Source organism: Stegostoma tigrinum, chromosome 20 (assembly GCF_030684315.1).
Source record: "Stegostoma tigrinum isolate sSteTig4 chromosome 20, sSteTig4.hap1, whole genome shotgun sequence".
Classification (NCBI taxonomy): Eukaryota; Metazoa; Chordata; class Chondrichthyes; order Orectolobiformes; family Stegostomatidae; genus Stegostoma; species Stegostoma tigrinum.
This window is the reverse complement of record NC_081373.1, coordinates 9,613,042-9,757,220: the sequence shown is the minus strand read 5'-3', so window position 1 is coordinate 9,757,220 and position 144,179 is coordinate 9,613,042. Positions and strand designations below refer to the sequence as shown.

Sequence of the window (144,179 nt, the reverse complement as noted above, 5' to 3'; positions counted from 1 at the left end):
AACAGACAAAAACAGCATTCACCATGCATCCTTTAATCGCCCCTCATGGACGAGGTGAGTTGCTGTCATAAAATGCTGCTGCATTTGGGCTATGGATCTTTGTAGTGCTCCATTGTAATGTGTTAGATCATTTCAAAGGGCAGTTGGGAACCGAGCACATTGCTGAGGACTTGGAGCTACAGGTGGGGTAGACCAGCTAACTGGGTCTCACTTCACTAAAGGGCATTTGTAAACAGCTGTGTCTTTGTGATTATGCAGAAAGCAGGAGGAGGCCATTCGACCCATTGCGACTGCCCTGGCTCTTCAAATTAGTGTAATTACTAGTGCTAATCAGCTACATTTTGCACATTATTCAAATAATCCTGCTGTACCCTCTTGAATTGCTCAGTTAAACCTGCCTCCATTACTGATGCTAGCTCTTTATCCAAGGTTTGTTTAGTTCCCCAGAAGCTGTGGTGGGATTCAAACTCCTGTCTACAGATAATTACCAAGGCCTCTGCGTCAATAGACCAACATACACACTATTGCACCTCACTTGTTTACTCTGCAGCTTGTTCCTCTCACCTCATTACTCCAATGACCACCTCGACTGTGCAAAGGATAGAAAAAGGACAAGCCTTTCTACACTTGCATTCAATTGTTTGAGGAGAAAAAGAAGAGGAAGCACAGTTTGGACACCACAGGACTAAGGTCTCTAGCAGCTCTGAATCTGAGTCGCGTAGAGGTAATAAAGATAATGTCACTAGAGCGTTACCAGACCACAGGGTTGCTCTCCTATTAATACAAGTAGAATCAAGATACTAGTAAAGGAATATTATAACAGAAGACTTCATGATATCTTGTTGGGTTTACCAGCTGAGCTACCAGTTCTCAACTGAGTGAACATGATGGGACTCTTTCAATATTCTATGCTGCCTTGGCTTTGGGACCCTCGTGGTTTGTCTGCCCATCTTGTCCCCTGTTCTTGTGTCAAAGAGTTGGGCTTTGGGTGTCCAATGGATTGGCCCACACGTATGGGCAAAATCCTGCAGTTGTTTGCTATTGGTTTCTGCAGTGGACTCTTAGGATTGCCTGGCTGATAATCACCCCTGTGTGAACAGGTTATAAACACGTAGTGAATAGCCCCAGTACAAGACTCTAACACCAAGCTTCTAGCCCACAGTTTATGACATTACCAAGACCCACCTGTCTTATGGTTTGTGTTTGTTCTGAAAGAAACAGAGCTATGTTTCTGAACTGGTAGAGTTTATTCAGCAATGTACAATCACAGGAACTATTGGAAATATTTAGCTTTTCTGTTTCATTCTTATTCTGTTTAAAATTAGAATTTGATAGCTGTACTAGTTTTCCTTTGATATGTATGGTGCTCTGTGGGACACGTTCTTGTGGAAGGCTCTGCTTTATTTAAGCTTGCATTTGATGCCTCTGGATGAGAATTTAATATGCAGTTGTATTAACTCTGCATTTATTATTTAAAATGGAGCTCCCATACTACAGATTTTCATGAAGCACTATGCCTTCCTGTTTCATAAAGCCTTGTGGTTAAATCTCCTGTATCTGCCACATTTGATCCTGAGAAATTCGGGGTCCTGGTCCTCGGATTTTGGTGCCAATAAGGTTAAAAAGAAAGGACAAGTGTGGACTGGCAATCCAAACATTCCTTTTGTAAAAACCAAAGGCTGAGGAAAGCCCAAAAGGGGCAAGAGATGGCAAAGCTTGAGGGTGGCAGAATGTGTCTTTTGGATGGTCTGGGAATGAGGAAGGAGAGAAAGAGAAAGAGAATTGATAGCGCTCCAAGGTTAGGAATAGCATGCCAGAATCATGGAATGGCGACAGCACAGAAGTAAGCAGTACTGGCTGTCTTATTAGTGGCAGCTGTCTGAATGAGCAATTTACCTAGAACCCCTTCCCCACCTTCTGCTGGAACCCTCCAAATTCCTCCTTTACAGATAGGAAAGCAATTCCCTGTTGAAAGTCTTATTAAACCTGTCTCAACTACATTTTCAGGCAGTGTACTCCCGATCTGAATGTGTTGCTGCATGAAACTTTTTTTCTCAAGTCTTCATGATTCCTTTTCCTGGGTCTCTTCTGCCTGTGTCCTCTGGTTGTCAGTCCTTCACCAATGGAAATGCTTTCTCTCTACCTGCCCTGTCCAATCTCCTTGTCATGTTTCTCAAACATCCTCTTAAACCTCTCTTTTCCTGGGAAATCAGGCTCAATTTCTTCAACCTATTGATGAAACTGATATTCCTCACCCCAGAACCATGTATGCCACACTTACCTACATTGGTCGGGTCGTAGGTATGATAGTTGGCAAGCTGTGTTGCAGCTGTAAGGAACTTTCCAGGCCACGTTTGAAATATTGTGAACAGTTTTGGTCACCACACTACCAGGGGATGTGGAGGCTTTGGGGAGAGAACAGAAATGGTTTACTAGAATGTTGAATGGTTTGGAGGGTATTAGCTAAAATGAAAGATTGGACAAACATGGTGAATGAACCGGAGGATGAAGTGGAACTGCAGAGTGGTAAAGCCCTGAGCCAGCGTGATGTGGTGCTGTTGGAAGGAGAGGTTGAGTGTGCATGTAATGCTGCATGGTATTGAGTGCAGATCTCGTGATGCGGGCAAGATCAGCTGTCTGTGGAACGTTGAACATCACAGAGAAATGTTCACCTTCTTCCTCATCTGACGATTCCCCAGCTCCATTGTCGACAGGGCCCTCAACCAGGTCTGACCCATTTCTCTCACTTCCACCCGCAGCCCTTCCCTTTCCTCCTAGAACAGCGATAGGCTTCTCCTTGTCCTTACCTACCATCCCACCAACATCCACATCCAGAAGATCATCAGATGCCATTTCTGCCACCACCAGACACCCCTCCCCTCCCTTGTCCGCCTTCCACAGGGTCCATTCCCTGCGGGACGTCCTGGTTCATTTCCAACACCCCACCACAGCCCATGGCACCTTCCTCTGCAATCACTGAAGGTGTAACATTTACCTCCTCCCTTCCCGCTATCCAAGGGCCCAAACATACCTTCCGGGTGAAGTAACACTTTCCAGAACCTAGCCTACTGCATTCACTGCTCACAATGTGGTCTTCTCTACACTGGGGAAACAAAGCGTAGACTGGGTGACTGCTTCACATAACATCTACTTTCTGCTTGCAAAAAAGACCCCTTACCTCCAGTTGCCTGCCACTTTAATGCATCATTCTGTTCCCTGGCTGACATCTCTGTCCCTGGCTGGTTGCAGTGCTCCAGTGAAGCTCAGCGCAAGCTGGAAGAACAGCATCTCATTTTCCACCTGGGGGATCCCGCAGCCCTCCAGACTCTATCTCAAGTTCAGTCATTTTTGGGCCTAAACTCTCCTATGTCCTGGCCACCAACCCCACCCACCGGGCCTAGTTATCACATAGTCTGCCATCACAGACTACCTACTGTTAGTCACTAACGGTCCCCATTAACAGCTATTCACCCTGCTAGCCAGATCATTGTTACCTGCTTTGCCTATCCAGTGCTTTTCTCTCTCTTTGGGCTCCATCCCCACCTATCGTTTACTCCTTAACCCTTAACACCTCTTTCTCCCCCCCGCCCCACCCCCCCCCCCCCCCCCCACCCTGTCTTCTGCATATAAACTGACATTTTCTGAGTTACCATCAGTTCTCAGGAAGCACCACTGGACCCAAAATGTTAGCCTCTGTTTTTTATACGTAGATCCTGCCACGAACTTTTCCAGAAATTTCTGCTTTTGTTTCTGATTTTACAGCACCCGCGGTCCTTTCGGTAAGACCTTACACGGAGGTTTGAATAACACCATGTTAAGGTCATGGGTATGATTGAGAGATCAAGAATACGGAGTTAGGCTGGGCAGCTAGTTTGTGATAGAGTGATGCCAACAATGTGGGTTCAGCCCACCGTGACTAGCTAAGGACTCTCCCTCACCCCTTGCCTGAGGTATGGTGACCCTCAGATTAAACCACCACCAGCTCTCTCTGAGGCAATAGCCTTTTATGCTGGTCAAACTGTGGTGACTTTCATTGATCAGGCATTCATGACAACTGTATTATTGGTTCCTGGGTGAATTAAGAGAAAAATAATTGGATGATCTGCTGTTTCGAAATGAAAGATGCATAAAAATTCCAATGTTTGTTGTTAATGAACTGTTAATTAATAAGTAAGGGACTCGAGGTTATCAAGGCACAAAGTGAAGTTGAGGATCATCAGAGCAGCGACAATATCATTGAATGGTGGGGAAATCTCAAGGGGCTGAATGCCCAACCTCTGCTCCTGGTCATGTAATCCCTAAATTTGGGTTGTTCCTGATGATTGGCAGGGTAAGCTGTTCTGAGAGGATGGAATTATTACAACCATGTCAAAGAATCATGGGACACAGAAGTCATTCTACCCATTAGGCCCATGCTACCCCCTCAAAGAACAACTGAGCTAGTTGCCACTCCTTGTCTATTCCCTGTGGCTCTGCACTTTCTGTTTCTTGCCTTCGGGCAAATATCCAGTTTCCTTTTAGAAAGCTGCAATCGAAGCTGCCTCCATCCAACTCCCAGGCAGTGCAATTCAGGTCTAAACACTTGCCGTGTTTTTAAAAAAAACTTGTCCCCCATGTCGTCTCTTACCCACTTTTTTTTTTGCCTATCACCTTGAATCCGTCTCTGGTTCTAGATGTTTCTGTCAACGCAAACAGCTGTGTCCAGACCCCTCATGATTTTTGAATACCTCCATTGCATTTTCTCTCCTTGTCCCTAAGGAAAAGTGTACTATCAATCTATCCAGACAACTGAATGTCTCCAGCTCCTGCACAGCTCGTGTTAATTTTTTTTCTGCACCCTTTCCAATGCTTTCATATCTTTTTAATATGCACGTACACTGCTCATTGACTCGGGGAGTGCGGGGAGCAAACTTTTAATTACAGTAACATGGAGTTCACTTAAAGGTTAATGACTTCAGGAAAGTTCTGCCCACATTTACAGTAAAAGGTAATTTTTGTTACCAGGGCACTTTCTGCTTATGTTAGCAATGATTGGTTGTTCTCTGCCCGCCCCGTCTCACCCCCGTTACCAATCAGAAACTCTCTTGCTGTCACTGCTTGACCTTTCCAAGGATCTGCAAGAAAATGAAGAGAATTGCTGGCCTGAAGTCAGTGCTTTTTTGGAACTGCATCGGGCTCACAGCTCCTCCCGACAACAGCACAGTTTACTTTCTAAATAGCTACCCAAACTAACTCCAGTGGAGTAAAGTTGTCTGTATTAAATAATCAGCTAAATTATTTAGATTAATTTGGAATGCCAGATGAACCTTGCAGCCTTGTGAAGTTGTTATTTACTTGTAGTTATGTGCTGAAAATTGCACTCAGTAGGTACGTTGACTGACTCATCAGTTTATTACACCAGCACTAGTTTCTTACATTTGGACTTCATTAGACATAGGAAATAGGAGCAGGAGTAGGCCCTTTCAGCCTGTTCCACCATTCAATTTTGCTGATCTTCCAACTCAACACCCTGGTCCCGCTTTCTCATCATCCCATTAGCCTTAAGAACCATATTTAACTCTAGTCTCTATCTAATTAAGCTGGTCGGTTAGCTCAGTTGGCTGGATGGCTGATTTGCAACTTAGAATGACACTGACAGCGCGGGTTCAGTTCTTTCACCAGCAGAAGTTACTAGATAGGTTACACTTGCTCAACCATTTTTTTTTCCTCACCTGCGGTGTGGTGACCCTCAGGTTAAAGTTCCTGTCAGTTGGCCAGCTCTCTCTCTCTCGCTCTTGTGTTGTCTCTCTCTCTAACCTCCTCTGACAGCATGATCATCTGGGACTATGATGACTTTACCTTTACCTTGTATGTAATTAATTGGTACAATATGTGTTTCATATTATAAAGTACCTAAAAATTAGAATTAGAATTAAAGTTAGGGTTTATTATCAGAGGAACTCAAGTCCAGGGGTATAGGAATACAGTGAAAAGTATACAAAATCACCATTCTCCAGCAGCATCTTAGTTACAAATCTACCTAGGTACAAAATCTTAGGTTTAATGTAGAAAATAAAGAAACAAAGATAGAAATTTAGCATGGCATTGCCCCTTAAGTGCTTAGCCATGGGCCTGAATCTAGGCTGTTCCGCCCTGACGCTGAGACCATCACCAGCACGGTGCCTCACCACCATCGCAGAACCATGTCTCCGTTTTTCACCGGTGCCTTGCCTCTACTGACAACATTGCCGCCATGAAACCACACTGGGCCAAACTCGGCAAGGCAGCCATCACTGGAGCTGCTGGCTACTCTGCACAAAAGGTAAGTACGGTTAAAGTAGGGAAAAACGCAAAGACGTAAAAGCAGACGGTTCACACTGGGCTTCAGCTCATCGCCCCCGATGCCATCCGAGGACGAGAGGTAAGTAGAAAAGGGAAAAGAGAAAGAAAAGAAAAGGAAAGAAACAGCCAGAGCAGACGAGCTCTGGCTCAGGGGTCCCTACTTTGCTGCAGCCTTGAGTCTTTTGAAGCATTCTGTATGAATTAAGGCAGAGTTAAACTCATCAGAACTTTAATTTGTCGAGTTAAATCAGTCTCTTCAAAAAGAAGCAAAATTTGGCCTTTTTAAATTAACTTGTTCACGAAGTGGCTGTCTGGGATCCTTCGAATTCCCAGGCTGACCAGCTGCAGACTAATTCTCGCACTAATTAACTAGACTATCTTTCTAAGCATGTGAAATTGCTGATATGTCTATAATGCAAAATCACTTCCACGGCAAGATGACCCTGGAGTATTTGGACAATTCTGCACTTGTTGTCTATTACAGTAAAGCAGCTATTCGAAGCTCCTCCAGCATTTTCAGCTTATCTCAGTCTCTGAAGTGCCATCCATCTTTATTTTGTAGAAAAATATAGGGAGGAATAGGCCCTATCTAGCCCCCCCTCTCCTGCTCCACCATCCCATCACATTAACTTGATCTGTACTTATACTCCTGTTTACCTGCCTTAGCTGTATATCACTCAATACCACTACTTAACAAAAATCAATCTCCTGCTGAAATGCCTGCAAATTGTTAGATTTCTAAATAGTAAGGTTTGGATACTTTAATATTAAAGATGCCGAAAAAGTGTGAGGAAATAGCACTGAGGTAGAAGATCAGCGGTGATCACGTTGAATGATAGAACATGCTCAAGGGGTTGAGTGGCCTATTCATCATTGTCCCCACCCTCTGTTGGTCACTGCTTTAGAATCCACAGGGCACCAGGTTGTAGATTTTTTGTGTATAAAGAACTGCCTTCTGATTTTGCTACTAAATAACCTAGTGCTGCTGTTAACTATTTGGTCCTTATGCTTGATTTCTGGGCCAGGGGAAGTAGGTATTTTTACAGTCTCCATCAGATCAGCACTCGAACATCCATAAAATTGTTTATGTGATCTAGTTTCTTCTCTTGACCCCCAGACTTCCAAGATCATTCTGAAATTATAAAGGATTTTTTTTTCCTTTTGGTTTGGTTTACTCCCACATCTTTTCCCCTGTAAGGTATGGCATTATCTGATTGTGATCTTGTTTCTTTGACCCCAAGCCTCGGCACTCCCCAGCCTCATTGTCAATGTGAGGCTTTGCCTTGTTGACTTGATCTTCTTGGGTCAGTTGACTCCTGCTCAAGGCCAGTCCTATTTCTCTATCACTTGCTGCTTTTGCAACTGTGTGAGCCTTTACTTTCTCTCCGTCTCCGTGCTGTGACTGACTCTTTTGTTCTGCTCTGGTGCTCCCTTGAAACTTGAACCATTCCTGCTGTTTCCATTCTGACTCCTGTGCCTGTTCCTGTTTGCTCCGATTCTCTTGTCTTCCCCAAGGTGCATCTCCCATTTTCCTTCTAGCTCCCTTTGATTATCGTTGCACCTTCATTCACTTCCGCATCTCTCTCTGAGCCCTACCATTGTAATCTCAAAGATAATTCCTGTCCATCCACGATTTGTGGCTCCTTTCCAATTGCTGGAATCTTGTCCAAAGTTATTAAAATCGCATTCTTGCATCATTATCACGAGTTGACTCAATATGTTACAAAATTCAGGTAGGCCTTCCGCACATTGGCCACTGATAGGATAGGTTATACTGTGGACTTGCCTATCCCAAGGACTTGAAGCATAGATGTACTTAAGGGGGAGCCAGAGAAACACGTGAAGGAGAAAGGAAATGGTGGATATCCTGATCGGACAAGGTGAGGGAGAATGGAAGAAGAATTGAGCAGGGTCTAAATACCAGCATGGATCAATTAGGCTGAATACCCTGTCCCTCCGCTGCTAATACTTTGGACAATCTGTTATATTGAAATCTCATCTTCTGCCTCCCAGATGCAACCTCCCTTATATCAAAAGAAAACACAAGCAGTGGTGGGTTTAACTTTTCTTTCATAAGTAGCAACGAGGTTTTTAAAAAAAACTGCTGAAGTTGGAAGGATTTGGAAGGAAGGCCAAAATAAATCCAGAAGAACTAATGGGGGAGGCCTAGGAACCTAGTGATTATCAGAGGAAGGGAAGATTGAGGAAGGGTCTGATAAGAACATAAAAAGTAGAAGCAGGAGTAGGAGTGGGTCATGTGACCCCTTCAGCCAACTCTGCCATTCAGTTAGATCACGGCTGATATTTTTGTGGATTCAGTTTTGCTTGCGGTAAGCAAGCGATGAGGAATGAAGATCTGCAGTGATGAGGATAGATTGAAGACTGCTCTCCTTAGAGAGCAGAAGGCAGAGAGGAGATTTCTCCCAGGTTTTTAAAATCCTACATGAATTGGACAGGGTAGATGGGGAAAAGCTGTTCCAGCTTGTAAAAGGGACATGGCATAGATTTAAAGTGATTTGTCAGTGAGGCATGGGTGATATGAAAAATAGGTTTCTCATACAGCAAATGATTAGGGTTTGGAATGCACTGCGTAGAAATGTGACAGGGACAGGTTCAGTTGAGGCACTCCATAGGGTATTAGATGGTGATTTCGATAGAAATGTGTGCAGGAGTATTGAGAAAAGGCAAGAGATTGGCACTAGGGGATAGAAATGGCGCAGGCATGATGAGCCAAATGGCTTCCTCCTAGACTTAACAATAGTGTTCTGTGGAGTTGAAACCACAACAGCCATGATCGTAGTGAATGGCAGTGCAGGTTCAAGGGGCCGAATGGCCTGTTCCTACCCCTGAATCCCATGACCCTATACAAGGGGAATCGGACCTTTGACAAAAGGTGTAAGTTAAAAGTCGGGAGCTGTTGCTGCAAATGTTGGTAATTCCAACAGTGAGCAATAGAGGTGTCTTAAAACCCGGCTGTGCTATCTTGGGAAGATTACCATGTCATAGTCGCTCAAGGCTGTGGTTGAGTGGTCATAGTTGAAGCACTGTGTGCAGTTCTGGTTACCACATTATAGGAAGGATATGATTGCACTGGAGGAGTTGCAGAGGAGATTCACCAGGATGTTGCCTGGGGTGGAGCAGATTAACCACGAAGAGAGGCCGCATGAGCTCCAGTTATTTTCTTTGGAGCAGAAAAAGTTGAGGAGAGCCTTGATAGAGGTGTGTAAGACTGTGAGGGGCACAGACACTGTGGATAGAAAAAGCTGTTCCCTTTTGTTGACAGTCAGTAACAAGAGGCATCATTTTGAAGTGGAAGGCAGGAGGTTTAGAGGGGATTTGTGGAAAAGATCTTTTGCCCAGAGGGTAGTGAATGTCTGGAATGCACTGCCTAAGACCGTAGTTGAGATGAGAAACCTCAACGTTTCCAAAAAAAATGCGGATGAACAATCGAGGTGTCGTAAGATTCAAGGCTATGGGCCATATGCAGGAAAGTAGGATTAGAGTAGGTAGGTTGGCACAGACTGGATGAGTGGAAGGGCCTATTCTGAGTTGTATGGCTGTCAGTGAACCTACTTCACGGTCTCAAACAGATATGATTAATGCTAAAAGCATTTAGCCAACCAGTGCATCTGATAACTGTTGCTCCCACCCACACAAAGACTGGAATAATGGTTCATTCTGCGTGTTCCTTGACCTTGCCCCAAGGGAAAGTTTCACTCTCAGGCTTGACCTACATTAGGAAAGTGCAGAGCTTTTGATCTCACTGATTAACATAACCCATTTTGTGACTGCTGGTCTGTCCACTCCCTAATTTGGATTGTTTATCCCCCTAAAAACCACAAGAGAATTCACAGCCAACATTCCAAAGCCCTGGGAAAATATTAATTACTCCAACATTAAAAGTTTGAAATCTCAGTGGGTTAGTTGGTCAAATTCTCCTGCTCACTCTTTGCTTTTCACCATTTTCTAATTTCCTTCCCAATTTCTTCCTGTCTTTTTCTCTCTGTATCTCCCCTTTTGCACTCTTTCTCTGCCCTGCCCTCTCACCTGAGTAGATCCTTTGATCCTGCACTGACTTTCTCAAAGGCAAGTAATCAGCCATTGTTACAGCAGCCTCCAGTAAGAAAGGTAAATAAGAGAGAGTGAGTCTGAGCGTTAATCAGGTAAAGGGTGTAGAAGGTGCTTTAGATAGTGAAAGTGGACACTCAAAAAGCAGACGGTTTATAGGGATGCGTTAGAGTGAGGGCAGTGCTAACTATTGCCTTGAAAGCACACAGGGTAAACTTTCCAAATATGTCGGAACATGGCCTCTTCCACGTCCCCGAATTACTGTTGATGAAGATTCCCTCAGCTGCCAAGACCCCCATCCATGGAAATCTGCCCATGAAACATGCCACCTCTTTCCCTTCCTTTCAGAAACTCATTAACTCCTCCTGTACTCAATTTATGAGCACTTCACTATATGCCTCCTTATGGGGCTCTGTTGGGTAAAAGTACGAAATCCTGTGGTCATGATTCTGAAGGAGAGTTCTGGTCTCCCAGAAAATATTTATTTTTCAATCACCCTTGGACATATGCAGGTTATCTGGCCATTAACCCATCGCTGTTTGTGAGAGTTGCTGTGTGCAAATTGGTTTCCTGCATTAAAACAGTGACCACATTACAGAAGTACTTCATTAGCCCTGAAACACTTGGAGCGAGACCAGGCTTGTGAAAGATGCTGTAGTAATGAAAGCTGTTTGTCATTAATCATCTGATTGGATTGACAATAAAAACCCAAACAGTTCACTGACCAATGAAGCCTTTTATCTTAGAAATGGCTCCAGGACTTCTCCAACTGTGAACTGTCCTGTGAAATGGTCTGACAAGCCACTCAGATTCATCAAATGGCTAGAAAGAGCATCTCATGGATTACATGGTCGAAGAAAGTGGCTCACCACTCTATTGCAGAGTGTTAAAGAGGGTGACTGTAGAGATAGTTGATGCATTGTTGGTCTTCTTACAAAATCCACAGGCTGGAGAGTGGCAAATGTATAAAATTATAAAAGAAAGGGGGTTTTGCATGCCACAGTGGTGGTGGTGTTGGGTTTGATGTTGGACTTGGGTTTGGAAAGAGACCTTACCTGTTGTTCTGATGTCAGTAACAGGAAAGCTGTTGGAACTTTTTCTAGAGGATGTGGTTACTTGACACTTGTATGATTGGTAAGGTTCACCATGGGTTTATGAAAGGGAGATCATGCTTGACAAACCTGTTAGAGTTAGTCATTTACATCATTTAATGAAGGAGAACTGGTGAATGTATTTCAGAAAGCTCTCATTAAGGACTCACAAAGGAAACTGCTTTAAACGACAGGTCAGAGCCTGTGAAATTGGAGCTAAGGCTATAAGGTGTAGGAGCTAAAGGAGACCTTTCAGCTCATTGCACTGCTTTACCATTCAATAAAATCATGGCTGATCTAATAATTTGACTATCCTCAACTCCACCAGTAATATACTGGTGTGGATTGTGAGGTAGTTAAGAGACAGATATTGGAGAGTGGGAATGAGTTGGTCACTCTCAGGATAGCAGGCTATTAGTACCACCACAAGGACCAGAGCAAGGATCAACATCCTGTGTGCTGCATGTAGTTACAGCAGCCAATTAGAAAGAGGAATGGTGTGTTGACCTTCTTCATTAGAGGATTGAGGATAAAGATGTTTTGCTGTGGTTGCACACAGCCTGGGTAAGACCAAACCTGGACCATGGTGTGCAGTTTTGGTCTCCTAATCTAAGGAAGGATGTACTTGTCATAAAGGTGGTGCAGTGGAGTTTCATCAAACTCATCCCTGGGTGATAGGATTGTCTTAACAGGATACCTTGAGGAAATTGATTCTGTATTCTCTAGACTGTCGAAAAATGAGAGGTGATCTCATTAAAACTTATCACTTCCTTGCACGGCATGAACAGGGTGGATTTTAATAGTTTCCTGACTGGTGAATCTAGAAATTGGGGAAGAATCTCGGGATAATAGGTAGGCTGCTGTAGATTGAGAGGAAGAATTTCTTCACTGAGAGGGCAGTGAATCTCTTCCTCTGAAGAGGTTAGGTCGTTGAGTATGGCCAAGGAAAATTTCAGTAGGTTTATGGATGCGAATGACATTGAATATGAAGATAGTGCAGGAAGTGGTGTTTATTTAGCTGGCCTGCCATTATCTGCATATGTTTCTGTTCCTCTGTCTTATATTCCTACATTTCAGAGAGGGACAGGCGGTCAGCAGTACATCTTGTGATTGAACACTTCATTAAGCATTTCTTTTCCTTGTGGATGCTCCAGGGTAGAATGTTGAGACTGCGTTTCGATCAATTACTGGAGAATTTCACAGTTCAGTGGTTTGGATCCAGATATCAAAAGAATATGATTGCTTTGAACCAGAACGATCTTAGAAATCGAAGGCACCAGTGGCTGGTTTGTACCAGAAGGGAAAGAGAGCAAATGAAGTGCCTCCTGCTCTGTACTGGGTCACGTCTTGCCTTGCCCTAGGATAGAGCAAACATTGCAGTGGAAGGTTCCAGTATCTGACTGGCAAGTCATTTAGGCTAGTTTTAGAATACTGCGTTCAGTTCGGGTCTCCCTGATATAGGAAAGATGTTGTGAAACTTGAAAAGGGTTCAGAAAAGATTTACAAGGATGTTGCCAGGGTTGAAGGGTTTGAGCTATAGGGAAAGGCTGAACAGGCTGGGGCTATTTTCCCTGGAGCGTCGGAGGCTGCGGGGTGATCTTATAGAGGTTTATAAAATCGTGAAGGGCATGGATAGGGTGAATAACCAAGCTCATTCCCCAGGGTGGGGGAGTCCAAAAGTAGAGGCCATAGGATTAAGGGAGAGGGGAAAGATTTAAAAGGGACCTAAGGGACAATTTTTTCACGCAGAGGGTGGTGCTTGTATGGAACAAGCTTCCAGAGAAAGTGGTGGAGGCTGGTACAATTACCCGTCCAGATGTCTTTTAAATGGGGTATATGAATAGGAAGGGTTTACGCCAAATGCTGGCAAATCAGACTAGATTAATTTGGGATATCTGGTTAGCACGGACGGTTTGAACTGAAGGGTCTGTTTCCGTGCTGTACAGGGTCTGTGACTCTTAAGTCAGACATAACAGCTGGTGTCTGTGCTGTTTCTTGGGCCTGTGAATACATTCTGTATGGTTAGTCACATTCTTTGCGTTAGAGTTTTAACCATCCTCCACTTAAAGAGGGATGATCATTTGAGGGGAAGGGGACATAAGAATTAATAATTTGCCATGAAAAATGTAGACGTTTGAAGCAGCCCTGTGATTATTTTTAGCATGGAAATCAAAAAATGCCCTTTTAGCCTTGTACAAAGTGGGAATGATCCTTTTTTCTTTCTTAAGGTGTGAGGTTTCTGTTGGGAATTTCTAAGTAGAGAACTTTCTGTTGGAATTTCTGACGCCAGATTCTAATCATTTTCTAGCTGCCTTGTATTAACTTATCTCCCTCCTGCACTGACTATTCTAACCTTTACTCAGTTACAGCTCTAGGCTGCCAAGTCCTCCATGCGTAGGCACCGAAGGACTTTTGTCATTAGGTCATTGGAATTTGGAGAACTGAGAGACTAAGCCTGATGCCCGTGACTGTTCTTTTATGATGCAAGCTCCTCGGCATGAGGGAATGGGGAGGAATTTAGATCAGGGGCTTGCAGTGAATTTCAGAAGAAATCTTCCTGTTGGATCACTATAATTCATCCATGGGCTGGTCACTGACCAGGCAGCATTTATTGCTCATCCCTACTTACCCAGAGGGCAGCCCAGAGCCAACTACATTACTGTGGCTCAGGAATCCGTTGTAATCCAGACCAGTAAGGATAGCAGTTTCCTTCCCTAAAGGATATTAGTGAACCAGATGGGTTTTTCCTGACAGTTGACAATGGATTCATGGTCATCATTAGGCTCTTAAGTCCAGATTTTTTTAAACTGAATTCAAATTCCAGGATTCGAACCTAGGTTCCCAGAACATTATCCGGGTCTCTGGATTAACAGTCCAGTGAAAATACCTATAAGGCCATCACCTCCTCTACATTGTCACATGTAGTTGTGTCACTGAGCTAGCCATGCGAAGCCTGGGCTAATAATCCAGGGTCACAGGTTGGTTTCCTACCAGTTGCGAAGATTCAGATTAGTTAAACAAATTTATGATTTAAAAGTCATATTTATACAGATGATAATGCAATTAAGGGTTGGCAGTGAAATCCCATCTGGGTTGACTCTTACCTACCCTCTGAAATGGCTTAGCAAGCCAGTCAGTTCCAGGGCAATCAGAGATTTGTAACAACAAATATTGGCCTCATTGGCAATGCCTACGTCCCTTGAAAGAATTAAGAAAACAAAATTTCCTGAGGGAAGGAAAGCTGCCATCCATGCCTTGTCTGGCTTGCATACGGCTCCAGACCAAAGGCAAGGTGGTTAACTCTTTAAGTGTCCTCGGCAGTGATCGAGCAAACTGCCCAGTTGTATTGAAGAAGGCAACTCACTACCATCCTCCTGAAAGCACCTGGGATGGGCAATAAATGCTGGCCTTGCAGGTGATGCCCACATCCACATGAATGAAAAATTGAAAGAAACTTTGTAGATATTTGGACTTACGGTATAACGTGTGTGGTCTTAGACCATTTGGCCCCTTGGGCCTGCTCTGCCTTTCAGTAAGGTCATGGCTGATGGTTGACAAGGCAGGCATTTGTTACATGTCCCTACTTGGTGCATTGCTTTATTAAACTGCTAAGGTTGATACAGCCAAATGACTTACGAGTCATTAAGAGCATTTAACCCATCCTGAGGAAGAGTGGCTGCTCCTGAAACATTAACTCCGAGATTGTCTCCACAGATGCAGCCAGGCCTGCTGAGTTTTTACAGGAATTTCTGTTTTTGTTTGCAGTTAAGAGTCAGTTATCTTACTGTGGGACTGGAGTCACATCTACGGTCAGACTGGGGGTGATTGATATGTGCACTTCTTAAAAGCTGACCACTTTATACTGAGACCTAATTTTCATTTTATTTTCATTAATATTGTCTTTTTTTTTAATTCTTTCTGCCACGATGCGATTTGAACTTGTGTTGTCTAGATTATTTGTCCAGTCCTTAGGTTTGTTACTCCAGGTACATAATCACTACTCTGCTGTACCTTCATATGTACTGTTAAAATAACTGTAATTGTACTGAGTTCTTTTTTAATCTTTGCGAGCTCTGTCATACAAATTCTGCTCTAAGTTGGGATGATTTGTTCGTCTGCTTCCATTCCTCCTGAATCCTCCAAATATCTTAATGCCATACACTTGTACTGTCCCCATAATCCAAATGCCTTAAGTCTCTTCAAGTCTATCTATATTTCTCCAAAATGCATTTTATAAACTTGGATTCCAGTGCTTTCTGTAGTAGAGAATTCCACCAGCTCACCATCCTATGAGTGAAGACATTTCTCCTCATTTCAGTCTCTAAATGGCATACTGCATATTCCTGGACTATGACCCCCATGTTCTGGATCAGGGAGATCATCATTTCTATATCCAATTCATCCAACCCTGTTACAATTGCATATGTTTCAATGAGATCCCCCTCATCCTGCTAAGTTCCAGTGAATGCAGGCCAAAACAACCTACAATATACGACAAACATACCATCCCAGAAATCAGTCTCCTGAACCTTTGCTGTACTCCCTCTGTTAAATCCTTTCTTAGGTAAGCATAGGATAGTACAGCCGAGTAGGAGACCAATCAGCCCATCAACTCATCCCTAGATCTTTTGAAGAATAACCGAGTTAGTCTAACATGCCCACTATTCTGCATCTGTCTGCCAGTCTAAACAGTAGCTCATTGCAGGTTCTAACTGCGTGTTGCCTAAATATGCTTTTCCTAATGTTGCCCCTGATTCTTTCACTGATCACTTTCAATCAGTGTCCTTTGGATGGTAACCTTTTGGGAAACAGTGTCTCTTAATTCATTCTGTGGGAACCCTTCATGATTTGCAACAATTCTCTTGAATCTTCCTTCAGGAGTGGCCATCTCGCTAGCTGTCTGTACAGCACACCAGTTTGTTCCAGTCCCTGCTGAATTGCTGGCACTCTACTGGTTTATCACCCTCCACCTCATTTTCCTTTGAAATCAAAATGAGCAAAGAATTGAATTTTGCTTTAAACAAGTAAGGTTCTAATGAAAGGAATGTTCAAGTACCTCCAAAAAAGTGAACGCACTGGCCCAATATTACATTAGCTCAGTAGACTGGATAGCTGGTTTGAAATGGAGCGTGATACCAACAGTGTGGTTTCAGTCCATGTACTATCTGAGGTTACTGTGATGAACTCTGCTCAGCCTCCCCCTCTCCCCTGAGATGCAGTTACCCTCCAATTAATGAGAGAGCAGCACTGTTGTTCAATAGGACTATGGTGATTTTATCCTTTAACCTTTTATTACTGTTCACTGACATCAACAGAAAGTCAAGTCACCCTGGGATTACATCTTGACACTGTTTTGTCACAGTGCTCAGTGTCATCTGGACTCAAAACGTTAGCTTGCTCTCTCTCCACAGATGTTGCCTGCCCTGCTGTGATTTCCAGTGCTTTGTTTCCAGCTTAACACTTGTTTTTCTCTTTGCAGATGCTGCCTGACCTGCTGAGCCACCTCCAGCACATTTTAATTAATTTATTTTTTCAAATGGGCAGAATGCTGACTCACCTGGTCCCTGACTCTAGTGTCTTTTTGTTGCAGGCTGCTCTGTGGCAGGTCAAACATCGGAGTTTGTGAACGAGGTTCTGGAGAAGGTGTCAGCTGGAGAATCAGCTGCGGGACTGAGCTGACTGTCACGATGGTCATCCTTGATTCGAAACCTCTCCTTGATGACGGGATGTTGTTAAACAGGAGGAAAGGGGGAAAGCAAACAGAAAAGAAGTCACTATTTCTGCAGCACCCTTACGCTACCTGTAATTTTGTTTTTTTTTTGGTGTTTGGCAGGGTGAAGGGATTTGGGGAAGAGTTTGACATCCTCTCCCGAATCCCTGTCTTCACCCACTTCATCACTGCTCCCTGCTCTGGCCACCCTGTGCCCCTTGATGTCGACATGCCTGGGAGATACGTTGTGTGCCAATTTGTGTCCTTGGGGAATGACCCCTGGGCAATTATAGGGTGCTTAAGCTCATAGCAGTAAGGGGCACGAATAAATGTCAGCAATTTGGTAAGAATAGCAGATCGAGCTGCTTTAATTTTCTTTTTGCCTTGCAACAAGTGATTGAGGCAAGAGGGCACAGGGAGCTGGCACATTGGTTGCTGGGTCAAACTCGAGGGAGACTTTGGTTGCTTCAGAACAATTCTGATGGTGGGTGAGCATGACCCTCTGAAATGATCCAGCCTCCACTGAACTCTCATGATTCATTTTCCAGCTATTAGCTTCCTTTTTTTATTTAAGGAGAACGTTTGACCTCAGAGTGAGTGTAATGTTTTATATGCCTCTACACCCCATCAGCCCACACCTCCGTCTACCCCCAACACCAAAACAAAAACACACCGTCCTGGAAGATCAGGAGTGTAGTGGTGTTTCCATGGGAAGATTTCGGTGACTGAGGGCAAGTCAACTTGTGGGCGTGGTGTGGAGGTGTTAGGATTTGGGGAAGGAGTGCTGGAATATTGGTTGCCTTGGTGACACAGTGAAAGTGGCGCATGGTCAAGGAAGGTCCGGTGATTTATCGCAGATGCTTTTGAATGTAGAACTTACAACTTGACCAGATTTATTCAATGGATACTGTGAATCGGGAATTGGGTGGCTCCCTGTAGTTCCTGTGATTTAATGTTTTATAAATAATGAGCACTTTAACTTTACAGACAGACACAAAAAGAGAAATCACTTTTACAGGTGTTGGGTGACAGACTTTATTTTTTTTCTCAGAGTGGGGTTAGGGTTGGGATTAGGGGGAGAATTTCCAAATAAGGTTTAGCTACTGACAGTTAATATAGTCCTATCTGTGAGAGATGGTGAGCCGCAGATCTGGGGACTAGACATGAGGTATTCTTGAGGACAGTAATGAATGTGCATCTTGCAACAAAATTCTCCTTGACTGCAGTTTTGGATTTTTTTTTGGCTTTGTTTTCTTCAGGAAAACGAAGAGTTGACTGACATTGAGGTCAGGCTGGAGAAAGATGTCCCACATCAGATGGGACTTGCCCCTGTTTTCAAAATCTTTGTTCTATATTTAAACAGCCTCCCATGCTTTGGAACCAGTCCTGTGCTCCTGCTATGATGGAATTGGAACTCAACAAGCCACAAGAATGGCTCTCCATTCATCAGGCTGAGGGGAAGGAAAACAGACCTGGGTTAGATATCCCTGGTGGAGGAATAACTCACCCGCTCTCTAGGACCAGCTCCCCTCTTCAGTAATTGCCATTTCGACTTTGGAAGCAGAGAGGGCAACTGATACATACAAATCCCACCAAGCACCGAGTTGATTCCCTGAGCTAGAGGACAGGTGAAGACCAGGAAGGCAAAGACAAATCTGAATGGGGTGCAGTTGTTTCTCAAAGTTGTTATTCCCGATGCTGCTGTTTTCTGGTGGGTAAAGATCGGGAGACCATGCCTAGCCAGAGGAACTTTGGCAATGGACAGATACAGGCAGACTTGTCTGTTGTTACAGAAGTGATTTTTGGCGGTTGCGGTGGAATGGCTTTGCCTGCTACCTGGACAGCTCTGTACGAGCCCCAAGATATCCCTTGGGAAGACCCTCTGTATCCACCATCAATGGTATCTCGCTGGGGGTGGCAGTCAACCTATCTCAGCTATGGGTAAGGTGTACCCTCAGACCCACCAGTCAATCAAAAGCCTGTAGCTTTATTGAACTGACTGCTCCTGGGGAGCTGGAAAGAGAAGGTTCAGCAGCAAAAAGTGGGGACAGATTTCACCCCGCCCCTGCACATGATTGGAGATTGCAGGCAATTGGAAAAGAACCTACTTGCAACAGCATTCAAACAATATTGGGCTGTGTCTCTGGTTCAAACTGTCTCCTCTTCCCCAGCTCTGAAATTCAGCACTAAGTTTGAAGGAAACCAGCTGCAGTACATTACTGGTGGCTAGAAGAGGAGTGGAGGTCGGGAGGGTGCAGGAAGGCCAAAGGCTAAGAAAGAAAATTCTCCACAAAAGCCTTAAGCACGGGCAAAATACTGTGGGTGCTGGCAATCTGAAACAAACGCAACAGAGAAAGCTGGAGAAACTCAGCAGATCTGGTGGTGTCTATGGAGAGAGAAACTGAACTAACATTTCAAGTCTGATGCTGGAGTTCTGAAGAAGAGTCCATTCAGATTTGAAGCATTAACTCTGGTTTCCCACAGGTGCTGCCAGACCTACTGATTCTTTTTCCAGCACTTACTGAATTTATTAAAACAATTACCTTCCCTCCTGCCTCACTGGGCAACATTTCTTCATAAGAAGAGCATTATTTTTTTGTCCCCAAGATAAAACATTGCCATGTTCTCTGGCCTTCAGAGAGAAGGGCCCAGTTGAAGCCTGATTCTACGCTGTTTGTAATGTCATCGGCCTCTCAGGGTGATCAGTGTGAACTCTCTCTGACATGTTTTTAACACCATAGGCCACATTCTGGTGAAGCCCTTCAAATCTGATCCCGAAAACAGGAAAGCCTCCTTTTCACTTACCGGCAAGAATGCAAACCAGTCCAGTCACAGCCAGTCTAAAAATCACATGAAGACTCTTGTGGCGCAGTTGTAATGTCCCCTCCTCTAGGCTAGGAGGAATGTGTTCGAGTCCCATTTGCTCCAAAAATGTGCAATAAAATCTCCAAACAGATTGATTAGAAAATCTCAAAATCATACATCCTCCTGTTATGCCCAACCCCTCCATCTTTTTCCATCATTTCCCTCCTTCTCCCTTCCACACCACCTCGCCTCCTTCCACATTTCATTGCTGAGTCAATAACCCATACCCTCACCCTCACCCTCCTTTCTCTTGTTCCCTTGCCAAATCCCCTTCAACTTGATCCATGCCCCACCTTTGCCCCCTTTCTAATCCCCTTACTCTATAACCGTTTCCCTTCACTATCCTTAACCCAGGACTTGCCATGTGCCCTCTCAATCATTCTCTTTTTTCTTCACTACTTCTTATCTGTCTCCCTCTTGCCCCATCTCTCTCTGTCTCTGTGTCTGTCTGTCTCTCTCTCTCTCTCTCTTTCGTACCCTCCCTATCCCTTGTCTCATCTCTGTCCCTCTTTACCTGTCTCCCCATACCCTTTCGTTCTGTCTTTCTGTTTCTCCAGTTGCTTCTCTCTCTCTCTCGCCTCCACCTTTGCACCCGTCCCCCGTCTCCCCATGAGCTCTCACTAGCTATGCTCACTTGCACTCTCTCTCACTCACTCACTCTGTCATCCGTTGTCCTTGCCCAGCCCTTATCTAGACTTTGCAATCTCGAAATGCGAAAGGGCTGTGTGAAATCCTTGAATGAGATTGCCCCCGTACCCATATTGCTGTAATTTACATTGGAATTGGTTCACTTCCCATTCTCTGAACTTAATAAATTGCCACATTCTTAGCCCAGCTCCGCATACAAGCTCCAATGGCCACCTGAACAATGAAACGTGACTGTAAATTGCAAACAAAGGTTAAGGGAAGGAACAAGAGAAATGGAAGTGACAAAGTTACACTCTTCTGCCCCAGGGCTGATTGAGGGGAAATCTACTTCAAAAGTCAGTGAGGCAAGAAAGTACGTTATCAAGGGAATTCCTCCACTTGAGTACTGCACTGGGCAAAAGTGAGGGACAGTGATCTCAGTAATTAGATCTTCCTGAGTGTCTGTTAGAAGGGTTTTCATTGTGTAACCTCCATTCCTGATATGGTGTAAGTGGGACGAAGATTAAAGAATAAATCTCCTCTTGTTCCCATTCCATCATAGCACGTCTGTGACTCTGTATGAGATCCTTTAACTTCACAATGACAATATATCCTGGCCACCAGGTTCATGCTTTAATGAGAATGTAGTGCAAGTTTCAAGTTGTTTCTTTTTTAAATTGGAACTTTGTTTTTTAAATATTTGTTAGTCTATGGCTCCCAACTGGCTCTTAGTGACAGCACTGAAGGCAGTTAGAGAATTCCAATTGATTTAACAACCCTGTGCAGTTTAATTAAAAGCAAAATACTGCAGATGCCATAATCTGAAATAAAACCTGAGGTGTTGGAAATACAGCAGATCTGGCTTTGGAGGGGGAGAAAAAAGAACATAGTTAACATTTGAGTTGAATATCACATTCTTCAGAGCTGTGCATTTTAAGTTGCTTTCTGAATGCAGTCAAGAAATTGGAATAGCTGTTCCACAGACATTGTAGGCCCACCTTCTGCCGCAATTCCTTTCCCCATTCTCTTGCCCTCGTGCTCTCTGTTGCCTTCACTCTCTATCTCCTGATCTACCTCTCTCGCTCGCTCTCTCCTGCCCTATCTCCCTCATGCCCTCTCTGTCGCTTGCCTACCCCCATCGCACTCTTGCTGTCCTGCCGTACTTCCCTCGCAGGCTCTCTCTCTTGCCCTACCTCCCTCCCTTGTGCTCTCTCTCTCCTCTCTCTCTCTCTCTCTCCCCCCTGCCGTACCTCCATCGCTCGCTCTCTTGCTCTATCTCCCTCCCTCGCTCTCTCTGTCTTGCCATACCTCCCTCGCGCTCTCTCACCATGCCTCTCACCCTCGCGCTCTCTCACCATGCCTCTATCCCTCGTGCTCTCTCACCCCCTCGTACTCTCTTGCCCTCACTCCCTCTCCCTCCCTACCGCTCTCTCTCTTGCCCTTTCTGATTCCCATATTCACACTTCTGTATTAATATGTATCCATTTCCTATTCCTTTCAATGCTGTTGTTACCATGTTGAAGTTAAACCTGCAAATATTCACTCGCCTGTGTATATTATCCTGTTGGGTAAAGTGAAATCCCTGGTGTTGGCTGTTGGTGAAATTGTTTTTTGAACAGGGATTACATTGAAGAGTTATTGCACTTGATGTTTCTGAAACCTTAATGCAGTGAACTCAGTAAAATACCGAGTGCCAGGAAGTAAATGGAACCACTGTTCTGACCTGCCGATTAATGTCTGAATGTTTTCCTTGTTTTGTTGTCTAACTATGAAGCTGCCTTTTTGAGGGATCGGGCTAGAATGGGGCAGGGCGTTCTTGATCACTCGAACCGTGACAGAGCACAAAGAATTGGGAAACTGGTTTAGCTGAACCTGACTTTGTCTGACCCATGTACTGTCCCTGGAATGTCCTATTGGCAGGAAGCCTAGTTTTGGGAAGGTGGATGTGGGCTTTCTGAGTTGAATTGTACTCGAAGGCCTGAATCCTAACCTTCCAAGGTGTTGAGGATGGCACTGCCCCCTCTGTAGGGGATAGGCTTGGGTTGTAACCAGGCTGTTATGTTTTATAACTCAATGGGGCCAAAGCATTTGGAGAAGCTGAAAATTTCACTTATGGAGAAGAAGAATGTATTTTAGCATATAGTATTGTCAAGTCTAGAACTTTTTGCTGACTCCGAGCACTTTATTAAGCAAGTTATTGTAATACATTGCTGAGCTAGAAATAGTCACATCCAAAGTTTCATAGGCTTGGCTTTGATATATTACAAAGTATATAGAGATATATATAAAAATAAAAAACACAAGGTATGCCTTTTGAGGGAAGAAGGAGATTGTCGGCTATGAACAGAATGTAATACTTGAAGTTGAGGTTCTGAAGCTGGCTCTTTCTGTTATTAACTCAGCACTTGTGTAAATGGTTTCAATAAAAGACAATGGCCAAGCTGTGTGGGGTTTGCAAATCTTCCCTGTTCCCTGCCAATGAGAGTCTGGTTTTGGCAGTGAAAGAAGGGTGAGAAACCTATCTTCTGGCCAAACAGATTTTTTCCTGTCGGGGTATGTGTTGATGGAAAAATGGGTACGTTCCTTCAGTGCTAGTCTGTTATTGGGTTTTGTCACCGGTCCCTCATCAGAAGGTTCCTTCAAGATAGAAGTTTCCATCCCTTTTTAGTTTTTGGTATGCCATGGTGTTGACATAGCCTCTGCCTGACTGCTTTGTATATCCCCCAGTTAGACAACCCTTTGACATTACTTCCAGTAGCTCTGTTCTTCTGTGGCCTCCAGGGACGTGTGTAATTGTCAGAACTCATTGACAATCGCCCAAACCCACATTGTGTGTATAGAATGAAGACCAGAGGGCTGCTGTTTTCGGGGTCCAAATTAATCCAGTGGATCAGATCTCAAAGACCAGAGCCATGTGCTCCTTTGCTCAAGATCCTGTAATCAACATGCAGAATAAGGACTGATGGAACTCCTCATTTGAAAGTGGTGACTGTGAAGTAGTCACCTTTTGATGAGACCTGGCACTTGGTTGTAACTCCTCGCCCTGGTGAATGTTCAACTCATGGATACTTACAGCTCTCCTACTCCTCAATGACCAGCAACACCACCACCTCCCCCACCCATCATCAATTCTTCCCAATCCAGACCAAAGATTGAAGATGGGGACAAACAATTCTAAAACACTGCACAGTGTTCAGTTGAGTTTGAGTTTGTGGATGACAATGAATGGCTGCCTACTCTCAGGCAGAACATAGCCCCTGAGTGCTGCCAGTTCAGCAAAACTCCAGTTCACTAAAGTTTCATTCTGGACGGTGCTTGTGATGTGGGATTTGGTGACCAGACAGATGTCAGAGGCTTGAAGCAACCCTTTCTGCGTGACTGGGAGAGTCTTACGTGACTGATTGGGAGGTGTGGAGGGTTGATCTTCGTTTTGAAGTGATTTTGATGAAATGTGAATTTGGGACTCATCCAAAGATCTAAATCTCCTGCTGAGACCGATGCAATCTTGAATGTGTGCACGCTCCTCAATATCCCCTTATTACACACTCTGTTCCTGGAGGCCAGGGGGAAGGATCAACATGTTGATGTGCCAACTTCATTGTGCCAAGTATGGGTATGAACGCGGATTTTATTTTCCTATGGAATTAGCTCAGGTCAGGGAGATGGGTTGGGATTAGAGAATGGATGAAGGGTCGAGGCATTGGAAGCTGGGTCAATTCTGCAAGCATGGATTTAACCACAGCAAGGAACAGCCGATCCTGTCTGGTTTCTTACAGAACCATGTGCTGGAGAGGGAGGATGAAGGGGATACAGAAGATTTGTTTGCTGCCTGCTGCAATGATCGAGAAGCAGGTATCATCCAACCATATTTTCTTTGTGAGATGGGAACAGGAACCATTTACAAACCTCAGCAGGTTGGCCATTTATTACTGAAAGCTGCTACACTGATCTTTGCTTGTTATGCAAGTGTCATATGTATATACAGAGATCTTCTTTCTTGTTCCTGGCTAATAAGTACTGTAAACTACTTTGAATGTGCAGTAAATCTGTTGTCAAGAGTCTATATTTTAGTAGTTTGGCTAAGCCTGGTCTGAATTTTCATCAAAAGGTTGAAAGTGTGCGTGTATTGTAAAGCAAATCCGTGTTAAGGTTAGCTACAGCTGGGCTTACTGAGTTGTTGTGGCTGTCTAATCTTTGTACAAGTTATCAAAGCACAGAAATAACTCCCACTTACTTAGGAAGGAATCTGAATTAGAGTTGGCCAAGAGCACTTCTTAGCTGATTCGAGCTGACATGCCCCTTTCCCTCTGCCCCTCAGAAGCTGAACCTTGCATTTATTTTACAATCTTAGTGGCACGAGCGTGTGATTCCTGACTTTTGCACTTTAGCCACCCCTCCCCCCACGCACAGTCGTCCCACCATACACCCAACTGGCAGGGTTGGTATGACACTTGAAAAGAAGAAATTGGCCCCCAACTCCGTAAACTTGTTCAATGCTCCCTTTTTAAAAATAACTAAATGACAAATTGACCTTAATTGGTTAAACCGTAATTAATTTCTGACCTGTTCAGGGCAGTGTACCACGGCACCAGCAAGGAACATATCTTGAGGGATAAGTGAACATATTTGATAATCACACATAAGGCTTGTACCAACCAAACTGAGTGTGCGGGAAGGCTCCAGAAGCAATATTTGGATTTTCTTTCCTGGGGTTAAAGTTTGAGTAAAGTCTGTTCTGCTTTACCAGCTATCATGTTCTTCATTCCCTGTCCCGAATTGCACAGTTGTATATTGCTAGTGATTTGAGGCTCAGCTCACCCGGGACGAACTCCCTCCCCAAAGGGGGATCACCACCTTCCAGTCCACCTGTGACCTGATCATTCAGCAGTTTAATCTTTCCCTTCTAACAAGTGAGCATTAAGTTTGTGTCTGCAAGCTAGCCAGAGCTGGATATAGTCAAGGACAAAGCAAATACATAAGAAAAACAGAAATCAAATTTGCCACTACTTTCCACCAAGTGCACCCAAAGGCCATTATTTCTGGGCCTCACTGAACCCAAACAATCCCTTCTGAACAGGGGACAGTTTCCACCTCTGTATTTTTATGACTTCTGACTTATTGTTTCCCTAAAGTGTACATTGAGTGAGAGAGCAAGAGGTAGGATGTTTGCTGGTGTTGCTTGAGACACCTGAGCTTGACCCACCCATCAATTTTCATATTTTTTGGGTGCAGCAGGAGATGAGCACATTGCCTCCTTGTCTGTGCTCAGCACCTTCTCACAGTAGTGCAGCTGGAATAAGAGAATGTGATACTGTGGATGAAGAAAGAGCAGTTGAACTCAGATCCATCACTGGAGCTCTGCCGTTTCCCTAGAAGAGGCTTTCTGTATTCTGGCACCCACTCCCTCTGTGCAAAATCCATTATTTTTGGGTAAAAGTGACAATTGTTATTTTGTAACAACACCACAACTCTCTAAGCCTAACTGTGCTGATGATGGGAGGAGAACAAGGGTAACTGTAGCTGAGGATAAAGCACAGTTGTTCCATATTGCCTTGATCAATAAAAAGTTGGTGGGTCCAACTTGATGGAAGTTTATGATATAGGTGATGAGAATTATTGACTTGTAAAGAAGCAAGAATTCTAAATGGAGTCACTCGAAACCGCTCAATGTTAAGTGACTGGTACCTTGGAGAAGATAACTGAGGCAGAGATCTGAATTCGATAATATTGAGAATGAGATAAACCTATAATGGACTTGTCGACAAGTGTGCTGTGATTTTCATGAATTCTTTCAGTGATGACACTCCACCCCAATGTTGATACCTTGCTGTCTTGCCCCGGTACATGCGGGCTTAGCAACTAATATCTGGTATCTTCCACTCTCTTTTTGAATGCAGACCTTCCCCCACATTGTAATGGAATTTCACCCATGTGGTGAAATTGCTTAGAATTTGACTGGAGAGAAACGATTAAAACAAATGAAAGTTTCCTTCCCTAACTGATGCATAATTTCTGTCTTGGTTTATTTAGTTGTATTCAAAGTTGACTCTCTCTTTCTCCCCAGTTTGTAGTTTCTAACTTGTTGATAATGTTTAACCTGCTACAGTTTGGTAGATTCTTCTAAAAGTAGAAGTTGTGCAGTCTTTTGTTTTTATCTAGGAGGGTGACTGCACAGAGTAGGGAATAAGAGGGATGCAATTTCCTGGCGATTCTGGATGGAGTGGGGCCAGTTTTTCACACTGCATCTCCATAAGTTTATTTATTAGAAAAAGGTGATCCAGCCAAAGGAATCGAACTGGTTTCTGAAGCCGTTCTTCCCCCAGATGAAAAACGTAACTTCATCATTCTTCTGCAATTATTCCATCATATCTGTGGCTTATGTGTTGAAATTAGACACAGTGCTGGGTGGTAAACAATTAAACAGATAGTGCTGTAAAATTGTATTGTCTTTTTTTCTCTTTTTTACACCTTTTATCTGTCTCCAAAGGAGTTCGTCAAGAAATTAGCACAGATCGAATTGATTTCTAGTTGAGGGATGAATCTTAGCAATTGCTAATGATGGGAGTTGTTCATCTGCTGAGTATTGTTTAACAAAGGGTTTTTGTGGTAAAGCACATTTTGGTCTCTCTCCATCTCCCAAACAGTGATCATAAATCAGTCATGATTAATAAAACAGGATAGTCAACGGATCAGAGATGATTAGAATCTGGGATCCCTTGCTGTTAAATGTTCACCTATATTGTAAATTTTGAGCTGGTTGGATTCTGATCGTTTCTGTGTTTAAAACAAAAAGTATGGTGTCTTTATTTTTAAGAAGATTTTATTTAAATGTTGTAGTTCAAATCTGTTGAAGACCCAGCTACTCATTAGAGCTCGCTAGAATTTTGCTATCTAAACAGTCATTTTCTTGAAAGATGTTTAATTTTTTTATTGTTTGAGACCATCAATAAAGCCAATAATTTTCTCCATCTGTCACATTGTTTTTGATTACCTCCAACTCTGTAATGTGGGCAAGGTATAGAGATTGCAAAGGTGTTACTTAGGATGACACTTGGCTGTCTTCCCTGTTCCCCCAGCCCTATCCTCCTTATCCACTCCCATCACATACGCTGGCACACTCCTCCAGCTGGGAACCAACATCGTCCAAGTTACTCTGAAGGAATAACCTGGGGTCCGTGGCACCCAGTTTCCGTGTGTATCTCACCATTGAGGAAGCACACCTGTGGACTGGCCAATGGACAATCTTGTTTTTCCACATCGATGCTGGTCAATGTGTCTTTTAATTCACTTGTGGGATGTGAATATTGCTGCTGGGGCCAGCATTTATTGCCCATTTCTAGTTGCCCTTGAGAAGGTGGTGGCAAGCTGCCTTCTTGAAGGGCTGCAAATGGATCCACAATGCTATTAGGGAGGGAATTCCAGGATTTTGACCCAGCGGGTCTAATGGAACAGCGATAAATTTCCAAGTCAAGATGGTGAGTCATTTGAGGGGAGCTTGCAGGAGCCGGTGTTCCCATGCATCTGTTGCCCTTGACCTTCTGGATGGAACTGGTCATGGGCTTGGAACTTGCTGTCTAAGGAGCTTTGAATTTCTGTAGTTCATCTTGTAGATAGTACACACTGCTGTTATTAAGCATTGGTGGTGGATGGAGTGCATATTTCTGGATGTAATGCCAGTCAAGTGAGCTGCTTTGTCCTGGATAGTATCAAGCTTTTTGAGTGTTGTTGGGGCTGCACTCATCCAGGTAAGTGGGGAGTATTCCGTCACACTCCTGACTTGTGCCATGTAGATGGTTGTCAGGCTTTGGGGAGTCAGGAGGTGAGTTACTCACCACAGTATTCCAAGCCTCTGACCTGCTGTTGTAGCTACTATATTTACATGACAAGTCCAGCTGAGCTTCTAGTCAATGTGGATAGTGGGGGATTCAGTGATGGTGACACTGTTGAACGTCAAAGGCCGGTGATTAGAGTGTCTCTTATTGGAGATGGTCTTGGCCTGGCATTTGTTGGGTGTGAACATTACTTGCCACTTGTCAGCCCAAGTCTGGATATTGTCCAGATGTTGCTGCATTTGAACATGGACTGCTTCAGAATCTGAGGAAAACTGAAAGAACTGTGGATGCTGTAACAAAAACAGAAGTTGCTGGAAAAGCTCGGCAGATCTCGCAGCACCTGTGAAGAAAAATCAGAGGACCGCTTCTGAAGAGGGGTCACCGGACTCGGCGTTCACTGATTTTTCTTCACAGATGTTGCCAGACCTGCTGAGCTTTTCCAGCAACTTCAGTTTTTGGTCAGTATCCGAGGAGTCAGGAATGGGAGTGAACACTGTGCCAATATCAGTGAACATCCGCACCTCTGACCTTATGCTGGAGGGAAGGTCATTGTTGAAGCAGCTGAAGATGGTTGGGCCGGGGACACTGCCCTGAGGAGCTCCTGCAGAGATGTCCTGGATCTGAGATGATTGACCTCCAGCAACAACCTATGAACCAGGTATAACTCCAGCTCGTAGATAGTTTACCCCCGATTCCTGTTGATTCCAGTTTTACGAGGGTTGCTTGATGCCAAACTCGGAATGCGGCATTGACATATCAAGGGCTGTTGCTGTCACCTCATCTCTGGAATCCAGTTGTTTTGTCCATGTTTGAACTAAGCCTGTAATGAGTTCAGGAGCTGAGTGCCCAAGCTGTAAACAACAAACAAGAAGCAGATCACCGTAGAAAGGGTAGAGCATGGTACCCAACTGCATCCACAGACTTGGGGATTGATCACACTGACCTGTAGGAACCAGTAATGGGCAATACCATATCACTAGCAATCCATGAGTTAATTTAAAAATAATTGCAGCTGGTGTGGGGATATTGCAGTCAGCTCAAAGTCAGTTTTTCTTTAAACTTGCTAACGCCGCTGTGAATCAAGAATTGGTTATAGAACAGGATTAGGATTCCTCATCACCTCCTGTAAGGAAACATTTTAAAATCAATTAGATTATTTCTCAATGTTTCAGGCTCAATCATATTGTCCAAACTCATTCACACCCAGCTTCCTGCTCAAGCTGAAACTGATCAGCCTTCACTCCTGTGGGTAGGACTACTATTACATTTTAACCCAGATTTCCTGTTCCTTGTCTGTCGGTTAGCTCAGTTGGTTAGACAGCTGGTTTACAATGCAGAGTGAGGAGGTCAGCAACATGTGTTCTGTTGCCGTGCCTGCTGAGGTTACTGTGAATGTTGTTCTTCTATATCCTTACCCATCGCTGACCCTCCAGTTAAACCACACTCCCCGACCCCAGTCATTTCTCTTTAATGAGGGAGTGGTGCTCTGAAGCCCTGGTGCCTTTACCTTTTCCAATTACTGTGAACCATCTCATGTGAGGCACAGAAAGCAAGGTCCCTTCTCAGCCAATTGTCAGACCTAATGGACATTTTGATAATTTGATTGTTAATCGATTTTATTTCGACGTCTGGCAATACAAAGGGATATTGGCCCTTACAGCTAAAGGGGTCAGGGTTATGGAGAGAAAGCGGGAGTGGGACACTGAAATTTCATTATCAGCCATGATCATATTGAAGGGCCGAATGGCCACCTCCTGCACCTGTTTTCTATGTCTATGATAGGAGATACCTTGAGTGCCTAGATTGTAAGATATAAAAACAAAAGTCTGGGAACACTCAGCAAGTCTAGGCTGTTATTGTGGTGAGAGAAAGGGAAGGAAGAGTTAATGTTTCAAGTCTTGATGACCTTTCACCAGAAAGAATAACAACAGATACCATGATGGTGCAGATTTCTTATCTGATGGATCGTTGCTGAGACCTGATTCACTTTGAATAAACACAAAGCAAACTGTAACACTTTAAATCTCCAAGTGAATCTGTAATCTTGTATTTAACCTGACAAAGAAGAACAGCATAACCTGACAAAGTAGTAGGACAGAGTCTACTTTTAGAGTCTAGATGTTAAACTTTCCTGCTTAGGATTTCCTTGAAGACTGAGAAGCAAATTATTATAACAATGACCTTGAGCCTCCATTTTTTTTAATCCAAAGATGCAATGACATACTGCTCAATATTAAACAAAAGAGCTCCCTGAGGCCCATCTGCATTTTTAATCACTCTTTAAATTAATTTTTAAACTAAGTTCCAGTTCTGTAAGTAAAGGCAGTTCAATAGCATATCAGAAGACAACACTCTAGTCCAAGAGTCACAGGCTAATAGTCACAGAGCGGTCTGCCAGCCCAAGAGAGCTATGCAAATGGGAAGTGCTGATTGGTAATTCCCTTCAACTCTAAGCCAGAAGGTTGAAGTGCCACCTCAGAGACTTGAGACCACAGTCTAAGGTGATAATCCCATTGCAGTACTGATGGAATGTTACGCTGTTTGAGGGTACAGTGATTTGTATGAAGCATTAAACTAAAGCCGCATCTCCTCTCCTGCGGTTGCTAAACATAATTCCCACAGCAGTATCTTAAAGGAACAGAGCAGAGCTCTGCAGGGTATCAATATTTATCATTAGTCAGTAATAGGCTTCTCTCTTTTAATTTGTTCATGGGAATGTAGGCATCAGTGGCTGGGTCAGCATTCATTACCCAGAGGGCAGTTCAGAGTCAACCACATTGCTGTGGGTCTGGAGTCACGTGTAGGCCAGACCAGGTAAGGATGGCAGTTTCCTTTCCTAAAGGATATTTTGAACCAGATGGGTTTTTACAGCAATAAACAACAGTCACAGTTTTTTTAACTAAGCTAGCATTCTTAAAGTTGAATTTTAACTTTCACCATCCAGTACGGTGGGATTCAAACCTGTGTGCTCAGAACATTAGCCTGGGGTTTAGAATTACTAGTTTAGTGACATCACTAACATATCATCATCTCCCCAATAAGAATCGGTCATTTTCAAACTGTGAGAGTGATATCGTAATGCTATGGAATGGGGACATGGTCAGAGCATCTCTTGTTGCTCTATTGCTCTTCATGTTTTAAGGTAGATGCCAGTGCTGTGCCTATGTTGTAATGGCTTGGCGAAGGATGTGTGACTAACTCTGGAGCACAGGTCTTCAGTACTGCAGCTGAGGTATTGTAACTATTGTGTGATATGAGTGTTTCTTGTCACTTAGCACAGACCAAGTCAGAAAGCTGTCCAGGGCTTGCTGCTTGTAGGATTGCTTCAGTAGCTGAGGAGCTGTAAACAGTAGCTGTAATCATCAGTGTAACTCCCCATTTCTGACCTTGTGATGGAGGTAGGATCATTGTTGAAATAGCTGAAGATGCTAGGACCTTGAGAAATTGCTTATAACAGTAGCTAGGACTGAGAAGACTAGCCTCCCTCAACTATAAACAACGTTTTTTGAGGTACCTATGATTTCAACCAACATAAAGCTTTCCCCAGTCCCCAGTGGCTTTAGTTTTGCTGGGCTCCTTGATGTCACACTGTCTTTTGTGCTAGCTTGATGTTAATGAGACACTCCCCTCACCTTCAGTTGTTCAGCTCATTTTCAATTTTGGACCAAGGCTGCAACAGGGTCAGTGATCTTAGCAGAATACAAACTGAGTGCCAGACAGCATATTATTGCTGTGTAATTGCCTCTTAATAGGGGTACTGTTTTCCATAAATCTCATTATAGGAAGGATGCAAAGGCATTGGAAAGAGTGTAGAAACAGTTTACAAGATCAGCTCCAGGAATGAGAAGCTTCAGAGATGAAGATAGATTTGAGGAAGTTGGGACTAGGCTTCTCACAGAGAAGGCAGCTGAGAAGAGATTTTATTTGAGCGTTTCAAAATCCTGAGCGAGCTGGATAAAGTAGATAGGGCTGTTCCCACTTTGTAAGAGGACATTGCATTTCAAATCTCAGGTAAAATGAGGAAAAGCTTTTTCACTCATGAGTAATTAGGGTCTGGAATGCACTTCCTCGAAATGTAGTAGAGGCAGGTTCAGTTGAGGCACTCAAGAAGGGCATTTGGTTAAAGTACTGTGTAAGGGTATGAGGAGAAAGTGAGAGATTGGTGCTAGGATATACTGCCAGTTTGAAGAGGCAGTGCAACAATGCTGGGCCGAATGGACTCCTGCACTGTAACAATTCTGTGAACTTGTGACACTGTCAACAACCCTTTTCATCACGTTTGCTGATAATCAAGGTCAATAAGACAGTAATTGGTCAGGTTGGATTCATCACGCTCTTTGTGAACTAAATTGACCTGAGTCAATCTTCATGTTTTAAGGTAGATGCCAGTGCTGTGCCTGTGTTGTAATGGCTTGGCGAAGGATGTGTGACTAACTCTGGAGCACAGGTCTTCAGTACTGCAGCTGAGGTATGTCACAGCTTTTGCTGGAATGAACTGACGAGGCTGAAAGCTGGCGTGATGCTCTGGAGGAGGCTGAGATTGATTGTTGCAAATATTTCAATTGTTACCTTTTACCCCACTTCACTGCAGCTTGTGAGCTGGGAATGCTCTCTCAGAATCCTGTTTTGAGCACAGATTTTACTGCATCACATGCTATGCACATCACGGACAGCACGTGAGAAATGTGACAGCCCAGATAGAGGCCATTCAGCCCGCCATGTCTGCGCCAGCTGAGAGAAGGCTAGCCATCCACCTTCCTGCTCTTCAGGTTGCATTGTATTGGCTGCAGATCAAGTTCCTTGTAGTGTTTAGTCTGAGAAAACCTCACTTAAACCCTGGTGCTGACTAATTGTAATTCTTAGAGGGGAGAGTGACCGTCCTTTGTTAATGTGGCTTTTGGTGAAGTACAACATGATGCAGTCATGGCTGGATTGAAGTAAGTGGGAATCTGTGACAAGTTCTGCACTGTTTAGAGCCATTCTTTACAGTAAGGATGGCCGCGGATGTCAGAAACACTTTCACTGATAAGTAGGTGCTTCGTTGTAATCTCCATCACATACAAGCCCATTCTGTTCTTCTGCAGTGTTGCTGACAGTCTCTGCCTTCGTGGACCACCTTTAACAGGGAGGTAGCTGGCTCGAACACCTTGCATTGTGACTTTTGCTTGCTTGTCTCTCTATATTTCTAATCAACCTGTTCAGAGACATTATTACACACTTATGGTGTAAGTGGGCCTTAAACCCAAAATTTCTGGTCTACAGATATCACTGTACCACAAGCCTGTCTCCATTTTAACAAGGCTTATTTATAACACCCCTCTGAGCTTGCTATCCTGTGCACCTTAAAGCAGCCCAAGTCTGCATGGGTTTCCTCTTGATGCTCCGCAGTCCAAAGATGTACGGGTTAGGGCAGATTGGCTGTACTAAATTGCCCACAGTGTCCAGGGATGTGCAGGCTAGCAGGTTAGCCATGGGAAATGCAGGGTTACAGAGATAGTGTTGAGGTGGACTGCTGTTTGGGGTGCCAGTGGGGACTCGATGGACTGAACGGCTTGCTTCCACGTCAGTAGGGTTTCTATGATTCTATGGAAGTATCTGTCCCTGTCTCTCTCTCTCTCTGTCTGTCTCTCTTGCTTTCTCACGCAATCTCATTCTCGTTTTCTCTCACTTGCAATCTTTCACTCATGCTCATTCACTCTTCAACATACTTTCTCATCTTTTATATCTCTGGTGCTATAGGACATAAATAGCACTTTCTGGAAATGTCAGGATGTGTTGCCAAAATATTGAAAATTGAAACAAGCCATAAATCAATACAGTTCGTTCCCACTTTATCTTTATCAAGCATGGTGGGATAAAACTAGCTCTTGATAGTTAAGGTCTAGGCAAATTAGAATATTCCAACCAGATTTCAGAGTGAGCGCTCAGGCAGCCACAGAAATAAATATTGCATTATATTTTTGAATCAAATGTTTTCCTCCATGCCCAGTACTGAGCACAAACTAAAAATAGTCTGGGAGCATTTCACTTAACATTGATGTGACATGACAAAGGCAAATCTTGCCCAGCTGATCCTGCACAGACCTCACTCACGAATGTCGAGGGACAAGTACTCCAAAGTTGAAGAGCTGTCCCACAGCCCAATTCATGCTAATTGTCTGACATAATAATTTCACTTATTATTCAGATGCTGCTCCTGACAATGCTACATTGTGATCCATGGTCAGACCTCGCCCCAGCAGCAGGGCAGGCCAATGAAAGGTGGAAGCACAGTGGTCTCTAAGATATGTTAGATCACACACTGAGTGTTGCAGTTAGTTCTGGTTGTCATTCTTTTTACAGGCAGAAGCAGAGGTATTGAAGAGGGGGCTAAAAAAGTTTACAAGGACGATATAATCAGGTGAGGATGAAAAACTGGGTCTCATTTTTGTTGAATTAGGAAGAGAATGTTGCTGCTTATGGTGAACAGAGGAACGACAGGCTATAAACATAAGATAACTTCCAAGAAATTAAACAGTGATTCAAAAGAAATTACCTTGTTAGAGAGTAAGGTTGTGGATCTAGCTACAATAGGGAGCAACAAGATGAATGGTAAGATGGACCTAAGGAAAGCTGGATAAACACGAGAGAAGGGAATAAGGATGTTTGCTAACAATTTGATGAGGAAGGATGGTTGGAGACTTGAATGAATGCTAGCACGGACTGGTTAGGCCTAATGGTCTCTTGCTATGCTGCATATTCTATTGAATAAGCCAGGAGTGTGATGGAATTCTCCATTTACCTGAATGGGTGCAGTTCGAACAAAAGCAAAGAAACTCAAAACCGTCTAGGACAAAGCAGTCACTTGATTGGCACTGCATCCCTCACCTTCAGCATTCATTCCCTGTCCCACTAGCACAGAGAGACAGCAGTATGTACCCCCTACAAAGGTGCACTGCAGCAGCTCACCAATCTTTCATTAATAAACCCATGACCGTGACTATCTAGAAGGACAAAGGCAGCAGATAGGGGGAGCTGATGGTTTTATCGCTGGACTGTTAATCCAGAGACCCAGAAAATGTTCTGCAGACCTGGGTGCAAATCCCACCACAGCAGATGGTGGAATTTGAATTCAATAAAATATCTGAATTAACAATCTAATCATGACCATGAATCCAATGTCAATTGTCAGAAAAACCCATCTGGTTCACTAATGTTCTTTAGGGAAGGAAACTGCCATCTTTACTTGGTCTGGCCTACATGTGACTCCAGATCCACAGCAATGAGGTTGACTCTGAACTGCCCTCTGGGCAATTAGGGATGGGCAATAAATGCTGCCCTGGCCAGCGACACCCTCACCCTGTAAATGAGTTTTAAAAAAGTTTGGTGGAATACCGCCACCTGCAAGTTCCCCTTCAAACCACATGCCATCCTGACTTAGAAATATGTCATTGTTCATTCCGTGCCAGTGGGTCAAAATCCTGGAACTCCCTCCACAACAGCATTGGGGTCCACTTACACCCCAACAACTGCAATGGGTCAATGCTGCTGTTCAGCATCACCTCCCTCAGCGCAGTTAGTGAATGGGTAATAAATGCTGGCCCATCTAATGAATACAAAGATTTTGATCTGAGACTGTTGCATGGAAAACAGAACATTTGGGAATATATTTGTGATCAGAGATAATGAGAACGGCAGATGCTGGAGAATCCAAGATAATAAAATGTGAGGCTGGATGAACACAGTAGGCCAAGCAGCATCTCAGGAGCACAAAAGCTGATGTTTCGGGCCTAGAAGGGTCTAAGCCTGAAACGTCAGCTTTTGTGCTCCTGAGATGCTGCTTGGCCTGCTGTGTTCATCCAGCTCCACACTTTGTTATTTGGGAATGTATCGCCATTCCTTCAGTGTCACCTGGTCAAAATCTTAGAATTTCCTATCGAAGGGCATTGTGAGTGCCTATACCACATGGATAGCAGCAGTTTAAGATGGTGGCTCAGTGCCACCGTCTTGAGGGTATTTAGCAATTTATCACTAAAAGAATGTTGTTCTTGTAGTGATTGGAATGAGTTCAGCCAGGTGGATCCATAGAATATGAGTTCCCTGACTGGGGTTATAAACCTGGTCTAATCAGGGAGCCCTGGCTGACAGATAAAGAAAGGAACGCCAGGGGTTCTGTTCATTCTGACAGCTAGCTCTGAACTAGCTGGGTCACTGTCATGCACTATGCATGGATAAATGAATGGCGACTTGGTGATGGGATACCAGCCTTTGTGGAGCTATGTCATTTCTCATAATTGTACACATCCCTGAAATAATTTTTAAAGAAAATATAGCTTTGCATGATCCTAGCCTTGCTCGTTATCCATATTTTATCGTGCTTCAGCAAGGGCTGGAATGCTGTTCGGACAGTGAAGCCTTCCTATCCCTTTCCCTTCCTAAGGAAGAATGTCAATCTTCAGTCCTCCGCTGAGATCAGCTATTCCCTGCAGACCGAGGCACAGACCCAATTCTTTCCACAACAGCATTATTTATTGAAACCATGATGCAAGTATTGTCATTGTAACCATTCCGAAAGGCTGTACAGCATGCTGTTTTTTATATCAATGAACTTGAAGCCTGATCTTTAGCAAGATACTAGATAGGTTGCCATGGAGCCTGAAGTGTCATAGCTGACAGCAACAGCTGATGTGTAGAGGTCACTAAAATATTAAATTTACAATGTAGTTATAATAAAATTATGAAAATTTAATCTGTAGTTGATTGCATTGGAATAAAGCAGCCCAGTGTTTTTCAGAAAAATGCAAATCTTTTGTTTGCTTTTGAAGTGCACTGGAAAATTGCACAATGACTCAAAATTGAGCTTCTAATTTACATATAAAATGGATCAACTCAGAGATAATCAGCCTCTTTAATAAGTTATTGAGAGGCTCTGTTTCACTGAATCCTAAAGCGGAATGTTTGCAAAACTGACTTGATGATGCTGTCATGGTCGCTCAGTCGCTGGTCAGTATGCAAATATAAGTCAGCACATTGCAGAAATGCAGGAGAGGGGCATTAATAATGTAAAGTGTAAAATTCCGCACATTATGGTCACTCTTACCCCTAAAGGCTCCTTTACAACAAGATTATTAATTAGCTGTTTCGAATACAAAATATCAAACCTAAAATAGCACATTTTTCAAAATACACCTCAAGTAACTCATCACATACGCATTCCAGAAATCCATTCTCATACAGTTTGTGCTAATTAAGAAAATCTCCCATGATTACAGTATTATCCTTGTTACATGCACCTCTAATTTCTTGATTCATACCATATATTACGTTACAACTCAATAGTATCAATGCTAGAATGAACAGTTGTTCCACTTCCCTGCTCTTGCTCTCTTACGTTTTTTTTCTAGTTAGACAACCCCAAACAGAATGTTTCAGAGATAATGGGAACTGCAGATGCTGGAGAATCCGAGATAATAAAGTGTGAAGCTGGATGAACACAGCAGGCCCAGCAGCATCTCAGGAGCACAAAAGCTGACGTTTTGGGCCTAGACCCTTCATCAGAGAGGGGGATGGGGAGAGGGTTCTGGAATAAATAGGGGGAGAGGGTTCTGGAATAAATAGGGAGAGAGGGGGAGGCGGACCGAAGATGGAGAGAAAAGAAGATACGTGGAGAGGAGAGGATAGGTGGGGAGGTAGGGAGGGGATAGGTCAGTCCAGTGAAGATGGACAGGTCAAGGAGGTGGGGTGAGGTTAGTAGGTAGGAAATGGAGGTGCGGCTTGGGGTGGGAGGAAGGGATGGGTGAGAGGAAGGACAGGCTGGGCTGGTTTTGGGATGCAGTGGGGGGAGGGGACGAACTGGGCTCGTTTTGGGATGCAGCGGGGGAAAGGAAGAGAATCCCCTTGTTCTCACACACCACCCCACCAACCTCCAGATACAACGCATCATTCTCCGACACTTCCGCCATCTACAATCCGACCCCACGACCAAAGACATTTTTCCGTCCCCACCCTTGTCTGCCTTCCGGAGAGACCACTCTCTCCGTGACTCCCTTGTTCGCTCCACACTCCCCTCCAACCCCACCACACCTGGCACCTTGCCCTGCAACCGCAGGAAATGCTACACTTGCCCCCACACCTCCTCCCTCACCCCTATCCCAGGCCCCAAGATGACTTTCCATATTAAGCAGAGGTTCACCTGCACGTCCGCCTATGTGGTATACTGTGTCCATTGTACCCGGTGTGGCTTCCTCTACATTAGGGAAACCAAGCGGAGGCTTGGGGACCGCTTTGCAGAACACCTCCGCTCGGTTCGCAATTAACAACTGCACCTCCCAGTCGTGAACCATTTCAACCCTCCCTCCCATTCTTTAGATGACATGTCCATCCTGGGCCTCCTGCAGTGCCACAATGATGCCACTCGAAGGTTGCAGGAACAGCAACTCATATTCCACTTGGGAACCCTGCAGCCCAATGGTATCAATGTGGACCTCACCAGCTTCCAAATCTCCCCTTCTCCCACCGCATCCCAAAACCAGCCCAGCTCATCCCCTCCCCCCACTGCATCCCAAAACCAGCCCAGCCTGTCTCTGCCTCCCTAACCTGTCCTTCCTCTCACCCATCCCTTCTTCCCACCCCAAGCTGCACCTCCATTTCCTACCTACTAACCTCATCCCGCCTCCTTGACCTGTCCGTCTTCCCTGGACTGACCTATCCCCTCCCTACCTCCCCACCTATCCTCTCCTCTCCACCTATCTTCTTTTCTCTCCATCTTCGGTCCGCCTCCCCCTCTCTCCCTATTTATTCCAGAACCCTCACCCCATCCCCCTCTCTGATGAAGGGTCTAGGCCCGAAACGTCAGCTTTTGTGCTCCTGAGATGCTGCTGGGCCTGCTGTGTTCATCCAGCCCCACACTTAGTTATCCCAAACAGAATGTTATGAGTGAATTTGTCCACGTGTCACACAATACCAAAACGGTCAAATCACTACAAACACAAGCCCATGCCAATGCAAAACAGTCCCAACTTTATTAGGAAACAAGTTACAATAGTTTTTATGACAAAACTATCTCTAATCCTATTCAGCCCATAAAGTTTACAATACTTCCCAAATCTTCAGTAGATTTGAGCAGCCTCTCTATCTCTCTGCCTCTGCCTCTGTCTCTAGGTCTGAAAAGCTGTTTCCTCTCTTCCTCTGGATGGTCAGTGGGTCTCTTCCTCTTACCATGCTCGTTTCCTCAGAAGGCCTCCAAAACATTCAAACATGTTTTTATACCTTTTTTAGATTTTGCTTGGAACTTTCTGTAGTTCTGGCCCATCAGGGAGATTCACCTAATAGTTTGAAATAGAGTTAATCATTTGGATGGCTTTCCACTTTGTTTTTTTTTGTCTAGCAGGACCCAGTGCCTTTCTGTCTGGGCCTTCCTTTGATTAGTCAATAAGCTGTTGGGGGTATGTCTGTCCAGAATAACTGTTGTCTTTACATTATATTAACGTCATTAGCACCTGGCTGCTTTATTTGCACTGTGTCTGGTGTACTGGTTCTGTTTTACTTGGCCAATGTACCCAGCATTCCTTGCTGTTTGGCCAAGTTAGCAATCTATCTGCGTTTTAGCAGCCGGGAAGCTGATATGTCTTGCAATCTTTTCCCCTTCAAGCATTTATTTAATTCTCTTTTTGAGAAGTACTATTGGATCTGCTTCCATCACCCTTTCAGACAGCACATTCTAGACAATTGCAATAGCTCTGCAAAAAGGTCTTTCCTCACAGCACCTTTGGTTTAAATCGCTCGTCATGTTGGCCAGTTTGAGTAAATCTCTCTTCATGCTTATCTGCGCTAACCCCAACTTCTCCTATTGTGCTACATAACTATCAATTAAAAATGTTCACTCAGTTCCTGAGGAGTGGGGCCAGTTTTAGGATGCAATTGCTCTTGATTTCTGAACACACCCAATCACGTCACCACACATTGGCCTTAAAAGGACAGATTCTCAGCAAATGAAAAATGGGTATACAGATAGGGGCTTATACTTTCACAGCGCAAGGTTGGAGTTCTAATTCCCACTCCAAAACTGGAGTATAATATATCCAGGCTGACACTGTCATTGCTGTTCTGAGGCAGTGCTGTCCCACCAGAAAGTGATTTACAATCATAAATAAGCAGTTTCCAGGAATGAGAAACTTCGCAATGAGGCAAGATTGAAGAAGTTGAGACAGTTCTCGTCAGTGAGAAGAAAGCTGAGAGGAGATTTGATAGAGGTTTTCGAAATTGTGAGCAGGGGCTGGACAGAGTAGATAGGGAGAAGCTGTACTGAAAGCAGAAAATACTGAAAATCACAGCAGGCCAGGCAGCGTCCGTGGAGAGAGAGCAAGCTAATGTTTTAAGTCTAGACAACTCTTCTCCAGAGCATAGGCAGAAGCTGTTGACGCTTGTAAAAAGAACAAGAGTTTGGGGGCTGGAGGACGGGTGAAACTTACAGTGACCTGAAACAAAGCAAAGATAATGTGAGAAAAATCAGTTTCACACAGTGAGTACTTAGGCTATGGAATTCCTTGCCTGGAAATGCAGTTCAGTTGAGGCATTCATGAGACCATTGGATGGTTATTTGGGTAGTAATGGTGGGATATAAGGAAAGTGTAGAGGATTGGCAAAAGGTAATAGAACTAATGCCAGGCAAAAATGGCCCCTTTCTGCACCATAAATGTTTTTACTTTATTCATTCATGGGATGAGGATATCACTGGCTAGAGCAGCATTTATTGCCTGTCCCTAATTGCCCAGAGGGCAGTTCAGAGTCAACCACATTGCTGTGGGTCTGGAGTCACATGTAGGCCAAACCAGGTAAGGATGGCAGTTTCCTTCCCAAAAGAACATTGGTGAACCAGATGGGTTTTTCTGACAATTAACATTGGATTCATGGTCATGATTAGATTGTTAATTGCAGATGTTTTGTTGAATTCAAATTCCACCATCTGCTGTGGTGGGATTTGAACCCAGGGCCCCAGAACATTATCTGGGTCTCTGGATTAACAATCCAGCGATAATACCACTGGGCCATCGCCCTCCCTAATTCTGTGAAGTTAGAGGCACCACTTTTCACGAGATGTTTTTGTCTCCCTTTTCAGGTTAATGTAAAAAATTTCCATGGTATTAAAGGGAAGGAGAGCAGTGGAGATGGCCTTGAAAATATTCTCACCAGACCCCACCATTACTAGCAAAGTAAGGTCACTGACCTTACTCCACTGATTATACTCCATGGCAGAGATAATGGGAAGTGCAGATGCTGGAGAATCCAAGATAACAAAGTGTGAAGCTGGATGAACACAGCAGGCCAAGCAGCATCTTAGGAGCACAAAAGCTGACGTTTCAGGCCTAGACCCTTTATGACCACAAACTGGTCGCCAAATTTGATGACATCGCAGTTGATCATGTTGCCAAAGTAATTCACTGATTGTGAAAAGCTCTGGGATGACATGAGGATGAAGCTAGATTACAACAACCTAAAATTACACGCAGGATAAGTACAGAATATTTACTTTAAAATGAGTAACCGAAGTGGAAAGGTCCCTTGGACTCATTTTGTAAGCTGGGGGAAGCACTTCAGGTACATTGTGTGGTCAGTGCTGAATTGGCTAATCTTGAACAGTTTAGGGTAACAAAGGGTACTTTTGAAAGAAACACCAGAAATCTGAAACAAAAGCAGAGATGAAGAAACTCATCAGGTCAGGCAGCATTGGTGAGGAGAGAAACAGAGTTAATGTTTCAAGTTCACTGTGACCTTCAGACCAATGACTGCTTCCACTTTGAAGAAGGTTCACTATCATTGTCCCCACTGGAAAAATCAATTCATAAGAAGTTATAAGCTCAGCTATAGGACAATTGGCCTAAAAGGCCCGTGCTGATATTTATGTGCCCCACCAACCTCATGCTGAATTTCTAACTCCAATCGCACATCCTCCTATTTCTTCTACCTTCATGTGTGGAACTTATTTTCCCTTTAACGCGTTAATGGCATTCCCATCTATAACTCCATTTAATAGCAAGTTGCACATTCTCGCCACTCTCTGCTGAAAGGAGTTTCTCCTGAATTCCTTAACAGATTTCTTAGTGATCATTCTGAATTTATGGTCTCTAGATTTGGTTTTGCGTTGCAAGCAAAAACATCTCAATGTCAACTCTGCCAAGCTCTTTCATAATTTTCAAGACTTCTATAAATCATCCTGCGGTCTGTTATTTTCTATCTTTCCCAGAACAATTAAGCTTGTGGTTAATCCCAGTAAACATACGTTGAAATTTCTCCAATGACACAATATTCTTGATACAATAGACAGGCCATGTGCTCCTATAGTGGTCTAACCAAGATTGCATATATATGAAGGTGAGTGAAGGACACAGTAGAGCTGTGCTGATTCGGTATATTCTGCTGATGTGCACTGTCTAGGCACAGGAGTGAAAAATGGACTCTCGTATCACACACACACACACACACACCAAAGGTGTTGACAATCAGATGACAAGCAGTCAACCTGGACTTTAACTAAACAAAGAGATAATGGGAACTGCAGATGCTGGAGAATCCGAGATAAGAAAGTGTGGAGCTGGATGAACACAGCAGGCAAAGCAGCATCTTAGGAGCAGCTGCTTGGTCTGCTGTGGTCATCCAGCTCCACACTTTGTTATCTTTAGCTAAACAAACCCTTCTTTATTGAACCCTTTCAGTATCAATACTCATAAAACATACATTTGGTACAAGTTATATTTTACTTCATCTAACATAACTTTGACTTTAACTCACTGCATTTAACTTCGCTTTATCTTACTTCAACTTAACCTTCATTTAACCCAAACTCTAACTTTAACTCTAGGCTCGGCTTGAAACAAATACCACCCTAACTGGACTGAAGCAGCCAATTTTGCTTTTGGTGTAGATCTTTCCTTGTGGGTCTTTGTTTTCTCTGAAAATAATTTCAGGTCTTGCGCTTCTCAAATGTTGATCTTGAGGTTCAATCCTGCAAAATCCTTTGTTCTGCTAATTTTCATCACAAATTGTACTCATCCTTCCAGAAAATTCTCTGGCACTCAGCCATGGATTGACCAAACTGATCATAATGTTCAATCCCAGCCAATGGAGTTTACTGGTAAACAACTCCTAAATGTTTATAACAAGGTGTAGAGCTGGATGAACACAGCAGGCCAGGCAGCATCAGAGGAGCAAGAAAGGTGATGTTTTGGGTCTGGACCCTTCTTCAGACCCAGTTTCGGGTCTAGACCCAAAACATCAGCCTTCCTGCTCCTCTGATGCTGCCTGGCCTGCTGTGTTCATCCAGCTCTACACCTTGTTATCTCAGATTCTCCAGCATCGGCAGTTCCTACTATCTCCCAAATGTTTATACCAAGTTGTAAACAGCCAAACCTTACTCTGTATAAGATGGTGGTATTGGTGCCAGTGTGTCTAGCAGACCATTGTGACATCTCCCTTAGTTGGTAAACACAGGAAACTGCAGGTTAACAGCTTAGACGGTAAGACCCAACAAGTCCTGGCTGCAGCTTTAACCAAGATCACAGTTTAAACTAACTTGACCAAAGTTCCCAGCATGCTTGATTGTAGCTCTTAACCAGTCTCATAGCCATTTCACACGCTGCCCGCCTGACCACACCCCAGGGCTGATATCAGAGGCTGCCCTTTACTGTTTCAGGAACCCCTGACCGATAGGTACCTTCGCTGACATCTGTTGTATCCTCCACTCCTTTCGGCCACCACTGATGACTGTCAGCTGTACAAGCCTTTAAGCTCCAGCATTGCTTTTCTAAAGCCATAAAACCATTCTCTTGGATCAAACTTTTCATCATCATGCCTAATTTCACCTTTTGTTCAGTATTTACTTTCATCTGATTGCACTCTGTGAAACAACTTGGGGCTGTTGAAGCTGCAATATAAATTAAGTTGTTATAGAATTAGTGGAAAATGATTGTTGCTGTTGGTATTTTATCAAAGAATGAAGACAGATGTAGAAAAATAGAAGGGAAAAGTAACAAATAATAGTTCTTCATTTTTAATAGCTACAGTCTTCTAATCGAGGAGTCTTTGGAGTTCTCTTCATGTAAAGGGGTGGAAGCAGAGTCCTTGAATATTTTTAAGACAGATGTGTGTAGATTCTTGTTAAGCACAGGGGTGAAAGGTTATCAGAGATAGGTTGAAATGTGGATTTGAGGTTACAATTATATCAGCCGTGATCTTATTGAATGCTGGTGCAGGCTCAAAGGAGCAACTGGTCTATTTCTTTTCTCTATATCATTTATGTTGTTTAATTGGCTAACTCAATAATATTAGCGCAAAATGGAACAGTGAATTATTAGTAATCCATACACTTCTGATAGTATTTTTTAGCCTTCCTGTTGGTTCATACCCCTATCTTAGAATTTTATTTTAATTATTAGCAAGCAAATACTGTAGAGTTAGAAATTGCTTTTATGTAGGGCAGCCAGGATTTGCAAATAAAAAATGCATGAGACATTTGGCTTCCTCCTACAGTGAGAATAATTCAATGCAGTACACAATATCGAACTGAAATAGAAACTAAACGGCTGCTGAATAGCAGCAGCAACAATGCTTGTTTGAATCAACTGTGTCAGTGTTAATCTGAAGTGCACATGACAGGCAAATAAGATTGGGTGATTTGATACCATTAAAGGTACAGTGTTTTCTTCAGATGCCATCTTGCACCATACGACATTTGTTAACAGTTGATTTTGCACTTCCTTGCTAATATTTAACCCGATGCCATGCACGTTCATGAGGTCTGGAGTCTATATTCAGAACAATTCCCTCCTGATTGCAACCTACTGTGTTACAACGCCTGTGGCATCTACACAGCTGCTATGACGGGGCATACTCAGGGTAGGTGACAGTATCTGGGAAATTACCTGTAAGGTATCATTATAGATTACTACCACTATACAGTGGGACATCTCTCCCAATTTTACCAGAAGCATGCAGATGCTAGACCAGAAGATCTGGGTGCAGAAGTAGGCCATTCGGTCATCAACTCTGCCTCTGGTGGCCAATGAGATCGTCGCTGATCTGATAGTGCTCAATTCCTTTCCTGCCTTTGTCCCATAGTCCTTGATTGCCTTACTGGTTAAGTATATTTAAGGCTGAGACATTTTTAATGACCCAACCCCAACAACTCTCTGAAATAAAGGTTTCCACAGAATCAGTACCCTCTGAAGAAATTCCTCATCTCTGACTCAAACATGCAACCCCTTATTCCGAGATGATGTCATCTGGTCCTGGACTCCCCAGCAAGAGGAGACAACCTCTCTGCTTCTAGCTTGTCAAGTCCCCTAAGAACCTTGCTTGTTTTAATAAGGTCACCGCTCATTCTTCTATCAACCTCTCCTCATAAAACGGTCCCTCTATACCTACCATCAGTCTAGTGAATCTTCTCTAGACTGCCTTAAATGCCAGGATATCTTTCCTCAGATAAGGGGCCCAAAACTGTTCACACTATTCCAGCTGTGGTCTGACTAATGCATTAGTAAGGAAGCATTTGCACAAATCAATAAGGTTGGGTTTGCTGCTATTTTCTCCACAACCAAGGTTGATGCCAATAGTCTAATGTTTCAAAACCAAGACACCTACCAGCCCATAATGAGGGGATGTTGCATTACCAAGGATATCGGAGAGTGGTGAGATGTTAAACCCCGGTTCTGCCTGTTGGTGTGCTGTTGAGGAGGGAAGATTGAGATGGGTAGTTATTCTACATTCCATCAGATTATCATCAACAAGGATTGAAAAACCCAAACAGTCAGTCATTCATCAGACTGTTAGTCAGGTCATAGCTGATGACACAATTTGGCTTTCCAGCTTGCAGAACTTGGGCCAATTACTTTGCCGTTCCTACATACAGCATGATAAATGAGTTGATGGCACAAGCAGAGATAAATGAATATGATCTGACGGTTATGGCAGAGACAGGGTTGCAGTGTGACCAAGATCTCAAACTCAATATGCAAGGTTATTTGATGTCCTGGAAGAACAGACAGAGGAAAAGGGACTGGGGTAGTTTTGTTTATAAAGAAGGGTAACAATGCAGGCAGTGATATAAGTGCAACAGACTGTGATGTAGAATTAGTCTAGGTAGGAATCAGCAAAAGAAATAAGTTTCTGGTAAGAATTATCTGATGTGAACAGCTTAGTCACAGATACTGCTGCCAGACAATATCTCTGTTCAGATACAGGTGCATCAAGACCTTAATGAAACACTCATCTCTGAGTTTTCTTGACTAGGGTCACCCAGTTTCACAGCTCTGCCTCTGTCACCAATTCTCCATCACCAAAGGATTTGATAAATGACCCCTCGTGGAAGCTTAGTGTGACTCGGTTTAGCATGGGGACCTTCTACATCACCAGAAAGATTTGGTCATTTATCTCTGTTACTCGTGAGAGTTTGCTATGTGCAAATTGGTTCCCACATTTCAATACTCAAGTACTCTCTTAGCTGTAAAGAAGTCTAGCATATTCTGAAGATCTAAAAGGCGCTGTATAAACTTGGAGGTAGTGGTAATGTCAATGGCTTCACAATCCAGAAATGTATCACTGCAGTTTCGTGGAATTTGTAGTCTCCTCATAAACCTAGAATTGAAAGATGGCTTCATGGTTACCAATGGGACTATCAATTGTTAAAGAATCTTGTTCACTCATGTTATTTTGGGGATAGAAATATGCTACACGGGAATCCAGATCCACAGCAATGTGATAGGACTCTTAGCTGCCCTCTGAAATGTCAGAGTTTAGAGATGGGCAACAAATAATGGCCTTGCCAGCAGCATCCACATTGTATCAAAGAATTAAAATAAAACTTTATTATAATAGCTAGGGGGCTAAGCACCATGATTCTCACCTGGTTTCAGTTTTCTCTGCAATGCATTTAGTTTCTATTTAATAGATATTTAATGGATAACAGTTTTGGTGAAAAAAATAGAACTCAAACTTGCACATCTGTTATGTGGTGAGATTTGAAAACCTGCACTGCTCATTTTAGATCAGAGGAGATCAATGGGTGATTGATCAAAAATGTTTTAATAGGACAAATAATCAAAACTGTTTTCAATGGCTGGAGGGTTGATAACCAGGTTTAAGGTAACTGGCAAGGAAACCAGTGAGAGATGGGGGAAATTGTCTTTATGCATCTGGAAAAGCTGATTTTAACTTTCGAAAGGGAATTGCACATATTCTTAAATAAGGAAACATGCAGGGCTATGACAGAAGAGCAGGGGAAAGGTCAATGCGTTAGATTCCAGTAGAGGACAGGTTTACCGAATCAGAGCTCATAGTGATGGGACCAACAAATGACAATCTGAAATTTTCAGTTTGTAATTTACTTCAAAAATCTAGACGAATATACATTATTAAATAGATTCACCAGTACATCAGGTCTGACCAAGCAATACGAAACAAAGGAAATAATCTGAATATCACTCAATAAACACAAACATTCAACTGTGATTTAAAAGATACAAATTAACCAGTCTCATGACTCAGCAGAGGGACAATCATTCCTGAACTTTAAACAATGAATGTTAAACCTGACTTAGGTTGAACTTCAAGTGATATGAAAACCTGCACTTGGCTTGATTGTATACATTGTGCTGCCCAGGCATTGGCTATTGATTAACCTGTAGCATGTTTACAAATGAAAAGAGATAAACTTTGAAGTTAAAATCACCTGGAAATATTTTAGGCATCTGTCAATTTTATTCCTTATTGAGTTGCCAGCACTAGGCTGTCATGAAATGTTACAAAGCTGTACTTTGGTCTCTTACCAGCTGGGGACAGGAACAGTAATCTTTGGATACAAAGCTCTGTCCTATCAATCAGTGAGACAAAATTATCAGGTCGACACTAAGGAATGATAAGCAGCCTGTTTGGAATGAATGCCAGTGCAAAACTGGAGCTGTCAATTATGGATTGGAAATTAATGCTAGCTTTGCCAATGACATTCATAATTTCAAAGCAAAAAAATCAAATAAAATGCACTGTTTTGCTCAATAATTGCATTATATGTGCTTAGATATAATATTAAAAACAATTCAAGTTTTAAATTTTATCCCTCATGCTAGAATACAAGCATATAATTCAATTAGAGCAAATCTGTTTGACTTTGAGCCTTGGTTACAAGACTGAAGGGAGCATTATATAATGCTGGAATACATGTAAATGAATGAGTTAGGCTGAGTTAAATGCTCATACATGTTTCAGTTGATTGGACTTGTATTTTATCAGTATCAATACACTGACAAACACTGGAATTTACCTTCCTTCCATGTATTTTCAAATGCTATTGGGTGGATACCCTCAGTAGAACGCAGTTCAGGGTTTGGTGGAGGTAGAATCTAACCAACAATACACTGGGTTAAAACAAAACAGCAATCCATTGCATTTGCCAGTACAGTTCACCAGTACATGTTGTGCTGCCATTTGAGACTTCCACTGACAAGCTTTCAAGCTTCAGCTCCAAACTGAACAATTAACAGAATGCAGTGACCGGTACTGCTACCTTCTTTGGGCTGTACACAGCACATTTATGACAGGAATTTAGGTTACCCCCAAAGGAACATTAGACTTTGGAACTAAAGTTCAGGATTGCCTACTGTCGGTCAAGAAAGAGTCAACATGAACAGTGATCATGTCCTTGCTGAAGCTTAGAGCTTATTAATGAGATATGGTTCAGTGGGGAGTAAATTGGGAATAATAAATTGAGTTCAATATTGTTTTTCTTTTCTTCTTTCCTATTATCTTTTTGCTCCAGCAGTCTGTGATTTACAACAGGATATTCATGTGTGTGTTTTGACAGCAGCCATTAGAAAGTGCAGAGCACCACAACTGATGTGAATGCAGTCTTCTATGTTGATTATTGCCTAACAAGGAGGAACCACAGCATTTGCTACCTCCAACTCACTTCCCAGTTCAGAGTTCTAAGTCCGACTGTATTGCTACCAAATGCTGCTCTACCTGGCTCCGCATTGAGCCGTTCTCATCTGTACAATATTGGACTATGTCTGGTAATTTGTTTATCAGCTGGGGGAGTTTCCAAATTGCCTGCAGCTTAACAACAGATCTGTGTGTTGACTGTTCGAACTGGTTTCCAAAACAAAGCTATTGTAGAGGTTTTTCCTCTTGTCTGTACAGGATAACTCAGAACTCCATATTTGGGTCCGATGGCAGTAGGAGTCTAATGTTACTACTGCACAGATTGGCAGGATGAGGACATTTTCTAAGTTTTGACGGGGTCAAGGTCAATAATCAGAGTGGCAGAAAACAACAATTTATTTTCCCACTGGAACGAGGTGGGTAGGGGAAGAAAATCTGAGCCAAGCTCAACTTCTGTCACTTGTACACTTTGTACTGGGTGTAGAGTGAGTAACTGTCATTTTGACAATTTCCCATGTCCCTCACAACTGAACAAAATGACGAAGAAAAATATAGCTATAAAAAACATAACTCTTAAGAAAAAGTATGTTCAGCAGTTTTCACTGCCTTACTGTTGAAGGAGAAATGTACTGCAAGCACTACTGGCTTAAAACAAAGGGAAATTATCCAAATCCAATCGTGCTGAGGAAGAAAATATAGTCAAATGACACTGCAGTAAAATCTTCAATGACTATTGTCCAAAGCCATTTTTCTAAAAATGTTGCCACTGACATCAGCAGATCCAGTGTATTGGTGCAGTCATGGAACAATTCTCACAGGAGAGTTCCTGACAGTGAAACAGGAAGTTTCACACAGGTTATCCATTGCAACAGGTACATTGATGGAATGTGTGCACAGCCTGCCTATGGTGAGAACAATGGTTGCTGACAGGAGGTTAAATAGTTGCTGAACTGTAACAGCAGAGACAAACAAACATCGAAGGCAGTGGTTCATCCCAGTCCTGCCTCTTGTGTAACGGCCATGCATGAGAAGTTCTACGCAAGGATCAATCAAAACCATAAATTGCTGGAGAAACTCAGCAGGTCTGGCAGCATCTGCGGAGAGAAAGCAGAGTTAACATTGAGTCCAGTGAGTTCTGTTTTATTTACGAAAGAATTATAAGTTAACCTCAGGGTGCGTCACAGCAGTTTATAGTTTTTGTCTTTTTTGAAATGAGATTGCTCTACAAAGTAGGAATTGTGGGAGCCAACTTGTGCACAATGAGATCCCATAAACTGCAATAATTAGAATTTTTTTTTTAAAAAGAGTGACAGCACTTGAGAGATAATTATTTGCCAGGCAGGGTGTACCCACCTTTTAAAAAAAACACCACTGGGATTTTTAATGTCCACTGGAGGGGCTAGATGTGTCCTCGGTTTAACCAATTACATTCAAAATTATTCCCCAAGTATTGCACTACAGTGTCAGCCTGGATTATGGGCTCAAGTCTTTGCACAGGGATTTGTATCCACAACCTTCTGCCTCAGTGGCAACAACGGTCTCAACTGAGCAGTGCTCTGACTTAAACCCTGATGTCCTCTCAATCGTTCCCAGTAACGGAAGATAGATAATGTGAAATGCTGTAGTACTTCCAGTATGGAACTGTAGCTGCTAGGAAATCTCCCAGGTGGTCTCTATATGGTGTGGGTTTGTTAGCTTGAATGATGGGAGGTGGCAAACTAGCTATGGGAGACAAATAGTGAGCTCCAGGTTACAAATACTCTTGTAGTGGGAAACACAGGAGAAGACAAGAATCATTGCTCAGCTAACTGATGGCTGTAAATGGAATAGGGCATATTTCCATCAACAGCGCCCAAAGCCAAGTAGAGAAACAATTAGATGGAGAACAAAGGCAGGAACATACTTTAATCTCAACATTAAAATGTCACTGGTACAGCTTATTCCCTACAGTGCACATTTCACCAAAGATAACACTTCAACATTTCTGTGGAGTGTTTTGGAGCATCTTGAGTACCTGAAACATCTCATTTAAACATAGGTTCTTTCATTATCGTTTCTACTTGATAATCGCCACCCTATGGCTGAACCACGAAGTTTAATATTGTGGACATAACTAGTTATAGTGCAGCTGGATCACAAGTGGCCAGGCTCATTTCACACAGGAGTCTTACAGAACAAACAACCTCATCCCATCTTCTTGGGTTGCATTCAGAAACTTGAGTCATACCCCCAGACCTGGGTACAAAAATCTACCGCTGAAGGAATGACTTTCAGATGTGACATATTAATTCAAGACCCTGTTTACTTTCTCAAATGAACGTATAAGATACCATGATCCTATCTTAAAGGACAGCAGGGGATTATCCCGTTTCCTGGTAAACAGTTATTCCTCAATCTACCCAATTAAAACTTGGTCAATACCATGTTTGCTACTTGTGGGATCTTACTAAGCACACATTGACAGCTGCATTTCCCACATGGCAACATTTCCAAGGTACTTCAATGACGAGGAAGCACACTGGAATGTCTCAGGCTCGTGAAAACGGCGTTATTAAGTCCTTTGCTTTCGTTTAGGCTCAGAAAAATGCTTCAGCACGCACATTCCTAAATTAGAAAAATCTTTTGTTTAAAAATAAGAGACAAACATTCAATCATTTGGTCTGCAATAATTTCTCTAAAAAGTGCCCAGCTCTTTGAAGAAAAATTACCCACAATTTAGCAGCAACAGCAACCCCAAGTGTGTAGCGTTATCTCAGATCACACACGCACAGGGTTCAAATCAAAACAATGGAGCGCTGGATCTGTAAACGTCTTCCCATTCCATCACAGGAAATTTCAAAGTTAACAACAACTTCTGTGATGTGACATTTTGAGTTTGAAGTAGGGGAAATCATTTGACCAAAAAACAATGCACAACCGTCCTGTCAGGGTGTGATAACCGCTCTGCAAGACTGTGCTCATGTGGGTCAGAATGATTTCCAAGAATTACATGGCAATAGTTGAAGGGAATGCCAAGCAATACATTTTTCAAATTTCAAGCAGCTGGTAATAATTCATGCTGCAAAAGCATGTGACACTTGGAATCGGAGCAGAACAGACAGAGAGCGAGTCCACACTCCTCTCAACCTCTGCCTCCTTCCAGCATACATTTCTCCTGTGCTACCTTGGCAGTGACAAGGAGATGAAGCCTGGGCTCTTGAATTACATAATGCTTCCAAGCATAGTATTCTCACCCTCAACACAGAAATAGAGCACAGATCAACAGCAAATGTATGCGTTCTTCAATACGCAAGAGAAAGTCACTACACCCATCACTGTACATTCGAGCACAGTGGATGCTCCTACGGACTGTAGCAGTTCACCCAATGAGCTAATTTTTTATTTAAATTTCTTGCAACTCAGGCACAGTTTCAGCATGGAGAATAAAATCTGGTTGGTGAAAATCCAGGTTTAATTTTCACACAGCTCTATGCAAACCTGTAATGGCCTTCAATAGCACTGCGTTGCTGGACCGAATGGCCCAGACTACGGTGGTTTCAGCGGTTTTCACCAGGAGTTAGGGGATCATTTTGAATTATTCTGTCCTTTAGACTTCCTCATGAAAATCACATGTCAGTGGTTTTATCGATCATCTATTCCAATTCAGGGGAGGCAATGGCCTAGTGGTATTACTGCTGGATTGTTAATCCAGAGTTCCAGGTAATGTTCTGGGGACCTGGGTTTGAATCTTGCCATGGCAGATGGTGGAATTTGAATTCAGTAAAAATCTGAAATTAAAAGTCTAACGATGACCACGAATCCATTGCTGATTGCGGGAAAATCCCATCTGGTTCACTAATGTCCTTTAGAGAAGGGAACTGCTACCCTCACTTGGTCTGGCCTATAAGTGATTCCAGACCCACAGCAAAGCAGTTCACTCTCAACAGTCCTCTGGGCAATTGGGGAAGGGCAATAAATACTGGCCCATCCGATATCCTCATCATGTGAACGAGTAAGAAAATTTAAGTGAAAAATGTCAGTTTGCTTTCCCATTTGAATCCTTGTTGGAATGGCTTCTTCATTCTAGCTGCATTGTATTCACTCTTAGAGTAGATGCTAGATAACTTTGGCTTGTTGAGCCTGGCTCAGTTTATAACACTAATTTCTGAGAAGGTTGTGGGTCGAACCTCACTCAGGCACAGTATCTCAGCTGACTTTTCACTCCCGAAATGAGGGAGAACGGTGGGAACAGGTCACGGGGAGTGCTGCAGGAGGAGAGAATCCCAAAAGATCAGGTGTGCTCCCACTGCCTTCCCTGGAGCAACACTGGAGGATAATTAATGCAGGCAGGACGCAGTATCAAGACATCATATAAATCATCACAATTTCAAATGTATCACTTAGCACCCCAACATCACATGGTGCAGTAAAATAAATACACATTACTGAATGTTTGACTACCTCCAACTTCAAAAAGGAAGACAGAGGATTGGAACAGGACAACGTTATCCAAAGGCAGGAGATTCCAGACGAAACAAATAATTGAGGTATCTGAAAGGCTTCTGCCCACGGTCTACTTGAAATTTGACCTGGAATATGCTGAAGAGGGTGATGGAATGTTTTCTGATGGATCGATGAATCAGAAGCACCTCGCTCACTGTGTTGCAAGTCAGAGCACCTCAGTCGATGAATTGTCCTCCTCCATCCACAGTAGCTCCCGCTGTGCCCGCCTGTGAATCCGCCGCAGCCGCAAGATGTACAGGGCAATGGCGAGCAGGACCACAAAGAAACAGGCGAAGAACAGGTAGTGGTTGTAGACAAAGGAGATACGCAGCCAGCTAGAATGGTTTGCTTTTCCAGATTCTCGCTGGAGGTCCCTGTCATTGGTGGAGGGGATTAAGGGGAAGAGAGAGCCGGGAAAAAAACCATTATCATCATTTTCCACAGAATCTTGTAAGTTCTTTCCATAACAGAGCAAATTTCAGTCAAGGAGACACAGGAGAGAGACACAGAGAGAGGCGTACAGACAGACAGAGGAGTACAGAGAGAGAGAGAGAGATGAGGGAAAGAGAAACGAGAGAGATTTTGCCTTTTCTTTTCCAAGAGGGACGGCTACTCGAGTACTGAAATGGGATGGGGAAATGGTATTGGTAATTTTATCTGCACCCTTTAAGGTGATCAAAAGTTAGATTTAAAAAGTGGACAGCTTCTACATTGATCAGCAGATTTACTGCGCTAAAGTACCATCCAAAATGAAAACTATCTCATTGATACCCCGAAAGAAACCAGGCTGTTGCTTTGATTTACAATTGCCCATGGGCTTTTGGAATGCACCGTTTCACCTGTCAACTCGTCACATGGGGCAATGGCTTCTGCGGGGCATCTGGGAGCTCTACAAATGGGGCAAGCAACAGTGTGCTCCCTTAAGAAATCAGATTTAACCACGGTTAATGAGCAGCTCAGAGCATGAACCAGCAAGTGCTTGTTAGATCAAAGAGAAGGAAATGGAATTCAGGGAATATAGACTACGAAAAAGGATGATCATTAGCTTTCTTTTAAATAACTAAAATTTAGAGGAATGACACTCTACCATCAGCAAAGCTAGTTTTTAGCACCAGAGAGGTTGCTTAGCAGTAAAAGGGTGCTTAGACTGGAAAGGACAAGCGCTAGCTTTCGCTGGCAAGTTTAGTATGCATCAATGAGGTAACTCTTACACTGTTCTGTGTGTTTCAATAGTGAATCTCTCACCAGGTTTGGAAATAAAGGGTAGCTCAGACACCAACTTCCTTACTTACACCGTTAACAGTGCATATATAGTGACCAGAAGTTACTGCCCTCTTTCTACACACGAACAGTAAATGTTGCCATTTTTTCCACAAAGTTTTGCCCATAACAACATAAACTTCCACAGAATACAATGCAATTCTCAAATTCAGACTTCTCAAAAGTCCCTCTGTGTTTCATTAACCATTCTTTTATTCGGAAACTTACCTGAGAGGTAGAAAGCGAGTTTTATAAAGAATTGCTCCCAGTGTCCATTGCACCTCCTTATCATACACCAGTTGAGCTGTCTTCAGGTTGGAATAGTCAGCTGGGAAGTTAAAACCACTGTGTAATACCTCGTGCATCCACGCAGATTTAAAACACTGATATCTGCAAAGTTAAGGAAGAAGGTCAGATCATGACAAACCAAAAAAGACTGTACACCTCAAAAGAGCAATTTGCCTTTAAAACAGTAAAACAAGCCATGATACGTCACAGCAGAATTTTACATCCAGACCTCCCCTCCATCATAAGGTCAGAAGTGGGGATGTTCAGTGACTGCGCAATACTTAACGCCATCTGCAACTCCTTAGGTGAGGCATGTCCAAATGCAACAGGACCTCAACAATATCCAGACTTGGGCTGAGAGGTTCCAAGTAACATTTGCACCACAAATGCCAGACATTAGCCATTTCCATAAGACCATAAGACATAGGAGTGGAAGTATGGCCATTCGGCCCATCGAGTCCACTCTGCCATTTAATCATGGCTGATGGGCAATTCAACTCCAATACAAGATAAGCTAATCATTGCCCCTTACCAACACTGAAATCCCAGCTATCAACATCCTGGAGTTGTCATTGACCAGAAACTGAACTGGATTTGCTAAGTAAATACAGTGGCTACAAGAGCAAGTCAGAGTCCAGGAATACTCTCATTTGCCTGGATGACTGCAACTCCAACAACATAAGAAGCTTGACACCGTCCAGGACAAAGCAGCCTGTTTGATTGGCACCGCATGGACAAACATTCAACCACTATACTACCAATGCACAAAATGCACTGCATAAATTCACGAAGCACCCTCAGAAAGCATCTTGCAAACCCACAATCACTTTCATCTAGAAAGACATGGGCAGCAAATACATGGGAGCACCACCATCCACAAGTTCCAATCCAAGCTCACCGTTGTGACTTGGAAATATATCACCATTTCTTCGCTGGGTCAAAATCCTGGAGTTCCCTCTCTAAGGGCATTGTGGGTCTACCTATAGCACATGGGCTGCTGCAGTTGAAGAAGGCAGCTCACCACCACCTTGTCAAGGGACAACTAGGGATGGACAATAAATGCTGGCCAGTGAATAATGCCCACATTCTACGTGCAAATGAAAAAAAAAGACACCACGCCACATAATGAACTATTTAGGGCTTGTTCAAAGGGCCAGGCTTCGAGGAGTTTTTTTTAAATGGAGGTGACCATGTATTATGGAAGGAATTTCAGAGCCTCAAGAAACAACGAAATAAAAGACTGTAATCCTCACAGCTCTAACTTTTAGAAGCTGATAATTTTGTTTATCTAATTATCTCCTATGTCTCCTCTACAGTTATTGAATTTTACAATATATTTTAAAACAATAGTTGTCTATATTGCAAAAGGTACTCTGAGCTGCTATATAAATTTAAGTTTAAAAATGCAAGATTGGTGTCATACTCCTAGCTGATTTATTTCCTCTCACTCTCTTGAAGCGGTCCCACACAAAGGGGGCCTCACCCTTTTATCTCTATTTCTTAGCTTTGAAAATAAACTCAGTACTCACGATTCCTTTTGCCATTTGCTCAGTGCATACTTCAAAATATTCCATTCAGTGATTAATTGTTCTTCCTTTGCTGCTATCAATCTGCTTGCATTAATGGAATAATTACAAAACAGAATGCTATAGCACAGAGATAATCTCTGCACCAATGTCATTCTCCACATGAGTCACTGACTCTTTTTTTATTCTACTGCGTAAAACATTACTGCACAAAGGCAGAGAATTCAGTCAGCGTACAGCCTTATCTCTTGTTAAATCATTTCAAGGCACTTCTACAATGCAGTGCAGGGACTTGTAATCTGAAAAGATGTGGCAGCGTTTCAGTGTCAGCAGACATTAGATGACTCACCAATGCAGTGTGTACTGATGGAGAGCGGATATCGGCTAGGAAACTGGATGGAGTCCCTGGAGACCTTCTAAACTAATCAGGCAGACAGGACCTCAGTTTAAACTCTCTTCCAAGTAATGGCCCCTACAACTGCAGAATGACTGCCACATCTTGTATTCAGATTGGCTTGGCCAGGAAATCAGAACAAAGAATTCTAGACACAAACCTTCACCTGATGTTCTTCTTTTAACTTCCATAAATTCATGACAGATGTGGCTGAAACATACATACGTTTTTAAATTTAAAAAGAATTTAAAAAGACAGACTAGTCTAGTCGGAACTACAGAACCATTTTAAAAAATTCGTTCCCAGGATATGCACATAGCTGCCAATCCCTAACTGCAGTTGAGAGTCACATGTAGACCAGACCAGGTAAGGATGGCAGATTCCTTCCCTAAAGGACATCAGTGAACCAGATGGGCCTTTCCTGACAATGAACAATAGCTTTATGATCATTTGAATTTTAATTCCAGATTTTTACTGAAAATCAAAGTCTTACTATATGCCTCGATGGTACTTAAACCCAGGTCCCAAAACATTGCCTATGTCTCCAATTTTTAGTCGAGATAATACTACTCGGCTATCACCTCTATCACTATCATTTATTGCCATGAATATCTATCTGGGTTTATAAATGCCCTTTGGGGAAAGGGGTCTGTGTCCACACTCAGTCTGGTAACCTACATGACTCCAGACCCACAATGATGTGGTTGAATCGGAATTAGCCAATTGGCTCCCAATCAGGGAGCCAGTAAGTTCAAAAGACAACTAGGGCTGGACAAGAAATGCTGGCCTCATTAGTGACACCCACTTCCCATGTAAGGGATAAAAAAAACAGGCACAGTATAACCAAGACAGGAACTGTGTAAATATTCAGACAATTGCCCATCACTCTGCAGACAAAAGGAATGGACCAGGAGATTAGTGCACAATTGAACAAGCCAAGCTTTTGAAAGCAAGTGTATTTACAATTGCTTGTAACTGATGCTGTTTTATAAGGGTTCCTGCTCTGAGACTGTCCTCCACGTGTCCAGCGTGTTTCTCAAATGGTAGGCCCAGCAAAACTGAAGTTGCGGGTCACACTCTTGAGCTTAGCTACAAAGAAGGTCACATGTATGTTCAATCATAGCAGGTGGGAAAATCTTCCAAATAACTAACCTTTCATGTTAACAAGGAGCACAGACCGAAGTTAAACTGGTAGCCTGATTGTTGTACAGAAGTACTGTAAACAGTTAACCTGCAGTTACTTTGTATTAGCCTGAAATATTTGTCTACCTGTACTCCGATAAAAACAAGTAAGTTTTAAACTGTCCCAGTCCGATTGCAGAAATGAACTTGCCTGTGATCAAGATCAGCTAATTAATGATAGGTGTGGCCAACGTTCATGAGAAAGGTTCAAGGGATGAGGAACCTCAGTTACACTGAACTGGAGAAGTTGGGATTCTTTTCCTCAGAGATGAGGGTGCGAGGAGATTTGATCAAGTTCTGTGGAAGGTCAACAGAAGGACAGGGACAGATTTTTCTCATTGATGGACGAATCAGGAGCAACGGAGCATCGATTTCAGGTAATTAGCAAAAAAAGCAACTGAGATACGAGGGAAAAACATTTTCATGCAGTGAGTGGTCATATCTGGAAATGCACAGCCTGCAAGTGTGGTGGAAGGAGGATTTGCCATGACTTTTTAAAGAGTGTTATGTTAAATCCCAAAAAGGAAGAGATATTGGCTATAGTAAAAAGGTAGGGATCAGCACTAGGTGAACTGCTCTTTCAGAGACCCAGAACAACCGGCCAAATGGTCCCTTTCTGCATTATTATTCGATGAGCACAGGACAGCCTTTTGTCTACTCTATAATTTGTCAACAGAGGAACGACTTAATGCATAAATGAGGCAGATGTGCTAATATTTTCATCCTCCTCACCACCACAAAAAGATAATCAGTTTTTTCTGTCTCCTTTCTCCTATGAGAGACTTGGGGTAAACACTGTGGAAGGGGAAAGGATGTATTTAGAGCATTTTTTTGGTACTTGTTTCTGGAATGTGAGCATCATTGGCAAGTCTTGCATTTATTGTTCATTTTTAATTATCCTGTCAAAGAACTTCCTACTTTGCTCACACTAACCTTCAACCCCAAAGTCTCAATTACTCGACTGTTCTCTGTAATCACCAACACCATCTGAACATCGAGCTATGTAAAATTCACTCAAGGCAGTTGACCTACTGGTGCATGCCCATCAGTCACAGTCCTTGACTGATTACTTGGGTAGAGATTTACGTGGTTCTGCTCAAGCTTCTGATGTGTTAAGATAAGAGTCTGAGATACTTACTTCAATCTGTGAAGGTCAGCATGTGATGAAAACAGATTGAGATCAAACCGTTCCTTTAACGTTGCCCATTTGGTAGCGCAGTAATCCTAACAAAAAAATTACAATGGAATAAAATTAGTCTTAAAAACGTTTGTTACCACAGCAATCTCTCATGGAACACTCTCCAGGCCTGCGTGACTAATTCCAATATTTTTAACGTTGTTGCATTGTAAATAGCTGTTTTCCCTACTCTTCTCAAAGATGAAACTAAATTCTGGTAACTTAGAATTTCTGAATTGTAGCTAACAACCCAACTGTTTCATTCTCGCTAGTCTGGGACAAATTCCCAATTTATTTTTATATTAAGACCAAGTCACAGAAAATAAATGTCTTGCCATTGTTCAGCCACATCTAGAGAAATAAATAAAAAGCATCTGCCAGCAAACTTGGTAAGGTGACTGCATCCTGTATCCCACTGGTGTTGCAATGTGGGCTAAAGAGAGGCTTTGTTCAAATGGAATGGTATTCCGACTTGGGAAAAGGAACTTGAAAAAAAAGTGCTCATCTGATGCCGGTATCAAAGACTAGTGGCGACTGCAGAATACCTTAGTCATGCTGTAAATTTCAGAGTTTGGCTGTACTTCCTCATAAATGGTAACTCACCCAGATTGTATCAAAACTCAGTCTCATGTGACAAAGTCTTCAGCAACTACTGATTTATAAGTTATTTTATCTATATGTTAATTCTTTAAAAAACAAACTAACTTTGTGTTTCAAGCCTAATCACTGTTGCTGTGTCTGAGACAATGAAGATCCTATTCAGAGACCAACTCAGAGCAACCACCTCTTTGACCCTGCATTTCTCCAATTACCTGTGATGCCAATGTAAATAAACATGGAAGCTGAAAGAGACCACAAGGATTATAGCAGATGAGACAAGTAACTCTGAAGTAAATGAACGACAAAACAAACAGCATGCTGAATTGCAACACGAGAATATAAGTTAGAGAAGGTTATCCTCAAACTGTATAGGGCTTTAGTTGGATCACTTCTTATGCAGAGTCCATTTCTGGTCACAAAAATGCAACATAGGCACTCAAGACTTAGAAATGTTTCAGTAAACATTGAAGGCTGAGACAGCTAGATTCTTGATCAGTAGGAGAATCAAGGGTTATGAGGAAAGTGGGTGTGAGGAGTGTCTGATCAGCCATGATTATACTGAATGGCAGAGCAGTCTCGAGGGGCAAACTCCTGTTTTTATTTCTTGTGGTCTTATGGCAAATCAACATCAGGAGAAAATGGGACTTTTTAAGATTAAAAGAAGAGGTGACTCAAAAGGTGATCTTGTAGAGGCTTAAGAGATGGTTACTGGAAGAATACCAAATGTTTGTCAAAGTGCTGGCCAGCAAACCACTCTGACCAACCATGCCAAAAGTCTGCTTGTGGGATCACACTGGGTCAATTTTTGGCTCCTATGCATATCCATATAACATTCACTGTGCATCAGAAAGTTCCATCAGGTAAAGCACTGATATCGTAACAGCTTTTTAAATAATGCTTTCTTTAATAACACTGCAAAATTGGATCCAGAACACTACATCAAACTAAACTGTGATAATAGTGATAATTAAATTTGTAAAAGACAATTTTAGCACTGGTAGCACAAACTAGAGTCAACACTTGGAGCAGACCTATGGATTGCACTACAGATTGCATAAAAATCTTCAAATCATTATATACCATGACAGGAAAGGAAGGGAGTAGAATGGGAAAAATAATTTGCAGCATCTTTCTGAACAAGTCAAAAAATGCGATAAACAATTTTACATGCAAAAGGTGAGCACTTCTTATCAAGGAATTTGGAACTCCACACAAGGTCTAGCTGAAGCAAATGGCACTAATGTATTGAAAGGAAAATCAGATAAACACAAGGAAGGAGGAAGAGAATATTATACTGAAATTGTGAAGAAGAGGGAGAGAAGGCTCATGTGGACAATATACACTAATGTCAATGAGTTGAACCAGGTGGATGATCCATCTCAGCCTTGACACAAGATCCCCAAAAGCCCAGAGGCCAGTCTTCAGCCAATTCAATTCATTTCACAAATGCATCAATACACAGCTGAAGGCACAGGATATTGCAATGGTTATGGGCCCTGACAACATTTTGGTAACAGTACTGCAGACTTGTGCTCCAGGCTGCAGTTTATGTTTAAATGCAATATCCAGGCCTGGTCTGGAAAGTGGCAAGTAATATCTGCACCACGCAAATGCCAGGCAATGACCATCTCCAATAAGAGACAAGCCAACCTTCGCCCCCCGACACTGAATGGTGTTACCATCCCTGAATCCCCAATTATCACCGTCCTAGAGGTTATCACCGACCAGAAAATGAACTGGACTTGCCATATAAATATACCAGCTTCAAGAACAGTCCAGAGGGTAGGAATACTGGAATGAGTAACTCATCTTCTAATCCACCATTTACCAGGCACAAGTTAGGAGTAAGATGGAATACTCCCCACTTCCCCAGATGGGCACAGCCCCAACAATAAGAAGCTTGACACCATCCAGGACAAAGCAGCCCACTTGATTGGCACCACATCCACAAGCATCCACTCCCTCCATCACCGACATTAAGTAGCAGCAGTGTGTACCATTGACAAGATACACTGGAGAAATTCAAAGATTCTTCGTCAGCACTATCCAAACTTTCAATCAATTCCATCCAGAAGGACAAGGGCGCCACTTGTAAGCTTCCCTTCAGCCACTCGCTATCCTGACTTGGAAATATATCACCATTCCTTCACTATCACTGGATCAAATTCCCGGAATTCCCTCCCTGACAATATTGCAGGTCTACCTACAGCACATAGAGTGTAGTAGTTCAAGATGAGAGCTCACCACTGCCTACAAGGGCAACCAGGGATGGGTAATAAATGCTGGCCCAGTTAGAAATACCCATATCCCATGAGAGAACTTTAAAAAAAAAGAGGACTGGCTATGCCTTATTCAAGCTGTTCTAACAACGGCTGCAACAGTGACATCTATCCAGCAATATGGAACATCTCTCAGGTGGGTCCTGTCCTCAAAGTGCAGGGCAAAGCCAATTATTGCCCCATTAGTATATTCCCAATCATCAGTAAAGTGAAGGAAGTGGTCGTTGAGTGTGCCATCAAACAGCACTTGCTCAATAAGAACCAACTCTCTGACACACTGTGAAGGTGGATGAACACAGCAGGGCAAGCAGCATCTCGGGAGCACAAAAGCTGACGTTTCGGGCCTTGACCCTTCATCAGAGAGGGGATGGGGAGAGGGAACTGGAATAAATAGGGAGAGAGGGGGAGGCGGGCCGAAGATGGAGAGAAAACAAGATAGGTCGAGAGGAGAGGATAGGTGGGGAGGTAGGGAGGGGATAGGTCAGTCCAGGGAAGATGGACAGGTCAAGGAGGCAGGATGAGGTGGTAGGTAGGTGTGCTGCGCAACAGATCCCACACACCCCGCCCCTGCCACAACCGCCCCCAGAGGATCCCCCTCGTCCTCACATACCACCCCACCAATCTCCGGATACAACTTATCATCCACTGACACTTCTGCCATCTACAATCCGACCCCACCACCCAAGACATTTTTCCATCCCCACCCTTGTCTGCCTTCCGGAGAGACCACTCTCTCCACGCCTCCCTTGTCCGCTCCACACATCCCCTCCAGCTCCACCACACCCGGCACCTTCCCCTGCAACCGCAAGGAGTGCTACACTTTCCCCCGCACCTCCTCCCTCACCCCCATCCCAGGCCCCAGGATGACCTTCCATATCAAACAGATGTTCACCTGCACATCTGCCAATGTGGTATATTGTATCCATTGCACCCGGTGTGGCTTCCTTTACATTGGGGAAACCAAGCAGAGGCTTGGGGACTGCTTTGCAGAACACCTCCGCTTGGTTCGCAACAAACAACTGCACCTCCCAGTTGTGAACCATTTCAACTCCCTCTCCCATTCCTCAGATGACATGTCCATCATGGGCCTCCTGCAGTGCCACAATGATGCCACCCGAAGGTTGCAGGAACAGCAACTCATATTCCACTTGGGAACCCTGCAGCCCAATGGTATCGACGTGGACTTCACAAGCTTCAAAATCTCCCCTTCCCCTACTGCATCCCAAAACCAGCCCAGCTCGTCCCCTCCCCCCACTGCATCCCAAAACCAGCCCAGCCTGTCTCTGCTTCCCTAACTTGTTCTTCCTCTCACCCATCCCTTCCTCCCACATCAAGCTGCACCTCCATTTCCTACCTACCACCTCATCCCGCCTCCTTGACCTGTCCATCTTCCCTGGACTGACCTATCCCCTCCCTACCTCCCCACCTATATTCTCCTCTCTACCTGTCTTGTTTTCTCTCCATCTTCAATCTGCCTCCCGCTCTCTCCCTAGTTATTCCAGTTCCCTCTCCGACGAAGGGTCTAGGCCCGAAATGTCAGCTTTTGTGCTCCTGAGATGCTGCTTGGCCTGCTGTGTTCATCCAGCTCCACACTTTGTTATCTTGGATTCTCCAGCATCTGCAGTTCCCATTATCTCTGACACACTGTTTGGATTCTGTCAGGACCACTTAGCTTATGAGCTTATGACAGTCTTGGCCCAAATTTGGACACAAAAGCTGAACTCCAGGTGAGGTGAGAGCAGTTCTCCCTGGACATCAAAGGCAACATTCGAGAACATGTGGGATCAAGCAGTGCTAGCAAACTAGAGTTTATGGGAGTCAAGAAAGAATGTGGGCTGAAGTCAAATCAAGCACAAAAGAACACCGTGGTTCATGGAGGCCAATCCTCTTAGACTAAGGTCGTCACTGCAGCAGTTTCTCAAGATAGTGCACAGATGCAAACATTTTCACCAGCTCCACCAATTACTTTCAGAAGGTCAGAAGTGGGGACGTTCACTGGTTACTGCAAAATGTTCAACAATGTTCAAAACCCATCAGATACTGGAAAAGCAGTTCATCTCCATATGCAACAAACCCTGAACAATATTCAGGCCTGTCCTAGTAAGTGGCAAATAACATTCATGCCACACAAGTGCCAAGCAATGGCCATGTCAAATAAGATTTTCAAATGGAATTCCTATCACTGAACCCTCCCCATTATATTCTGGGGGTTAGTGTTGACCAGAGACTTAATGAAACTGAACATATAAATATTGTAGTTACAAGAGTAAGTCAAGGGCTGGGAATTCTGAAGTAACTCAGCTCGTGACTCTCCTGTCTACCATTTACAAGGCACAAGTCAGGGGTGAGATGGGATACTCTTCATTTGCTTGGATGACTGAAGCTTCAACAATGTTAAAGAAACTTGGTACCATGTAGGACAAGGCAGCCCGCTCGAGTGGCATCCACCTTCAACACTAACTCCCTTAAGCCCTGATGCACAGTAGCAGCAGTGTGTACTGCCTGCAATATGCATTGTAGCATCTCACCAAAACTCCTTCAAGCATATCTACTGGAGTCGATATCTCTTCCAAGTAGAAGGCCAAGAACAGCAAATGGCCAGGAGCAATACTTGTATGTTCCCCTTCAAGCCTCACACCATCCTCACTTGAAACAATATCATTATTCTTTCACTGTGGCTAGGTCAACATCCTGGGATTTCCTTCCTAATAGCATTGTGAATGCACCTACGCTACAGACTACAGTAGTTCAAGAACATAGTTCACTACCAACTTCTCCAGGGCAGTCAGAGATGGGCAATAAATGATGATGTAGGCAATGTGGCCAGATCCAGTAAACTACGAAAACAAATGGCCTCTGAGCTGTACATTCTATATATTTGATGTTGCCAAATGATTTTGTGACCATGTAAAAATATATTAGATTGCCATACCTTTGCTGCTTTTGTGTATTTAACACCATCATAGTGACCTCCCATGCGCAATACGTCTTCGGTACAGTAATAAAACTCAGAGAATCCATAGAATTCACTATTATGGAAGTCAATGGGTGACTGATAAACCCCATTGAGGGATGTGTTTGCCTCATTCCCTTTGTTCAGGAATGGTTTTATTAGTTTGCAGCACTCATCAAAGTTCCCGGCACCCTTCAAGTGCACTGTCTGTTCATCCTTTTGAATGATGTCGGTTGTTTCAACTGACAAGCAAGGATCGAGGTAGGGGGTCTCTGCGCTGAAACCCATATATTGGCCAAGCAGCCTGCAAGAAAAGTAACCACTTTAATATTTTTTTAAAAAACTCGCAAGTTAGTTAAATCATGCTCTATCATTTATTCCATCTAGACTGTTTTCCAAACATAGCATCCATCTAAATTTCAAAGCCATAGAACATAGAACACAGAAAAGTACAGCACAGTACAGGCCCTTCGGCCCACGATGTTGTGCCGTCGAATATTCCTAATTCAAAAATAAATTAACCTAACCTACATTTCCCCCAATTCACTGCTGTCCATGTGCACGTCCAGCAGTCGCCTAAATGTCACTAATGACTCCGCTTCCACGACTACCACTGGTAAACTATTCCATGCGCTCACAACTCTGAGTGAAGAGCCTCCCTCTGACGTCTCCTCTATACCTTCCTCCTAACACCTTAAAACTATGCCCCTCGTGGCAGTCAATCCTGCCCTGGGGAAGAGTGTCTGGCTATTGACTCTATCCATGCCTCTCATTACCTTGTACACCTCGATCAGGTCACCTCTCTTCCTCCTTCTCTCCAGAGAGAAAAAGTCCGAGCTCAGTCAACCTCTCCTCGTAAGACAAGCCCTCCAGTCCAGGCAACATCCTGGTAAACCTCCTTTGCACCCTCTCCAAAGCCTCCACATCTTTCCTATAATAGGGCAACCAGAACTGGACACAATATTCCAAGTGTGGTCTCACCAGGGTTTTGTAGAGCTGCAGCATAACCTCGCGGCTCTTAAACTCGATCCACCTGTTAATGAAAGCCAAAACACCATATGCTTTCTTAACAACCTTATCCATTTGGGTGGCAACTTTGAGGAAACTATGCACTTGAACTCCAAGATCCCGCTGTTCCTCCACACTGCCGAGAATCCTGCCTTTAATCCTATATTCAGCATTTAAGTTCGACCTTCCAAAATGCATCACTTCGCATTTATCCAGGTTGAACTCCATCTGCCATTTCTCGGCCCAGCTCTGCATATTGTCAATGTCCCGCTAAAGCCTGCAATAGCCCTCGATACTATCAATGGCACCTCCAACCTTTGTGTCATCAGCAAACATACTAACCCACCCCTCAACCTCCTCATCCAAGTCATTTATAAAAACTACAAAGAGCAGAGGCCCAAGAACAGAGCCCTGTGGGACACCACTCAGCACTGACCTCCAGGCAGAATACTTACCATCTACAACCACTGTCTGTCTCCTGTCAGCCAATTCTGAATCCAGACAGCCAAATCACCCTGTATCCCATACCTCCTGACTTTATGAATGAGCCTGCCGTGGGGAACCTTATCAAATGCCTTGCTGAAGTCCATGTACACCACATCCACTGCTTGAAGTCCATGTACACCACATCCACTGCTTGATCCTCGTCAACCTGTCTCGTGACTTCCTCAAAGAACTCAATAAGATTTGTAAGGCATGACCTGCCCCTCACAAAGCCATGCTGACTCCCTTTAATCACGCTATGCTTTTCCAAATAGTCATAAATCCTATCCCTCAGAATTCTTTCCAAAACCTTGCTGACCACTGATGTAAGACTGACTGGTCTGTAATTTCCAGGGATTTCCCTATTCCCTTTCTTGAAAAGAGGAACAACATTTGCCTCTCTCCAATCTTCCGGTACGACTCCCGTGGAGAGTGAGGAAGCAAAGATCTTCGCCAGTGGCTGAGCAACCTCCTTTCTTGCTTCCCGGAGCAACCTAGGACAAATCTGGTCTGGCCCTGGGGACTTATCAATCTTAATGTTTGCCAAAATTTCCAGCACATCAACTTCCTCAATCTTGATCTGTTCAAGCCTGTTTTCCTGCTCCTCAAAGTTCTCATTCACAACAAGGTCCCTTTCCTTCGTGAAAACCGAAGCAAAAAACTCATTTAGGGCTTCCCCTATCTGCTCAGACTCCACGCACAGGTTCCCTATGCTATTCCTGATCGGCCTTACCTTCTCCCTGATCATTCTCTTATTCCTCATGTATGAGTAAAATGCCTTCGGGTTCTCCCTAACCCCTCCTGCCAAGCCTTTTTCGTACCCCCTCCTGGCCCACCTCAGTCCACTTTTGAGTTCCTTCCGAGCAAGCCTGTAATCCTCTAAAGCTGTACTAGACCCTTGCTTCCTCCACCTTACATACGCTGCCTTTTTCTTTTTGACAAGAAGCACTTCTGTACCCGTCATTCAAGGCTCCTTAGTCTTACCCCTACTTACCTGTCTCAGAGGAACAAATTTATACATCATTCGCAACAACTGCTCCTTAAACAGCCTCCACGTCTTCTGTGCCCTTTCTGTGGAACAATTGCTCCCAATCTGTACTTCCCAACTCCTGTCTGATAGCGTCATAGTTTCCTTTACCCCAGTTAAATATCTTCCCCTGGTAACTGCTCCTTTCCCTTTCCATGGCTATGGTAAATGTGAGGCTGTTGTGGTCACTGTCGCCAAAGTGTTCTCCCACCACGAGATCCGACACCTGTCCTGGCTCATTGCCGAGCACCAAATCCAAAAGGGCCTCTCCCCTGTCGGCCTGCCCGCACATGGAGTAAGGAAACCCTCCTGAACACACCTGACAAAAACGGCTCCATCCAAACCATCTGCACTGAGGAGGTTCCGGTCAATATTGGGAAAGTTGAAGTCACTCAGAACAACAACCCTGCTACGTTTGCACTTTTCAACAATCTGCCGGCCAATGAGTTCTTCGATCTCCCTACGTCTATTTGGGGGTCTGTAGAAAACCCCCAGTGAGGTGACTGCTCCCCTGCTGTTCCTAACTTCCACCCATACTGACTCAGTCGACAAACCTTCCTCGGCAACCTCAGCCCATACCACCTCAGTAGACGAGTCCTCATCAAAGGTTCTTTCAGCCGCCATTATACTGTCCTTGACCAACAAAGCCACACCTCCCCCTCTTTTACCACCTTCCCTGACCTTAATGAAAGCTCTAAACCCCGGAACCTGCAACATCCATTCCTGACCCTGCTCTATCCATGTCTCCGAAATGGCCACAACATTGAAGTCCCAGGTACCTATCCAAGCTGCAAGCTCACCTGCCTTATTCTGAATACTCCTGGCATTAAAGTAGACACACTTCAATCCAGCTTACTGTCTGCCAGCGCACTCCTGTGACAGTGAGGTCCTGACCATGTCCTCCCTACGCTCATCCTCCTGTGTACTAGGACTACACCTCAGTTTCCCATCCCCCTTCTGAGCTAGTTTAAATCCACCTGAGTAGCACTAGCAAATTTCCTACCCAGGATATTAGCGCCCCTCTGGTTCAAGTGGAGACCGTCCTGTTTGAAGAGATCCCACCTTCCCCAGAATGAGCCCCAAATGTCCATGTACCTGAAGCCCTCCCTCCTGCACCATTCCTGCAGCCACGTGTTCAGCTGAAATCTCTCCCTGTTCTTTGCCTCACTATCACGTGGCACAGGTAACAAACCAGAGATGACCACCCTGTTTGTTATAGCTCTCAACTTCCACCCTAGTTCCCTGAAATCCTGCCTGACATCCCTATCCCACTTTCTACCTATGTCATTGGTGCCTACGTGAACCACGACTTGGGGCTGGTCACCCTCTCCCCTCAGGGCCCCAAAGACACGATCCGAGACATCACGGACCCTGGCACCTGGGAGGCAACACACCAATCGTGAGTCTCTTTCGTTCCCGGAAAACCTTCTACCAGTCCCTCTAACTATTGAGTCCCCAATGACTATCACTCTCTTCCTATCCCCCCTTCCCTTCTGTGCAAGAGGGACAGACTCTGTGCCAGAGCCCTGCACCCTACTGCATGCCCCTGGTAAGTCATCCCCCCAACAGTATCCAAAACGGTATACTTGTTTTTCAGGGGAACGACCACAGGGGATCCCTGCACTGACTGCTTCCTCCCCCTTCTGACAGTTACCCAGCTTTCTTCACGCTTAGGAGTAACTACTTCCCTGAAACTCTTGTCTATCACTGACGCTGCCTCCCGAATGATCTGAAGTTCATCCAGCTCCCGCTCCAGTTCCCTAACGCGGTCTTGGAGGAGCAAGAGTAGGGTGCACTTCCTGCAGACGTATTTGGATGGGACACTAATGGCATCCCTCACCTCATACATCATGCAGGAGGAGCATTTCTCTACCTGCACTGCCATCCCTGCTAATCCCCTAAACAGAAAGTTTAAAAAAAAGACTAGCTTACCTTGATTTGTCCCTGGTGTATAACGTTAGAGGAGGTGGATGGGTGGGAGGCCCTACAAGGGTAGGGTTTACTTTCTTTTGGTATTAGACTGAAAATTTGGAATAATTTTTGTGTGTCCTTAGCTGATGACCTGATACCATGAGTAATCATTAAAAAAATACAAACCACTTAAACTGTAATTACAGTGCTGCCTTTTAAGAACTTATAAAAATCCACTAAATTCTTCTCAACTAGATCACAACCCGTATGTCAGTTCAGCTATTATTATACACTACTTAAAAAGACATTGACCCACATGTTCCCTCTTATTTGATCTGTCATTTGCAAGGAAGACAGGGAGAATTACTAACTCAATTAACTTTATTCACTCATGGTATGTAGATGTTGTCAGCTGACCAGCATTTATTCTGGCTTTGGTTGCCCTGAAATGCAGAATATGGTGTCAACTTCAAAATACATAGTTTTGCAATAAAGTCACTAAGAAAGAGAATTTTGCTGCTATTTGGAGAAGCAGAAATCAAATTTAAACAATACCCACTTAACAGTACAGATTTATCTTTGGCTTGTACAAGTCAAAATATATTCTCACATTAACTGGATTGAGACTAATGTAGACTGGAACTGCCACAGTGTTAAGGGCTTAGCTGGGGTGGTTTGTTAAATCTGTTCAGGAAAGTCTCCTCAAGCAGTAAATAGAGGGTCCTACACAGGAAGGGGCAAAACTCGACCAACTCTTGGGAAAGAGAGCAGGGCAGGTGACTGAGATGACAGTGGGGAAGCACTTTGGGAACAGTGACCATAGTTCTATTAATTTTAAAATAGTTATGGAGAAGGACAAAAAACTGGTCCACAGGTTCAAGTTTTAAACTGGGACAAGGCGAATTTTGATGGAATTAGACAAGAGCTTGCAGGGGTTGATTGCAGCAGCTTGTTTGCGGGCAAAGGGATCTCCGGCAAGTGGAAGGCCTTTAAAAGAGTGATAGCTAGAGTTCAAGGCCAGGAGTAGGGAATCCTGGATGACAAGAGATTTTGAGTCTTTGACTCAAAAAAGGAGAAGGCATGGCTCAGGAACAGGCAGCTAGGATCAAGGGAATCCCTGGAGGTATATAGGGAATACAGAAGTTTACTGAAGGAAGTCAGAAGGGTGAAAAGGAGGTATAAGATAGCTTCGGCTGAGAAGAATAGGAAGAATCCAAAGAGCTTCTTTAAGTACATTAAAGGACAAGGAATAACTAGAGAGAGAACAGGACTACTCAAGGACCAAAGTGGACATGTATGTGTGGAACTGCAGGACTTGGACAAGATCCTCAATGAATATTTCTCCTCTATGTTTACTGTGGAGAAAGGCACGAAGACTTGGGAACCTGGAGACGTTAGTGGTGAAATCCTGGGGGAGGTCCATATCACAGCAGAAGTGGTGTTGGAAGTAGTCACACGTGTGAAAGTGAATAAATCTCCTGAGCTTGATCAGATGTATCCAAGGACCCTGCAAGAGGCTAGAGAAGAAATTGCAGGGGCCCTGGCTGATGTATCTGCATCATCGTTAGCCGCGAGGTCCCGGAAGACTAGAGGGTAGCAAATGTTGTGCCCTTATTCAAGATGGGCTGCAAAGAAAAACCTGGGAATTACAGACCAGTAAGATTAACATCTGTGGTAGTTAAGTTACTTGAGAAGATTCTGAGGATAAGACATACACGCATGGACAAGGTTTGATTAAGAGTAGTCAATGTGGCTTCGCGCATGGCAGGTCTTTGAGAAAGTGACCAGAAGGTTGATGAGGGCAGGGCGGTAGACACAGTCTAAATGGATTTCACTAAGGCCTTTGATAAGGTTCCACATGATAGACTGCTCTGGAAGATTAGATCGTAGGGCTTTTCTTCAGCGGAGAGCAGCGGGAGCCAGGCGGAAGTGAAGTCGGAGCCGAGAGGCAGTTGGGAAGGTAAGCAACCATCATTTAAACACTTACCTCGAAGCCCCAGGTCCTACACAATAGGGCCTCCCTCCCTCCCTCCTCCTCTAACCTAATTAAAAGTCCACAGACTCGCAGCAGGAAGAGCGGGAGCGTCAATCAGAGGCCTACAGGTGGGTGAGCCTCTGCTTTAAAGATTAGCAAATACCTATCTTGACCAGCGGAGCCCTCCGTTCCTGTTCCAGCAGCAGAAAGAGTGGGAGCTCTAACCGAGGTGGACTCTCGTGTGTTGTTAAGATAAGGCTTTCCAATTTATATCCTCGTGTATTGTGTAATTTATTAAAAGTTTAATTGCTTAATTGAAAAAGAGTGTAGCAGAGAAGTACTAGAAAGCATTTAATACATAAGTTGTAAAAGTTAACTAAATAAGTAGTAACGGCTGGACAGGTGATGTGCTGTAGCTGTGTGATGTAGGTTAGAGGAGGAGGGAGCTGGCTGATCCCATTGTGAACGGCAGCGACCACATCTGCAGCAAGTGTTGGTTGCTGGAAGAACTCCGGATCAGAGTAAATGATCTGGAATCTGAGCTTCAAACTCTGTGGCACATCCGGGAGGGGGAGAGTTACCTGGATACTTTGTTTCAGGAGGCAGTCACACCCGGTAGATTAAATAACTCAAATTCAGAAAGTGTTCAGGGGCAAGGTGTGACTGTAAGTGAGGCAGGGAGGGGGATTCAGAGTTCAGGAGTGCAGGAGCCTCAGCCCTTGACCTTGAGCAAAAGGTATGAGATTCTTGCTCCCTGTACAGTTGAGGAAAAGGACTGTGGACAGGATGAGCCAGCTGACCACTGCACCGTGGCGCAGAAGGTCATTCAAGAGGGGCGAGCAAAAAGACAAGTAGTTGAGACAGGGAATTCTATTATTAGCAGGACAGATAGTATCCTATGCAAGCCGGATCGGGAGTCCCGCATGGTGTGTTGCCAGCCCCGTGCCAGGGTGCGGGACATCTCTGACCGGGTTGAAAGGATATTAGAGCGGGAGGGGAAGATCCAGTTGTTGTGGTCCATGTTGGGACTAACGACATGGGCAAAGCTCGGGTAGCGGACCTGTTCAGGGATTATGAAGCACTAGGAAAGAAACTGAAGTACAGGTCCTCAAGGGTCATAATCTCCAGATTACTGCCTGAGTCACATGCCAACTGGCATAGGGAAAAGAAAGTTAGGGAAGTAAACACGTGGCTAAGGGATTGGTGTGGGAAAGAGGGATTCCACTTCATGGGGCATTGGCATCAGTTTTGGAACCGGGGGGGATCTGTACCGTTGGGACGGTCTCCACCTGAACCGATCTGGAACCAGTGTTCTAGTGAAAAAGATAAATAGGGTGGTCAGTAGGACTTTAAACTAGTGAGTCGGGGGGAAGGGAAAGTGAAAGAGACATGGAGTATGGAGTTAAATGGAAAGATAAGCAACAGGATAGCATGTGTACAGATGGGTTTAAGCTCGAGGCAGACTAGGAATACAGCAAAAAGGAAGGAAAGGTTAAGACATCTTGGGATTTCCACCCTGTCTAATAATGATAAGAAAGCTAGCATTTAGACACTTTATCTGAATGCTCGTAGTATTCGCAACAAAGTAGATGAATTAACAGCACAAATCCTCTTGAATGATTATGATGTGGTAGGCATCACAGAGACATGGTTGCAGGGAGCTCAGAACTGGCAGTTAAACATCCAAGGATTCACAACATATCGAAAAGACAGGGAGGTGGGCAGAGGGGGGTGGGGTTGCCTTGTTAGTTAAGAATGGAATTAAATCTATGGCACTGAATGACAGAGGGTCAGAAGATGTGGAGTCTGTGTGGGTGGAATTGAGGAACCACAAAGGCAAAAAAACTATAATGGGAGTTACGTACAGACCTCCTAACAGTGATCAGGAACAGGGGCGCAAGATGCACCGAGAAATAGATGGGGCATGTCAGAAAGGCAAGGTCACGGTGATCATGGGGGACTTCAATATGCAGACAGATTGGGTGAAAAGGGTTGCTGGTGGATCCAAAGAAAGAGAATTCATGGAATGTTTGCAGGATGGCTTTTTGGAACAACTTGTGATGGAGCCCACAAGGGAGCAGGCTATTCTGGACTTAGTGCTATGTAATGAGCCAGACTTTATAAAAGACCTTAAAGTAAGGGAACACTTAGGAGGCAGTGATCATAATATGGCAGAGTTCAGTCTGCAGTTTGAAAGAGAGAAGGCAAAATCGGATATAATGGTATTACAGTTAAATAAAAGGTAATTACAGGGGCATGAGAGAGAAATTGACGAAAATCGACTGGAAGCAGAGCCTAGCAGGGAAGACAGTAGACCAACAACGGCAGGAGTTTCCGGGTGTAATTGAGGACACAGTACAGAGGTTCATCCCAAAGAAAAGTAAGATTATCCGGCGTGGGATTAGGCAGCCATGTCTGACAAAGGAAGTCAGGAAATGTATCAAAGAAAAAGAGACAGCCTATAAAGTGGCCAACAGCACTGGGAAATCAGAAGATTGGGAAGGCTACAAAAACAAACAGAGGATAACAAAGAGAGCAATAAGGAAGGAGAGGATCAAATATGAAGGTAGGCTAGCTAGTAATATTAGAAATGACAGTAAAAGCTTCTTTCAATAAATAAGAAACAAACGAGAGGCAAAAGTAGATATTGGGCCGCTCCAAATTGATGCTGCAAGGCTAGTGATGGGAGATAAGGAAATAGCTGAAGAACTTAATAAGTACTTTGCGTCAGTCTTCACAGTGGAAGACATGAGTAGTATGCCAACAATTAGGGAGAGCCAGGGGGAAGAGTTGAGTATGCTAGGCATTACAAAAGAGAAAGTGCTAGAAAAGCTAAAGGGTCTAAAAATTGATAAATCTCCTGTCCCCGATGGGCTACATCCTAGAGTTCTGAGGGAGGTGGCTGAGGAAATAGCGGAGGCTTTGGTCGTGATCTTTCAAAAGTCACTGGAGTCAGGGAAAGTCCTAGATGATTGGAAAATTGCTGTTGTAACTCCCTTGTTTAAGAAAGGATCAAGGCAAAAGATGGAAAATTATAGGCCAATTAGCCTAACCTCGGTAGTTGGTAAAATTCTAGAATCCATTGTCAAGGATGAGATTTCTAAATTCCTGGAAGTGCTGGGTCAGATTAAAACAAGTCAGCATGGATTTAGTAAGGGGAGGTGGGGAAGCTGCAGAAAGATTTAGACAGTTTCAGAGAGTGGTCCAGGAAATGGCTGATGAAATTCAATGTGAGTAAATGTGAGGTTTTGCACTTTGGAAAAAAGAATACAGGCATGGACTATTTTCTAAACGGTGAGAAAATTCGCAAATCAGAAGTGCAAAGGGATCTGTGAGTGTTGGTCCAGGATTCTCTAAAGGTTAACTTGCAGGTAGAGTCCGTAATTAAGAAAATGAATGTAATGTTGTCGTTTATCTCAAGAGGGTTGGAATATAAAAGTAACGATGTGCTTCTGAGACATTTATAAGGCTCTAGTTAGGCCCCATTTAGAATACTGTGTCCAATTTTGGGCCCCACACCTCAGGAAGGACATACTAGCCCTGTAGCGTGTCCAGCGGAGATTCACATGGATGATCACTGGAATGGTAGGTTTAACGTATAATGAACGGCTAAGGATCCTGGGATTGTACTCCTTAGAGTTTGGAAGGTTGAGGGGAGATCTAATAGAAACTTACAAGATAATGTATGGTTTAGAAGGGGTGGACGCTAGGAAGTTGTTTCCGTTAGGCGGGGAGACTACGACCCGTGGGCACAGCCTTAAAATTAGAGGGGGTAAATTTAAAACGGAAATGAGACGATATTTCTTCAGCTAGAGAGTGGTGGGCTTGTGGAATTCATTGCCGCAGAGTGCAGTGGACGCCGGGATGGTGGATGCCTTCAAGGCAGAGATCGACAAATACTTGATCTCAAAAGGAATCAAGGGCTACAGGGAGAGTGCAGTGAAGTGGTGTTGAAGTGCCCATCAGCCATGATTTAAATGGCGGAGTGGACTTGATGGGCCGAATGGCCTTACTTCCACTCCTATGTCTTATGGAATCTAGGAAGAGCTGGCAAATTGGATACACAATTGGCTTGATGGTAGGAAGCACAGAGTAATGGTGGAAGGATGCTTGTCGGACTGGAGGCCTGTGACTAGTGGCGTGCGTCAGGGGTCAGTGCTGGGCCCATTGCTGTTTATTATCTATATCAATGATTTGGATGAGAAAGTACAAGGCATGGTTAGTAAGTTGGCGGCAGTATCGTGGATGGTGAAGAAGGTTATCAGAAATTGCAGCAAGATGTTGATTAGCTTGGGAAGTGGGCTGGGAAATGGCAAATGGAGTTTAATATAGGTAAGTGTGAGGTGTTGCAGTCTGGAAAGTCAAATCAAGGTAGGAGTTTCATGGTGAACGGCAGGACCTTAAGGACTGCAGTGGAACAAAGGGACCTTGGCGTTCAGATGAACAGCTCTCTGAAAGTGGAGTCACAGGTAGACAGGGAAGGCAAGAAGGCTTTTGGCACACTGGCCTTCGTCAGTCAGGGCACTGAGTATACAAGTTGGGAAGTTATGTTGCAGTTGTACAGGATGTTGGTGAGGCGGCACATGGAGTATAATACTCAGTTTTGGTCTCTTGCTACAGGAAGGATACTACTAACCTGGAAACGTTGCAGAAGAAATTTACAAGGATGCTGCCAGGACTCAAGGGACTGAGTTATTGGGAGAGGTTGGACAAGCTAGGACATTTTTCTTTGGAGCGTAGGAGACTGAGGGAAGTTCTTATAGAAGTGTATAAGATCGTAAGAGGCATGGATAGGGTGCATGCACTCAGTCTTTTTCCCAGGGTTGGGGGATCGAGGACTAGAGGGCATCAGTTTAAGGTAGAAGGGGAAAGAATACATGGGAACCTGAGGGGCGACTGTTTTTTTTACACACACGGTGATATGCATACGGAATACGCTGCCAATGGAAGTCGTTGAGTACATTAACAACATTTAAAAGGCAGTTGGATGAATACATGGATTGGAAAGATTTAGAAGGATATAGGCCAAGTGCAGGGAAATGGGGTTAGTGTGGATGGGCATTTGAGGGGATTTTGGTCAGCATGGGCCAGTTTGGGTTGAAGAGCCTGTCTCTGTGCTATAGGACTCTCTCTTACTCTATAACTACAATAGTGGTCTGCAAAAGCCTGTGTGGGGGGAGAAGTGCCATTTAAATATAAACTTCTTTCCCTACAGCAAGATATAGCATAAACGTTACTCTGCTTTTCAGTGGGGTTTGTTTATGGATTCCTTTATATTTCTGCCCATTTTTTTCACCCTTCCTCCTCTTACACATTGCTGGCAGCCCTCGAATAGATCAGCCATCAAGTCTGAGCATAAACACCGACTGTCTGATTGCAAAGGTCGGGTAGCCTGATCTCACTGATGGCTGTATGAATGCAGTTTAAAAGTTTGGAATATTGGATAGAAATCAGGAAACTGGCATGATTCTCTGCACCGAGACCAGTGCCAGCATGCATGCTGAGCTGCTGGATTTCTCAGTAAGCTTGTTGTTCAATTTTGGGATTCAAAATGTAAACTACTGTATTGTGATGCTCAACATACCTATTCGTGGCAGTGGTATTATTGAAAATTAGATCTTCATAGAGTTGCCGTGCGTAATTCCCACCAAATCCCAGGAAGGTAGTTACGTAGACCCTGTACACATGCTCAGTATGATGCAAGTCACAGCCGAGATTGAATTCAGCCAATAAACCTTTAGCAGCTTCTTCCTGCAATGATAAATATACAACTTAATTGAAGTTAATTGAATGCACTACAGGAGATGCATACGAAAAACCATCTTTTGAGTACCTTTTCTCTTTCCTATGCCACTCAACCTGCCAATGTGATGTCCTTATTCAAGGAGACAAAGCTGGAAACTGTAGGTCATTTGCCTAACATTGTTGGGAAAATACTAAGGGTTCATAATGAAGAAAGAAATAGTGAAATGTTTAGAAAAGTTTAATGTAATCAAACAGGAGTTAACGTGATTGGGAAAATGCATTTGACAAATGTGCAAGAGCACTTTGAGGGTATTACAAGCGATCTGATAAAGGGGAAATGATCCGTAGTTTTTCAGAAGACATTCGATAAAATGCCACATAAAAGGATACTGCACAAGATAAGAACTCACGGTTTTGGGGTAAATGTAAATGGATTTAGGATTGGTTAAGACACAAAAGACAGAATAAGATTAATGAGCCTTTTCTGGTTGGAAAGACTAATAGAGTAAGACATGGATGAGGCCTAGGACTTGAATTATTTGCTATCTATATTAATGGCTTGAGGGAGGGAGGGGCAGAATGTTATGTATCCAAGTTTACTGATGATACAAAAACATGTTGCAGTGACAACATTAGGATTTAGCGCAGGGATGTAGACAGGTTGCTTGAATGGGCAAAAACATGGCAGATGAGATTTAATATAGGAAAGTGTGAGGGCACGCACTTTGCTCGGGGGAATCAAATGTCAGACTATTGCTCAAATAAAGAGAGACTCGGAGTGCAGAACAGAGTGATCTGGGTGTTCTTTGTGCACAAAAAAAAAGGAGCATGCAGGTAAAGCAAGAAATTAAGAAGAAAAACAGAAGTTTGGACCTTATTGCTAGTGGGTTGGGGGTTTAAAAAGTAGAGGTCCTGTTACAAATATACAGGTTCGGCCAGGGTGCATCAGGAGCGCAGTGTACTGTTATGGACTCTGCGTTAAAGAAAGGACATACTCACATTTGAGGCTGTTTAATGTACAATTTTTTGAGGGGGCTTGATAAGATGCATGTTCAGAAGATGTTTCCACTTCTGGCAGAATCTCAAACACAGCGACAGAGTTACAGTGGTCACTCATTTAAAACTAAGAAGCAAAGGAATTTCTTCTCCCAGAGGCTGGTGGATAACTGGAATTTTTCTGTCCTAGATAGTTGCAGAGGCTAGACCACAAAGTATTTAAAGAGGGGTTAGATAAACTTTTGAATTATGAGAACTTGGCACAAAAGAGGATTTGAGGCCTGGGGTGAATCAGCTGTGTATTTGCAGAATGATGCAGTAGGGTTGAGGAGACAAACATACTATTCCTGCTCGAATTTCACGTTATGGTCAAATAAAACATCCAGAAATCATTCTCCCATCTTTCCTTATAAAAGAAGCCTAAAGTTAAAAAAAATCCTTTATGATGTTATTAATAAAATTTATGCTCCAAGGTGAAGGCATCACTGCTGAGAAATAAACAATTTTCCCATCTTTGCAGGCGGCATCAATATCAGCCATTTCCCACCTGGTGTTCAGAGTAAAGTTGGCCCAACTACATTTTTGTTCAAAAAGGGTGTCAAAGGTGATTTTTGTTTTAAAAAATTCTCTATTTTAAAAAATTTTTTGTTTTAAAAAATTCTCTATTTTTAAAAATTCAGTTTCTACATTAAAAATTCTGCCCATAATTGTTGTCAACACTTCTGTAATAAATTTCTATGTTGATATTTATACTGAAAAGTGCCAATGTAAACTTATTATACTGGAACAATATGCCCTCGCTAATGATGATCTGGTGGTGCTTCTGTTTTGCATCTTCCAACAAGCTGTCTACAGTCAGTACTGAGGGCTCGGACAGTTTTACCAATTCTGCTCAAGGACAAAAACAGAAATTGCTCGTAAAGCTCAGCAGATCTGGCAGGATCTGTGAAGAAAAATCAGAGCTAACACTTCGGGTCTGGTGACCCTTCCTCAGAACCAGTTCTGCTGCTTGCTTGCTTTCTGAACTGCCACGCACATTACAATTTAATTATTTCAACAGTGGCTAGATTTCAATAATGTACGGCATTAGGTATAAAAGCAATCTGGGATCTCCCGAGATCATAAACAGTGTTACATGAACGAAAGTTATATCTATCAAAGCACAAGTCAAGATGTTTTGGAAGGAGGGCAGAATGTCTGACTATAAAATGAGGATATGATTTAACCTTGCTTGATTTGAAGATCTTCACTGGTCTTCAGTTCCTGTGTGTAATGCAACAGGATTTCGACCAGCCACATATGAAGTGTCAGCTGTGTAACCATTTAACCTTCATTACATAATGTCTCCCTCCAATGTTGTCCGTCAGACAGTTCAAGCTTTGTATTGAATTAATTCAGCAAATACCCAAGTCTGGCCCTAGGCAAAACCTTGAATTGGAATATTTCTATCTATAGACAACTAGTTCAAAACAACAGCAAAGGACTGTTGGTTACAACAGCTCAGGCAGCAGTTCTTATCACATCTGGCAAAAATTGAGAGGCATTATAAACAACATGCTTATAGCTCAACAGACCACAAATTTTGTTCTGTTTTTGCCAAGAACAAGTGTGTACACAGTAATCCTATAATTGCAGGAAACCTTAGCCCAAAATAGCTGGTTCTTCTTCAGCTATTTGTCAGGGAGAAAAATGGAGCCATTATCTAGGGTAAGGAGACAGAAACAGAAATTGCCGGAAAAGCTCATTGTCCACAGTTCTTTTGGTTTTTATCTATAGAACGGAGCTTGGCGGCAGGGACTGGAGACCATCTTCCCAATGTTTAGCTGGATGATTTTTCTGTTTGTCCATTACTGAATATCGGCCGGGCAACTGGACAATTTGGAGTCAAATATGTCAAAGGATACGGCGATACGACAGAACTGTGTGTCTTCAGCATGCACCAACTATTCTGGATGACGGTTCCAAGTGGAACCATGCAAATGAGAAACAGGAAGGAGCCAAGGATAAAATACAGGTGGGTGCAAGGGAGAACACCATCAGATGTAATACAGTGGGAACAGGAGGAGAAGCCATTGCAAGTGATTTTCTGGTAATGACCAACATTCCCTCTTACTTTTCCCATTGCTTGCAGCCTCTGAAGTGAGCACACAGTTACGGCTTCCAAAAGTAGCACGAGTTCATCAATAAATGTGCATGGAGGTTCACAATGGCTGATTGAGGGAACATTGGTTATGAGGGAATGAAGCCAGTCAACTGCAAGAGGAGGGGGATGGGTAGCCGAGGAGGACGTTGAGACGTATGGGTGAGGTAGAGACAAGGGGTGGAGGAGAAGGAGTAGAGTGGGAGAGATGGACATGGAGAATGGTTGGTGAGGGAATAGGCGAAAACAGATAAAGAAGAACATCAATAAACCTGACCCTGTCCTTCACCTGATATCAGTACAGCAAGGGTAACTGCGCTGACAGTTGGTGCTTGGCTTTTCATCCCCAGAACTGGGAGAAGACTGAGTAAATTAGGGGCCGTCATGATGACACAGTGGTTAGCAATGCTGGCTCACAGAACCAAGGACCCGGGTTCGAGTCCAGCCCTGGCGACTCTCTGTGTGGAGTTTGCGTGTTCTCCCCACGTGTGTGTGTGTTTCTTCCTGGTACTCCAGTTTCCTCCCACTATCCAAGGATTTGCAGGTTAGGTGGATTGGCCATGGGAATGCAGCGTTACAGGGATAGGGTAGGGGGCCGGGCGGGAAGATCTTCAGAGGGTTAGTGTGGACTTGGCAGGCCAAACGGCCTACTTCCACATTGTAGGGAATGTTTGCTCTGCTCTAAATTGCAATGAACTGTTGTTCAACATCATATTGTGCCCAGTAATTAGCCCAGGGAAGATGAGCTAATTACTAAACGTTTCTGTTATGTTCATGTCTTGCCATAGAAGATTACCATGAAGATCCCGAAGTCAGAAGTGAAACACACTGCTAATAAATCAGAACTTTCTCTGTTGTAATAGTCCCTTACAGCAGCAGCAGAAAACTCAGTATTACTTTAGCACCGAACCCCTGAATTATGGATTTGATCCTAATGAGTCTCGTGCCAGGAACAGTATTAAGCCCATAGCATAAGTAAGCAGCTAATTGGTTTCCAGTATGTTCTCTTTAACAGACAGAGATAACTTACCATTTTTTAAAAAACCTTTACTGGAGCACTTGGTATTGAAAACAGTTGCTTGCCACAGTACTTGTGCCCTATGACGACCGTCTGTTGTTATTAAAGAGACACATTTTTGAAATGAGTTTTCAATGGTTTGTGGGCATTGCTAGCTTGGCCAGCATTTGTTTCCATCACTACCTGCCCTAGATGGTAGTGGTGAGGGGCCTACGCTGCTACATTGAGCAGTTACATTGGATAAAATAGATTTTTGTGTTTATAATTGATTTGGTTATGGTTATTTGTCAACTAAAATTCTCCTCAGTGCTCTCTGCAGGTACAGCCATATCAGAGGATGCAAATGAGACTTTGTAATAGTAACAATTTTCACTCATATCAGCAATGTAAGGTAATATGACATCCCAAAACGCATCACAGGAACATTAATTGACTAAATATGATTTTTTAAAAAATTCACTCACAGGATATAGGCATCTCTGGGTAGGGCCAGCATTTATTGCCCATCCCTAATTCATTTATTGCCCATCCCTAATTGCCCAGAGGGCAGTTAAGAATCAACCACATTGCTGTGGGTCTGGAGTCACATGTCGACCTGACCTGTTAAAGATGGCAGTTAGCAAACAGGATAGGTTATTTTAGTTTCACGGTCATTGTTAGATTCTTACTTCTTAATTCTCTATTAAATTCAAATTCCACCATCTAGCGATGATAACAGCCAGGCCATTGCCTCCACTACTTGATTACTGAAACATGAGGAGATACTCAGAGAAGGGACCAAAGACTTAGTTATTATGGCAGGATTCAAGGAGCATCTTCAAGGAATTCAGGTAAAGTGAGAAACAGGTTTAGGGGGGCAATTCCAGTGTATTGGAAATAGACAACCAAAGACACTGTGAAGATGCAGATTTTGGGAAGAAAATTGAGATGAACATAAAGCCAAAGTTAGGGAAAATGTTACAATTTCAGAGGGTTGTAGAATTGGAGGAGAATACAAAAAAGGGAAGAGAAGAGGATGTGGAGAGATCTGAACAAGGAAAGCAAAATATTGCAGATGGTGAAAATCTGAACTCAGTGCAGCAAGTTCAGAAAACAGTCAGCAGCTCCAGCAGCATTTGTGAACAGACTACAGTTAAACAATCGAATATAAACTTCCTTCACGACTGAGGATAGAAACGTGTTGAGTAATATGCCATAGAAAGCTGGAGGTGTGGAATTAAAAAAGGGAAGGTTTGGCATAGAATGCAGGGCAGAGGAGATTAAATAGCAAAAATGTCACAGTGCAGAAGTCAAAAGGAGTGTTACCAGTTGCAGTGAAGAAACAGAGTTAGTGTAAATTCCTAGCTACTGAAGGAAAACAAAAACAGAGAAAACAAGATTCAAACTAGCACATGGCAAAAACATGGAACAGAGTTCATAGTCTGAAGGCGAACTCAGTGCTGAATCCAGAAGTGCCTATGGGTAGAGGAGAAAGAAATGTTAACCAATTACAATATGGTACAGGCAAGAATGGCCACTGGTGGAGGTGGCAAATTTCTATCATGCCTCCAAACCCCACCCCACCCCACCATGCTGACAGCATCAACTAACTAAGGGACAGTTCAACAATCTGTAAGTCTAGCACCCCCTGACAGGGCTGTTCTTCAGGCACATACATACGGCCATCCAATTGCAAAGGGAGATCACAACTGAGCTCAATCCTAAACTTGTTGACTCTCACCGCTCAAACATCTTTCAACAAGAATCAATGCACAAGGATTTAAAATAGGTTGTGAAAAAGAGCCGACTTTGGTTTATCTTGTGTAGGTTGGAAAACAGTGCAATGTATTGGAGAACAACAGATTATGAGGGCACCAGGGAGTCTTTTTAGTTTGTTTCTTGCAACCGCAAACAATCTAAAAGCCACCTTAATTTTCTTAAGAACAATTGAGATAAAGTTTTGTTCTAACCTGTTCTGGTGAGACAAAGCTTACAGGATTCGTCACCTCGTACGCAATTTGAACAGAAGCTCCTCCCATGTCCAGTATGCCAACTGTCCGCTTGCGAATCACAGGACCTTGGTTGGGATTGCTGGAGACAGTCACTGCAACTCGTGCATCATCATCTGAAGACAACAGGTGAGGCCAGCATTAGGTCAGCGACTTACTCAAATCTGATAAAACATCATACAGCACAAACAACATTTTTGAAATATTGGTTCATGGGATATAGGCATCACCAGTGAGGTCACTATTTAATGCCCATCCTTAATAACCACTGAGAAGGTGGTGTTAAGTTGCTTTCTTGAACCACTATAATCCATGTGTTATAGGTACACCCACAGAGCTATTAGGAAGGGAACTCCAAGATTTTGACCCAGTGACATTGAAGGAACGGCAATATAGTTACAAATCTGGATAATGTTGTCTCCACACGTGTACTGGACTTGTCCTTCTAGGTGGTAAGGGTAGTGGGTATGGAAGGTGCTGCCTTGATGGATTTCTGCAGAGCACCTTGTACATGCTGCTGCCATTGTGGTGGTGGTGGTGAAGCCTTGACGTGCTGGAAGGGTCACATATTAAGTAGATTGCTTCAGGTTTAACATCATCCAGGACAAAGCATTATTGTAATTACACCCATTCAGACAGGTGGTAAGTTTTACATCACTCTCATTGACTGTGAGCCTTAGAAAATCAGGAGGTGAAACAATTTGCTGCAGGGTATCCAAGCTCAGGTCTTTTCAAGCCCAACACCAACATTTTAACTGCTCTTCTTCAGAGGATCACAGCTCAATAAGTGAGGCCATCTCAGCCATGATATTCATCTTTCGAATAGGGTTGAGGTGAGAACTTTATGCCCAATGGCAAGTGGAGGTGGGGGAACAGATGTATAATCACAAGGAAAATAAAGTGCTCTGTGTCTTTTGTGGCAAATCAAATGCCAGGATATTGATCTACATTTTGTTTATGCTACTCAGCTCCGACCAGCTGTGAGAGTTTCCCGTGACCCAGCACAATGGAAAGAGTTCATCTAAATCTGTCCTTGGAACATTCAGTTCCTCTCTCAATCAGATATTTTTCCAGTTACTTTTTAAAGCCAGCATGCAACAACATAATGTCACCCAAACCCGTTTTAAATTCAGATACGAGGTGAAGGCAGCTAAATTGTTCCAAGCATCACATCTAGCATGGTTAGGCTGAGGACATTAATCCAACCCAGACGAAACTATACTCTCTCTCACCAGTACGTTAAAAGGTTTTGAAAGCAAAACTATGAAAGATATTATACAGTTTAGGCTAATTCCATGATGATTAAGCCACATAGCAGTACAGAAATACCACTGATACCGCATGTCGTTGCACATTCTGATCTTGCACTCACCAGGACAAATGCAAGAATGCCAAATTTCAAACAATCATGACAATTTATACTACAGGAGAAAAGGTTGCTGACTGAAGGCAAGTACACTTTGACTTGTGCAGGCTTAATCACAAAGTATTTAATGAGAAGGTCAATGGATTTTGGAAATATTTAGCGGTTAAGAGCCATAATGACTCGGTGCAAATGATAAGTTGAGGCCTGGGACAGATGAGACAGGATCTTGCTGAATGGCAGGGCAGGGCTGTTTTCCCAAATGAGATTATGATTGGTTGAGAGGTATTGTCCATGTGCATACCAGTGATTGGCTGATTGTTTTATTTATATAACTGAGTCAACATGTTCCTTCAAAGAACTACGGATACTGGAAATCTGAAACAAAAACAGAAATCACTGGAGAGGCTCAGCAGGTCTGACAGACCTGTGGAAAGCAGTCAATGTTCATCGAAACACTAGCTGATAAAGGATCAATGGGCCTGATCAATCAATTCTGCTTTGTCTCCATAGATGCTGCCAGACGCACTCAGTTTCTCCAGTTGTTTGTTTATAGGTTGTGTACAGACCATACTTACCAAGCCTGTACTTGCAAAACCTAAACTAAAATGTGTAACATTTCATGTGGTTTTGTGATTAGGCTGATTGATCCGGGTGCAACAATAGCTACGCAACAACTAACTTAAGATAGTCAGTCAAGCTCAGAATATGGTTCTTTATATTTGCTAGAGCAACACATATGGAGGGAGCCATAATCTGTGCAATAACAGGAAAATGTTCAAAATTTGGGGCCTCTATTTATCCGTGACAATACCAGTCAGAGTTAATCTGCCAACTAATTAGCATCTCTTTCTCCTTCCTGAAGCACAACTTGTTATAATTCCGTGAAACTTGGCGTTCTTGCCTTTGTCCTGATTATTGCAAGTAAAAATTTTTATGCAATAATTCTCCTCTTTTCAGCAACTTTCAAGGAGGTTAAAGATGATTTCATTGTGGCTTTTAGGATTTTGGAAAGAACTTAAGAGTAGAGAGAGGGAAACATTTTCTGTTGATGTTGAATCCTGAACGGGACAACAACATTAAAATCAGTGTCTGATGGTCAAATGTGGAACTCTCTTCCAGAATAAAAGCAATGGGCGTTAGTTTGATTTATAACTGTTAAACACAAATCTATTAGTTTTTCCTAGTTGGGGATATCAATTTCTCTTAGAAAATTCATTCATAAGAAGTGGGCATCGTAGCTGGGTCAGTGTTTATTGTCCATTCTTTGCTGTACTTGAAGCAAGTGGCGTGCTAGACCACTTCAAAGGGCAATTAAAAGTCAAACACATCATGAGTGCGTCTGGAGTCACACACTGGTCAGACCTAATAAGGACAGCAGTGTCCCTTCCTTACAGGACATTAATGAGCCATGATAATAAAATGTGAGGCTGGATGAACACAGCAGGCCAAGCAGCATCTCAGGAGCACAAAAGCTGACGTTTCGGGCCTAGACCCTTCATCCGGGTCTAGGCCCGAAACGTCAGCTTTTGTGCTCCTGAGATGCTGCTTGGCCTGCTGTGTTCATCCAGCCTCACATTTTATTATCTTGGAATCTCCAGCATCTGCAGTTCCCATTATCTCTGATTAATGAGCCATGTAGGTTTTTACTACAATTGATAAAGGTTCCATCATTATTAGACTTTTAATTCCAGATATCTATTGAATTCAAGTCTCACAGCTGTCATAGGATTCAAACTCATGTCCCCAGAATATTTGTGATCAGAGTTAACGGGAACTGCAGATGCTGGATAATCCGAGATAACAAAGTGTGGAGCTGGATGAACACAGCAGGCCAGATAAAGGGTCTAGGCTCGAAACGTCAGCTTTTGTGCTCCTAAGATGCTGCTTGACCTGCTGTGTTCATCCAGCTCCACACTTTGTTATCCCCAGAATATTTGTTCTGATGGAAAGTCATTACACTCTCAGAAGCTGCCAGATCTGCCAATCTTGGCCAGCAATTTCCATTTTTGATCCCCAGAACATTACTTGGGTCTCTGGATAACTAGACCAGTGACAAAACCACTACGCCACTGCCTCCCTATATTAATCGAAGAACGATCTCACTGAATGACAAAACAGGCTTGAAGGGCTAAACAGCCAATTACTCTTTCTGACATTCCTAGATCCAGACAATGGTTCACTTTGTCAACTCAGGAGTCAAAACTGGTTGGGTGCAATTACTTTTGAGTCTCTGAAGGATCAAATGTACAATTTGAAGCAGACGTGTGAAATTAGGAGCTTCTGAAAGGATGTTGGTGGTTGTAAGATCACTTCCTGCAAAAATAACTTCTTGGAGACAAAAATAAAACAGTAAACATGAAACAGAAACGGACCAAATGAGAATGAGGAAGAAAAACAACTTACATTTAGGTAGCACTTGGGCAGAAAAAACAAGTACCTGTAATCCAAAACACCTAGGAGGGGAAGCAAAGGACAAATAGCTGAAAGCAGGCAAGATGTCTTCAGACATGGCATAGTTGATGCGTTTGAAAACAGGATAGAAAACTATGCCAGCAAAAAGGTTGGGGCAGAAGCCTCTAGAGATATAAGGGATGGAGAGCTAAAATACATGTCACCGATAATGAAGCAAAGGTGGGGCAAAGACACAGGCAACTGTGAGTCAAGAACTGATGCAGACTAGAATAGACTGCAGGGCCCTGGTTGGTTTAGAGATTCCCTACCCATTTGTCAAGGAAATTGAAATGTCCTAACAGGGGGACTTACCATCTTCAATGTGGTCAAATCTTCCAAGAACAAAATTGATTCCAATCCAGGCATAGACTCCTGTTAAAACAATTCTAGAAGTCAGTAACAAGATTAATCAAGTGAAACATGAAATAAGTGTTTCAGAGTACGACATCAGGGTTGGAGAAGCTGGGGCTATTTACCCTAGAGCAAAGGAGCAAAGGGAGATCTAACGACGTTCCCATTAACTAATGGAGAAGGGACTCCAGAGATTTAAGTTTTGGGCAAGGAGTGAGGGAGGAAGACGGGTGTGGGTATGTGAGGAAGAACATTTTTAAGCAGAGATTAGCAATGACAAGGATGCAGAGATGATCAGTGGAATTAACAGGAAATTGGAGAGTATGCAAAAGAAATCATGTGGTGGTTATTAGGGGTCGAGGCCAATGGAACTGCACCTCCCAGAGTCAGCACCTTGGCATGAAGACAACAGCAAAGATAAGAGACAGACTGAATGAAATGTGAGGGAAATTATCTAGTCTTAATGGCTGTACACTAGTTTGATCTGGTTTGCGGGAGGCTTGCTACAAACTTAGCTAGGCTTTGTGGTCATTTGCAACTAAACAGCAAGCTTCTACTTCCAGTCCCTTATACATAACCTCATTCTATTGATGAAATCCCCACTTTACAGGATCAAATACTGATGCTGGCAAATGTGATATATGCAAAGGGATATTTTCAACAGGATTTAGAGTCCACTGGCTGAGTAATTGGACAAACTAACCAACTGCAATGAAAAGTTTGTGTTTAAGTATGGGTAACAATGTTCACATTTAAGCATCGTGTGACATTGTCAGTTTCTAAAAGGCTCTCTGAACAGAAATCCAACACATAATGAGAGGAATTTAAAGGTTGGGGGAAAAATAACAGCAACTCTTTTTGTTTAATTCAGTCTGTTCTGACCATACTTTACAAAAGAAAACATGTAAAATCTGAAAACGAGATGTTATCAAGTTTGACTACAAGGATGGTTAAATTACAGAGATAATTAATCGTTGCTCACTGATAAATGGAACCATATTTGGAACAGGGGTGCAAGTTATTAAATTTTTAAATGGTTATATCTTCAAGTGAAAAGTCAAAAAGAAAATCTGAAAGCTATCAGAAACAAAGGTTTCCTACAATAAAGCACATGCTCATGCATTTTCCCAGCTCGGGGAGGGGTAACTATTGCCTTGGTGCTGCTGACCTAGATATCAGTCATGTTATTACGCTGAGGTGTAGTGGAGCTTGCAATTCTAGGGGTAATTTGCAAGAGCACAGTACACAGGACTGATGTAGCAATGGACTACGATTCTCAGTTCACCAAAACTACGCGATTATTTGCTGACTGCCAATGTTATACAAAAGTCACTGATTCAAATTTCTTTTTAACAAGTGCACTGTAGTGTCAATACTCAGCTGCAACAAAGCTCAAGGCCTCTTACAACTACACAAGGAAACAAAGGCAGACGATACTGGTGTCTGCAATAAATAAATTTTGCAAAGCATTCAGGGTCTTCCAGCCTCACCTCTCCCTATCTCTGTTCATTCCTTAATCTCATAGGCACAAACCTATAGGCTCCTGTCATCCTGCAGTATTTGGTACAAATGATTATTTCCTAAGTAGGAAGGAAGCTGGACGTAATGGATATCTAAAGACCGCTCAGCTAAAGAAAAAATAATTTTGGGATGTATGTGACAGCATAGTGGCAATCTCACTGCACTAATAATCCAGGGGCCCAGATTGAATAGCAGGGGTATATGGAAACCCACAACGTTCTGCCTCAGAGGTGAGAGCTGCTGCAGTCACAAAGATCAAGAATGAACACAATCAACACATATTCACATTCACACTTTCATGAGCAATCAATGGGAAACCAGTCAAGGGCATGAGGGATGAGCAGCTCGTAGTGGATCCGATAGGGTTACAAACTGTATTGAATTCAGGATCTTGGTTACGGCTCATCTGCTCTGATTTGACACTATGCTGTGCAGCTTATCTATCATACGTCTGCACCTTTAGTAGGGCATTTGTAGTTTTTAATAAAACACAGCAAAAAATTCCAGGTTTGCTGCAGGCTAACACTGCATATTCCCCAGACAGATTAAGCGTTAATGGTCTCTTCTATCGATCTGGGGGACACAGACGGACATGGACACACAACCCCCCTTCCTCGACATGTCGTGGCTTTGCACTCCAAGATCATAACGAACATACACATTTGCATTTTAAATTACAAAACTTATTCAAGACTTTGTCAGAGAGCCTTGCAACTGAATTTAAGCATCAGACCTAATTTGATAAGTTAAATACAAAACACGAGTGAAACGCCAATTTCACGCCTGGCTACGTTTGACCTTTGCGACTGTGCCACGCAAAATATTTGCAATTGTTCAGCTTTCATGATTCATTTGCAGAATCTGTGCAATTTGTCCTGATCTGCATTTGCGTCTAATGAGAAATACAAGCATCATAGCAACTCTTTGTGGGAAACGCAATAAATTCAGTCAAGTCAAGGACTGAGGATTAAGCACACTTTATTAAGTAGTCCCAATTTAGGTACTATTATTCAAGTCAATTTCCTAAGAACTGGAGTAGGTCATACAGCACCTTTAGCCCGTTCTACCACTCAATTACAACATAGCTCATCTGTAATTTTAATTCCTAAGTGTCAACATGCTAGCCTAACCAGTCTCAGATCGAAGGGTTTCCAATTAACAGAGTGTTTCCTACAAGTACTGGCTGATGTCAATGATCTGAGCTTGGATCTGGATGTCAGTGCCGACTCTACCCGCATGTTCATGGACGGTGTCTCTGACACCCAATGAATTCTTACCACTTTCCCTCTGCTCACTGCTCTACTTGATGTCCAGACTCCACCACTCAACCCCATCCTCCACCTTTTCAACCCACTCGCTACCACCCTCTCTCTCTACTCCCAACCAACTCCCTCCACTGCCTCACTCTTCTGGGGACAGTGAAAGACAGCAGGGCAGTAAAGTGTCGGAAAAGGGGCAGGCAAGTACTGGAAGCGGGATAATTATCTCGGGGGATATTAATCGATTTAAAACATTTGCTTTTATTCTTTGATACTGCCACACTTCAACTGAAAGTGCGGGAAATTGCAGTGACAACAAACGCAGAAAAACACACAGCCTCAGTACTTTGTATCAATTTCTGACTTTCATCATTCTTTATGCAATTCAATTACCAACGCAAAAACATACACAGATATCCAGAGAGAGGAATGAAATTGACAACATATTCAGACCTTCTCCCTACTGACACCAACTCATTTCCAGAATTTGCTTGTATTGTTTCAGATTTCTGACATTACCTTTCTGGCTGTGGACACTGGAAATAATTATTTTTATTGTTCTGGTATCTGATGTAGCTGGAGACCTGTTGCGTTTTAATGTTTCCTGACACAGAAGAAGCTGCACGGATTTGGAGTGAACAAGCTTACTCTGCAGAGAAACCCACTAACTGAGATGTCAGGAGTGGGTTAGCAGTGCCCAAGGATTTGAGACAGGGGGCTTAAACTGGGCTGATCACTGCTGGGTAATTTTCTTTTTGCCGAATGAGGGCACCCCAATGAGCTGACCATCCAGAAAGGGTGACCCTGTGAATTGCCGGTGCCGTGGAGAGCCTCCACACTCTGCTTAGGTGTTGGCTGGTTGGAGAATGTAAATCGTTACTGAAAGGTTCTTGTGCCACGGTGGCATTGTCAATGTTTCCGGCCAGAAGATTCGAGTTCAAATCCCACCTGGTCCGGACGCGCGGTGTAACGTGTCTGAACAGGTTGATTAAAAATATCTACAAAAAATACATATAAAATTGGCAAGGGGCCAATTCTGAGCTGTAATGCTGATTCGATACACTATACAACACACCTTCTTGTTTACCAGAAATCACCTCCGCATGGGACTCAGAAAACAGGAAGTCAAATTCGACCGGCACATCAGTGTAGAGGTCCTCAAGAATAGCATTCTGTTGGCTGGAGAGGTTAAAAACAGTTGAATTCAGGTCAGACTTCCCACCTCAACATATCGCCTAATTATGAATTAGTAATTAATTATTAGTCAAATATTAATAAACTAATTAATCCTGAAAATACAGCCCCAGTCCTTCTGGTGTATTCCCACTAGAACATCAGCAGCTCAGATCTAGATAGGATCTTTAACTGAGGGGGCATTATCTCCCTGTAACACCTGCTATCATATCAACAGGCATCCTCAAAACTGCAAAACTCCACCGAAACATGGAAAGGCCAGTCTAAGGTCTTCCAGACCAAGTGCACTGAGGTGCTGCAAAATATGTAGAAATCCCTGGGTGGTGTACCTGAGACTGAAAGTGTACATCACACCATGTGTGACTGTATAGAGGCATCTCAGAGTGAAGAGTGCTCTACAGAGAAAAGTTAAACTTCATTGCACTTTCCACAATGTTCAATTTTTGGAACGCACCATTCCAAATTTTTATGAATAAACCTATCTTTGGATAAGAAAATTAGACACAACATTACTGAAAGGCAATGATAATGGGAACTGCAGATGCTGGAGAATCCAAGATAATAACATGTGAGATGAAGGGTCCAGGCCCGAAACGTCAGCTTTTGTGCTCCTGAGATGCTGCTGGGCCTGCTGTGTTCATCCAGCCTCACATTTTATTACTGAAAGGCAGCTGTGTCACCAGACTGGGGGACCTAGCTAAGATTGGGATTTCACAGGTTTTAACAACTGGTAATTGGGGTGAAGGATTGGATCAACTTGCATTCCACCTTGTTAAAGCCCTCTTCCACTGGACATTCCAGCCTCATTGGCACAGCTGTCAATGAGGGCACCCCCATGAACTGGCCATATAATAAGGGTGACCCTGTGAATTGCCGGTGCCACGGAGAGCCCCCCACTCTGTTTAGGTGCAGACTCATAGCAATGTGGGTGACAGGGTGCCCTCTGAGCTGACCTAACCAGCCACTTACTTCAAGAGCAATTAGGGACGGGCAACAATCACTGGTTTTTCCAGTGACACCCACATCCCTGAAAGAATAAATATAAGAAAAAGAAATTGGGAGGTAAATAATCGCAGTTACTGATGGCTCCAGATGACACTGTAAAATAGAGAGTCTCCCTTCGCTTATGGCAGATCTCCAACAAGAAAGGACAAATTGGCATTTGTTTTGTGAAGCGCCCAGTGAGGGGTTTTGAGAGCCTGCATTATGATGTTAAATACATGCTACATTCAGTTCTGCATCTGAAGATTGAAAGACAGCTGCTACCAAAAAAAAACATTGAACTAAACATAAATATCTAACAGGACAGCTCAGCAGAGGAAAGGCTTTTTTTTATATAAAGTTGAAGTGCAGGTTTAGTGGGAGGACACAAGAAAGAATATTTCAAGCAAAGCAAACTCTTTGTCAACACCTAATGTGGTCTCAAAGGACAGATATCTGCAAAGTGGCCCACAGATCAGCGTGCAGTTAGGCCACTCTGCAGAGTCAAATTTACCACAGTTCAACAGGGATCCAACTTAAAGTATATTTGAGTCGGCAACTAAAATCAACATTCAAACAAAACATCCAAAAAAAACCCTGGTAGAGATGTTTAGTATTACAGTAAATGGGAATTTTGCCAAAATTAAAATCTACAAACCCCTGCATTTCTTTGCTTTTTTTAAAAAAAAGGTTGAATTGTGACCAGACCTGGTGACACAGTTGGAAACCTCATTCCCTTGTGTTCTGCAATTACCAGGGAGTTCCCAGGTTCAGTCACAAGCCTGGGCAAAATCGTACAGTCAGCTGACCTCAGTTAAGGGTGGCAGCAGTGGACTGTGATTCAGGGAGGAGAAGATGTTACAGCAGCAATGTCCCTGGATGAGTAACCCAGAACTCCCAGGCAGTGTTCTAGGAATATGGGCTCGAATTCCACCACAACAGATGATAGAATTACAAATTTCATAAATCTAAATACAAAGCTAGTCTCAATTACAATGACTATGACTAGCATTCATTGTTATAAAAACCCATCTTGTCCATTAATCTCCTCTAGGGAAGGAAAGTTTCTGTCCAGATTATGCAAACCTACATGTTACTGCAGACTCATAGCAATGTGGGTGACAGGGTGCCCTCTGAGCTGACCTAACCAGCCACTTACTTCAAGAGCAATTAGGGGCGGGCAACAATCACTGGTTTTTCCAGTGACACCCACATCCCTGAAAGAATAAATATAAGAAAAAGAAATTGGGAGGTGAATAATCGCAGTTACTGATTTCAAACAGAGAATAATACCAAAGTACTGTGCATTCACGATAATGACACTAAACATCTTGCAGACCCTTGACAGCTGTGCTGTACTTGGGTGGCATATTGAAGAGAAGCTTCACCACCAGCATGATAAAAAAATGCGAACTTCTCTTTTTCCTTTATATATAAATATGATCAACAAAGGTATTTTCAAACATGTGCTTTACTGAGAAGTGCCTGCGGAATACTATGAACTGCAATTATAGTACCTTTCTGGTAGCAGCCTCATGCCAGCAGTACACAGGATATACAATGGTGTCTCTTTGTGTTTGGCAGCAGGAACATATCCAGCAGCAAACTGTAGAAGAGGACGGAGATAATCGGTGGCTTTCGCTGGGGAGGAGGCCAGTGTCGAGATACCTGGAAGAGTGGTGCAAGACAGGCTCAAAATCTACACTGGGATTTGGAATGACATTTTTTATAGGTGATGGTAACTGTTCAGGCCCTTGGCACTGCCCTGCCTTCTAGGTCATAGCTGATCTTCAACCTCAACGCAGGTTTCCTGTACTTTATCAAGACCCTTAAGGCTTTTTACTATTTAGTGCCTATATTGAACTTACTGTACACATAACTGAGCTTCCAACACCCTCTGTGGGAGGAAATGTTACCAATGTTTCACTACAGTCTGAGTGACAAAATTCCTCTTGGTCCTAAATAATGTCTCCGTTATCCTTTGACTGTGTCCTCTGCTTCTAAATACCTTGAGCCGGGAAGAAAACATCCTTCTTGCACCTATGCTTTTGAACTCCGTAAGATTTTTAAAATTCACACTGAAGTCAATTCTAATTTTTCTAAACTTCAGAGAATACAGATGTAGTCTAATCTATCCCCACTCATAGTACAGTGCAACCATTTCATGGATTAACCTGGCGATCCTTTGTTGCGTGATATCCATGGTGAGTACATCCTTCCTTAGAACAAAGCTGTCCACAAGATTCCAAGTGCATTCTACATAACTGAATCAAGACTTCTTTAGGTCTGCACTCAAATTCTCTTGCAATAATGGGCAACACAGCGTTCGCCTCTCCATTCACCTGGAGATCAAAGCTTCAACCATACCCAAGAAGCTTGACACCACCCAAGACAAGACAGTCTGCATATTTGGCAATCCCCATCCACTGTTCACTCCCATTGCCACCAACACAACCTGGCAGCAGTGTGTACCATCTAGGAGATGCCCTACAACAAATTGCCATAGCTCCACAGACAGGGTCTTCCATACTTGCAACCTCTACCAAGCCAATGATAAACGCAGCATGTACACAGACAGGAACAACCGCCTACAAATTCTCAAGTCACACACCATCTTGACTTGGAAAGATCTCACTATTCCAGGATTAAAATCCTGGAATCCTTTCAAAACAACATTGTCATATCCCTACACTGCAACAGTTCAACCAGGCAGCTCAGTATCTGGGAAATTAAGGATGCGCAAAGCATGTTGCCTTGGCCAGCAACAACATGGTCAATTCTGAACTGCCTTCTGAAATGGGTGATTCTGTTCAAGGGCAATTAGGAATTGGCAAAAAATGCTGTTCCTGTCAGTGATGCCAACATCACATCAAAGGATAAAAAAAGGAGTCTCAGTAGCTGCTCTGAGAAACTCTTCAATCTCATCAACTCCTTTCTCTTCAGTCTCTTCCATACCCAAAACCTTGAATGAATATAAAAAAAAACTCCTGATGTACCTTCATGTTAGCTTTCAATGACTTGTGAACATGGACATCTTTCAACATCAACACTTCCCAATCTGTGTCCATATAAGTAGTACACACATTGTTGTTTTTCAAAACTTATATAAAAAAAGCCTCCTACAGAGATTATAGCTACTGTTTATAACAGCCTCAGTTAGATTGCATTGATATAATGAACAAGGAAGATTATATGTAAAAAGATAGTAGGAACTGCAGCTGCTGGAGAATCTGAGATAACAAGGTGTAGAGCTGGATGAACACAGCAGGTCAAGCAGTATCTTAGGAGCAGGAAGACTGACGTTTCGGGTTGAGAACCTTCTTTCTGAAGGTCGAACGTCAGATTATATATAAACATAGGATTGTGGACTTCTTTCACAGTCTGGGCTCATTAATATAACCACAAGAGGGCAGTAAAGTTACATCATGCTCGAGAATACACAGAATACCTATATAAAAGAAAAACACTGCACATGTGGAGGATCCAAAATATAAAACAGCGAGTGTTCAGGGTACTCAAGCAGCATTTATAGAAAGAAAACAGAGTTAATGTGTCAATTCTAATGACTTCTTTAGAACACTGCACATATAATGCGTTATAGACAGGATGCCCCGACACTGCTAATTCATCTTGAAGAAAACTCAGCTCAGCTTATTTAACACGCCATTAAATTATAACTAAAACAAAAAAATATGCACTGGGCTGCGTTTCAGAAAATAAGCCGACACTGGCTTAGTGATAGCTGAAGAGTCTTAAAGATCACATGTACAGTTCCACAGCAGAGACATGAGCACATCAGCTCATCCAGACCGAGACGCCAATGCAGTACTAACAGAGTGCTGCTCCGGTGATGGGTGCTGGCCTTTTGCAGAGGTGTTAAACAGCAAGTTGGAAGGCCATGGCATTGTTTAAGGATGCCATGTGTTCTCCCGATCAACTCAACTAATGTTATAAAGGATAGATTCTTTTGGTCCTATCTCTCCCTGCTGCTTGTGGAACGTTATGGAGTGTAAACTGACGATCAAGATTCTTCACATTGCATCAATGCACATAATACCATTGTGTTGAAATGTAATGTGTAAAGTGCTTGGCCATGTCCTAAATAAAAGATAGACTCGGATTTGTATATAAAGCTTTACAAACTGACAATGTTTCAAACACCTTTACAGTGGATTGCGTTTATATAGTATAGTCAGCGCTCGAATGTGGGAAATGCAGCAACCAATTTGCACAGAGTAAATTCCCACAAACAACAAGGTGATAATGACCAGACCATCCATTTGAGAGAAATTGATGGAGGGGTAAATATTGGGCACAACATCAGAGAGAAAATCTCAAAGAAAAAAACGCCTGTAGGATTTTTTATGGCACCCTGAGTGGGGAGACAGGACCACATTTAAAGATTTCATCCAAATGATATCCAAGCTGGAAACATGGAGAAAGATGGCACATGGTCCAATAAGAAACTATATAGTCTTTCAAATCTGTTCCAAGATACTTACTGTCAACTACAGCAGTGGTTTGAGAAAGGAAGGTTGGTACATAACTAGGAATTGTTTCTGGTCTACTGGGAATATCACTGGATTTATAATCCAGAGGCCCAGGTCTGGGAACATGGGCTCAAGTCTCAGCATAAATTCAGTTAATAAATCTGGAGTTAAAAACTAGCCTAATGATGATCAAGGGTCTGTGATTATTTTAAAAAGCCCGCTTAGTTAGAGGGAAGGAAATCTGCCCTAATATACCCGGCCTACACAAGACCCCGGATGCGCAGCAACATGGTCAATTCTGAACTGCCTTCTGAAATGGGTGATTCAGTTCAAGGGCAATTAGGAATGGGCAAAAAATGCTGGTCCTATCAGTGATGCCAACATCACATCAAAGGATAAAAAAGGGTCTCAGTAGCTGCTCTGAGAAACTCTTCAATCTCATCAACTTCTTTCTCTTCTGCCTCTTCCATGCCCAACACCTTTAGTGCCTCATTGTTCTATTCTCAGTAGGGTAGAGTTGTCTTTCTGTAGATGGGACCTGTCTTATCCTGTTCACAGTATTGTGCTGAACTCTGAAATGTTTTGAAAAGTGAGCTGAATCCCTGCAAATAACAACCAGGGCCCCCACTGGGCAGTGAGTGGCATGCTGCTGGTTTGATCTCATGGGTGAAGAATAACTAGCAAATCTGACTTGAATTTTGACAGCAAAGCCTAGCCTGAGTAATTAATTTATTAATAGCTCCATCAGACTTGGAATGAAGAGCAGGAGGCTAGGTTAATCACGACCATGTTGGAATCAGACAAGGCCGTACTGCAGATAACGAGATGCCGAGCTGAATGAACACAGCAGGCTAAGCGGCATCAGAGGAGCAGGAAGGCTGATGTTTCGGGCCTAGGCCCTTCTTCAGAAAAAGGGTTTAGGCCCGAAATGTCAGCCTTCTGCTCCTCTGATGCTGCTTGGCCTGCTGCGTTCATCCAGCTCGGCACCTTGTTAGCTCAGATTCTCCAGCATCTGCAGTTCCTGCTATCTCTAAGTCTGTACTGTCAACAAGTCCTGCAATATTTATTGATGTACTTCAGCTGCACAACCACAGGGTGGCAGCAAAGGTCCACAAAATAAAACTGTGCTGATCAATTTCTGCAGTTCCCATTATCTCCGATCAATTTCAGTATCTGGGCTTAATGAAAAATTGACTCTCATTCACACAGTGCCTCAATACACTTCCCAGGCACAGTCTCAAATGCTTCACATGATGCATTATTCAGACTGTGAAATGTAGACAGACCAGCTGCATTCTAATAACTTGTCATGAAACGAGCAACCAGTTTTCTCTCTCCATTTACTGGGGGTGACGTCTGAGGGAAAGTTGGTGGTGAGCATACTAAGTGGACTTTCTTGACTTTAAACTGCACTTTCCCCTCTAAGGTTCAACTGAGCCAGAGGAATTAAACGTTAATGGAAAATTGGCATCTCATACAGCATAGCTCAGGACTGCCAGCCTCACTATGTGCTGAGGTTGCTGGAATTGAATGCACAAACTATTGAAGCAAAAGGTGAGAATGCCACCCACAAATGACATGCAAATCACAAACTGAATATTTTATCATTTCCCCGAACACACTTCGGAAGCCGGCAGTACTTGAACCTGGGCCTCATGGTTCAGAGATAGGGACATTATAGTCACACCAAAAGAGATCTTAACAGAGTAACCTAAGTTTAAAACTGATCACCTGTAAGCATCAGCTGTTCTCAAGGAGTCTGCATGGTTCCTGTCTAATCACCTTTACGCATTATGGTTTCAAGGCCACATGAATGTTCTAACTTTATCATTTCATCCAGTGCAGTATTGCAGCAAGTTCAACAGGACATGCTACCTCGGAATGTTAAGGCAATTCAAACAGACCTGCTCCCACACATTTCATTGCACATTTGGGTTGTAGACATCTCAAAAACTACATTCAAGCATGAGGCTGCAGATGCTAAATGACCAATGGCACTTTCAAAAACTGGAAAAGAGTGGATTTTTGTCCAGTAACTCTGTCAAAGGACATGAAGGCAAGGCTGCATAATGAAGTTGTGAGAAAGGTCAACTGTAATCTAGCTGAATGACAAGAGCAGAATTGAGGTGCAGTGCGACCTACACCAACTCCTATGTTGCCGACCTGGGCAGAACAAGCTGACTGGCTGCCTGCTGGGCTATGTGATTCTTAGTTGCAACCAAAATTGATCTTTCAACTGAGGTCACACATGATCCACCACCTAACAACTGCTGCATTCACAGCTCACTTAACATCACCCACTCATACTCTCCTCCCCACCTATCTTCTTTTCTCTCCATCTTCGGTCCGCCTCCCCCTCTCTCCCTATTTATTCCAGTTCCCTCCCCCCATCCCCCTCTCTGATGAAGGGTCTAGGCCCGAAACGTCAGCTTTTGTGCTCCTGAGATGCTGCTTGGCCTGCTGTGTTCATCCAGCCTCACATTTTATTATCACTTCACATCAAACAACTTTACACCTTTTTTTGACAACGACAAGCTGTTAGATACTCCAAGATGACAAAGTGTGGAGCTGGATGAACACAGCAGGCCAAGCAGCATCTCAGGGGCACAAAAGCTGACGTTTCGGGCCTGGACCCTTCATCAGAAAAGGGGGGTGGGGAGAGGATTCCGGAATAAATAGGGAAAGAGGGGAAGGCGGACCGAAGAAGGATAGAGGAGAAGATAGGTGGAGAGGAGAGTATGAGTGGGGAGGTAGGGAGGGGATAGGTCAGTCCGGGGAGGACGGACAGGTCAAGGAGGTGGGATGAGGTTAGTAGGTAGGAAATGGAGGTGCGGCTTGAGGTGGGAGGAAGGGATAGGTGAGAGGAAGAACAGGTTAGGCGGGGGGGGGGGGGGGGGAAACGAGCTCGGCTGGTTTTGGGATGCAGTGGGGGGAGGGGAGATTTTGAAGCTGGTGAAGTCCACATTGATACCATTGGGCTGCAGGGTTCCCAAGCGGAATATGAGTTGCTGTTCCTGCAACCTTTGGGTGGCATCATTGTGGCACTGCAGGAGGCTCAGGATGGACATGTCGTCTAAAGAATGGGAGGGGGATTTAAAATGTTTGGCAACTTGGAGGTGCAGTTGTTTACTGCGAACCATGCGTAGGTGTTCTGCAAAGCGGTCCCCAAGCCTCCACTCGGTTTCCCCAACGTAGAGAGAGCCACACCGTGTACAGCGGATGCAGTATACCACATTGGCAGATGTGCAGGTGAATATCTGCTTGATGTGGAAAGTCATCTTGGGGCCTGGGATGGGAGTGATCTGCTGTACACGTTGTGGCTTCCTCTACATTGGGAAAACCAAGCGGAGGTTTGGGGACTGCTTTGCAGAACACTTCCCCTCGTTCGCAGTAGACAACTGCACCTCCCAGTCGCGAACCATTTCAACTCCCCCTCCCATTCCTTAGACGACATGTCCATCCTGGGCCTCCTGCAGTGCCATAATAATGCAACCTGTAGGTTGCAGGAACAGCAACTCATAATCCGCTTAGAAACCCTGCAGCCCAATGGTATCAATGTGGACTTCACAAGCTTCAAAATCTCCTCTCCCCCCATTGCATCCCAAAACCAGCCCAGCTCGTCCCAGCCTGCCTAACCCGTTCTTCCTCTCACCTATCCCCTCCTCCCACCTCAAGCCGCACCTCCATTTCCTACCTACTAACCTCATCCCACCCCCTTGACATGTCCGACCTCCCCGGAGTGACCTATCCCCTCCCTACCTCCCCACTCATACTCTCCTCTCCATCTATCTTCTCCTCTATCCATCTTCAGTCCACCTCCCCCTTTCTCCCTATTTATTTCAAAATTCTCTCCCCATCCCCCTTTTCTGATGAAGGGTCGAGGCCCGAAGCGCCAGCTTTTGTGCTCCCGAGATGCTGCTTGGCCTGCTGTGTCCATCCAGCTCCACACATTGTTATCTAAGCTACAATTGTACTAAGTCTGTATAAAGGTGACATAGGGTATTGGCTGAGGACTGGTGAAACACAAAGACACACTCTTCTTCAAAATAAAGTGTAAAGATAAGCTTAGAATTTACAGGCCAGTCGGTTTAATTTTGGTGGTGAGAAACCCTGCAGAAAATATAATTTTGGATAAAATTAATAATAATTTGCACAATAGTAGGTTAGTTAGTTTACAACAGCATGGATTTGTTAAAAGAGGGTGATTCACGGTTAGCTAACTTGGAGGTTTTGTTTGAAGAGGAAGCATATTGATGAAAATAATAGCGTTGATGTGGTGTACGTGGACTTCAAAATGACATCTGATAAGAATACTGCACAACAGACTTGTCAGCAAAATTATAACTCAAGGTATGAAACAAGTCAAGGACAGCAGCCACATGGATGCAAAATTAGCTAAGTGACAGGAAAGATAGAGTAGCAGTGAGCTGATATATTTTGGACTGCTGGAAATTCCCCAAGGCTTGGTTTCAGGGCCCCTACCCTTCCTGGTATATTTTAATGGGCTAGATTTCATCTTACAGAACACAATTTCAAAGTCTGCAGATGACATTAAGCTCGAAAGTATTGGGAACTGTGAACAGGCTGGTGTTAAACATCAAAAGGTCATAACACAATGGACAATGAAAGGAAAAGTGACAGATGAAGTTTAATGCAGAAAAAGACGTGATTTATTTTTACAGGAAGAAAATGAACAAACTATACAAAATAAAAGGAGATAATTTTAAAGTGGATATACGAACAGTCAGACCTGGACGAGTATATGCACAGATCATTGAAGGTGGCAGGATAAGTTGAGACAGCTGTTAATAAGGTACATTGTATTCTGAAGTCTTAGAATACAGTCATAAGGTACAGAAACAAAGGAGTTATAATAAACTGATACACAATACTAGTTCTGCCTCAACTGGAATAGTACATCCAGTTCTGAGCACCACACTTTAGGAAAGATGCGAGTGCAGTGAAGGTTCATGAGACTGGTTCCTGGGATGACGATGTTCAGTTACGATGATAAGCTAGGGCTATTCCCCTCAGTTAAGAGGACATTTTCTAAAGGTATTCAAAATATTGAAGAGACAGGATGGAGTAGACTGGGAGAAACCATTCCCACTGGGGTTTGGCAAAGGCAACAAGAGGAAGAACTTTTTCATGCAGAGAATGGTTAGGATCTCTGAAAGCTTGCGTTTTCAAATAAACTGGACTATAACCCAGTGTTGTGTGACTTTTGATCTTGCCCACCCCAGTCCTATATCATGGCTTGAGAGTGTGTCAAGTATGGCTTTCAAAAAGGAATTGGATCATTACGTGAACAAGAATAAATGCCAGACCATGGGGTAAAGACAGGTGAGCGGCACTAAGTAAATGTCAATATTTTGGTTTCTAATTCAACGTTCTTCACAGACTGCTGCTCTCTGCTGAATGTCAATTTAAGTATGACAGCTTGGTCTCTTCCAATTTACTGCAATTTATTTTTCCATCTCTAAGAAACAAGTGATCCTTAGGAGCATCTGTAGGGACAATGTGTCCAAGTCACTGGCATAAGACTTAAACTCAGACCCACTGGGTACATAAACTGAATCAAGCTGGCTCACAGAATGTGATGAGGGGGATGTTGGAAACTCCTGTTCTCAGAAAATGCTGGAGGGATCTCAACCACCTCTTAGCTGCTCAGAGAAGTCCTCCGTTTGAAACCAATGCCACGGCATACAAGCTAAGCTTGATCCTCGACACCCACACAGCTTCGTCTGGTTTTGTGCGGTACACATGCGCTGCGATTACCTGGTTTGATTTTCTTAACCACCGGCTTCCTGTTTTTGTCCTTCATCTGCCTGATGTCGAGCAAGTCGTGAGGGTTACCATTGTGCTGTGGCCAAAAATACACAAACACCCTGGATCCACTACTTCCACAGTCTATTACCACTCCATAGTTGAGGTCTGCATCATTGGTATCTGTAGCTTCCATATCTTCAATTCTGGCCAGATACCTGTAAAAAAAAGGCATTTCTTCTTTGGAGAAACACAACTAACTGGGTTCTGAACATATTTAAGTCGGACTTGAAATGTTAATTCTGTTTCTCTCTCTACAGATGCTGCCAGACTGGCTCAGTTTCTCCAGCACTTTTTTGTTGCTTTTATTCCTAACTTCTCCAATTTACGTTCAATTAAACTATTAGTTCAATGTACTCTCATGGCAAAGTCTGATATCTGGACGTATACATGTGGTTCCATCATTATTTATTAGTCATGCAAAAGCAAGTATGGAGATGGTGGTACTGAGGTAAAAGCCTTCTCCCTCAGCCTTCTGCTCCACTTGCCCCACATCAACCCCACCACAATCTAAAAGTTCAAATTGTAAAAACATGGGGTTAATTTGCATGAGATTATAACTCAAATTAAGCATTTCAAAAATAGAAGACATTTTATTGGTAGTTTTCATCTGCACCAATCAGGATATTTCACAAGAATGCCAATTCAAGGGAAAAACATTTACATTAACACGTATAACCATATTAAAATGTTGACTTTCCCTTTTACTTGGTATATTTGCACAGCATCCTGATCAGTGCAAGACAAAACGTTTTAACAAAATGTATCTTTTTGTCGTAACACAGGTTCTGTGCTGCTGAACAGATGGAATTAATTAATGGAACAAGAGCAATTGAGACTCTAAATGCTCTCCGCCAGCATGAAAGGACATGAGTAGCTGCTAACACTGTGCAAACCTGAAAAAGTGAGGGCTAATAGTTCATGAGATGACCCGGTTAATTTAACTAAAAATAAAAGAGGCATTTGAGGGCAATCACTACAGTAAAGAGCAGGGTCGGGAGACATTAGTAGGATGGACTGGAATCATGGTAAAAGTATCAGAAACATTATGGAGGGCTGCGTCGAAACAGCAGGGGAGTACAACTAGTGAATAGCCCTTTGAAAGAGCTGGCAGTGGCACAGAGGACTGAATGACCATCTCCTGTGTAAAAGAGACTTTATAAAGCAATATGACAAGCTAGATAGACATAATCAGCAAAGCGTGGCTACTGGCATTTGCTGTTTACAACAGATTCTAGACCAGATAGGCCTGTATCATATTAAAACATCAGAACAAGACATTCCAGTACAAAAGGTACTTGCCATGCCTTAATCAGTCTCTCTGGGCAATAGTTATGTTAGTTACAAAATCAGAAGTTGCTCGAAAAACTTAGCAGGTCTCATAGCCTCTGTGAAGAAAAATCAGAGTTAACGTTTTCGGTCCAGTGACCCTTCCTCAAAATGGGTCTTTTGATTTTTCTTCATAAATACTGCCAGACAAACAGAGCTTTTCCAGCAATTTCTGTTTTTGTTCCTGATTTACAGCATCTGCAGTTCACTCAGTTTTTATTTAGTTATGTTAGCTAGCTGTGTAAATGAAATGTACTGTAATATCAGTAAGCACGGAATGGAAGTCTGTGACGTCATTACGGTCTGTGTCATCCTGTCTTCATGGTATGTGTTGCACAGGCTTAGTCATTATAAAAACATAAAAGGTATCAGTAGTCATCCTCAGGAGGCTGACAGCAGCAGTAGCTAGCTGGTGCCAAACTGTCACAAGTCACAGCAATTCTTCAAGGAAAAGGTAGGGAACATTAAAGTACTGCAGCTCTGCTTCTTTGTTGTTTACATTAGGACACTGAATTTGGAGCCCTCCAGCCCCAATCTACATTATTGGGTCCTGATCCATCTCTGGTGCAACAAAGCAATAGACAACCTCTAACTTTAGGTCAAGTGAGCTGCCTTTAAAGTAGTTAGATAACACTGGACTCACTGGAGTGGTAATAGGAATGATCAAATCAGAACTGGATGCTCGTTCACAACTAGGCCAGGCTTTGGTTAGCAGCAGGAAACACGATATCAGCCTAATGGTCAGGTCCACTCGCTCAGTGGATTCCATGAGAGAGTGCACAATGCCGACTGAGGGCAGGCTGAAATGTAGCTGGTGGTAAAGCATCTGGCAATGTGGACTACACAGGCTCACATATAAACGGCACTCAGTCATGTAAGGTGCCAGAGGCCTGGTAGCCAGTAAACACCTGTATTTGACATCTTCGGGAAATACAAAGTGAAATTAGGGATTTGCTGGGGGTACGTCAGAAGGCAGAAATTGAAAATTGGCAGGTTAATGAATAAAGGCTTAGAGTACTTGCAAAACGTCTGGCACTACAAGTACAGCTTCTCTTGGGGCATTTGTGCATTTTGGCACATAAACTTTGATGAAGCACTAAGTAATAGGAGTGCTTATTGAAGCTCCTATCATGATAACAGCATCTGAAGGGCTTGTATTAACTAGAAGAAAATTGATATTGAATATTGCTTGTAGCATAAGTTTAAATCTCCAAAGATTGCCAGCTTTCACATTAGTAAGTGGTGTCAAAAGGTGTCTAGTCACCCTCAGACCCCACCAAAGAACTAAATTGCTGCATTACCTGTATTAAATTTCAACCAAAGACAATCTTGCTCTTCCAAGTTGTTGGTTCAACGCCATGTCAATTAGTATCTGCTGCCGACAGACTGCAAAATGAGTGGGAATTGCTTCCGATTGCTCCCTCTAGATCATTAGAAATCGAGTGTGTGTTCACTGGTAACACTGTTTATGCCCAATGTAATTTGTTTCTGTAAGCAAAAAATTTCACTTTCCTGTTGCTGCATGAGAAATTCTATACTACTTGGTCATAAGATGTTGTGCAGTGTTGAAGTAAATCACATTAAGTGCATGGAGATTGACCTTATCTGCAAATTTTCCTTCAATTTGGCTAAATTATATCACAAGAGAACTGACGGACAGCTTTACTACAAAGTGCGTAGCTCATCATAGAATACTTAAGGAGCAAAGTACTCAAGTACAGTGTGCATTAGCAAGCAACGTAACAATAATCAATTCAACTGGTCATTTGGCTTCCGGATTCAGATTGTTGAAGCAGTAAATTGAAATTAAATAAAACTATCCTGGCAGCATAGCAAACTCTCCTGAAAAATGCAGAAACTGGTAGGTTAATCTGTAATGTTTGTTTCTCAATTTGATCAAAATGTTAAATTGCGAATATACTTTGTTGATTTCTCTGCCAAGGCATTCCTTGTTCATCGTCCTGAATTCAAGATAATTTTTAATTTGATTTATTGTAGTCACATGCAGCTAAGTAGAGAGAAAAGCTTTGTTTTGCGAGCAGTACAGGACATTGGGTTGCTTAGACAGAGTGAGGTTCACATGTTACAACTGCACGGACTCTACTCTTGCTCTATTCTATAATCATGAAGCTTGAGTTGCCTCTTAGTCTTCAACCTTATCCAAGCTTAACGGCATCCAACTTCAGTCTCAATTTTTCTCACACTTGTTACAACTTCTATCTTTCGATTCTTTCATGACACATGGACATTACTGGCAATTTAGCATTTGTTGCCCATCTCAAATTGCTCTTGAACTGAATGGCTTGCTCAGTCATTACAGAGGGCAGTTCAAAGTTAACTGCATTGCTGTAGGTCTGAAGTCACACACAGGCCAATCCTGAGCAGATTGGCAGTCTTAAAATGGCAGATTAGAGACTAGCTTTCAATTCCAGACCTACTAATTGAATTCAAATTCTATTAACTGCCATAGCTAGATTTGAAGTCCTAACCCCACAACACGACCCTCAGGTACTGGATTACTAGTCCAGTGACATTAACACTACAACTTGAAGTTTTCACCATTATGAGCCTGAACACCAAATAAAAATAATCAAACATCTTGTCTTAAATTTCTATCCACTACATTTGGTTTGATTCTTAATCCGGTTACAAATGGTCTAACAGTGAGCACTGGAGAGGTTTGCTCCATTTCCCATGACAGCACAATCCATACTTCACAGACATAGCAGTGTACATGAGCAAGGTCAGCAACAAATGAAAATTAAATAGAAATCCCATACAGAAGCAAATACTTAATGATTTACAAAGATGAGTACAAATAATGATACTTCTAAGAAATGTATACCTGGCTCAAAGACTTTCTTTTAAACTAAGAGAAGCCAACACAAAAAGAAAGTTTTTAAAATTAATTGTAGTGATTGCAATTAATATCTCAGTAATAACATTTCATACCAAGACAATAAAGGCATCTAAAGGTTTAGTAGAAGTCTACTTTAAAATTGCTGCACTACTGCACAGCCGAAAACAAATCCCTCTGTAGAAGTATTAGCATAGGTCACAACTTCAATTCTAAAAATTTCAAAATGAACACACCCTAGAAGAAGGTCCCACGGACAGCGAGCACAGCACTATTTGAGCTAACAGCCTCTGGACATGAGCAGAAACCTTCCACAAATCAATTGCCACTTCCAATTCACACTACACATGAGATGGGCAGTAGACTGAGCATGCAGAGATAAATCCTGCATGTATTGCAAGGCATCTGCAAACAACAGGCCCATTCCACTGGCTGAAAAATGTGATGTGATGCTTTCACAGGCAATGAAATACCTTTGTAGCTCAGTTTGCTCTGGTTTTCTATCATCTGTTGATTCTTACAGAACTTGTCATCAGTACAGAGATACATGATCCTTCAAACATTTCAGCTGTCACTAGTCTTCTTCAAATGAAAAACGTTTGCAGTCTCAGTGAGAATGACATCCAGTATCATTCTTTAATAGCTTCCCAAAATGGAGGGCGCCATGCAGTTTGTAGGCATGCTGTTTAGTGTGTGTACATTTGTGCAGTCCTTGGCAGTCCTGTTTGTTACCCCATTTCATACAGGAGCGAGATGATCTCAACCAGGTAAGAGGCAAGGATGGTCCAAGGCCAGGAAGAACTGGGTGCAAAAGAAAGTCACAAACGCGGACCAATATTACTTCAGCAAATGAGCCAATGACAGACGATGCTGGGATGCTTCATCTCAAGTACAATCAACACATGTTGGGTTGGTGGTGGGGGAAATGTGCTCAAGAATGCATGACATTTGCAGGGAGAGGGGGAGAAAGAACTTATAGTGAACTGAAGGATAAAAGAAAAACAGAAGTGTGTTTTTTTTTAAACCAAAGCAGCACAACATCAATCACTACTGAAATCTTATGTCCTGCACTTGAGATCAAATTGGTACTTCCCTGCAATCACAGCCTGGGCACAGGGCTGCTTTCAATAGGAGGAAGCCGTTCCCATCAAAGCACAGAGAGAAGGTCACTGTCAGATGGAGCAATAAATTGGGACTTTACATAAACTGTCACAATTGGGAAAGAAAATGTACAACAAAGTACAATGTGTGCTGATGGGTGTAGATTACACAAGGAAACATTCTCTGGGTCAAAAATTTGATCCGTCCAAAAATAGGCTATTGCTTTGCAAGAGCGGGGGGCCTAATAATAGTTGGTCCTTAATCTTGCAAAGCTTCTCTGCACTCGCTTCTCAACCATCAGGAAAATCTTAAAGGAACACAGTACAATTCGCTGAAGAGGTCAGAGGTGATTTCCTTCTTGAGAGTAAGGATAAAGAGAAATATTTTAAAAATAAGTTTATAATTGTCGTCAGCTTGGTCTCACTCGACCATACAGTGTAAGCACCGCATCAAAATGAGTAAGTTAGAAATACTTACAGGGGATCTCCAGTTTACGAACATCCGACTTACAAACACGTGCACTTGAGAATGTCAATCCAAGCAGGGGTACATGTACATTATTTTTAAAGATTTGACATATGAACGTTTTCTTTTACTTACAAAGTTATTTTATATTGTCCTACATTGTGTTCCAACTCACGCACAAATCAACTTGTGAAGTGACTCAAAAAACAGAACCCACTTGCAACCCAAAGGGACTGCTTTTATGTCATTACGATAATGCAGGTTGACACACTGGGTTAATGAGCTACAAATTTACTTTTCATAGCAGTATAGTTTGCCCATGGGAAATAAAGTGGAGGTGCATTTTACCAACAAACCTGCAAGATTCTGAAGATATTTGACAGGGTAGATCGCAAGGGTATTCTTTTTCTGGCTGAAGGAACCGAGAATACAAACATGCAATCTCATGAGAAGAGGTTGATCATTTAGGACAGATCAGGAAAGAGTTCTTCATTCAAAGGACAATAACTGTTAGGAATCGTCTACTCCAGAGGATTGTGGTTGATCAACCTTGAGTAAATCTAAGATTGACATTGATAGTTTTCTTGATCTCCCAGGGAATCAAGGAATTTGGCAGACAGAAAGGAAAACGGATTAGAGATATACACCATTGTGTCAATGTTCGGTGCAATTTCAGGGGGTGTTTGTACACAAACGTCATGCAAATTCTGTACTCGCCTCACCTCTAAAATATGCAGCAAAATTTTAAATCAATTAAAGCCTGTATTAATGTACATTACCAACAAGCAAACAGCTGGAAAAAAACTGAACTGCTTTAACCCTTTCTCAAAGTAGAATCATCTAAGTAGAATCATTAATACAGTCAACACGGCTTTGTGAGGGGTAGGTCATGCCTTACAAACCTTATCGAGTTTTTTGAGGATGTGACTAGAAAAGTTGATGAGGGTCGAGCTGTGGATGTGGTGTATATGGACTTCAGCAAGGCATTTGATAAGGTTCCCCATGGTAGGCTCATTCAGAAGGTCAGGAGGAATGGGATACAGGGGAACTTAGCTGCTTGGATACAGAATTGGCTGGCCAACAGAAGACAGCGAGTGGTAGTAGAAGGAAAATATTCTGCCTGGAAGTCAGTGGTGAGTGGAGTTCCACAGGGCTCTGTCCTTGGGCCTCTACTGTTTGTAATTTTTATTAATGACTTGGACGAGGGAATTGAAGGATGGGTCAGCAAGTTTGCAGACGACACAAAGGTCGGAGGTGTCGTTGACAGTGTAGAGGGCTGTTGTAGGCTGCAGCGGGACATTGACAGGATGCAGAGATGGGCTGAGAGGTGGCAGATGGAGTTCAACCTGGATAAATGCGAGGTGATGCATTTTGGAAGGTCGAATTTGAAAGCTGAGTACAGGATTAAGGATAGGATTCTTGGCAGCGTGGAGGAACAGAGGGATCTTGGTGTGCAGATACATAGATCCCTTAAAATGGCCACCCAAGTGGACAGGGTTGTTAAGAAAGCATATGGTGTTTTGGCTTTCATTAACAGGGGGATTGAGTTTAAGAGTCGTGAGATCTTGTTGCAGCTCTATAAAACTTTGGTTAGACCGCACTTGGAATACTGCGTCCAGTTCTGGGCGCCCTATTATAGGAAAGATGTGGATGCTTTGGAGAGGGTTCAGAGGAGGTTTACCAGGATGCTGCCTGGACTGGAGGGCTTATCTTATGAAGAGAGGTTGACTGAGCTCGGTCTCTTTTCATTGGAGAAAAGGAGGAGGAGAGGGGACAAAATTGAGGTATACAAGATAATGAGAGGCATAGATAGAGTTGATAGCCAGAGACTATTTCCCAGGGCAGAAATGGCTAGCACGAGGGGTCATAGTTTTAAGCTGGTTGGTGGAAAGTATAGAGGGGATGTCAGAGGCAGGTTCTTTACGCAGAGAGTTGTGAGAGCATGGAATGCGTTGCCAGCAGCAGTTGTGGAAGCAAGGTCATTGGGGTCATTTAAGAGACTGCTGGATATGTATATGGTCACAGAAATTTGAGGGTGCATACATGAGGATCAATGGTCGGCACAACATTGTGGGCTGAAGAGCCTGTTCTGTGCTGTACTGTTCTATGTTCTATGTTCTAAGTGAATACGATATTATAATGAATCTTCTTATTTTAAAAAATAGCATGAGTGCTGAAAAATCTAAGCAAAAACAGAAATTGCTGGAGAAACTCTGCAGGTCTGGCAGCATCTGTGGAGAGAAAGCAGACTTAATATTTCAGGTCCAGTGACCCTTCCTCAGAACACTTGCTGGACTGGAAACGTTAACTCGGCTTTCTCTCCACAGATGCTGCCAGACCTGCAAGTTTCTCCAGCAATTTCTGTGTTTGAGTTTTTCTACTTGCTGAGTCAAAACTCTGGAACGCTCTACCCTATACCTCAGCTCAGATTCAGCACAATTTTCTCAAGGGGGTAGAGACAGGGTCAAAAGCGAGTTTTGTCGGTGATCCCCACATCTCGAGAAGAGCTCACATTTCAGCAAGCCTTCTTGAACGCAGGTGCAAAGTTGTATTCTCATGCTGTGTTCTGTCTCATTGCTTTTGTCTTTCTGTGACAACAGAAGTACAGACCAAGAGTCCCTTAGGAGTTCAGATAGAAATCTTTTGCTTGTCAGCTGCACACTTTGGTGGGACCCAAGGATTGACTATTCTCTGAAGAACCATCGTGCACCAACACAGTCAAGAATGTCAAGCAAAGAGAGAAGGGGAGGAACATTGTTCAGCAGAACAGTGACCAAATCTTCTGGAACTCAGTTAGTTTGAAGTGTAATTATTGCATGGCAGCCATTTTGCACATGACAATATCCCACAAATAGTAATGAGATAAACAAAACATTCAAGCTAAAGCACGAGAACAAGTAGACAGGACTATGGTATAGAGTCTGATGCAGTCAGCAGCACCTCTGACAATCCAGCACCTCCTCAATGCTGCATCAGGATGTCAACCTAGATCACCTGCCTGGCAAGAGCAGGATCAAGCTCATGTGGTCCATTAGGTATGTCAACACTCACTGCCTAGATATGCGAATGAAGAACAGACACCTTAGCAAGATGTATTGTCTTCCTGGTTCTCTAGAATTTTAATTAACATAAATCTTAGTCCTTAGAAAACATTCCTATGCAAAGTTCCCAATTTAAAAAATTGGATTCATTTGAAACAAAAATATCATGTCAGAAGTCTCTTTCAATTCTTCCTTACATGTAAAGCATATGGAAACAGGCCATATTGGAGAATTACCCTAATTAGCTAGAAAGGTGAACCAGCTGGCCTTCCTTGTGCTCTATTTTTAAACTAAATTATCAATTAGGGAGATTTTATTTCGGTTTACTCCTTCTCAAGGTTAAAACTAGTCATATTTTCCAGTCAGTACAAGGCTGACTTGTTAACTGCAGAAGCGATATTGATGGCCTTGAGCTCACTTACCCTCTCCATGCCCTCTCAATTAATGGCCTAAAAAATGCGCACTGCCAGCACATCTTCTCAAGCCTTCACAATTTTCCAGGAGAAGTACAGTTGTACAGTATTATTAGCAATGCAACTGATCAGTCAGTTCAACAGTGTTTGGGGTCCACAAGGGTCTCCCGCCAGCCCTACTCATCTAACTATACAACACAATCTTCTGTTCCTTTCTCCTTCATTGTATGCATTTCAGGGGAAGCAAGATTATAGGATAACAGAATCGATACAGCAAAGAAGCCATTGAGGTTCATTGGCTCGCTGAGCTGATTTATTGTTTCACGGACTATTTCGTTACCATGCTTGATAACATCATCAGCACAGCCTCTGATGAAGCGTTGGTGTGTTCTCCTGCCTGGTTTTTAAACTCTGGAGTCCATTGAGCTGGATTGCCTCAGTTCCCATTTTCCCTCACAGTGGGGCGTATATGGGGTCGAGTTCTGTGTTTTTATTAATGGCTCTCTTCGTAGAGTGCCAGGCTTCTAGGAATTCCTGTGCCTGTCTCTGCTTAGCTTGTCCCCGGATTTTGGTGTTGTCCCAGTTGAATTGGTGGTTCTCCTTATCCATGTGGATTGAGATGAGTGAGGCAATCCAGCTCAACGGACTCCACAGTTTGAAAACCAGGCGGGAAAGCACAACCACGCTTCATCGGAGGCTGCGCTGATGATGTTACCAAGCAGAGTAATGAAACATCTGCGGAACAACAAACCAGCTCGGCAAGCCAACCAACCACAAGCCAAGCTACAAATCTAATCCAAAACCTTAGGGAAGAAGCCATTCAGCCCATCATGTCAGCACTGGTTCTCTGAATGAGCAATTAATCTAAATTCCTGCCTTCTCCCTATAATCCGGCACATGTTTCTTTTTCAGATAAGGATCTAATGTCCTCCTGAATGCCTTGATTGAATCTCACTCCACCATACTCACAGGCAGCACATTCCATAACTTAACCATTGGGCTGCGTGAAACGGTTTTTCAATGTCTCCATTATTTATTTACTCGATTGCTTTGTACTGGTATCTGCTCATTCTCAAACTCGTACAATAGTCTTACACAAAGAGTCTAACTTTTCATTAAAAGCATGTTTTGTAGAACTTGAACAAGGAGAATAAAGGTTGTGCATCATTTTGTTTATGAATCTTGGAGACAGAGTGAGGGGATGAATTCCCTTCGCTGTTGGAGCAGTCTGTATTCTAACTGTGTTATAATGGCCCCAGATAAAGAACGGTCCTCGTCAATTTGAAGCCACCAATTTGGATCCCGCACCCCCCCCAAAAAAAAACAGGTCACTAAATTATATGGCAGTTCCTTCCCAGATTGAAGGTTGAGAGTTGAATTATTACGTGAGAACTCAATCTAGGTTGACACTCCAGCAGAGCACAGAGGGTGTTCTACATTATCATGCTTCAAAATAAGTCTTGTTTGCTATTCAAGTTAATCTCAAAATCTTGATGGGAAAACCGCATGTTTACAGATTCTGGGCACGATGGATACTCATCCGGACCTCTCCTGAGTCACTCTTGTGCTGGAGGCAGTCTCATCAGATTCCTCTAGGGTAGCACTGGCCACAGAAAAGCAAAATCACTCACTGAATTGAATTATTCTGTTTCAAAGTGGCACTCAATCAAAGGCTCTGAGCCCTAACTACATTCCAGTTACCACACTCAAGAGTCCACAACATATCATGCTAGTTCAAGTACAGCTACAACACTGGCATATACCTAACACTGTGGAAAATTGCTCAGATATGTCCTGTGCATTAAAGTAGGGCAAATCCATTCCAGCCAATTAATGCCTTATTAAATCGCTTGATCAGCAAAGTGATGGTCATCAATAATGCAGTCAGGCAACACCTGCTCATCAATAACAGCACACAGACACTCAGTTTGGGTTTCACTAGGGCCACTCTACTCCTTACTTCATTACAGTCTTGGTACAAACACCAATCAAAGCAGCTGAATTCCAGGGGTGAAGGTAGAGTGATTGCCCTTGACATAGAGGCCACATTTGACCAATTGTACCATCAAGAAGCCTGAACAAGGCTGGGAATCAACAGTCTCCACCAGTTGGAGTCACAGCCAGCACAAAAAAAGACTGCTGAGGAGGTTGAAGGTCAGTCGTCTCAACTCCAGAACATTTCTGCCTCCTCTCCATCAGAAATAGCAATGAAGACCGATGACTACACAATGTCATCATCGCACACGTAGACGTTACTATCATTAAATCCCCCACATTCTTGGGGATCAACATCCTGGGCATTACGATTGATCAGAAACTTAACTGGTGGCTACCGCAGGTCAGAGGGAAGAGGTCCTGCAGTGAATAGCTCATCTCCTGACTCCCTAAAGCCAGTTTACCACAAGGCACAAGTCAGAAATGTGATGGAATATGTGCCACTTGTCTCAATGAGTGCAGTTCCAAATTCAAGAAACTCATCCAGATCAAGGCAGCCCACTTGATTGAAGCCACATCCACATGCATGCATTCACTCCCTCCACAATGCTTAGTCACAGCAGTGTATACGATCTACAAGATGCACTGTAGAAATTCACCAAGGTTTCTTAGGCATCACATTCCAACCCACTACCATTTCCATCTGGAAGACAAGGGCAGCATATAAAGGAACGTACCACCTGCAAGTTCCCTTCTAGGCCATTCACCATTCTGCCTTGGAAATATACTGCTGTTCCTGGAACTCATTCTCTAATGGCATTGTGGGTCTTTCTACAGTTTTTGGACTGCAGCAGTTCAAGGTGGCAGCTCAACTCCGCCTTTCAACGGCAATGAAGGATAGGCAATAAACACTGGTTCAGCAAAGCCAAGCCTACATCCCATAAATGAATAAAACCAAATTCAGATATAGCCACAGCCTATCCTTCATCTGAAAATACAACTAAAATATATATTAGGAACAAAAACAGAAATTGCTGGAAAAGCTCAGCAGGTCTGGCAGCATCTGTGAAGAATGCAATCAGAGTTAACGTTTTGGGTCCAGTGACCCTTCTCAGAACGCGTCATCTGATTTACAGCATCCGCAGTTCTTTCGCTTTTTATAAAATATATATTAATTGCATCTGGGCAAGCTAATAAATGGCAAATCATGTCTGATTTGTGCAATTCAGTTGTTATCCAAAATCACACTTCCTGCTGTTTCCCTTGGATTCCCATCCCTTAGTGAAAAAGGAATGTCTCAGCAGGCTGCCCAGAGGGAGGGGGGAGGTTCTCCAAATGATAATCAGGAAGTTTTCTTGCCTCTTTTTCACCTGACGCCAGGAGATTTCATGGGGTATGGAATCAAAGTTGAGGACTCCCCAGACAATTTCTTCCCAACTGTTTATCCCTGTTAGGTGGGATGGGACAGGACAGGACAAGACATCCTCAGAGATGGTGATAGTGATGTGAGAGACATTGTAAAGTATGATTCTGTGAATATGACTATGAGAGGCTCTTTCTTGACTAGCCTATAGGCTGGCTTTCCTGATTTTGGCATAAGATGTTAATAAGGTGGGGTTTGATGGGTTGATAGCATTGTATTTGCCATTGTCATTCCCAAAGCCTATGTTGATGACAGGTATCCAACCAGCTTCATTCCTTTGCTTAGATTTCATAGTGGCATTACACAATGCAGCAGCTTGCTTGGCCATTTCAGAGGGCAATTAAGAATTAACCACACTGCTGTCACATGTCATCTGGAATAATCAGATTATGTTTATGGGGTTGGTTGGGTAAAAGGTACCGAAGTATTCAATCAGCAACGATCATACTGAATGGCAGACAGGCAGGCTCCACAGTCAGAATGGCCTATTCCTGTTTGTACGTCTGTTTGTTCCAAACAGGATGGCCGATTTCCTTTCCAAATGGACACTAGTGAACCAGGTGAGTTTTAAAAGCCGCAATTAGCAGTGGGCTGGTATTCCCAGGCAGCCTTCCAGGCAATACTTAACTGGGTGGAAGTGAGAGGAGTTAGGGTCCATCTGATTAGATGCCCCCGACACCAAATTCACTAGAGGGAAGGAGAGAACAAGATCCTGTCCATTAACTCAGTTTCTCTACTTTGACAGATACCATCAGACCAGCTCAATAGTTCCAGGGTCGTCAGTTTTTATTTAAGATTTCAAGGACCTCCTTGAATTTCAGGCAAATTGGTTCTGATTGTAGGCGCAAGACCATTGAACAGTTACAAACATTCTGCCTACAGTGAAACACCAAGTGATAGCATGAACATAAAAACAGAAATCACTGTAAATGCATAATCAGGTCAGCCCAGTGCTTGGAGACAGGGCAGAGCACTTCACTCTTCTGATAGAGAGTCTTCCTCATAACTGCAAGATACTGAACCCATGATAAAGACTTTAAAAAAAGTGGAAGGTACAGAAGGTATTCATCCACATGAAAGGTAGATATAAACAGTTACGTTTAATGTGCTTAAAATCAATTGTCACCATCCATTCCTTTTGCTTTGTATATTTGTCTAGCTTCCATTATCTAAACTATATCATTCACTTCATTCACCATTCTTATAGTATACAAGCTTCTTCTGAATTCCCCACTGGACTTCTTGGTGACCATCTTATAGTCACCTCTAGTCACCTCATCTAGAGATGCATTAGCAGAAGTTAATCTGCACCTCAAACTATGCCTCAAAAGAAAACAACATCTCATAGGATCATCATATCACAGAATCTGTACAGTGCAGAAACAGGCCATTTGGCCCAACAAGTCCAGACCCAACTTCCGAAGAACATCCCATCCAGGCCCATCCCTTTCCCTGTAACCTTGCATTTCCCGTGGCTAACACACCTAATCTACACATTCCTGAACACTATGGGCAATTTAGCATGGCTAATCTACCTAGCCTGCACATCTTTGGCCTGTGGGAGGAAACTAGAGCACCTGGAGGAAACTCATGCAGACACGGGGAGAATGTGCAAACCCAAGGGTGGAATTAAACCCTGGTCAGTGGCACTGTGTGGGAGCAGTGCTAACCACTGAGCCACTGTGCCACCTATGGAGCAAACTGGAAGAGAAAGGTTATGGAAAGAGAGGTTGAAGGAAACTTTAAAATATTAATCAGCACAAGTATTTTTTAAATTATAATCATGTTACTAATGACAAAGTGGCACACACTATTTACAAAGTCGGTAATGACCTCAATTATCAACAGCTGGACCTGGATCTTCCACCTATCTGTGGCAGCATGCTCGTTCCAGTCCCAGAGATGAAGCAATAGTACATACGTCAATTATTGCTTGTCGTATGAAAAGGAAACTAAGTTTTTAAAAGATTTCAAAAAAAATCTTAACATACAAATTTGATATATTGTTTTTGGCTCACCAGATTCTGGGAAATATTACAGGAAGAAGGAATAATGCCAGTTAGCTTTGATAGAAATCACTGATTGAATTCTTTTTGCTTGGTCCTTGTAGGGAATAATAAATAGATTTGATTGAGTTCCTGCAGAATGGGAAATTAAGACAGGAATAGAATGGCTAACAATCGCTGCATAGCTTGGCAGGAGCTTGTGTCTGAACTGTAGATAGAGCAGGATAGTTACAAATCTTCTATGACAGGTTACAGACAACGATTATGAGTTATGGCTGTGATGTTTAATTTCTACTATCCAAAGTAATTTTAACATAAAAACTGACCTTCTACATGTTCACTTGCAATACATAGGTTGAAATTCACACAACTTACAACTAAAATGATTTTTGTCAGTGGTCTGTTTGCATTATAAATTCTTCCATCCACATTATTAACAGCAAACCGATAACATATAGTCAGTCGGACAGCATAAATTGACCATATGTTTATTACAATTCTCTTCAAGTGCTGTCTGAAATTTATTTCATTCACAACTTTTTCCTCAGAAACTGAAATTTCCACGACCCAAAATAAGGGCTTGGCCAAAATAAATTTAAACGTGTATATTTATCCAATTGGCTGTCTTTTGTCTTCTAATGCTTTCATTAAAATTAGTACTCAGACCTTGGCCTTTCCCAGAAGCCTGGGATTGATATTTTGCCAGTAGTCGCGGCAATGTGCATATGCAGCTTACCTTATTTCTCAAAATGCATTTGTATAGTTTGGCCAGCTGCACAAATCTTTTTATTTCACTAGCATCTAACAGTTTATGTTAAAAGCCTTTAAAAAACAACCTGAAACAGCTAATAACAAATTCCAGAAGCTTAACAGAGATGTTCATAAAAGTTACTCAGGAGTAAACAGCTGAAGTACAATGTTTTTTCTCATATTATGTTACCTTAATTTTCAAATTGAAGAGGCAGTTAATTTCATTGAAATAGGGGTGATGGAGTGAGGGAGAGACATACCGCAGAAACAAAGACAAAGGCATTTTTCTTTCCAGATTTTGAATTTTTTAGAAGTTGAATTTGAAAGCAAATAAAGCGTTGAAGGAAAACAGAAAATTGGGTAAAGGGGCGTAAGTGAAGACTTCAGATGAAGAGGTCTCTGATCTTGTACAATTTGAAAATTGGGACACCAAGAAAAGGCAGATGCAAAATTATGGAAATCATACAGGATGAATGGATATACACAACAGTTCAAAAAGATTAAGAGAATAGACAGTGACAGAAATGGTGAGAAAGAAAATGGATACAATGGAAGAAATCACAGCTAATGAGAATTTGGTGAAATGGAAAGGTTACAGGCAGGGCCGTTTACTACATTATTCCTAAAGCAACTGAAGTCCAGACATGCACAAACATGAATATTCACAGCTTGTTGTCAGTAACTCTATATTTCTCAGAGGATATGGCGTTGACCTTCTGACTGCAATCAATAAGAAAAAGAGAACTTTTCTTACTCTAACCATTTTACTCAAAAAATTGAAACAGTTACACCTTGTTAAATGAGGTTTATATGAGTTTTAAGCAACAGTGCTCATAATTACTGCTGATTGGCTCTGGAAACATAATTTAACACTGAATGTCCAATGATTCCATGATGATAAAACAGTTGTTATATTTAATGATTTGACATGTTCATGATATTTCAGCTTCTACTGTAATCCCAAAGTGCTGCTCAATTATTTATTCTGCTCTGTAACACTTAGTTTACTGAAGTCTAATCCATTTTATAGCCTGACTTGTCTGTGAGAAGACTGGAGTGTGATTGGTAGCCTGATGACATATTTGTTTCTGGCTGCCCAAGGATCCCCCTACTTGATGCCAGATTCAAACCAACATCAGGAAATCTGATTTAAGATCAGTTGCAAGTATCATTGATTTGCCATTCACTGAGTGTGTTCTGGCTAAAACCTTGGCATGCTGTAGCTACACTCTTCCCAGAGTGGTTCTTCCTCATTACTATTGGCAAGAAGCTATGCTTACAGCAATGACAGCCTTACAAAAGCCATTTTCATTATAAATGTGGACACGATTGTACAACAGAAAAATTGAGGACAGAAGAGCTAGTGATTAACATCCATATGTTCTAGGAGCAGTACGGTGGCTCAGTGGTTAGCACTGCTGCCTCATAGCACCAGGGACTCAGGTTTGATTCCATCCTCAGGCAACAGTCTGTGTGGAGTTTGCACTTTCTCCTCGTGTCTGTGTGGGTTTTCTGCCACAGTCCAATGGTGTGCAGGTTAGCTGGACTGGCCATGCTAAATTGCCCATTAAAGTGTCCAGGAATGTGTAGGCTAGGTGGATTAGCCATGAGAAATGCAGGGTTGTGGGAGTGGGGATAGGGGTGGGTGGGATGCTCTTCAGAGGGTTAGAGTGAAATCAGTGGACTGAATGACCTGCTTCCACACTGTCAGGATTCTGTGAATTATCCCAGTCTCACCTAAAAAAACACAAGGTCTTCACTCCCTATTCTTAATTTATTAAGTAATTCATGCTTTTTTTTAGAAATAGTTGTGTTCTGTCCTATCAAACTTGACATATGTATTTACAAGACTTTACACATTATGAAAGCAGTTAACTTCTATCTATGATCCTGATCTCATCCATCTCTACTTCAGGTGCAGCAGGAGAAAATGGGGTAGGTCATTCAAATTGTCTAGCCTGCCACGACATTCAATAGATCACAACTGATCATGCACCTCAGAGCTACTTTCCTGTTCTATCTCCATGTTCCTTGCTACTATTAGTCATGAAAAAGCTATTCATTTTTGGTCTTGAATATGATTAATGATTGAACTTCCACAGGCTTTGAGGCAAAAGAAATCCAAAGATTCACTATAAGATAATAAAATGTGAGGCTGGATGAACACAGCAGACCCAGCAGCATCTCAGGAGCACAAAAGCTGACGTTTCGGGCCTAGACCCTGATGAAGGGTCTAGGCCCGAAACGTCAGCTTTTGTGCTCCTGAGATGCTGCTGGGCCTGCTGTGTTCATCCAGCCTCACATTTTATTATCTTGGATTCTCCAGCATCTGCAGTTCCCATTATCACTGATCCAAAGATTCACTACCTCCGTTGTGAAAAAAATCCCTTTTCATCTCAGTTTTAAATGGCCAATGCCTTATTCTAAGATGACATCCTTTGGTTCTCAACTTGCCAGCCACTGGTAACGTCTTGTCATACCCTGTAAGAAATCCTTAAGTCTGTAATATTATCACCTTTGGGCTGTCTCATGGAAAGGACTTTGCTACCTAACTGTGCCATTCTGATGAATATTACTTCCTGAAATGTTAACCCTTCCTTTCCAAGGCTTGGTTGATCTGCTGTAGAGATGAGATGAATCCACTGAGGGAAGTGACAAGGTGAAGTGCGCAGGCATCTAACATTCTCCCTTACAATTAGGGGTGGTGCCTGAGGATTGCAGAATTGTAAACGTTATGCCGTTGTTCATAAGAAAAGGTGTAAGGCTAAGCCAAACATCTTGAGACCAGTCAGCTTAACTTCTAGAAAAATATTAAGAGTCATATAGTCTAATGTGGGTTAATTACGGGAAGTATTGTTCAGCTGATGTAGTAGAGCTTTTTGATGAGTTAACAAAGAGGGTTGGTTAAGGCAGTGCTGTAGATATGGTGTTCATGAACATTTAATGATGACATTTAATACACGATCATACAACACACTTGTGGGCAAAATTGAAGGTAATGGAATAAAAAGGACAGTAGTGGCATGGATACAAAATTAGTGAGTGATGGGAATAGGGCAATGTTGAACTGATGGTTTTCAATCTAGAGGAAGATTTGAAGTGGAGTTCCAAAGGATCAGTGGTGGGAGCCTGCCTTCTCAGATATATATTAATTGTCTAAAATTTCAGATAAAGGGCATGATTTCAAAATTTGTGGAAGGAAATAAAACTTGGAAACATTGCAAAGTGATTGGAAGATAGTGTAGAACTTCAAAAGGACAAGCTGGAGGAGTGAGTGAGTGGTATCCATAGTCTTACCAGACAATGGGGCTGCTCTCTCTTTACAGAGATGACTGGTGATGATTTAACCTGATGGCTACCATACCGCAGGCGAGGGGAGGGATTGAGGGGAATCCTTAATGGGGAGTGGACAGGTAGTTGGCCAATTAAGTTCATTGTGCAGAAGCATTTGGTGATTCAATTTAGTCAGAAGAACATGGAGAGACAGTATAAATTAAAAGGTATACCTCACACACCGCCCTCGCAATAACCGCCCAAAGAGAATACCCCTAGACCTCACTTACCACCCCACCAACCTCCGGATACAACGCATCATCCTCCGACATTTCCGCCATCTACAATCCCACCACCAAAGACAGTTTTCCAACCCCACCCTTGTCTGTCTTCCAGAGAGACCACTCTCTCAGCGACTCCCTTGTCCGCTCCACACTCCCCTCCAACTCCACCACACCCGGCACTTTCCCCTGCCACCGCAGGAAGTGCTACACCTGCCCCCACACCTCCTCCCTCACCCCTATCCCCGGCCCCAAGATGACTTTCCACATCAAGCAGATGTTCACCTGCACATCCGCCAATGTGGTATACTGCCTCCGCTGTACACAGTGTGGCTTCCTCTACATTGGGAAAACCAAGCAGAGGCCTGGGGACCGCTCTGCAGAACACCTACGCTCGGTTCGCAGTAAACAACCTCACTTCCCAGTCGCCAACCATTTCAACTCCCTCTCCCATTCCTTAGATGACATGTCCATCCTGGGCCTCCTGTAGTGCCATAATGATGCCACCTGTAGGTTGCAGGAACAGCAACTCATATTCCGCTTGGGAACCCTGCAGCACAATGGTATCAATGTGGATTTCACAAGCTTGAAAATCTCCCCTCCCCCCACTCCATCCCAAAACCAGCCGAGCTCGTTTCCCCACCCCGCGCCTAACCTGTTCTTCCTCTCACCTATCCCCTCCTCCCACCTCAAGCCGCACCTGCATTTCCTACCTACCAACCTCATCCCGCCCCCTTGCCCTGTCTGTCCTCCCCGGACTGGCCTATCCCCTCCCTACCTCCGCACCCATACACTCCTCTCCACCTATCTTCTCCTCTATCCATCTTCAGTCCGCCTCCCCCTCTCTCCCTATTTATTTCAGAATCCTCACCCCATCCCCCTATTCTAATGAAGGGTCTCAGGCCGAAACGTCAGCTTTTATGCTCCTAAGAAGCTGCTTGGCCTGCTGTGTTCATCCAGCCCCACACTTTATTATCTTGGATTCTCCAGCATCTGCAGTTCCCATTATCTCTGAGGTACAGCTCTAAATTGGGTACAGCAGTACAGACACATAGTATACTAAGTAATTCAAGTTGACAGGAAAGGCTGATAGAGAATAAAGCATGTATTAGCTTAGGCTTTATTAATAGAGCACAAGAGCAAGGAGGTTATACTGTACTTGAGTAAAACACTATTTCATCCTCAGTTGGGGTACCTTGGCTAGTTTTGGATTCAGAAGAATGAGAATGCATTGGAGGGATTGCACGAGAGGTTTACGAGAATTGATCCAGAGATGAGGAATTTTAGTTATGAAATTAGATTGGAGAAGCTGGAATTGTTCTCCTTAAAGTACAGAAGGCTGAGAGAAGATATGATTTTGAAAGCTTCAATCAAGAGATCTGGATTGATTAAAGAGAGAAAATGAACTAACTGTGGTCACACTGAATGACAGAGGATCGAGGAAGGGCTTATGTTTTACTTCTGTGTTCTAATGCTCTGAAGTTCTTATTGTCTTGAGAAAGGACAACATTATTGTAACAAACACAAACGTTACAAATACTAAATACTGAGACAGGCAACTTAAGTGCAAAGTCACAAAGTCCCATTAGCAATAACAGCAGGCAAAGATTTAGCACACGTGTACATTATATTGTTAACTGTTTTAACAGAACCATTTGCACATAGGCTAAAGCCTCCACTAAATCAATATGGATAAGGGAGGGTCAAATAAAGTTAAGCGTTCACCTGCTTATCAACTGCAATTTCCAATCTTACGAGAGATTTTACTTACTTTTCCAGCTCTTTGTCCCTGAGTGGTGATCTCCAATGCTGATACTCCACAAAAATCAGAAAGAACAGTAAACAGAAAGTGAGGACAACAGCTACAAACACTACTTTCTGACGGGCTGTGGTGTTTCTGAGCGACAGACTGAAGTGCCAAGATGCCGGAAACAAACAAGAAAAGCCAACTCTGAAAGAAAATTAGAAAGCAATATTTTAATACTTTGAATTGAAAAAGCAAAAAATTGGCAATTATTACATACCATGATACATTTCACTGCCTCAGAACTTTGGAATCATTGAGGTTGAAATGCAATCCTGGTAGTAAAGTAAAACACATGAACATGTTGATACACAGTAGCTCCCACCAACAATACTGAAATACATGACCTTACCATCTGTTTTAGGTATCAACTAAAGATAAATATTGGTCAGGACACTGGGGCCTGAATTTTATGCCCCCTGCCTGTGGGCTAGAAGGCAGGGCTACATGCAATGCAAAAGTTTCTCATGCCCCAGAGGAATATATGCAGCTTTCTAATTTGAGAGCGATGACAAGTGGCAAGTTTAATCTGAGGTTCACCACACCTCAGGTGAAGGAACAAAGTTGAGAAGATGATCTCAACCAATTGTGGAACTCAGCTCAGGTTGTAAGCTTTACTCTGCAGCTCACATCAGCTGTTCAACCAACTCAGCGAACAGACTGTCAAAGGTATATACAATATTCAGTGATGGCCTCCCATCACTTACCCCTCTGATCCAGACCAGTCTGCAATGTTATTGTGGGTGGAGTATTTGGGTGTAGAGGTGGTGCCAGGCACCTTCCAGCTCTTGGGACAATTGATCCTCTCAAGCAGCCAGTTTATTGTCATTTAAGAGGCTCATCCTGCTCACATGAGTATCTTACCCACGGAGGGGGAAGCTCCTCTCTCAGCAGGAATTTCAGCAGTGTTATCTGCACAGACTGGTGTTGATCAACTGGCTAATGAAGCCACTACTGGTATGTGGTCAGGAAGCTGTCAAAAGCAAGGCATCCCCTTGGGAAGGGCTGCAAGTCTTGCCTTGAAGCAACTTAAATGCTCCCAGGGTTAACCCAGGGACATCAAGATTGTGAGCAACAAAAACAAAGTTGCTGGAAAAGCTCAGCAGGTCTGGCAGCATCTGTGGAAGAGAAACAGAGTTACGTTCCAGGTCCGATGACCCTTCCTCGGAACTGTGATTGTAAGCAAGTCCTCTACATCTAACGTTTTAACTGGGCGGTAAGAGACACTGTGCCCAAAAGACTTAGCCTGAAGAAATTCCTCGGCTTCTCTTTAAAATAGTGATCTAGGCACTTTAATATGTTTCTGAGGGGGTGGTTAGGTCTCAGTTTAAAGTTTCATTAAAAGACAGCCTTTCTGTCAGAGCAGCACTTGCTCACTTATGCACTGGAGAACCAGCCTAAATAATATGGAGTGGGACTGGAAACAAAGTCTTTCAGATTCAAAGGTCAGCAAATTGTGTACTGACACACATCAAGAGTGAATCATATTGACATTTGCCACAATTTTTCTTAGCTCTACTCTTAATAACTAATACAACATTACAATTGTATTTATTTATTTACTGAAGCCACTTGTGGTTGTTTGCACATTTGAAAGCTCAATGCATATATCTCAACTTGGAGCATGTAAAAGGATCCCTAGTCTCTACTTCTTAACCAGTCAACACCCCTACTGAAGGCTACAGCATCTATTTTGCAGGAGACGTGGAAAAATCATCCCTGGCACCCAGCTGATCAGGGTTGAATTAAGTTGGCAGCACTCTTAGACTGATAGCTTGTGAGATAAATCTTGGAGGGAAATTCCACCAAGTTTGATCAGTTTCACCTGCGATGATTCAACATCATCAGGACTTATCCTACACTCATTGTTCCTTGTTGCCCAATATTCTCACTACCGTCTCCTTGTAAATGCCATCTCAATTCTAAGCCCTGGGCCCCACCTGGGAACCTTTATTGTTCTTTTCAATTTTGACTTACTGTGTCATTTGCTTAGACCAAGCAGATGGGAGTGTTTGCTTTGTCAATGGTTGTCGAAAGGTGAATAATTCCTTGTGCATAGAGCACTGGAAGATATTTCACCACGTCTTAGAAACAGAAGTCTTTGGGCTGCTTTTTAAAATTGAAGCATACATATCTTGGTCTGTATTAGCACACCGAAAATATTCAGGAAACCCTAAATTGTACCGCGATTTCCCAATGGTGCTAAAATAAGCAGGCAATTAGGTTGGCAGGGTGCCGTCCCATTATCTTATGGAACTTCCTGTCAGCATGGGAAATTCAAACCGTTATTTTAAAAAGTTACAGGGCCATGTGAAGTCAAACAAAACTTAGTCTTCAGAACTAAAATGCTTAAAAATGATTGAATGTTAGGATCCTGTATACAGATGCCAGACATCAGTCGGGGTGGACAGACTGTAAAAGGCAGTTTCCATTATGGTTAGCTATTGTTCACCATTAGAATAGGTTGCATTATATTGATATCTGTAGCATTCATCATTACGTTGTTTAATCATTTGCATTTTGGGAACTGAACTATCTATTCGTTTCATTATCTTTCAAAACTTTTCAAAATCCCACACTTCACAATGTTGGATAATCGAAATTCCACTAGTGTGCTGATCCTGCACTATCAGTTAAAAAAAATTGCTCTTTGAAGCACAATAAATAGTTTCAACATTTACAGACGTGTACGAGGCCAAGGTATAACACAGACAGAGTAGAAAAAAAAAACTGAATAGTTCTACTGATCTTTAATTATCAAACCAAATGTGTTAAATCATTAAGAAAATTGTAGCATAAAAAGTTTCAGCCAGCTATAAGTCTTTTGAAGGAGTTGTCCAGCTTACCTAGCCATATGGTAAAGGCACAGCGTCTAGGTAGGAAGGGCTTGAATATACAGCTTCTATGTTAAGCTTCTTGCTTGCAAATGTCACCTCAGCATCTTCAGTTGATAGGCACACTTTGTTGACAGCAAGGCTCAGACCTGCCCCTTTTTTCTATGCACAGTTCAAAGGCTGACTGATAACAGGGCAGAAAAATACATAAAGAGAGGGAGAGAAAGTTAGAACTCAGGTCAGAAAATCAACAATAAAACACATTGAGCCTAAAACAATAAAGACTTAAATACTCATAAGAATCATCATCAATTTCTCCATTTATTATTATCTCTAATTCCGTGTTACCTAAGCAGGTGATCATAGTAATCCATCGCTAAGCTATTGGCACTTAAGCGCCAAAACAGTGATTACTAAAATGTTTGCGAGATAACAAAGTGTGGAGCTGGATGAATGAAGGCCTGAAACATCAGCTTTTGTGCTCCTACGATGCTGCTTGGCCTGCTGTGTTCATCCAGCTCCACACTTTGTTATCTCGGATCCTCCAGCATCTGCAGTTCCCATATCACTAAAATGTATGCCACTGGTTAGCAAAGCTATACAAAATGTGAAATGAGCACTGGATTTTATTCCTCGAGAGATGGAACTGAAAAGCAGCAAAGTTTTACTAATGCAGCATCAAACCTTAGTTAGACCAAATTCAAGAGCACTGTATGAAGTTCTCGTCACCGTATCATAAAAATGATATGCAGACACTGGAGTGGTTGCAGAGAGAGTACAAGGATGATACCTAAGGCATTTGATAAAGTTCCCCATGGCAGGCTGATGGAGAAAGTGAAGTCACATGGGGTCCAGGGTGTGCTAGCTAGATGGATAAAAAACTGGCTGGGCAACAGGAGACAGAGGGTAGTAGTAGAAGGGAGTTTCTCAAATTGGAGACCTGTAACCAGTGGTGTTCCACAGGGATCTGTGCTGGGACCACTGTTGTTTGTGATATATGTAAACGATCTGGAGGAAGGTGTAGGTAGTCTGATCAGCAAGTTTGCTGATGACACTAACATTGGTGGAGTAGCTGATAGTGAAGGGGACTGTCAGAAATTACAGCAGAATATAGATAGACTGGAAAGTTGGGCAGATAAATGGTAGATGGAGTTCAATCCAGGCAAATGCGAGGTGATGCATTTTGGAAGATCAAATTCAAGGGCGAACTATACAGTAAATGGAAAAGTCCTAGGGAAAATTGATAAACAGAGAGATCTGGGTATTCAGGTCCATTGTTCCCTGAAGGTGACAACGCACGTCAATAGGGTGGTCAAGAAGGCATATGGCATGCTTTCCTTCATTGGGCGGGGTATTGAGTACAAGAGTTGGCAGGTCATGTTGCAGTTGTATAGGAGTTTGGTTCGGCCACATTTGGAGTACTGTGCACAGTTCTGGTCGCCACATTACCAAAAGGATGTGGATGCTTTGGAGAGGGTGCAGAGCAGGTTCACCAGGATGTTGCCCGGTATGGAGGGTGCTAGCTATGGAGAGGTGGAATAGATTAGGATTATTTTCATTAGAAAAACGGAGATTGAGGAGGGAACCTGATTGAGGTCTACAAAATCATGAGGGGTATAGACAGGGTGGATAGCAAAAAGCTTTTTCCCAGAGTGGGGGACTCAATTACAAGGGGTCATGAGTTCAAAGTGAGAGGAGGAAAGTTTAAGGGAGATATGCGTGGAAGGTTCTTTACACAGAGGGTGGTGGGGGCCTGGAACGCGTTGCCAGCGGAGGTGGTAGACGCAGACACGTTAGCGTCTTTTAAGATATATTTGGACAGGTACATGGATGGGCAGGGAGAAAATGGACACAGACTGTTAGAAAATAGATGACAGGTTAGACAGTGTATCTTGATTGGCGCAGGCTTGGAGGGCTGAAGGGCCTGTTCCTGTGCTGTAGGTTTCTTTGTTTAAATGTGTGGTTATTCATTTCAGAAAATTAATGAAAAACTTGTCAAAGAAGAATTGCTCCTCTACTGGAAAAATGTCTGAGGGGTGAGGTCATTAAAGTTATGAAAGATTTTGATAGCGTGAATACAACATTTCCCTTCGTAGGGAAGAACATAGTGTTAGGAATACTCAAGAAACTCAAATAGTGGTGAGAATGTGTAAATTGAATTAGCATTTTGTGGGAGAAGCAAATGGTTGAGATATGTCCGAAGGGAAACTAGACAAGTACGTGAGAGAGAAGGGAAGAGACAGTAAGGATGCTGGATGTATATGAGAATGTTGGGATGTGCCTCAAATAGATTGATTGGGCTGAATAGCTTATTTCTGTGCTGCACCTATATGTTCAAAGTAATCATAGGCAGGATAAAAAATGTTGGTGCTATGGAACAGATGATCATCCATGCTAGAAATCCCAGTATAAGCTTCAAACATTGTGCCTGGTTGAAAGTGAAACTGTCTCCACTGTAGTTCATCAGTGAGCCCCTGTCTTAAATGTCCTCCTTCAGAATGGCATTTGACTGCACCCACTCTCAGAGAGAAAGAGCAGATCTGCAGGTCTGTCTAAACTTCTGCCACCCAGGCCTTGAACTGAATTCCCACCTCCAGGTGGACAAATGAATTCAGAGGAGTAAATCACTCAGCCCCTTGAGCTTACTCCAACATTCAATAAGATCTGGATTGGTCATTAATCCCTCTTCCTTATAAGCTTTGAACCTTCTTCTTATCACAAATCTATGTTTGCCTTAAAACATTTAAAGACTGTCCATCCACTGTCTTTTGAGGAAGAGTGTCTGTCTCATGATCCTCTTTGGGAAAAGATTTCTCTTTTTCTCTGTATCAAATTGGCAAACCTCCTTTTTTTAAAAACCATAACCTCTAGTTCTGGAAACTCCCAAAAAGTAAACATCCTCTCCACAACTACCTTGTCAAGACCTCAGGATCTTGTCTGTTTCATTCAAGTCACCTCTAACTCTTTAATTCCAGTGGATACAAGTCATCTAACTTTTCCTTACAAGTCTTCTAACTTCTCCTCGCAAGACAACCCACCTATTCCAGTTAGTAGACGAATAAACCTTTTCTAAACTGCTACCAACAGATTCACATCCTTTCTTAGTAAGGAGACAAACACTGCACTGTGCTGAAATGTGGTCTCGCCACTGGTCTGTTTCAATGAAGCACAATCTCCATACTTTTGTTTGCAATTTCCCTCACAATAAACAATAACAGTCTAATAACGTTCCTAATTACTTGCTGTAGCTGCATATCAACTTCTGTTAAAAAAAATCACTTGTGGTTCGTCGATGATGAGCCAGTATTTATTGCCCATCTCTAGCACCCTCGAGAAGGTGGTGGTGTGCTGCCTTCTTAAGCTGCCATAATCCACACACTGAAAGTTGACCCATGATGCCTTAGGAGAAACTTCCATGACTTTGACCCAGCAATACTAAAAGAGTGGGGATACATTTCCAAGTCAAGGTGTCTTGAAGGGGAATTTGCAGGTGGTGGTATTCCCATATATCTGCTGCCCTTGTCCTCCTAGATGGAAGTGCTCATGGGTTTGGAAGATGCTGTCCAAGAAAGCTTGGTGAATTTCTGCAGAGCATCTTGTGGATAGTACACGCTGCTGCTACCGAACATCAGTGGTAAAGACAGCGAGTGTTTATACATGTGGGGCCTATCAAGAGGGCTGCTTTGTCGCGGATGGTAGTGAGCTTCTTGAGAGTTGTTGGAGGTGCTGTCATCCAGGCAAGTGGGGAATATTCCATCACTCCTGACTTATACCTTGTAGGCATTGGACAGGGTCTGAAGAGTCAGGTGGTGAGCCTCTGAACTGCTCTTGCAGCCAGTGTTTATGTGGTGAGCCCAGTTCAATTTCTGGTCAATGGCAGCCCCTAAGAAGTTGAAAGAGGGGATTCAGTGACGGTAACACCATTGAAGACTTTAAAAATCGTAAAAAGAGCAAAGACCAGAAAAACCAATGCAAGAATAGATAGCAAAAGCTAGTAACTAAAGTGATTGGCCCCTTTAGAGGATGTGACTGGGGAGTTAATAGCGAGGAACACACGTTGCATTCACAAAAGCAATATTTTGCTTCAGTTTTCAGTGGTCACTTGTACCATCCCAATAGTATCAAGTAATACAATCATCATTGTGGGTAGGGAGGAGGAAGTATTAAGCAAACTATTGGGTTTGAAGATAGACCCCCTTCCCCCCCGGGCTTGATGGCCAACATCCTAGGATCTTAAAGGAACTGACAGCAGAGATGATGCATCCGTTAGTTATAATCCATGCTGCAACTGTACAGAATGCTAGTACGGCCTCATTTGGAATGTTGCGTGCAGTTCTGGTCGCCCCATTACAGGAAGGATGTGGAACCATTGGAAAAGGTGCAGAGGAGATATACCAGGATGTTGCCTGGTCTGGAGCGCAGGCCCTATGAAGAAAGGCTGAGGGACTTGGGTCTGTTCTCATTGGAGAGAAGGAGGCTAAGAGGGGATTTAATAGAGACATACAAGTTGATCAGAGGATTTAGATAGGGTGGACAGTGAGAATCTTTTTGCGAGGATGATGACGTCAGCTTGTACAAGGGGGTATAGCTACAAATTGAGGGGTGATAGATTTAAGATGGATCTCAGAGGCAGCTTCTTTACTCAGTGGTAAGGGTGTGGAACACCCTGCTTGCTAATGTAGTTAACTCAGCCACACTAGGGGCATTTAAGCAGTCCTTGGATAAGCATATGGATGATGATGGGATAGTGTAGGGGGAGGGGCTTAGATTAGTTGACAGGTCGGCGCAACATCGAGGGCCGAAGGGCCTGTTCTCTGTTGTATTGCTCTATATTCTATAAATGTCAAGGGACAGTGGTTAGATTGTCTCTTATTGGAGATGGTCATTGCCTGTGCCGCAAATGTGACTTCTGCTATTCATACACTGGGGTATCAAGATCCCTCCACATATCAGATCTCCATAATTTCTCACCATTTAGAAAGATGTTGTCTCTAAGGTTCAAATGTCTTTGGAATTCCCTTCCTGAAAAGGAAATAGATGCAGAATTTTTAGATATTTTCAGACAATGGTAGAAAGATGAAAAAGTAGGAGGTCCCCTAACAACTTGCATCACTCCACAATCTTTTCTCACTGGCCCTCACCCACTGACTGTCATCATTCCCTCAATGATTGTATCTTTGCTGACCCTCATCTCTCCTTTACTGACCACACACATCAACCCTACTTCCTTTCCCCATTAATTTATTCAGCCTACGCCTCCACTGACTAACTTTCCCATTACACTGCACCCCTCACAAATCTCCCCTCTTCTCCATGACCCCATTTCACACTATCCATCCCTCAAGAGAACATCACACCCAGTAGCCATCTTCTCCCAACCACTGGCTGTCACCATCTCCCCTCCCCAATGACTGTCTCCTCCATAGATCTTCTAACCGCCTCTTTCCCCCAACTGATCCACTTGCTCCCCTGAACTGATCCTCCTCCTCTCCCCCAACTGATCCACTTCCTCCAAGATATCCCCCTCGATCCTCCCTCTCTCCCCCTTCCCCCCCACTGATCCTCTCTCACTAACCCTCCTCCTCCTCACCCCCTCGATCCTTACCCTCTTCGCCGCCCTCACTGACCTGACTCGGGAACCAGGAGCAGCCCCAGGCCGCCACCGGTCAGATCCCGGGGCCTGAGCCTATCGTTATGGGTCAGCAGACCGAGCTCCGGCCGAATAGCCGCCTATTCCCGCCCCTTTCCCCCGAGCAGCACCAGGAGCCGGAAAACAACGTTACGTCACCAGCACCGCCCACTCCTATCGTAAAACGTCGCCCGCTGTCTGCAATCCGGTTTCCGGCAGCCGGGTTGCTAAGGGTAGTTTGTAGGTCAGAGTCGGGTGCAGTTGTTCGTGATCTTCACCAAATCCAGCAGGAGATGGGGTCTGTCTATTTATTTTCGTCAATTTGAGTTTTAGAGCCTTGTTTTGGTGATGGACTAACAATACACCATTCCCCAAATTCCAGCAATTTCAAATGTTTCGTCCATGTCTTTGCATTGATGTAGCGCCTCTCTCATGGTAAAGCATTCTCAAAGGATTATGTGGATATACTCAGATAGCTGAGTGTCATTATTTAGTTGCTTTTTAGAGGAAGTAAGAGGTTTAGGGAAAGAATTCTGTAGGTTAGAGCCCAGGCCGCTGAGACACAGAGGACATTCGGCCCGTCAAGCCTGCTTCACATTCTATTTGATCATGCCGAATCTAGGCTTTGACTGCACTTACTTGATGCTCTGAGAGATCAAATGTTTGTCAAACACCGAACCTTAAACATATTCAACTGTGCAGCATCCACAGCCCTTCAGCATTGTAGAATTCTGAAAATGGGCAGTGGAGTCATTTCTCCTCACCTCTGTCGTAATTGATCAACTCCTTCTACTGAGACTGTGCTCATGTGTCTTGGATTCCCAACTTAGCATTTACCCTTTCAATGACCAACAAACCCTTTTCTAAAATCTGAACAACTCAAGTCCAAGTTAGTCTGTGTCTCGTCATAACACAGCCACCACATTCCAGGTAGAATCATTAATTGTTAGAAACTGAAGGTGTACGAGTAACTGGAATTGGAAAAATAAAAGGAGTTTATTTGTAAGATGTGGGGGAGGTCTATGGAATAGCAAGGCACAAGGCGATGGAAAGACAGGAATTGTAAAATTGTTGCCAGGCCAAACTTTGAGCCAGTAGAGATCATTGAGCACAGGACCATGTGAGAATGGGACTCAGTTTGAGTCAGGATCTAGGCAGTAGAGATTTGGATGAATTCACAGTTAGAGATAGTGATGTACATGTGATTCAAGCATCCTTCCATCTGGAGGTGAATCTGGAGACAACAAAGACATAAGACTGGAGTTGTTGATTGCTTTGTATTTCAATGTATAAGTAGGAATGTAGAAAAGATTTTTCCTTAACAGCATACCTTGTGTGTCTGAGACTGCTGTTTAGGCTTACTAAGTTTAAGTAGAAAATGGACAGTGCATAGAAGGGTTTTAATGTTTTGAAAGGGAAGGCCTTGGAGAAAAGATTGACTGGAATGACACTGGGCTGGGGAATCTTCCATTATGCGGTAAGAATTAGAGAAGCTAGACTTGTTCTCCTTAAATCAGGGTTGTTTAAGAGGAGATTGACTGGGGTGGGGGGTATTCAACAGATGAGCTCAAATCGATGAAGGGTTTTGATAGAGTAAATACAGCATGGAAAATTTCATTGGTAAGAGGGTTGGTAACCAGAGAATGCAGATTTAGAGTACTTAAGAAATGAACAGAGGGAAAATATTAAAATGTATATTGTGAATTATGATGATCAGGAATGTGCTGCTTGAATCAACAATTGAAGCAGCTATTTTAAAAATTGGATACATGCCTGAAAAATCAAAATTTGATGGGCTGTATATAAAAACAGGATTTAAATAAATACTCAGTAACACAGAACTTAAACATTGCTAAAAAGAGAATACAAGTTAAAGGTTCATCTGTTCTCCTTTTAGCAATTTTAAAATCAGGATTGGGATTAATTGTATCCTTCTGAAATGACTGGCACAGGCTGGATCACTTCTTTAATGTTCTGTGTGAATATTGTCAATTTTCCATCAAATAGCCAAATCATGAAGCACAATAAATGACAGTAGATATTGTCAATTCAACATGCAGTGAAGACCTTGCTCAAAAAAAAGTTATACATTAATTACATATGTTGTAAACTGCTTTTCACATCTGGTAGTTGTGAAAGACAGTGTATAAATGCAATCCTTTTCTCATCAGAGTTTTAAGTAGATGATTGTGGCCTTTAATATTACTTAACCCAACTTTCCAGCTGGGGAAATAAGCTCCCAGCAGCTACACTGTCAACTTCCTTAACTGGGTTGTATGTTTCAGTGAGTTCCTTCTCGTTTTCTATGAATTCTAATCTTGTCTCAAAAAACAATCCCCTTATTTCAGGAATCAATCTAGTGGACCTTCACGTATGAGTCTACAGTGCAGTTACCTATAAGAAAGTGTATGTCTCATGCGTGTAATAGGAAATAGCGTGACCTCAATATGTATCAGTGAACAGCAGCCCTAGTGATTCGCAAACCCTGGAGTTTTGGGAGTTAATAGCAGCCCCTTGTGTATACTATTGGGAATAGCAACCTTCAAAAATTACAATTGTTATGAGCACCGTGTATAACCATCTCTTTATGTATAGGAGTGAATGGATCTGAATGCAGTATAATAGAATGTTACAGCCCAGAAATAGGCCATTTGGCCCTCTCCGGTCCTTTTTGACAAAATATTGATCGAATCTGATCTGTTCTCTCATTCACAATTAAAAACTTGATTGTTCCATATTACAGGCAACTAATAATTAATTTTAAAAGAATTTCTGATTTCCAATTTACCAATTCAGTGATAGTGGATTCCTTGTTATAATCCCATGATATATGAGGGCATTTTAAAACGTACACCTTCAAATCCTTTTGCAGCAGTCTGAAAATTGATATCCTTTTGTTCCCTTCTCAGTAACCAATGCAAGTAATCTATTTCCAATTATCTAATCACTTGTTCTAATCTTGAAGACCTGTGGCAATTGAATTCATCACCTCCGAGCTTAAACAAAACTGTTGTAAATTCTGAGGTCTCTTTTTATAACTGTGAACCTTTATCCTCCAGCAACATCGAATGATGGCTCACTTTCTCATATCTAACATGCAAAGACTATGCTTACCGTCATGGTTGACTCTTAACCATCGTCCATGGTCCCTGTACCCTTCTCATGCAAACTACTTTTACCAAGTAACTCCAGATGGTTTCATAAACCCCCATTCCACCTCAGGTATCATCCACAGTCTCTCACCCAGTATTAACTATGGGAGGTTATCAGGATACTTCTAAAATTGATTTTAAAACTGCTGAGAATTTAATATGGTCATATTCAAAGACATTGTAAATCAAAAGCCCTTCCAAGACTAAAACATGGCTGACGCTTTTCTCAGTTTTTTTTTACAGTTTTGAATGCATTATTCACATTTTCTCCATTTGGAAAACTACTCTAATGCATGTGAATGCTTATGCTTTAGTAATAAATTTGATGATAAATTTACTTTTTCAAGATACCTTTACCTTTGCCCTATAATAAATCACTGCAATAAAAACTCACCAAACGTACAGTACAGCATCTAACTAGTGAAAACCTGGGAAGAAAGCATTACAGGATCGGGCAATTATTTTGTTGGTTAATCTCTCGGTGCTTGAGTTTCTCCTGGATCTGTGGCTCCTTTGAGATGCTGTGAACCACATCTTCTACTAAAATTGGCCCAATGACATGGAAAAGCAGGGATCTGAAATTCCTAACCCCACAAGGAGTAAGCAGGGACAGGATTGCTGAGTATGGTGTCAATAGTCACATCTTCATCCCAGAACCATGAAGATCGCGCATAACAGGAATGGGGCAGAAATCTTGGAAAAGGATCCAGTCTGCTATTACCAAAGCCCCCACTACCTTCCATTCCAAAATATGGAGAGCCAGGAAAATCCAGGACATAAGTTCATCTTAAAGGGAAGCACAATAACGTGATTATTTGGGAGAACAGCATTCACCTTGTGAGCGAAAGTGGCTGCCAGGCCCTGTGTGTGGTATGATCAATATTAGACCATTATACTAAATTGCAGCTCTAAATCTTATGGAGAATAAAAGGTCCCATGCATTTAAAGAAAGAGGGAAATGGAATGGAAGATGCATAGTAGTATTCAGGATTAATAAGTGCTTGCTTTTTAATTAGAATAATGAAACTTTAATATATATAATTTATGTATGCTATAGGTCATGGTGAATCCTACATATTGAATGTGATAACATTTTTGTGAAATGTTAAACTTTGATGACTTTGAATATACACATTACAGAATGTTTTAATCCAAATCTTAATTGGGTTCCTATTGATAACTTTTTCCTCAAATGAGCAGATGATTTTCTTCTGTCTAATACAAGGATCTTCTATCTTGCCACCCAGTGTTCATCTTGTCGTTCATTGTCACCGTTTTCATTCAGAGGAAACTTTGGCATGCAAAATTAACAAAATGAACTTCAGTTGCTTCTGTCTTATGAACAACCATTTCTATTAAAGATTAAACTTGCACATGGACTTTGGAACACCTTGTAATTGAAGACAACAACCTTGGCAACAAACCCTAAATATATCACAATATGACACACTCTCGATATCCTACAGTGGACAGCTTGATTTGCATATATTACAAAGACAGCACCCTATTTGTTTATAAAAGGCATTAGAATGCATTCATATTGCAGCTTTAAAGTGATAATACATCTCAAAGTGTTTCATAATGCCGTAATAAATTAATGTTAAACAAAAGGGAGATCTATTAGACAGAGTGTCAAAAAGCTAAATCCTAAATATGCATTTTAAAGAAGGAGATAGCAACGGATTTCCTAGTTTATGAAGAGAATTTTGCAATGTTTGAAGGTATGGCTGCCTACAGTGGGATTAATGTAGATATAAGGACAAGGTAAAAGTGGAAAATGCTCAAGGCAGCATCTGAGCGAAGGTTGAAAGTTAATGCTAAGGTTGATAATTTCACATTGGGGACAAGGTGTGTGTGAGACCAGTTTCAGAAGAAACTGAGTTGGAGACAGAGCTTTAGTAGTGGAAGAATCTGCAAAGACAGAGAAAGGTGAGATCCTGGAAAATTTTTTGGGCATGAAGTTTAAACTTTAAGCTTTTTGGCAGCTGTGAGCAAGAACCGGAGTGATTCGGTGAGGACAGTGGTGGTGATGCATAGATTACAGTTCAATATGATGATCATATGGATCACATTTGCTGACACTGTGGCTGACATAACCATTCCATAAACATAAATAATATATAAAATATGTAAACCCTTCTCCATTTTTAGATGAATGGCTTATTCTAACTTTTCTTTAGATGAGACTGTCAGCTAATCAGGCAGGAAATGTCAGTACACCAGCTTCAGAGATATTCTGCAGACGGGGCTCCGTTGCCAAAAGGTCTCTTGGGACCTGGAACAGAGAATCCATTCCTATTTTAAAGTGATCCAGCTTTTCTTATGTTTTGGTAGATTTGGACACCGATGTACTTTTAGTGCATCTGTGAGTGTATAGCATTTAAAATAGGGAGTACAGAGGAATATCTGTAACAATAAATCAAAACTGGATGTTTTAGGTGATAAAGGTATAGACAGCATAGTAAAATGAATGTGTTTTGGATGGATATGTTCTCAGCAGAGCTGCTATATTTTCTGAGATAGTAGGAACTGCAGATGCTGGAGAATCTGAGATAACAAGGTGTAGAGTGGATGAACACAGCAGGCGAAACAGCATCAGAGGAGTAGGAAGGCTGATGTTTTGGGCCTAGACCCATCTTCAGAAATCTATTTTCTACTATTTGCATCGATCGCAATATCTATTCTGTACCCAAATGTCTCCTTTATTCATTCACATTCTCTTTATCTTTTGGTCTGTGCACCCTCACCACTGTTTCATTTGCCACTTTTTCCTACTTAGTTAACAGCATTTAAAAAAGAAATTCCACATCCCTTCACTTCTGAAAAGGACTCATACTGGATTCAAAACATTGACCTTGTTTCTCTAGCCATAGAGGTTGCCAGACCTGCTGATTTTCTCCTGTAACCTCTGGTTTCATTTCAGATCAATAACACTGCAGACATTTGCTATTATTTAAGAAAAACTTGTGTTTACATAGGAGCTTGCACACACAAAACCAGTTTGCAGCTGACAAAGTTTTTTGAAATGTTAACAGGAAACGCTGCAGCCGATTTGCACAATGCAAACTCGCAGACGTGGCGATGCGTTGTTTTGTATTAATTCAGAGGTAAAAATTGGACAAGATGCTGAGAAAATTCTCCTGCTTTTCTTAAATAGTGCTGTGGGATATTTGTACCTGAGAAAGACAGAAAGAGAGAGACTGCACCTCAGTTTAGTATATCTGAAAGATGGCTTCTCTGATAGTGCAATGCAGATCTCCACAGAACAGAAAGGCCTTAGAGTTGTGACTTGTAGGTGCTGAGGTTTGGGCATGTATGTGGAGGCTCAGATTCTACGGGCATTAGTACTTCCAGCACTTTACATTTCTCCTTCAATATGATGACCTACAATGTATGCTGTACTCAAGATGTGTCTCAAGTGCCCTGTATGCTTCCTACTTTTGCATTGAGTTCCCCTTGCAATAAATGATAGCATTCAATTAACTTTCCTAATTACTTGCTTTACCGCAACCATTTTGTGATTCATGCATGAGGACGCCAAATCCCTCTACGTCTCAGAGTTCTGCGATTTCTAAATTAAGATAATATGCTTTACTTTTGCTTTTTTAAATTCAATTTCACATTTTCATACAATATACTCCATTAGCCAGAATTCTGTCCACTTACTTAACCTGTCTATATTTTGCATCCTCCTCTTTTCTCTTCACAACTTATTTTCCTACCTACCTACATGTTATCAGCAAAGTTTGCAACTATACCTTTGTCCCTTCATTCAGGTCATTTATATAAATAGTAAACAGTTGAGGTCCCAGCACTGATCCCTGTGGCGTGCGTTAGAGCCCTCGCTGATTTTCTATTATTTTAGTTTTATTCTTTTATCAGTTTCAGTTTAGAGTTGTGAACTGAGAACTGTGAGCTAAAGATGACTTTTGGACTGTGGGTAACAATTTGTATTAAAAGGATAACAGACCAAACAAGCTTTTGTTTATCCTTAAAGCTAGGCCTGAAAGTTAATTGCAGATTCAATCCTGATCAAGGTTCTACAGATGTTTCAAGACCTGAGAAGATTTAAACAGTTTGCATTAAAAACAGATTTAATTTTGAAAACAGATTTAATTTTTTAAACAAATAGCAGAAGTTGCCTTTTAACAAGGTGGTCAGTACTTGGGAATTGTTTCTAACAAGTCCTGAAAAGTCTTTACACTCAAGCAGATGGCAGGTGTTGAATGGTAACTGGGATTTTGTCGAGAAAATTATCAGTCCGCCATGGAGCTGCTAGAGTCTGAACAGGGTTTCGGACTGTGTTTTCTGTGAAAAAGGGAATTTGGCTGTTGGTACAGAATGAAGATTTGAAAGCTTTCTACCTAACCTCCCAAGAGCAGCTCTTGGAAGTTCAGAGAATGGAAAACTCTAAGTATTACTGTCTTTGAGTTAACTGTAAAAGTGACCCTCATTGACATTCATTAGAAAATCAACCAGGAAACCATCATCCATGTTTGTGAAACAATGCATCATAAAAATCACTTAAGTAAAATGGCAGATAATAAAGTGTGAAGCTGGATGAACACAGCAGGCCAAGCCGCATCTTAGGAGCACAAAAGCTGACGTTTCGGGGCTAGACCCTTCATCAGAGCTCTGATGAAGGGTCTAGGCCTGAAACGTCAGCTTTTGTGCTCCTGAGATGCTGCTTGGCCTGTTGTGTTCATCCAGCTTCACACTTTATTATCTTGGATTCTCCAGCATCTGCAGTTCCCATTATCACTAAGTAAAATGGCAGTTTATTTATCCCTTAACTGTGTCTATTTGTCTGTCTGCCTGTTGTGTGAATGGGGCTGGAAACAAAGGGTTTTGGAGTTTAAAGTCTAAACCAATTAGATTGCTTTGTTGTTTAATTTTACTGTGTTGAATATGCTGTATTATTGCAAAGTGTTTTGTTTAAGTTACAAACGGCGTCTGGAGTTTATTATTCAGAGTCTAGGACTGGTTAATGATTTGGTTTGGAACTTGTTTGGGTAAATTTTGAGGGTCTTTGAAGGCGTTACTTTTGCTATGTTGCAAATATAGAAGTAAAAAGGCTGATTTGGTTTAGCTGTCTGTCTCCGTGTCACAATACACACCAGCTATTACATCTTATCAACCTGAAAAGGACTCATTTACACCTGCTGTCTGCTTCCTTTTAGCTCGACCAATCATCTCTCTAAGCCAAATGCTACACCCTTACTATGAGCTTTTACTTTTCTCCATCACCTATGATGCATTACTTTCTCAAATGCCTTCTAGAAATCTAATTACAGTACATAACCAGATAAATAAACTAGAGATACGGATCTAATTGAATGACAGCAGAAAAGGATCAAGGAGATGAATGGCCTCTTTCTGTATTTAAACTCCAGTTCACTTAATTGTATTGTGTTGAATTGGCCGCCCAATAATGTTAATACAACCTTCTATTACCATGATTCTGCATCTAATCCTAGCATAATACTGTGCAGTTATGAGGTTTATAGCTTATATTTCAAAATTTCCAACTTTCTAAAATAAAATCCACATAAACTAATTAAACTGTAAACTCAATACCTAATGTATATTTGTGTGCAAGAGGGTGTGTGTGTGTATACTGTGAGTATGATGTGTGTCTCTGTGTCTGTGTGTATGTTTATTTGTGGTTTGTGTATGTGTGTCTGTGTGTGGTATATGAGAGAGAGAGAGATCTGGCTTTTGGTTTCAATGAATGACAAGATTCCAACAATCATAGGGGCACTCTACAAATTCTAGGTGCAGGTACTTGACAACATGTTGAGTGACAAGCTTATCGAATCATTACTATGTGCAATGAAATTGATAGCCATCTGTGCGAGAACCCTAGACAGCACCCTCAATGGCGAGACTGTTATTTAAGTCGAAAATGCTTTACAGATCTCTCAATATTTGTTAATCTTTTGTTTCTTTGATTACCAAGAACATTAAAAAAATCAAAGTGATTATAGACATCGTATGTCTCTACTTCAAAGGATTTTTATCACTGGCATACCGATTCAACATGTAATCGCTAAAAGAAAGTATAAGGAATTCAGGATTGGAATTATGTTTATAAATAACACAGCTGACAGTAGCGATATAACACTTACAATGGAGGTTTCTAGTGCCAACTCAGTGCTTTTTTATATCTCATTGAGGTTGTTACTCATGTATCCTGTTTCCCAGAGATCATAAAACACGTTGGGACACTTTGTGGAACACCTATGCTTGATTCGCTCCAAACAACAGCACCTCCCAGTTGTGAACCATTTCAACTCCCCCTCCCACTTCTTAGATGACATGTCCATCCTGGGCCGCCTGCAGTGCCACAACGATGCCACGCAAAGGTTGTAGGAACAGCATCTCATATTTTGCTAGGGAACCTCCAGGCCATTGGTATCAATGTGGACTTCACAAGCTTCAAAATCTCCCCTCCCACCACTGCATCCCAAAACCAGCCCAGCACGTATCCACCTCCCTAATCTGTTCTTCCTCTCACCTATCCACTCCTCCCACCTCAAGGCTCACCCCCATCTCCTACCTACTAGCCTCATCCCGCCTTCTTGACCTGTCCGTCCTCCCTTGTCTGACCTATCCCCTCCCTAATGCCCCATCTACACTCACCTTTACTGGCTCTAATCCCGCCTCCTTAACCTGTCTGTCTCCTCTCCACCTATCTTCTCCTTTATCGATCTTCTATCCACCTCCCCCTTTCTCCTTATTTATTTCAGAATCCCCTTCCCCTCTCCCATTTCTGAAGAAGAGTCTAGGCCCGAAACACCAGCTTCCCTGCTCCTCTGATGCTGCTTGTGTTCATCCAGCTTCTACACTTTTTGTCTCAAAAATGATATGTCTCTGGAGGAGGACAGAAAAGTTAACTGCTTATTGTATTTTACAACCAATGGAGGGTGCAAAATGTACCAATGATACAAGAAACAATGTGCAGGCTAATGGATGGAATGACCTTTTCAGCGGCTGAAAGACTGTTTGCCGATTGTATTTTTCCAGAAGGCTATCTAGCTAGCCTCACTCTGCTTTTCTTTCTCCCCATAGCTCTGCAAATACTTCCTTTTCAAATGTCGATGCAGTTCTCTTTAGAAAATTAGGATTGAATCTGCTCCACCACCAGCTCAGGCAACACTTTCAGATCTCAAATGGACACTTAGATGGTAGTGATCTGACTAAGGGGAATCAACATGGATTTTCCAATAGAAAAGTGTGATTGATAAGCACGTTACAAACAAAATTGATGAAGGGAAGTCATAGAGTCCCTCCAGTGTGGAAGCACGCCATTTGGCCCATCAAGTCCACTGCAACTCAATCCTCCAAGGAACATCCTTTGGGCGGCACGGTGACTCAGTGGTTAGCACTGCAGCCTCACAGCGCCAGGAACCCAGGTTCAATTCCTGCCTCAGGCAATTGTCTGTGTGGAGTTTGCACATTCTCCCCGTGTCTGCGTGGGTTTTCTCCAGGTGCTCCGGTTTCCTCCCACAGTCCAAAGATGTGCAGGCTAGGTGGATTGGCCATTCTAAATTTCCCGTAGTGTTCAGGGGTATGTGTGTTATAGGGGGTGGGTCTGGGTGGGATGCTCCAAGGGGTGGTGTGGACTTGTTGGGCCAAAGGGCCTGTTCCCACACTGTAGGGAATCTAATCATCCCTCCCAGACCCATCCCCTACCCCATCTCTGTAATCCTGCATTTCCCATGGTTAACCCATCTAGCCTGCACTTCCCTTGATAATTTAACATGTCCAATTCACCCAACCTGCACATCTTTTGACTGTGGGAGGAAACTCACGCAGCCAAAGGGAGAACATGCAAACTCGATGCAGACAGTCACTCAAGGCCGGAAATGAACCCAGATATCTGGCACTGTGAGGGAGCACTGCTGACCACTGAGCGACCGTGCCGCCCAGATCAATGAATGTAGTGAATTTCGATTTTTCAAAAATTAAGATCCCTCATTAAAAGTTGGTTAGCAGAATTAAAAAGCATGGGATAGGAGGTAATACATTGGCATGTATGTATTGTCAACTGACAACAGAAAAGAGAGTAGGAATAAATGGGTCCTTCTTGATTTGGCAGACTCTGTCTTCTGGGCCACCCCACAGATCAGTACTTGGGCCCTAGCTGTTTACGTTATATATCAGTGACTTGGACATGGAGACCAAATGTAATATTTCCCAATTTGAAGATGATACAAAGCTAAGCAGGGATGTGTGTTGTAAGAAAAATGTAAAATATTTCAAAGAGAATTTGGACAGGTTCGTGATTGAGCAAGAAATGTGGCACTTGGAATATAATGTTAAAACATCTGAGGTTATCCCCTTTGGTCAGAATATTTCCTTAACATTGAGAGGTTGGAAAGCATAGATGTGCAAAAAGATTTGGGTGTCCTTGCTAATAAGGCAGTGAAGACTTACATGCAGGTGCAACAAGCAGTTAGGAAAGCTGAAGGAATGTTAGTCTTTATTGCAAGAGGAACTGAATACGGGAGTGGTTAAGTCTTACTTGTATCAAAACTTAGTTAGACTGAACTTGGAGTTCCGCATGCAGTTTAGTCTCCTTATCTTTGGAAAGA

At 42.8% G+C, this 144,179-nt stretch overlaps 2 protein-coding genes across 22 annotated transcripts in view; one reads left to right on the top strand and one right to left on the bottom strand.

The window, feature by feature from the left end:
• LOC125461688 (CREB3 regulatory factor-like) overlaps positions 1-27,656 on the top strand; it is a 169,935-nt gene extending 142,279 nt beyond the window's left edge. For all 18 annotated transcript variants that reach the window (XM_059652987.1, XM_059652986.1, XM_059652985.1 and 15 more), the window contains one exon: positions 17,071-27,656. In XM_059652987.1, the coding sequence (XP_059508970.1) occupies positions 17,071-17,159 (89 nt within the window). In that variant the 3' untranslated portion in view covers positions 17,160-27,656. The remainder of the gene's footprint in view (positions 1-17,070) is intronic.
• A 20,221-nt stretch (positions 27,657-47,877) lies between these two features.
• LOC125462028 (ectonucleoside triphosphate diphosphohydrolase 4-like) lies at positions 47,878-132,551 on the bottom strand. 4 transcript variants are annotated; one of them, XM_059652992.1, is made up of 15 exons: positions 132,429-132,551; positions 131,773-131,823; positions 130,575-130,684; positions 126,814-126,985; positions 123,935-124,114; positions 103,242-103,447; positions 94,491-94,641; positions 91,874-91,977; positions 87,980-88,039; positions 83,812-83,966; positions 77,548-77,714; positions 65,539-65,863; positions 59,689-59,774; positions 55,389-55,550; positions 47,878-54,274 (listed from the first exon to the last, which is right to left on the bottom strand). In XM_059652992.1, exons 4-15 carry the CDS (start codon positions 126,819-126,821, stop codon positions 54,067-54,069), a joined length of 1,812 nt encoding a protein of 603 aa, XP_059508975.1. In that variant the 5' UTR covers positions 126,822-126,985; positions 130,575-130,684; positions 131,773-131,823; positions 132,429-132,551; the 3' UTR covers positions 47,878-54,066. The 4 variants fall into 4 exon arrangements, with proteins under 4 accessions (XP_059508975.1, XP_059508974.1, XP_059508976.1 ...); XM_059652991.1 differs by lacking the exon at positions 130,575-130,684; XM_059652993.1 differs by lacking the exons at positions 130,575-130,684; positions 131,773-131,823; positions 132,429-132,551 and adding an exon at positions 130,081-130,527.
• Between the last annotated feature and the right edge of the window lie 11,628 nt (positions 132,552-144,179).

Coding starts and splice junctions, on each gene's coding strand:
- LOC125462028 (XM_059652992.1), bottom strand. Junction 103,448..123,934: donor AGGGACAAAGAGCTGGAAAA/GTAAGTAAAATC, acceptor TTTTTTTTACAG/GTATCTGGCCAGAATTGAAG. Junction 55,551..59,688: donor GCTGACCTTCACAGATTGAA/GTAAGTATCTCA, acceptor TTAACTTTGCAG/ATATCAGTGTTTTAAATCTG.